Source organism: Labrus mixtus, chromosome 9, assembly GCF_963584025.1.
Source record: "Labrus mixtus chromosome 9, fLabMix1.1, whole genome shotgun sequence".
Taxonomy (NCBI): domain Eukaryota; kingdom Metazoa; phylum Chordata; class Actinopteri; order Labriformes; family Labridae; genus Labrus; species Labrus mixtus.
The window spans coordinates 4,577,774-4,699,669 of NC_083620.1; the positions used below are offsets into that span (position 1 = coordinate 4,577,774).

The 121,896-nt window shown below is 39.4% G+C and overlaps 7 protein-coding genes across 8 annotated transcripts; 3 read left to right on the forward strand and 4 right to left on the reverse strand.

The window, feature by feature from the left end:
- Positions 1 to 16,914: 16,914 nt before the first annotated feature.
- On the reverse strand, positions 16,915 to 54,998 carry snx19b (sorting nexin 19b). Its single transcript, XM_061046038.1, has 14 exons — positions 54,918 to 54,998; positions 53,419 to 53,701; positions 52,612 to 52,806; positions 50,652 to 51,866; positions 49,552 to 49,747; positions 49,188 to 49,288; positions 48,972 to 49,091; positions 48,703 to 48,827; positions 47,657 to 47,750; positions 47,399 to 47,558; positions 44,396 to 44,525; positions 24,559 to 24,743; positions 24,149 to 24,236; positions 16,915 to 21,010 (listed from the first exon to the last, which is right to left on the reverse strand). The coding sequence occupies exons 2-14, from the start codon at positions 53,677 to 53,679 to the stop codon at positions 20,887 to 20,889; spliced, it is 2,994 nt and encodes a 997-aa protein (XP_060902021.1). The 5' UTR covers positions 53,680 to 53,701; positions 54,918 to 54,998; the 3' UTR covers positions 16,915 to 20,886.
- A 1,439-nt stretch (positions 54,999 to 56,437) lies between these two features.
- Positions 56,438 to 63,545, forward strand: il4i1 (interleukin 4 induced 1). The gene is made up of 9 exons (XM_061046030.1): positions 56,438 to 56,577; positions 56,830 to 56,888; positions 58,338 to 58,440; positions 58,838 to 59,052; positions 59,174 to 59,286; positions 60,383 to 60,584; positions 60,725 to 60,793; positions 60,881 to 61,017; positions 62,286 to 63,545. The coding sequence occupies exons 3-9, from the start codon at positions 58,410 to 58,412 to the stop codon at positions 63,052 to 63,054; spliced, it is 1,536 nt and encodes a 511-aa protein (XP_060902013.1). The 5' UTR covers positions 56,438 to 56,577; positions 56,830 to 56,888; positions 58,338 to 58,409; the 3' UTR covers positions 63,055 to 63,545.
- Positions 63,546 to 72,958: 9,413 nt separating this feature from the next.
- On the reverse strand, positions 72,959 to 74,690 carry timm8b (translocase of inner mitochondrial membrane 8 homolog B (yeast)). Its single transcript, XM_061046031.1, has 2 exons — positions 74,474 to 74,690; positions 72,959 to 73,381 (listed from the first exon to the last, which is right to left on the reverse strand). Exons 1-2 carry the CDS (start codon positions 74,573 to 74,575, stop codon positions 73,214 to 73,216), a joined length of 270 nt encoding a protein of 89 aa, XP_060902014.1. The 5' UTR covers positions 74,576 to 74,690; the 3' UTR covers positions 72,959 to 73,213.
- Positions 74,691 to 75,714: 1,024 nt separating this feature from the next.
- Positions 75,715 to 83,412, forward strand: LOC132980115 (succinate dehydrogenase [ubiquinone] cytochrome b small subunit B, mitochondrial-like). Its single transcript, XM_061046042.1, has 4 exons — positions 75,715 to 75,833; positions 77,069 to 77,179; positions 79,850 to 80,000; positions 82,749 to 83,412. The coding sequence occupies exons 1-4, from the start codon at positions 75,785 to 75,787 to the stop codon at positions 82,912 to 82,914; spliced, it is 477 nt and encodes a 158-aa protein (XP_060902025.1). The 5' UTR covers positions 75,715 to 75,784; the 3' UTR covers positions 82,915 to 83,412.
- Positions 83,413 to 84,744: 1,332 nt separating this feature from the next.
- Positions 84,745 to 96,428, reverse strand: LOC132980114 (interleukin-18-like). The gene is made up of 7 exons (XM_061046041.1): positions 96,312 to 96,428; positions 96,129 to 96,167; positions 93,119 to 93,194; positions 92,193 to 92,204; positions 91,858 to 92,007; positions 88,005 to 88,144; positions 84,745 to 86,911 (listed from the first exon to the last, which is right to left on the reverse strand). The coding sequence occupies exons 3-7, from the start codon at positions 93,183 to 93,185 to the stop codon at positions 86,684 to 86,686; spliced, it is 597 nt and encodes a 198-aa protein (XP_060902024.1). The 5' UTR covers positions 93,186 to 93,194; positions 96,129 to 96,167; positions 96,312 to 96,428; the 3' UTR covers positions 84,745 to 86,683.
- Positions 96,429 to 96,591: 163 nt separating this feature from the next.
- Positions 96,592 to 116,310, forward strand: LOC132980106 (carotenoid-cleaving dioxygenase, mitochondrial-like). Of its 2 annotated transcripts, XM_061046033.1 has the most exons (13): positions 96,592 to 96,596; positions 110,653 to 110,694; positions 110,823 to 111,021; positions 111,397 to 111,608; positions 111,875 to 111,990; positions 112,242 to 112,344; positions 112,449 to 112,577; positions 112,904 to 113,064; positions 113,526 to 113,693; positions 113,794 to 113,931; positions 114,193 to 114,375; positions 114,557 to 114,667; positions 115,702 to 116,310. In XM_061046033.1, the coding sequence occupies exons 2-13, from the start codon at positions 110,655 to 110,657 to the stop codon at positions 115,816 to 115,818; spliced, it is 1,677 nt and encodes a 558-aa protein (XP_060902016.1). In that variant the 5' UTR covers positions 96,592 to 96,596; positions 110,653 to 110,654; the 3' UTR covers positions 115,819 to 116,310. The 2 variants fall into 2 exon arrangements, with proteins under 2 accessions (XP_060902016.1, XP_060902015.1); XM_061046032.1 differs by lacking the exon at positions 96,592 to 96,596 and having other exon boundaries at positions 110,549 to 110,694.
- A 207-nt stretch (positions 116,311 to 116,517) lies between these two features.
- On the reverse strand, positions 116,518 to 119,205 carry LOC132979862 (testis-expressed protein 12-like). The gene is made up of 4 exons (XM_061045696.1): positions 119,099 to 119,205; positions 118,159 to 118,258; positions 117,390 to 117,441; positions 116,518 to 117,306 (listed from the first exon to the last, which is right to left on the reverse strand). Exons 1-4 carry the CDS (start codon positions 119,198 to 119,200, stop codon positions 117,162 to 117,164), a joined length of 399 nt encoding a protein of 132 aa, XP_060901679.1. The 5' UTR covers positions 119,201 to 119,205; the 3' UTR covers positions 116,518 to 117,161.
- Positions 119,206 to 121,896: the final 2,691 nt, after the last annotated feature.

Consider the following 121,896-nt stretch of genomic DNA (forward strand, 5'->3'; position numbering starts at 1 on the left):
TTAAGAAACACAAACAGGAGATTAGAATATGCGGTATGCACTCCAGCTATGTTACGCATGTGTTGAAACGGGGCTGAAGCAGGATTGAAGCACTAACGTCTTCCAAATGTGCTGTCACACACTGTAAGATGACATCATGAATGTATAAACCATTTTGTGTTGGAGACCTCAGCAGTGGAAAGTCCCTCTGTTTCTGGTGAGATGTGAAAGAAGCGATCACAACACTGGTTACACTTGCCTCTGACCTCAGCCACCTCCAGAGAGGCTGACCAATCACACAGGCATGTTCCCACCGACCTGTGCAGCTATGTGTGTGTGTGCGTGTGTGTGTGTGTGTGTGTGTGCATGTGTTCCCACCAAGCGGTCCCAAAGTCTGCAACAGGTGCTGCTGATTAACTAATCCCCCTCTCTCTAAGAGGAATTTTGCAAGAGGAAAAACTGTGCTCCGCTCCTCTCCCAGTGGGAACATTTGCTTCTTGTCCATTTGGCTCCACTCCAGATAGAAAGAGAGATCTCAGCTGCTCCGTGGATAGACGCTTCTCGTCCATCAGCCTCAGAATGTCAGGCTGAATAGAGAAAAAGGAGTCCACAAGTTGGTTTAAATGTAGCTGCCAATATGAGTAAATCAACGCATTTTAAAATTAACCTTAGCATTACAACATATTTAAGAAGTCAGATTTTATGATGCTTTATTAGCAAAAAAAACTTTGTATTTGCCAAAGAATGAAATATAAACCAGATGTAGATATTGAATCCTTGGCTCTTACAAGCTGACATGGATTGAAAAGCTGGAAAGTCATCCTTGATTTATTTGTTTGGGTCAAACAAGATTTATGCTGTGAGCAAGTTGACACAAATATTCACCATTAGGTTCTTAAGTGGCTTCAGCATCATCCCTTAATTCATTTGATTATCTCTGCCATTTGTCCAACAGAAAGTGAATGTGTTTGTATGCATGACATCAGTCAATAACTTGACATTTTGGAGATGCAAGATTTATTTTTGGTTTGGCTCAATGGTTTGTAACCCTCATTAGTGAGAGAAGAAGCTGTAGAGCAAATCCTAAAATACGGTGTTCCAAACTAAATCTGCAATCTCTAGAGTTTAGAAATCAAGCCAACGTAAAAGTGTTGGAAACTACAGTTCCTCAAGTGGCCACTTGAGGCTGGCTCCAAAAGTGAGTCCATCCCCATAAGCCCGTATTTTGAAGCCCAACTGTCCAACCAACTTCTCAAGCCCCTCTAATCATTGTAGCCTTCGTTGGTTGTTTGGTTTTATTGGTTGTTTGGTTAAGAATAATTCGATCAGTTGAAACTTCATATTTTGAGTGAAAAATTATTTATTTAAAAAAATGGTAAAGATTAGAAATGTGCTTTGTCTTAGGCAGTAAGACTCCATCATAACGTCTTCATGTATTCAAAGGGATCGAGACACTTGCCTTCTGTTCAGGTGAAGTCTACTTTGGAGGCTGTGGTTCCCATTCCCAAAGTTGGACAAAGTATTTCCTCTTGCCTTTAGCAATGTAAGTTAGTCTCTCCAAACCAACACAATCAGAAACTTTCATTATCAACAGTCTCAGTGTTGGAGTAGACCATGGATTTTAATTCAAATCATCCATTTTGTTTTTTATTAAAGCTTCCAGCTATACAAAAGTATGGGTGTTCAGTCACTGAATTTAACCTCTTGGCTGTGTTTGTGTTGTTGGCGCCTTCAGTGGATTTTTTAAGAAAATATTGGTCTAACAATAAAGCTTGCATTGTGTTTTTTCTCCAACGTCACTCTCGTTCAAACATAATCACTTTTAGCTCTAAAGAAACCAAAATCGCGATGCAAAGCTCTAGGCTTCAAAGAAGGCTTTCCACAAACATCACCCCTCCAAGATGGCAACATCCAAATTTATATGCTCAACATACATCCTCAGAGTTAAAAGTCAGTCCTACTTATGATACATTGTTACAAAGCCTGCATATGATCTGAAAGACAGCCACATTTTCTTCCTCATCACACTAATCTCTGGAGTTTAGGTTTGTTAGTTTTTATTACCAAAACTAAACTCAGGTTCATTAACTAAAGTCAGCTCATATGATAGAACCCAGAAGACACTGTTGTAGATACAGTGGCAAGTAACATTCATCCTATTGTATTTGACAAAGCTCATAAATCAGAGCGCACAGCAGAGCCTCAGCCAACAATGCAGTCATAAATGTGAAAGTTCCTGGAAGTTATTTCACTCTAAGAGATTACCCAAAGAATAACAAAAGGTAAGATGATATATTGGAAAATTAATGACTTTGCTGATAATCCTGGGCCTGGGAATAGCCAGATGAGTGGGGTGATTAAACATACAAATAGCTGTTAAATTAACCCTAAGCCCTGTCATTCATCAAGAGAACGTGAGGAGGAGTGTTTCAGCGGATAGTTTTTCCTCCTTCAGCTCAGCTTCTCTTCCCCTCTTCTTCTCTTGCCAAAATAAGGCCTCTTTTTGTTCCCTCTTCCCACTGCTTCCTCCTCCTACGTCTTCCTCGCTTGTTATAGTACAACTGGTGGAGAAAGTATTACCTGAAACCAGCTGTGGCTCAACAACACTCCCTCTATGAGTGGTAAAAACATGCTTTGTGATTGAGACAATGGCCACGGACAGAGAAAATTATGAAGTCTCCAGGGTATTCAAGGACAGGATGAAGTGGTCCGGTTGGCAAGATATGCAGTGTTGATATGTGTAATAACACTGAAAACTGATGAGAAACTCGTACTTTCTCACATGAAACCATCCAATCAGATTTCAGTGGCTCATTTACAAAAAGTGACATTTAATCTGCATCTGTTCGGCCCAATCAGCAGTACTTGAAGTTGTCACAGAAAGAACAGCGTATCATCAGCATATAATCGCACAACCTTGATATGTCATCATGATCGCAGAGATTAAAGTAAATGACAGGCACTGTGGGTTTCTAACATCCAGTCTGCAGACTGGTTGTTGTCTTAAGAACAAAACTTTTCTTCTATTGTTAAAACAGTGATTAAGCAAATAATTCCTTTTAAAAACGTACACTCAAACTTTCCATAGTGACGTTTCACTTGAAATCCTCTTCCTCCACAGACTAATGTGAAGTCTTAACTAAATCCTATTGCACCATAAATAAGCTGTTCTGCTTAAAAGCCCCTGCTATTGACAGTAATTTTCTCTGTGATGGTATGGTTTGTTTAACGGCATGACAGAAACGTTTGAGAGTCACTTTGGCAGTGATCTATCAGTAAAGGTCATAAATGTTGTTCCTGTCTTCACGACCTCTGTGTGTGTCGCTGCATATATGCCCTCAGGTCCTCCATCTGATTTTATCTCTACGAGCAAAAGAATGTGAAGTAGCTAAACAATGGCCTTTTTCTGAAAAAGCAAGACCCCCCAAGTTATGCTATAGTTGTCAGGAGAAAAGAAACAAAAAAAGGAACAAGAGAAGAAACAGAAATTTAGAGGGGAGAGTAGATGATATTAGTTCATGTTATAGTTAAAAACTACATTTTTTAATTATGATTCATGCAGTTCTGTCAAGTGATATGTCCACATGGCATTTTATTTTTTGCCAACCTGGGGCCCGTTTCTGAAAGAAGGTTCAACAAACTCTCAGTCTAACCCTGAGATCTGAGTTGATTTACCCTCAGGTGGGAAACTCTGAGTTTTGGGTTCCAGATCAGCAGATTTGAATTTGTTAAATCAACTATGAGTAGGTTGACTCGGTGTTCAGCGCGACTATAAAAAGCCACCACGATTTGAACTGCGATACAGTAATTCACCATGGCAACATCTGAGAAAAAAAGGTCCTCCTACTTCGTCTTCCCTTGAACTCGAAATTCTTATGCAGTCTTACCGTGATCATGAGGTGTTTTTTGGAGAAAGAGCAACACAGTGGCAGCAGCTAAGGACAGAGAAGTTGCGTGGGATAAAATTACTGACCGCGTCAATGTGTGAGTTTTGTTTTATTTTTATTTAATATTTAACCACGCTTATAATATTATATCAGATGGAACTGGTGGAATAATGGTGTTGAACAAGGGCTGGGAAATATAACGACTTTTTAAGATATAGTGATATATTTTCAAACAAGATATAGGGTAAGACAATATCGTTAATATGGATATAGTTTATGTTGCATTAAAATAACGTTACAGAGGTGCCAGGTCACCTTTTTCTCATCTCACTGATGACGACTGACTGTCTGTCCCTCTTAACCCTGCTCCTCCTCTCTCTCTCTCTCTTTTATTGTATTTAAGGAACATTTTTATTTTATAATATTACTTAGTTTACAGGTAGTTTATTTTCCATGTGTTTTCACTGTTAATAAAATACATAATGATATATATCGAGTATCGCCATTCAGCTAAACGATATCAAGATATGAGTTTTGATCCATATCGCCAAGCCCTATGTGGAACCTAAAATGTGTTGCATTTAGGTGCAATCAGAGCAGGGAAAAACGCAACTGGAAGCAGCTAAAAATAAAATACAAGAACATCGTTCAAACAGATAAGGCTACTTAGAAGGCTTATGGTGGTACCTTACCCTGCTTTCAACATATAATGCCATTCAGTAGGTATTTTAATGTAGGCCTACTTTATCCTTTATCCTAATGCTTTCACACACATACATGTCTGTATATTGTTTAGTTTATTTATTAGGCCTAAAAATCTAAAATTTGAGTTCTACTCAGCTAGCAGAAAGAAGGCAGAGGCCAGTAAGACGGGGGGAGGACCAGCACCTCTTCCTCTGACAGAGGCAGAGGAGCTGGCCCTGAGCCTAAATGCTGGAAGGTCAGTGGCGGCGGGACTATCTGGAGGGACCACATCTGAGCCAGCTAAACCACAGGACACAAGTGGATTCATAAGTTGTAAGAAATGTAGAAAACAGTAGAAACATCTTAATATTATGTTACTAATAATTATCTCCCCATTCCATTACTTACATGTTTTTGTATAATATAATGTGACATGAAACCTACATTGAAGTATGAACAGACATTCTTAACCTTTTTAACAGAGCATGGCGGGGCAGCATGATGAGGGTCCATCAAATTCCACAGCAGAGATGAACTCAGTAAGATGTTCAGTAAAGGCTAAAGGTTAATTCTGCAGTTTATACAGACTGAACATTATAAAAAATAAATAAAAAAAGCAGACAATAAAATGTTGTACTTGGACCGCCAGTCACTAAAGACAGATCTGGAAATTGAAATACTACAACACAAGCTAGAGGTGAATACATGAAATGCAGTCATTGGTAAGAGAGCCATGAATAACACAAAGGTACAGACAAACAGGACATTGTACAGAACAATTCAAATGATTTATATTGGGGGTATACATTAAAAGATTCAAACAACACACTTTTGAATGGCACACCTGATCCAATACAAACTTTTGTGATGTGAAGCTGATGGTAGTTTGAATCGTGATCGCCGGATGTTACTAGTCTTGGCTTCAGTTCCTGTAAGGGTTTGGGAAAGTCTACCGATCCGACCCTAAAAGGTGGAGCTAAACACTGCAACACTGTCCGTTGATTGGTCGAAATGATCGTCACTTCCTGTGTGACAGCGGTAATAAAGGAAACCGTAAGTAAACACACAGAGGAAAGTCAAGTAGTGCTTATGCAAAATCACACACTTCTAGAGGACACAAGAAACACAGAGAGACCCTCTCACTATCTCTGATGGTGAGACAATGAACCACCACAGAGTGCTTCAACTCAAGGGAATATATAACCTTTACACACCTGGACCAATTCAGGACCAATCAGTCACACACACACACCTGACACTGCACCGAGATGATGACCTCCCCACACTCACAGAGTGACCAGTGTGATCTCCTTTACAGTTCCTGTACGATAAGTCAGTATATAATCATTTCCCCTTTGGCTTTACCTTTTTCCTCTGATTGTTGTTCCTTTAATGTGCCACATTTTAACAATGAAAAAAATATCTTTGTCTAAACGTCAAGATTTTTTTGTGCCCAAGTATCACCAAACTAACATCATTTGTAATAATGCATCGACTTTTACTTTTGGTTTCTAAGCCCTACGCTGACACTCATCTGGTTTTCTGTGATTACATGCTGGTCACTGTAGGTCAGACAATGACCATGCTGAGATCGCTCACACCAATGAAGAAGGTAAGGCTAGATATGTTTGTTTTGTGCTTTTCCATATTGGGTGGCGTACGAGGTGAATAAGTGGAGCTCTCAAAAATGCAACTGGAAATGACTCAGTAAAACTAAATTAATCAAACAAATGGACACATGTCAACTTAGGGCCTCAATGGGTTGCAAACCAAACAAAAACAAATGGGGAGAGAAAGAGTTCCCCATCAGAGAGCCCTGAAAGCTCCCTGCTGGGATATCATTTGTGCCACCACCACTGAGTGTGTTCAAAAGAATGTCTGTGAACACATCCTCCACAGTACACCTCTACATTGACACCAGATAAAACATGTGCTGTGAAGAGAAAATCAGTGTGTCATTTGCAGGATACAATAAGAAGTACTGCAGACGGACATCAACCCACGACACTGCTAGGTGTGCCAATGAGAATGAGAGAACACTGATGCTTTAAACATCTGATGGGACTCCTATGATCACCCATACAGGCTGTGAACATCTGTAATGCTGCAACATAGGAAAAATATGCTCATCATTGATTGACAGGTTTGAAGCAGACAAGAGTTTATCACTGTGCTCTGCATATTGAATCACTGCTCATGATCTAAACTGGACTCATCCTCATTTTCCACAACATTCATAAATCAGTTCATGTGAACTCTCCTGATTATTATGACCTGCCTGACAAACAAAAAAAAGAATCCAAGTGTTAAAGCAGAAGACTGTCTCAAAATGAAAAAATATTTAATGAAAAGTCATATTCAAAGATGAATGGCGCTGTATCACATTAAGTTGTCGACCTGTTTTTCCTGTTAAGTCGGACCTGGAACATCATCGGTTCAACAGATGAACTTTTAAGGCCAGTTTCAAACAAAGTGCTTATTGGATCGAATGACTTCCTCTCCAAAGGTAAAACTGAGGGAGGCTGCACCTGGCAAGATTTTGTATCTTCAACCTTGGGCCAAGATACAGTATTTCACTTTAAGAACACTTTTTTTTCTCTCTTCACAGAACTGCTACCATCGTTTTCAGAAATACAACTGAACGCAACATACCTCTACTTTGCTGCCTTTAACGACATATTTTACAAAATCAATACATCTCACCTTCTCCCAGAGTCCAATCCCTCGTCATTGCTGTGGAAGATGGAAACAACTAAAGTAAAGAGGCATAATGGGGGGGATGAGTTGATCCCCCCCACCCCACCCCCATGTGCCGGCTAGTAGCTCATAGCCGGAGTTAGTAACAGGATTGGTGAAGAACAGCGCTGTGTGCATGTCTGACTGTGTGTGTATGTCAAGCTCATGCTGTGCCATGCTCGTTTGTACTTCCACAACGGCGTATCAAAATGTGAATTCACAGACTGATAGGCCAATATCTTGCTGTTGCTCAATCAATATGAATGTCTAACAGCAGAGCTACATTACAGCGCTGTTGCAGATTGCACTCTGAAAAGGGCTTAACTTATTTGGAGTCTACCCGCACCATAAAATTACACAGAAAAAAGTTTGCAGGGAAAGTTGAAGCATACACTTTAAAGGTCACGTTGTTTGATTTCTTCAGCAGCATCTTCACAGCAGCAGCTGCCACTTAGAGCACCACAGGACGAGATGAGATTTCACTCCACCTCCTCTTGTTTGGAAAAAAAAAAAAAGCAGATGGGCCTCTTTTCTGGGAGGACAAAACCCCTCTCGTGTTTTGCATAAATCACCTCCACAGAGATTATACAGATGATTGGATAGACGTCTCACAATCTCTCGTTTCTATTCACAAGCCATTACAATAGTTAGAGAGATGAGAAACAAACTGCTTCCTTTCACTTTGTGGGTCCCCGCTGTGGGTTGATGGATAAAGACATGGATGGATAGATGGTTAAAAGAGTTTGTGTTCTGGTCTTTCTCTAAAGGCTGTCTCTCACTAATCTAATCTGCACTTTTCAAATGAGGTCTTCAGCATGTTCCCTCCATTCCTCCTTGAATGATTAGATCTCAGAGACCAGCTGAGACCTGAAGGATGGTTTCAGTACTTTAGGCTGAAGTGAGAGAGCTTCTAGTGATGTGAGAGAGAAAAAGAAAGACATTGGGGACGCAGAAAGAGATAATCCATTATTTACAAAAAAAAAAAACAGAAAACAGGGAGATTTACAAATTGTTAACCATACTCAAATTCACATTAAGGTTCACTGCAACATATATGTTCTATTTCTGCTAGCTCTCTCCACTATCTAAACTACTCTGCATTTAAGATGATTATATCTGTAATGAGGGTTGTAACAAATAAGCTTGTAATAGGCTTTACAGTAATATTTACAACAAAAAGAAAGCATATAGAAGGCATGCTGAAGGATTATATGTGCAGCCTTGTTAGTCCATGTCAGTGAGAGGATTACTGTTGGACAGCTAGGTAAACTTCATGCCTTTTGTTCTGGATACAGAAGCTCACACGGACTAACACCATCGAGGGATTGAATACTTTGAATCTACTTTTACAGAAAAATCATTTACACTTGTCTTTGTGTCATTAGCTTATAACAAAGTCCTTGTGTGATCTGCAGTACGATACCCCGATTTCAAACTTTGATATGATACGAGCAAAAATTAAACAACATGGATACTTGTTTTGCTACCAACAGAAACAGAAGTCATACACACCCAATATTGTGTAATTTAATTTGTTTGTCAGTGTCACCATACCTCATGTTCACCATACCTAGCTTGTTTTTTTTGTGGTAGTCCATGATTGCGACTGGAGATGTTAGTATTTCCGGGACTAAGATGGCGGACTGTAGTGACAAGACGGGCAGGTATTGTAGTTTCCACAGTGTTCCTGCTGCTTACTCTTCAACCAAAGCTGAGTGAAAACACATTTTGTACTGTAGTCCACAAAGGCAGCTTACCTGCAGCAAAACAATTTATCCGAGTAAAGACAAGCAGCATATTCAAAAACCCATTCAACAGTCCAAAACAAACACAGTGATGGGTGCATGCTGCAAATGAAAAGCTTGACAGCTATTCTACATTTGCTTTGTTGAAAATGCTCTCTCAGCTTTTGTAGTTTGATAAATGAACAACTATAGTTAGCTGCTAACAGAAACAGAATCTCATTCTGTGACAAACAATGTTGTTAAGAAGTTAATGAGCCAGCTAATGAGTCAGTATAACAACCTCTCTTTTTTCCAACTCCTGTTTTCCTCTCATCCCAATGTTTTCTCTTCTGGAAACAAATTACAAGATGGAGTTGCCATATTGCTGAACTCCAGGCTTCAATCAGAGCCCATGTTATCACCTCTTTTTGTTTACAGTGAATGGTAATGAGCCTCACAATGACATCCACAACCAAAGTAAACATGTAGAAAGCATGCATCTGAGGGATAATAGTTTATATCATTAGCAGCTTTGTAAGTCCTAATAAGCTTACTTTACATCAGTCACAGTATTACTTCTGCAAAGCCAGATCAACCCAATCCCTCTCTGGATACTGACACAGACCAACACCACCGAGTGTTCAAAGACTTCTAATCTCATGTTAAAGACTCAAATCTGGTGTGATTTGTTTTATGAACCATAACTGAATATGTATCTCTCTTCAAATGAATCGTCCTATTTTAAAAATCAAAGTGAGAGTGTTGAGATTAAAACTTGCACCAATGAATTGACAGTTTGGGACAGCAGCAACAAGCTGTAACACATTTTAACAGCTGTTTGGGCGACTTAAAGAGGACGTGTAGGAGTTTGGAGGTGTGATTCTGATAACCAGTTTAATGTTCAATATGCACTCTACATTTTAATTTTTTTTATATTTGTATTTTTACAGGTCAGAGACCTGAGAACAATATCTGACTTGAGCTGCAACATGCTCACGAGCTTGTTCTTAATTGTGTCTGTTTGTAGTTTGTTGTGAAGAAGGTCCAGAAAGTTTTATTTTTTCTTAGGCTCCAAACAATGAGCTAAACTTAAAAATAACAGGGGCAAATTCATATGGATAAATAACTACTTATCACTATACAGATATCAGCATAAGGGGGAAGAATTTGTAGACTAGGAACAGGATTTTGGAGTCAGAAGTGTTTTCTTAATGTTAATGGAAGTGATGCAATAAATATCATGTACTACAAATGTTTGAAACAGCCTTTTCTGAAAAGTCAAGACAAAAGATTTAGAGCTCTCCCTACTGACTGGCTGCAGTTCAGGTCCTTAACCCCGCCCTCTCCATGTGAACAGATAGCAATGAAGCAGTTTCTGAAAAATTTGTGTTTGTGTTTTAATAGCTGGGTCTTATCACTCTTATTTATGTCTCATGAAAGTTGGTTTAGATTACGTTTCTAATGATAAAAAGAGTGGATGTTAATGTTATGATTGACAGCTCGGTTGATGAATACGCCGCCTGCAGCGCTGTGTGCACCAGATTATCAGTGTAGAGGAGGAAGGCCGAGAAGAAATGCAAGAAACACTAAAACAAGTGTCATTGAACTTTCCATTACAGCTTCAAACCAACACAAGAATCTGTTTTGTTATATCCACCTGAGGGATCTTTGACATGTTGTCAGTACGTTTAATGTGTGATTTGATTAGTAGAAGGGTTACACCGCTCCACCAGCCAGCTTCCTTCTGCGCATGTCTTGGTTCTAAATTACGTCACCAGTGCAATATGTCAGCGTGAGATGCAGAGGTGTTTTGGCTTCATTTTTGTACAACAGAAGGAGTTTGAGACGCGTTGCAATCTTTAGTCAATGGCTGCAAATAAAAGTCATTTAAACCTCCAAACTGATTATATTTAGGCTAGAAAAACACCACTGTAGTTACCCTAAGAACTGTTTTTTGTCAAGCTGCAAAAATATTTATTTCTGCTGTAAACAAAAATATCAACAGTTTAATACGGGACCCTAATTGTGATTCCTTGGTATTTGGAATCAGCCTCATGTGGGCACTTGAGGACCTGCAGTTTTTTTGCACATCTGCGTTGGCTTCATTCTTCATCACCAAAGCTTGCAGCTCAGTTTTGGCTTCTCTTTTGAGGGACTTACATGTCATCCATCTCTTTATACTGTCTATGGTGAGGACCAGTACAATGCTTCTAACACTAAAGCTTCACAGTACAGTGTAGGCCTTAAGACTACATCTTTATATCAAAATCAATGCATTAACATCTTTGGCTCCCTGTGTCTGTCATCCCTTCTGCCGTTTGAATGAACATGAAAGTGTCTCAGATTCATTGCTGTTGAACCGTCTGCCACTCTGAGTGAGTAAGCGTGAGTGTCACTCACACTGTCTGAGTTTTCGAGGCATCAGGTCAGACCGCGGAACGGCCTGAAGGTGGACTTACTGTCAGTTTACCTCCTGTTCACCTCCTTTCTGAACCCTGTACAGCAATTAAGTGGGGGGTGTTTTGGAATTGATTGTAACAGCCCCTGGAGGTGTTTGTGTGTGTGTGTGTGTGTGTGTGTGTGTGTGTGTGTGTGTGTGTGTGTGTGTGTGTGTGTATGTTTTTGTGACAGAGAACAAGGGAAATGAAGTGTGTGTTCCCCTGTTTCTGCAGTTATTCCCTGTTATGTGTTCATTTAGAGTTCACACAGCGTGCACGGAGCCACAGTGCAAGCTAACTGTTGCAGTTTGGGATGCATGTTGATTATGTGTGTGTGCTTGTGTTTTGTGCACTGTGAGTGTGAAGGGTGTGTTAATTCAGTCCCGTGTGTGTGAGATCTCATAGTCTGCATTGTTTAGAGGTCTGTGAAACGGCAGATAAATGTCACATTCAGGCTGCTTCTGGCAGCAACAATGTTATATTTCCCTCTTCTATTCAGGAAGTCAGCAGCTCTGGTAACAAAGAGGACTCTGTTGATGTGATGGAGGCAAACATGGAGTCATGCTGCTGAGGACAGCTGCACATTGAGCGGTTAAATCTGATACAGGCACATTCAGAAGAAGATGAGCAGGAGAAAGGCTAAATATCAAGGGTTAACAGCTGACCTGGTTGTGTCTGAACTGGGAGACGGCATGACAGAAGAAGTTTGAGAATACTGCTCCAGAGAATGGGATGGGGGGAACAGGTTGCCAGGCCCCATGACTCCATCTTATTATTTATTCTGTGCAAACTTTGGATGGAAACTGTTTGGGAGCCCTGCAAGGAAAAAAATAGATTTGGAAAATTGAATGAAAAAAACTGCCAAAAGCACGCACATATGTACAGAGCATTGTTGACGTCATTTCATTTTCAAACGACATTTCTCTGCCACTCCTGTGACACTAGCTCGTTAGCTTTCATTCAGCATGAACTTGATCTGCAGAGTCTACACTCGCCCTTTTTTTTAATCACTTTTTGGAGTTTAAAACAATTACTACAAATTAACCAATAAAAGGCTTCCAAAAAATTGCACGTGTTAACAAATAAGAACTCTAAATATATGAGATAGGGTTGCTTTCTGTGCTAAGCTAGGCTATTAGCTTACTGCCTCCCAGTTCTTGATAAGTCCTTGTACTGCATGCGACTTTCTGTTTGGAAAAGCTGCTCATGTTTTTTCAATGAATTCAAACTTTACTTAAGAGAAAGGTCATACTGATTTAAAGTTAAAATAATACATTTTCAAAAGAACAACTCTCATGCTGATGTAGCAAAAGTTTTGTAACACGATTACTCGGCCTAATGAGGGAAAAAGCACTCCTGTTTATTTTTTTTCCTTGAATATAAAGAAATATGTATTCATTCATTTTGTCAGATTTAACTTATAGTGCATGCAGCCAGGATGTCATTGTTTCTCCATCTTTTTTTTTGTTTCACCCCCAAGCTGCAGGGTCTGTACAAAGTCTCAGTGACAGGAGCCAGTCCTGACGGCTCTGTTAAACTCTCCGTTTAAACAAGTTTGGTCAGTGTGGTTTGACAAACGCAGGCTGATTTCTCCACTCTCTCTGAAACAATAACAAATAAAGCCAATTACTCAGGCGGGGAAATTAATTAGGCGGAGTAGGGTTCTGGTTACAAATACAGCTGTGGGAGATGTTTTGACGGCTCAGCGGTTTAGCTGCATTGCGACATTGAGGCGGGGCGGAGCTGGTTACCAGCAAACAACTCCAGCTGCTGGTGCTCATCTCTTCCTCTCCTGTTTCCTGTCTTCTTTTTTTCTGATTACCATCCCTACTACACCCCTCTTTTAGTATTTAACTCATCACATTCACGTCAACACATTTCATGAGGAAACTTTCAAATATGTTGATACTGTCAGAAAACTTCCGCAACATATTTTGCACCCATTGTTCCCAGTTAGAGTGCTTTAACAGATTGTTTCTGTAGTGGTTGAATGAAGAAGAATCTAAGCCTGAGCAGACACCCCTATCTTCCTCCTTGCTCCATCCCTTCTCTCTTCTTCACTCTGGTAACAGGTGGACCTCTGTTAGTCTAGCATCCGGCGCCTCCCTGTGGTCTCTCTGATTTAAATCCTAATTTATCACTTTGGTTATGTTGCCATCTACAGGTGAAGGAATACAAATGTTGCAGGTTCACATAAATGCTCTGAAAGAAACTGATGATAAAGTGGTGATACATGTCAAAATCTTCTGTGTAAGAGAAGCCAGGTTGGAGATTCAGATGAAGCACTTCAGCACAAAATGAATGCAGCATTGCAAAGCAGTATGGGTCTTGTATTCTTTATGGATGTTTTTTTTTTTCTTAGCTTCTTTTGTTTATTAGAATCAGGAATACTTTTATTATCCTGGAAGAGGGAAATTGGTGGGTACAGTTGATCTTATACACGATATGGCAGTAAGAAATATAGAAACATAAAGAGAAATAGGAATAATAAACAAGATATATTAAGTACAAAAAGGGCCCAGTATTTGAAGAAATAATATGTACAAAGTTTGCAGGGAATTCAATTAGAGCAATATGTCAAACTGTGATTTTAATACAAGTAAGAATTAACTCCTGGTTAAGTTATGGTTTAATAGAAACAAATGTTTATTTAATTTGAATATTAATGAAGATTTAGGCTTTTTTTGTGTTTGTAAGATTATGTAAAGCAACTTAAATTGCATCTCTTTTTTTAAAGCTTGTATTTAGGTACACTTACTTTGTCTACGAGCCACTAGAGGGCACTGTAGTTCAGCACAGAGTCACTGATGTGGTCGTTTAGACACTTGAATCCTACATTTACAGTTTTGCATAAACACAGGTCCTGAAACTAGGGCCCTGTTTGTCTAAACTGCACACACAAAAACAAAAAACATGAACACAATTAAGAAATGTATTACATCGCTTGCAAAAGCAAACACTACATTTAAAACTATATGATACTTCTGCTCCAAAACGTTCCACATCTTTCCACTGCCAGCTGCCCACATCTGTGCTAAATATAAAATAATTCTACCATTTCTACTTTTCTAAGGATATATTCCAAGTAGATACACACTTTCAATGTATGTCTTTGGTCTTTTCATTTGTTGCATGCTGTAAATATGAACATAAACACTATGGGGAATCAAATCTCTGAATTCTCAACACTCAACTGAAGAGGAAATCTCTGTGTTCTCTTGCTGCTTTGCCATTTTCTCCAAAAGTGTCCTCCATTGTTGTACACAGTAATGAGCAAACCTGTGCTGTGTTCAAGCGCTGACGTCGGTGTGATCTGATTGGTTACAGGTGTCTTCACATATGCATTCTGAGTTCAGGTGATTGCTAATTCAGTGCACCATTTCAGTGGCAGTGTTTAACACATACAGGCTGTCAGGTTTGAATGATGTGACTTTATGGAGAGAAGAGTTTGGTATTTTGAAAAAAGTCTGAGTGTGCATATAGTTGTGCAAATCTTTGCTGATATTTTGCTCTTGTGTGTCAGGACAATAACAGTTTATCCTTTTTAATTTGAGTGCGTAAGCAATCGTTTAATAAACCTGTAACTGTAACCTAATTATCTTTAAAAGACAAAATATCTGCATTTTAACAGAGCAGGAGGAATGAGTGCTTAATCATCTGCATTTAGATACTAAATCAGGTTCAGAGCAAGAGTAATGTCAAGACTAAACATGCATGCATTAAGTCTTACAAATGTACCCTTTATTGCAGTCTTTTGCTAAATTCCAGTGTCTTATTGATAAAAGTAAAGATTTTGTCTGTTCTCATTTTGGTATTACCAGTGATCTCAGCACAGCAAATTGTACATGTATGAACTGTTGTTACTATCTTGGTCTGATTGGGTTCAAAAGGTCACGGCACTGCTGAGCTGTGTGGTCTTTCTGGCCCCAATGTCCCAGGATGTTTTTTGTTTTTTTTTATATTTATTTTAAGCAGCTCCAACTGTCTCCTACTGGAATTAAGAAGAGCTTTAGTCTGAATATCAGACCCAAAAATAGTTGGAACTATTTGGCAGAAAAAAAAAAGTACAGTTGTGTGCCAGGTTTTATCCTTTAAAGGGCAGTCGGCTCGAACATGTATGTCCTCAGAGCTGCAGGCCTGTGAGTGTGTGTCTGCATTTTATTATGTAAGCCAGAAAAGAAAACAAGAGTTAGACAGGGAATGGTGCCTCGAGTGAACGCCCAGAGGCCAAAACGTGTCAACAGTGATGTGTGTGTGTGTGTGTCAGGATTGCATAACTTGTCGAGGACAAAGAACATGTGCTTTCTATGTACATCAGCTGCAGACTGATGCTAATGTCAAACTAAACTTTAAATTCACTGGCAGCCAAAAGTATCCATGCTGCTCATCAGGAGGGCTTACTGGAGCTGCAGGAACCCCCCAACCTCATGACAGGCTAATGATTCACTCATTTACACTTCTAGGGGCGTACAGCAAATACAGATGTTAAAATTGCCATAAGTGCATATAGGTAAATGTGTGACATCACAATAAGATGAGAGGAAAAACTGCAGTTCCTCTAGTGTCCACTAGAGGCTGGCTCCAAAAAACAGAGGAATCTCCATCAGGTCAAATATCAAAATACACATTTTTACAACATAAATAAACATATTTACAGCCTGTTCAAAAGTAGAAAAATGTCATAAATCTGCATGTAAAAAATGTGCATGAAACTGTTTTCTTCTTCCTTGTTCTCCATTGTTCTGCAGGAACACACGCACACAAACACACAGACCCCTGATGGGTGACAGCTCTCTGAATAGACTTCCAGTAATAAAGCCCCCCACCCTGACACACACACACACACACAAACACAGCAGCTGTTCCTGACACTGTCGCTCTTTTTGGCACTTTGTTCTCCAACCTACAAAGAGTCGATCCTAAATGATAACAAGAGACAAAAATGTTCTGCAAGATTATTTCAGGATCTCTCAATCAATCCATGGCGCTCAAATATTTTATTACAAGAGAAAACATTTAAATGGTAGAGACTAGATTATCTAAAATGAACTTAATCTTAAAGAATATCCCTTCAGAAAATCTTATTTTATTGATCTATTGTGAACAATCAGCCCCCTGACTTTCTGTGTTGTTGGAGAAGTGAAGCGTATCAGAACCAGTTCCAAAAAAAATAGGTTGGATTTTTATTATGGGGTATTAAACGTTTTTCATCCACAGTTTTTGTTGCCGTTGGACCAGAACGACGACTCTGCGGGCTACAGCAGATTATTTGGGAGCCGATGGAGCGCTGAGCCGTTGTTACACTTCTACACGAAGGGTGAATTTCTGGTGAAGCTCTCTTCAATCAAGCATGGAACACATTTAAAGTAAAACCTCATAAAAGATCAGCGGTCGGCTCACCAGCCTCTTGTAAAACACATCACCCGCCTCGTGCAAAGAAAATAATGAGAGTGGATTTAATAACTCGTGTTTGCAATTTTTATTTTTCTGTCGTAAATATGCACATACTGTAGGAACAACCAGCAAAATGTTTTAAAACACACATTTACAGGTTCACGTGCACAACACATTTTCACAGGTTCACCAGAGGCAATGTAGAGAAACAGCAGAAAAAAAAAGAAAAAGGTGAAAAAGAGTGTAAAGGCGACACAGAACATGACTGGATTACAGAATTACACCTGTACAGTATCATATACGTCTCTACAACACATGAAGCTTCAGTGTCCGGCCCCTTTAATAAACATTTGGCATAAGTACAAGAAACTCAAACGACAAAAAGCACAGTGCAAATACTAAAGAAATGATCGAACATACATCAATTAAAGCCGATAAGTACACTGCATATTAATGCCACCATTACAAGAAACATTTTAATCCGTTTGTTGTTACAAATAGAAATACGATTGTCATTATTAGAAGGTATTTTAATTGAAAAATTGGTTATTGCTGCATAAATGTTTGTTTACTAGAAACCTCAGCTGAAACATCATGTGCTCGTCTTGTTTTGGTGGAAAGCTAAGCAAAATCCTTAACGCCTCATTAAAGGCAGGAATGTTTCTCATATAACATTTCTGGTTGATTAGTTGTTATAATGAGGTAAAAGTCAAGTCAACTTCTAAAGACGTTGTTTTATGTTAATTAAACACACGATGTTACTGATGCAGAATGTGGTCTTGTATGTACTGGGACAGATCCTGTCCTGATCCCTGCTCGTTGCTCTCCAAACACTTTGATCATAGATCTGTTACATCTATGATTCTGTGTGGGGTGTCTCTCATTTCAAACATCTGCTGAGATTGTAAAATTATTTCAGTGTTGACCAGACCTCAGTCGACTACTATGACACCCAGAGCAAATATTTATTGTTATGGTGGCACCAAGAAGCAGCAGTAGATTATTTATATATATCACAATTTCTTTACATAAAAAAAAATCTGTAACTGCTCAACACTGAGCATGTTCTTCTGATACAGGGGGCTGAAATGTGAGCTTATGTTTCACTAACTAAGGCATGATCAGGTTCTGTTTCATTGCTGCACAGTCGGACCAAAACTTCATCAGGTCACTTAGGAAGTCACAAGCACTTCTTCAGAGAGAGGACGCTTCTCTCTCGTTCTTCAATGGACGGAATGCAGAACAAGTCATCACTAAGTGAAATAAATAGGTTAATAAATAAATAGAATTCATGATGAAAATAAAGGATGATTTAAGATAAGGATTAGAGCACTCGACCAGGATATGAGTGCAAACACTGGAATGATAGTAACAGAAGATTTGACTGAACTTCTCAGCTGGAATGTAACATTTCTAAGACTATTTCAAAAACGCTCGTAACAGAATATGCAGAAGTTGAACTATTTTAAATTAGAGGGAAAACTGCATTTTTTTGTCTCAATATAATCAATTAAGAGAGATGACTTCATAGGCTTTTCAAAATAAACTTCAAAACTGTGCACTTTCACAATAAGACTAAACTAACTGTGTTTATAACATATATTTAATATTTACTGTTCATTGTCTTAATTCAGCCAAGTAAGAAGCGCTGATTTGTGTTACCCTTTCAAGGCAATAAGGCTGATTTCAAGGTGCAAAGAAAAATGATTCAATACGGCTCAAAACAATGTCGTAGTCAGGATTATATGTTGATGGAGAGTTTGACTACACCTGATCAGATGTGTGACGACACCTTCAAACCCGTGTTAATCCCTCGTCCTCTGACTGAATTCATAAACAGCTAAATGCATCACAATCTGTCTGGACTCAGCAGGTTGATGTGCTGATCATATTTTATGTTCCCTTTGGGGAGATTAAATGAAATGAGATAGCCGAATACGTATACTCTCATGCAATCCTGACTTTTTCCTGGAATGGACAAAAAGAAGAAAGAGAAAGAAGAAGAAAAAACAAGAACTCCACATTTTAAGGTTCCTTGGTGGATCTAATTTTGAATAAAAAGTGAAGTGCTTTTGGTCCTACAAACTTTCTAAAATTAATCTGAATAAAATCTGCATATGCAAAAAAATGATTGTGTTTTAACAAAAGCCTGGAAAACGGCTAGCAGATTTGTTTTTTCTCCACAAAAGAAGGAGTAGGGAACTGTCCACATTAAGGTTGTCAACAATCCAGAATCTCATAGTTAGATATGATCGTAGAAAAAGATCAAACAATATCCATACCGGTTTCAAAACCAAGGCAACAAAAAAAGAAGTCCTAGATACCAAATATTGCACAATTTCTTGTTTTTAATTACCTAAACTGAAAGAAATCTCCTGCACCTTGTCTAAACTGCACAAATATGTTGCCACTGTTTCAGCCATTTAGACAGTGCTATCTCTCTCTCTTTCTCTTGCAGCAAACTTTGGTGAAAATCTGAGTATCTCACTGTGACAACCTTATACACATCAAGGTCTGTCGTTTTTATTTTGGGAATAACTGAGAAATACCAGAGACTGATAACCCAGGGACATGGAACCAAAGCTTTCAGCACTGATTGATACATGTCAGAAAGAACTGATCTCAAGGATGCAGACTCCAGAAAATGACTGTTTTACAGATACCGAATAAAACTCTCCTTAACCCGACTTAAGCCAAAATCTTCCCCTATCCTTCATATAGCTCTTGTTTCAGAGCCAACTTCTTGTAAAATATAGACATTCACTGCACAGATAAACTCTCTGAGGGACCTGTTAAAGAAGCTGTGACGTATCCGTGAAGCCAGTAAAACATCTCATGGACAACTCTTCACCACACTACACTACAGTATGTACTTTTACTACACCTGGATCTGTAGGTTAAAATCACTTCCAGAGACCTGTGATCCCTCAGGACGGCTCAGGTTGAGGAAGTATAGCTCACATAGTGTCAGATTCACATGTGTGGATCTATACTAAGCCAGTGGGATGTTAAAGAAAAGCTCGAAAGAGAGCAGACGCAGTGATGCTAAATCCCATGAGAATATTTTGAGATTGAAGTTTAGGGGGGGGGGAAGCCAATCCTGCTTCTCCAGAGTAGAACAACAGGTGTGGGTTTTTTTCTGTACAGGGGAAGAGGACAGAGTGTGAGGACCATCTGAAGTGAGTTTAGTGGAAGCCGGGGAGTTAAGGAGGCAGGAAGAGTGCTGGATGTGGAGATCAGGCGGCTCTTTGCCACATGTTTAGACGTGAGCGGCACGTGAACGGGCGAGATCAAACACAAACCAGGTGTTCTCATGTAATCAAAGCTGCTTCACATTGTGGTAGAGTGTTTGTGTTTACAGGACACAGTGTTCAAGAGCCTCTTTCCTTTCAATACATCAACAAAAAGGAGGAGCCCGAGGGAGCTCAGGAGTTAAAGTGGCCACAGAGATCAAATCCAGACTCGATAAACATTCACGCTGCAAAAACTCAAATCAGAGCGAATTAAATTGTTAAATTTGAAGTGACAAATATCTGATAGCACTTAACAGAATCCACATTCACAACAACAAGTCCAGATAAATATCTTATTTGAAGACGTAAAAAGCAAAATAGAAAGGCTGAGTTGATTGTAATACATAGATGTCAAAGCAGCGAGCTAATTTCACTTGAGCCATTTAAATTGAGATGCTTCTATCTAAACTGTTCAGTACATCTCATTTGAATACACTTAACAGTAATATTTTCCTGCATTGCAATGCATGCAATTCAGGCCTAAATCTTGAAATAAGATGTTGATCTGGACTTGTCAGCTGAGTGTTGCTTATCATAAGAGTAATAAGAATTTTTTGACTATAAATTAGACAAATACACTTGATCAAGATTTGAGTTTTTGCAGTGAACTTGCACTTTCCTGGCAGAACATCAGAAGAACAGGAGCATCCTTGATGTAAAAAAAGATGTATCAGTAGGAATAATAGGTTAGGATGACGGAGCATTAATGCTGGGTTTGCAGGTGTTACTCTTTGGAGGGGGGGGGGTCTCCTCATGCCAGCAACTTCTCAGGGTTCTTCGAGAGGGTCTGCAGCAAGCTCGTCTGGAAGTCCTCTTCAGGTATTTCAGGAACCAGGAACTCCAGCAGAAGATCAAATATGCAGTAGACGAGGTGTCTGTTGGAAAACGGGAACAGCAGTCAGCGGCTTTTCTTTAGTGGTGAATGCAAATGAGACTGAGTGAGGAGATGATACATGGCAGAACTGCTTTGGCTGACTTCAGTCAGGTGTGTCTGTCAAGAGCATAGTCTGTATGTTAAGATGGATGGAGCAAATATGTAGAGCTCCCCCTGCTGACTGGCTGCAGTATAGGTCATAAAGCCTCCTCCATGTTTACAGATGGGCGATGCATCAAACTATAAAATTATAATTCACATCAAATACATTTTTGTCAAGCCAGAATTTTGTCATGATGATTCTCTTCATGCTGATTTATGGCCATCTGTGTTTTTATTTGTTATTTGATGCAAAAAGGTTTAAACGAGATTGTTCATCTCAAGGGGCTATCCATCAATAAACAGAATTTATTTGAGATTTAACATCCTGATTGACAGCTCTGTTGACAATGTGGCTCCTTGTAGCGTTCTCTACCAGATTATCAGAGTAAAGGGAGAGAAAATTAACAATAAAGTTGCTGAACTTTCCATAACCGTAAGTGTCTGCTTCAAACTGACACAAGAATCTGTTCTGCTTTGGACTGAAACCACTGGAAGGATCTAAATGAATGAAGTTTAAGAAGTTAAATATTTGCTTCAATTAGTGAAAGAGGAGTGGCGTCAAGTCAGTGTTTGAAGCAGCCAGCTTCCTTCTGCGCATGTCTTGGTGCCAAATTATGTCACCAGTGCATCAAAGCCTATTGGGGGATATTTTGGCTTCATTTTTGCAAAATGGAAGGAGACAGAGATGTGTTGTTCATTTTGATATATGTCAATGGTCATAAGTATGAACTCTCACCATCGGGAGGATATTACAGGCTCCAAAAGCAAACTGAGCCATTTAAAAAACTCATTTCTGCCCACCTTGATCAAAGTTTTAAACAATGTTTCTTGATGCTACATCGGTTTTGCAATAGTGAGTTCATATCTTTTTATAATCCTTTTCTCCTAAATGATGTTGTGTTTTTATGCTGAACTAGAATCGACGGCATTGAGCCAGCTGCAACAAATCTATGTAAGTTCAAACTTCTTTGTTGTTTTGCATCCCTAAATTTAAATTTGTTGCACTAAACGATCTAGTTCTTAAGAATATGGGAGGGCGATTTCAGCATATGAAAAGTGTTCTATATTTTTTTCTATGTACAGTTCATGGTGATGTCTGTCTTGAGCTCTGTTTGTCAAAACTAAACACAGCATTATAAGGAGCTGAGTGTGTGTCTACATCTGTAAACCTTTATGGACTTGTCCAGCGGGTTTTTTACTCTGACCTTGTTTGGTGAAGAAATTAGACCACACTGAATGAATCCAGGTGAGCTTCTATTCGTGTCTGAGCGTAATCAAGAAAGAACAACCCCTGACCATTTGATTAGACACACCTGATGGTTAACAGAAATACAGCACATCATGTGAATCTGAGGATATGAAGCATGCAGGCGGATTTATCAGGATCATCAGGTAATGTTTTAATGTTAGAGTCGACATGACCGGTGAGCTTTGCATGACCGGGGCGGTGACATCATGGCTCCTCGAGCTGCCTTCTCCAACAGAAACACATTTGTTCAGATCTTTGACTTATATCGTGCAGCTTATGCTGAGAATAAGGTGATGACCAAAAACACATGCAGTCATTTGAGAGGAGAATAAAGGCCAGAGGAGACTGTTGTAAAAGTGTTTACAGGCAGAATAAAAGATCAATCTCTGAATGACTTTAAGAGAAGCATAACAATTTTCATTTCTGTCGACTAAAATGTAACATATAAGACTTCAAAAGTCGCCAAACTTGAAAGGCAGGAGATGGAGGTTGTCGCATAGTGCGAGCAAAATGAAGTACTGATTGAATTTGTCTGTTGTTAGAAGACAATGACCTGGTTGTCATGTATTCTAAAAATCTCATTAATTCAGTATTTATCAACATTTCATAGGACTGCATTTCTAAAGAAAAAATCTGGGGGGAGAATTCTGATATGTTAAAAAAAAAAATCAGTATGTGTCCCAAATCACCTACTACTCACTATATAGTAAACTAAAGGGAATTCCCCATTTTCTGGTGCTGTCCCAATTACTGTATGAGTGAGCACTGGTTTACCCTATCTAGTGGACTCATGGTGTCCCACACTGCATTGTAAAAAGGAGAGAACAAATGATGGTCCCTAACCAATGATATACCATCATGCATTGCAAGGGAAACTGCAGACGGACATCTGCATGCATGAGACTAACAAACGAGTAGTGGCACGGAAATATGATTTAATTATATAACTCACTTATATAATATATGCATTTAATTAGTTTTAACAGAATTTTGCAGGCCAGCATTGAGCTGCATGTTTTTATTGCATGACAGTAATGACGTCATTATCAGCATCCTGGGATACGGCGAGTATTATCCAGCAGTGATTTTTAAATGTACCAGTGAGCTCACTATATAGACCTCTACAGAGAACTCCCTAAGGTGGCAGCACATGTACAACACGAGGCTCAGCACCTCCGTCTACTATCCACTGTACATACTGTAATACCCTCCACTGATCTATTTTCATATCTATGATATACATACACATTCAACCCAAAGATTTACTCTATATATAAGGATACACATTCATATCTGCTAATGTTACTCTACATAGTGTATTTATATGCCTATGCATATTTATTCGTATTTCTCTGTGATTTCTGTCTAAACATATACTATATATTCTCATGTGTATGTATCTATACATCTACGTATAGCTATACATACATAATATCAACTGTTCATCCTGTTTATTAAATTAATGTTTTTGTGTTTCATTAAATAATTTGCATTCATTGAAATGTTTTACAGTTGACCTTTGGGGCCACCGTAGTTATTCGTTTTATACTTAAAAATTGTCACTGGTTCACATTAGATGGGCCAGAAAAAGCTGATATAACGGACATCCCTCTCTGTGATTTCTAAACACATTAAGGGCTGTTTATTATTGGTGCATATTTACGTCTGTGAGAAAAGTTTTGATGTTGTTATAAATATATGACAAAGTGCTTTCTTATGTCGCCTTAACTATGAAGAAATGCAACTTAAAGTAGCACAGTTGCTATTGAGTGTATGGAGTATATTCACCTGTTAATGTAGGGATCCTGAAGAGAGTCGAGTGCAGTCTGCCAGCTGAGTTTGTACTTGTCAGAGCCCAACATGTCTGAGAGCAGATCTGGAGACACAAAGAGAAGTTACATAACTACGTGTAACCAGCTGTTTGCTGTTTGTCCACCTCTCTCATTATGGTAAGATGAGGCATTCATTTAACCTTGACTAATCAATGAAGTTAAAGCCTTATTTAAAACAAATTAATAGTGTAGTTTGGAGATACTGATAGGATATAGAGATACTGCAGATATTCATTTTTATACTAATACATTACATAAACAACAAAGCTCCATATGTCCCATAATACTGGCCATGTGGTGTACTGGTCAGGCTCTTATTCAATGATTTTGTGTTGAACTTTGTTTCCTTTTGGTATCAACATGTACCTGGTATGAGTCTCATCAGGCAGTGTAAAGCTTGTTGCCTGGTGTCGTCCTTCTCCTGCTGGCTGCGTTCAAGTACAGGCTCTGTAGGCAGAGCTCCTCCAGGCCACACGGCCTCCTGGATCACCTGCAGGTACGCAACCCAGTAACTGGTGCAGGTCAGGTTGGCTACGCTCACATCCAACCATCTGAAATGCAAAACAGAGAACAGAAGTTTCAAGTTAATAATGAATGTCAATGTAATGTTTGGTTCATCCAGAACATTTTCAGACTTTGCTGTCAGCAAGTCACTTAGTTTTAGCACAAATTGCCGGACGCAACACATATGCGTTCCTCTGCCAGCAGCGCCCTACATCAGCAATTGTCCTGCTCCATTTTTTCCCAAATCAAAGAGCAAAGAACTCTGCAATAGCTGGTTCAACTCCTTATTTTCAGTCAGTGGGTTCAATGTGTTGTGATCTTGTCATCATGCCAAACCTGATCAGAACTCAACAACTTTGGTCTCACACGAGCAAATCATTTTAAATGTATTCATACCTCATTGCATTCCTACACAGATCTGAAACTTAAAATGCAGAAGGCAGTTCCTGCAGGCGAGTCCTGCCCGGTACAGTCTCACCCTGAAACTGATTTCAACCTGAGCCTATTTCCCTCCAGTCTTTCACGTTCCTGCTAGATTTGAGGTCTTGTGATGAGTAAATTCAAGGTGTTGTGTTGCTGGGAGATGTTGACCCTTTCTGTACCGACCTGACCTTTTCCACACCAAGATTTACTATCTGAGGGATGGAAACACAGCCAGTCGCCAAACAGACTGGGTGAGTGGGGGCTAGTTATTTAAAGCACAAAGCTAAAGCTAAAAACAACATCTCAATGTAGCTCGAGTATTCGAGCACTGTACGGGGTCAGGCCCATAAAGCTGTGGGAGACGCTCGCAAGCCGACAGCAGTGCAGATAAAACCAGTCCTGACAATTACTATATGCATTATAATATGCTTTGAGATCATTCAAGGCCTTGAATTGGATAATTTCAGATTCTGTAAGAGTTTTCAAAGAATTGCAGACACCCTTAAAATGTTTAACGCCATGCAGATGCTGTTATGCAACATTGTTTAAAACCTCAAAGCTCTGTTAAAGAGAAGCCAGGACCTCCCTCTGGGCCTAATGTTCTGCTTCTTTTGCTCACTTCATGTGGCCCCTAATGAAGTTATTTCATTACCTTGTTCTGGCCTGTTACCACATTGCAGAGCGGCAGGCACATAAGCTATGGATAGACTCAGTGTGCCAGCCACAATGTTACATACCTCTGTCCTGTAGGATTTCATAACAGTGCAAGAGTTGCCAAATCCTTCCTAACGATGGTATTTTAGATCCCTCAAGTTGTACAACTGCAGAGAAAACACAGACGTGGTAACGCGCCAGACCGCTGGTTTAGGGGGTAACATCTTGAACTTTTAAGGATAGCACATGATCAGGCTGATTTTAAGGAGATGCTAAGAAAATGATGTGCATCCAATTCTAAGCATTTCTGAAATTATGGGTGGAATATAACACAACATGGAAATAATCAGAAAAAGAATCACAAAGTCTTTACGAACACAAGAAGGTGTTTAAAATGATAAAGAAATACTAAAGATTCTTCTCTGTTTTAGGTTAGCAAACACATTTAAAGCAACTGTGAGATACGTTATTTTGTTTTGATCTTTGCGACAAAAACGTACGACTTCTCTCTCTTGGCTGATCTTGTCCTGGAGTTACAATAGTAGTGCCTAAATATTCTCTATGGCAACATCCAGTCAGCAGTACACAACAAGTTTCTGCCACTTGTCATCAGCCTTAGTTAAAAAATGTTTTCTTTATGCTATTGCTTTTGATGCAATGGACTTTACTTAGGTGTGCATCAAGGCAACATCTCTTAATCTGTTCCCCTTCTTACAAAAAAATTCAATTTCAATTTCAATTTCAATGGAGAGGTCACTCAATATAAGCCCCTTTTCACAGATGCACTGCACCCCTGAAATTGTCAGAACATGGTGCGGTTGAGTTGCATGTGTGAACAAAAAGACCAAATTATTTCATCCCGACTGCAGGTGGACTTTTCCTGCCAGTACCGAACTCAGTTGTTTCAGTGAAGTCAGGGGGAGTCAAAGTTTCAATGCAGCACACTCAAGAACATCTTACTTTGTCTTAATTAAATAACTTAAGGAGTGTTGTTGTTCCCAGTAATGATACAAAAACGACTTGTAGTTAGTTAGGATGATGATTAATGAGCTGCAGCTGTGCACACGGCGAGTAAACACACTTAAATTTCAGTTAGGGTAAGTGTGAGTGCACAAATAAAACCTAACAGACTAAAAGAAAAGATAAGAAATTGTAATACATCGTGTAACTCCCTCCAGCTGGAGAGAATGGCGTTTCCATAATACAGTTTACACTGTGATTTCTACTGACACAGCGAAAATATAAACAAAATCACTTACACCAAAGCCCGGCTGGAAAATGACTCAGCCTAATGAGCAGAGTCAGAGGAGCCCGGTTGGGGGGCTCTTTAAAAAAGGAGGAGGAGCGCTAACGTTCATAATGAAGTGTCTGTAAGTTGGCACAATAATCCAAACGATGATGAGCGGCTGCAGCCTCGATGCAGATCTTTTCAGATAAATAACGCCATTTATTAAATGTGTGCCAGTTCAGGTTATGTTAGTGTGTCTCATTTGAATAAAAGATAGATCTAATATGGAGCTAAACACACTCCCAACCCTGAGAGCCAGAGGGAACAGTGTCATAGATTGAGATTTCTGCACTTTATGACAGTGAGCTACTGTTTCACTCAAACAAAGAGACTGGATTTGGGGTATTTTATTACTCCATTCTATTGTGACGATGTGAAGCAGCCTTGCCTATTACTAAATGTTGGATAGTTTCTTTTAGTATTGTTTTATTTTTTACAATGATTTCATTATATTTAATAAGCAAAAGAGTACAATCTATGATGCTTTGTTCAGTTTCAAATTAAATTTAAAAAAAAAGAAAATTGAAAAATAAATGGTTCATTTTCAGAATAAGAATGTGAGTTGCAAAATATGGACTGAGTTAAAGGTTAGAAATTGGAAAAAGATTGCAGGTCCCTGAAAAACTCAAAATTAGAAACATCTTAAAACCTTGAAATTAACTTCATTATTTCAAAAACTTAATAAGCAAGGCACGTTTATTTATCATGACACAGAGTGTGTGTGTGTGTGTGTGTGTGTGTGTGTGTGTGTGTGTGTGTGGGGGGGGGGGGGGGGGGGGGGGGGGCTTAAAAGAGACATTAAAATTGCATGTAAAAAGGCGTGGAGCAGAACAGAAAATACAACAGTTAAATGTATATTGATGCTACATCTGCCTTAAAGGAACATGCACAAAACTGGTTACATTTTACACCAATGCATTTCTAAAATTATGTAATACAGCCCACCAGTCATTGTGGCCCTTACAAAACCAAGAAGCCCCTCATGTTGCTTATACCAACCAAGTGGACTCTTTAAAACGTGCTCTTTTTTTTGTGACTTTTCCAATTTTTCCAGTACAGCATATAGGATGCATATTTTGTAGTTGACCATATAACTGAAATGGCCGGCCCAGTTCATCTCAAAAAGTCTAAAAATAAAACTGAACACAGTCATGAAGAGGAGTAATCATAAGAATAAAAATAACAGCAGGACTGTCCTTTCCAGCACATTTTGCTTAATGAGGTTATTTTTGGAGACCATGAAATTCCTCCCCAAGACCTTCATCATATGTGGACCAATAAAAATACTTTAGTGGTATTTTCCCATAATGTATGTCGCTATTTATGGCAGACATCATGTACCATTGTCCAAAATAAAAAAGCTAAGTGTCTAAAAGTAGCTTCACACTTCAGTTAAATGGACTTGCTGACCCAGTCTGGTCTGGGAACACGTTTGATTGGAGGCACGCAGCAGACCGGCTGTCCTAAATATTCCAGACTTTTCTTTCTATTCTTCTGACGCCCATCACAACATGATTAGGAAATGAAACAATACCATACTAAATGCTAGGCATGAATAGATGGATGGATTACTTTCTTAATCCCCGGGGGGAAAACGTGTAAAGACCGAGCAGGAATACTTTTTGTAATCATGCCGTCAGTTAAAAATGAACTGACGGCATGATTACAAAAATTACAAAAGATGCAGAACGTGTTGGTCCAAGGCTCAACTACAGCTTAAATCAAATCATCAGGTTTGTATCCATTAATCTGTCAAATGATCCGCACAATATCAAGTAATCAATTTCATATCACCAACAGTATCAGCAATGCAGACCAAATACGATAATACTTTAGGAAGACATGCTTCATATATCCACATTGTGTGGGGTATAACTGGTTGGTAGCGTGATTCTACTCCATTCAGAGTATTCTTATTTATATTGTTTTATAACTCAGTTATCATCACTAATGTGTAATATCATTTATATCAGCTGAATCAGAAGGGAAACATGATAAGAGGGTTTTAAGAAGCAGACCAAGTTCCTCTCATGTCATATATTGGGTTTTCTAAAATTAGGTTTTCCTCTTTGGTGATGGCAAATTGGGGAAAATAAATCATTATAAAACGTGGGAAGTTTTAAGACCAGCACTTTTAAAGGTCCAATATGTAAAGATATTTACTGAATTAACTTGTGAAAAGACCTTAATATATCATCATACATAAAGGAAACATGCTATGCTGAAGTGCTGACAACAACATAGCAGCCTGTGCTTGTATGTCCTCCTAAAGTTTAGATTTTCACCAGTGAAGTAGGTGGCATCCCCACACAGCCATTTTGCCCCTCGCTTTGCCTGGTAAATGGCAAACCAACAGGTGTTACAGCGATGAAAGCGAACAAATGAACTGGTTCAGATAGAAGTGATTCTACTTGACGTAAAAAGCCTCAACATTTTTCTTATTACTGTCGCTCCACGAGCAGAAACGTGGTCAAACTAGGATAAATATTGGAGATTCTTTCAAAAAATGGAGAGAGGTTAGAACGCAGAAAGGTTTCAGACTGATGCAGAGCTGGCTAAACACTGAAGCTTCAGTGTCCATGAAATGGCAACTTGTGTGCACATTGACTCTAGAGAGGAGAGGGAGACAGCTCTCTCCATTGATTTGAATTTCGACTGCAGTACCCATTTAAACACTAACTATAATTATTTTGCACAAAACTTGAACACCTGAGCCTGACTGACCGATGAAGGAAGACAGAAATATTACATATTACATATCTGAAGATGGGATTAAAACTGATTTGATTGGTGTTTTATGTATTAATTGGAAGCAGTTATTGAAAGTGTGAGTTGCTCCAGGTTGGTAGTGAATATTTAACAATCTCACTCTTAGGTGGTTGTTGAATTGTTACATTTGTAAAATAAATACTGAGAAATACAGAGTCATACTGAGGCTGTATAATAGACAGCAGGCTTTATATTGTCTCAGTATAATAAACTCCTTCACCTTGGAGTCACTGAAGGTCGAGAGAAAAGAAGGACAGACTCATGCACTTGGACCACAGTAATCCAGACAGGATGTGAAGTAAAACACGGCAGATAAACAACTCTTAAACTGCTGTGGTCTTAGTGAGTGCATGACACAGACAGGTCTGCCTGTTATCTGAAATTACCTCCACATGTTTAAGCTGTGGGCTGAGGCTCCGTCCCGCAAATCAAAAAACTCTGACTTCTTTTTAGAGTAAAACACGTGGTAACAAATAAAAAGAAACAGAACAAACACACTCCACACTTTAATGACTGCTGCTGCTTTTGATACCATTTGTGCTGATGCTGCACAACAAGGTCCACTCTAGATGTTGGTGGTCTGAAATGTGTTGTAACTAGATAACATATGTTGTGAAAATATAAAGTTCCCAGAAAGAGTTTATAAATCTGAGAACGACTTGATTTGATTTACACCATTTGATTTCCAGTTCTCAGAGTTACGTAACAGATCTTTGGGTTGAAAGCAGCATGTCTGTCAGGAATACAGCCGTGGGAGTTTCCCTGTATGAACATTTTGCCTCACTAAAGATAGTCACTCTACACATCAAGAAAATCAACCAATACAACTTGGTATTTATAGGTAATCACAAATATAGATTCTATAAAAATTAGGCAACTACAGATAAGCTGGACAATTCAATGTTGACGTTAAAAGCAAATCAAGAAATCTAAACTAAAGGTCTCCTCAAACCTTTAATTTAATTAAACAGAATTTGAAAATTTGACCAAAATTTGTTACAAAAAATCTGGTTACAAACGTTAAACTCACTTTCAAACATGCATTGCACTCCAAACATGTCAGGACATTACCCAGAGGAGCTGCACATGAGAAGGTAGATGTCCAAATCTGTTGATCCAGACATTCAACCTGCAAACCACTGAGTCTAGCATGATGTGTGAAGGAAGCAGGTTGTAGGAGAGGGCATTTCACTTACTATGATTCTACAATTTCATTTAGCAGACACGTTTGTCTTTTGTCCCCCTGAGAGTAATAAAGGAGAGCGGGAAATCTTGATTAATTATATGAATTATCCATTTTTAGAGCTGACAAAGCATGCAACAAACCAGTCTGTGCACATGCTTTATAAGAAACCTTAATAACCATGACCTTCATCTTAAGGTGAGCACTGTGTCAGCAGTTAATTAGGACTGTTTGTACTGGTTCCCATTAAGAGTTCCATTGTCCTTACATAGTCTTACATCAGAGAGAACAACAGCAGGAGAACATGGGCATCATAAAAACGGTTTACATCCCCACTGATGAGATCATTTATCTGCAGTCTGCAAGCAATAAGGAGGTATCACCATCATTACATGGACATGGCAGTGAGGGCAGACTGGAGTCATGTGGAGATGAGCTTTGTTCACTATGACCAAAGAATTCCTGAGTTAACAAACACCCTGCTGGGTTTCTTCAAACACAACAGGACATCTTCTCAGACAAGAAGCTACGACTGAATGAGAGCACTGCTGAAATGACAAGTGCCTGGGGCTAATGGAAGACGTGTTTTGTTTTTATTAGCTGATCCTTGTTTTTTTGAAAACCATGATCATGCCAAGCACACTGGTGATATAACACACTGTCTTTCCAATGTTTTTACACTAAAGCAGAATCAGTTTTTTACTTCTACCATCATCAAAGATAGAAGTCCTGGGCAGCCAATATTGGGTTAATTATTTGTTCTTTTTTAATTAACAAAAGTTGCAGGCAAATCCTCCACACTGTACGATTGTGAAAATCTCATGGTGAAAATGTCAATCATTTACAATGCACAACCAAAGCTCACAAATGATGCTCACACTGTACAGTCTGATTGTCAGGCATGACTTGACTGCTCACACTGTAACTGTTCAACCAGGAGCACTGACAACTGTCAATAAAGTTTTCTCCCAAAAATCCCAGATGGATGTTGCAGTCAGATCTATGTGTGCTGTCTCAGCTGGAGGTCTGCAGATACTTCCTGCCAAGCTTTCTCTCATTCATGTTTTTCATGACAGGAGTGATTTCAGTGACAGTATGTGCAGGTGCAATCAGGAGAAAAAGCGCTGAAGTTGGGTAATCAGATTGTGGCTCTGCTCTCCCTGTGCGAGCGTGTGCAGTCGTGCGACCAACATTTCAAACATGGCAAAAATTAATAATAATTGTCCCTCTGTGCACTACACAACAAACGACTGAAATCCAAATGTGTGTGCCCGGACTTTGTTGCACAAATATGTGACACAAATACATTGGCAAGTATTTGTACTAAAGTGCTCGCTCTCTTGCGCTCAAGGCAGCTTTGATTCAAAAGTATCAAAAATGTTGACAATGTTAGAGTAAAGATGATCGTTGATCTTTATGCTAAAAAAACAATATCACTTGATCATTTATTCCATAATATTGCGTGAAACCATTTTTCAGGTTACCACTTCTTAAGAAAGAAAGGGAAGGTCCCTTAAGAAAGGGAAGGCATACACATTGAATTAGTTTTTTAGAAGAAAACAACAACAAAAATCACACACTACAGGGAACCTTGATTAAAGAATTTGTGAGAGAAAGGTTGGACACATATGTACTCCAAACAAGAGTAATACTACTGAACAGATCCCACTTAATCAAACGATCTAATTTACCTTTTAGAGTCAAATCTTTTCTTAATAGGGTAATGGTAGAAGAGCATGGCTCCCATTCAAGAAAGAGAAAAATTCTGATTAATATTAACAACTTGAAGTAACTGAGCATTACAGTGAAGAAGCAGTGACTGATGTCATGCATTGCATCAGATTTCCCTTTGCTTGATGTATGTTTCTTTAATAAATAAACCAGCTGTGAAAATGATACAGCTCATTCCCTTTTTTCTTTAAGGAGACACGCTGCTGTGGTGGTAAAAAAAAATCATAAAGTCAGTGCCAGGTGCTTTCCAACACCAGCTCTGTTTGGTTTAAGGAGCAGGGATAAAATTAGAGGTCAGTCGATATTATGAAGTGTTAATTGCCCTGCATTAACAGCAGACACATACTAAGAACAGACATGGCTATATTAAGAAGAACAGACTATGATTAATATTAATACTGCATCCGTTTAGACACTTCACACTATTTGTGGCTGTATTACCATGAGTGTAAGAACAACATGTTTCCAGTGATGAAATGTGGCATCCAAAAGGCTGGAACACTCGGGAGGTATTTTACATGATTCTCTGAGCACAGGGCAAGCCTCACTTTAAAGAATCACTCACAATTCAGTAATATTTGTATCAAACTGTAATGACAGTAAAGAGGTCATTTTCAAATGTTGCCAGCACCCTCACAATCAAGTATTAAAACACCTGGAAAGACTTAAAGCTGTCGGGTGTACGGTTTGTATAGTAGTTTGAATTTAGGTTTTTTTAAACAAGCAGACTCATTCTGATGTAAGCTCCGTTTGCCATGCACATGCCCCCTTCAAAAGACTGAGTGACATCACGTTCAGTTGACTTGCAGAGAGAGAAAGCTGCACTAGGCCGGGAGCACATAGTGTTTCCATGTGACGATGTAATTTACAACTTTTTTTCAAACTGGATTACATCTCCTGTCAGTCACGTCAGACTTAAATTACTCTGCCTACAGCTCAGCAGTGGCAAATGTTCTGCTTTTGTGACAACCTCCTCAGTTAGAGGCAGAACATATTTTGCAAGTTGGCAGTCTGCTGTAGTCTTTGCAGTCTGTACAGTGAAAACTTCTTGGCCCCGACACAGGGGACACATGAGTTTTCTAGTTCTTTGAGGTTTGATTTGCAGTGCTCTGTTGGGGCTTAAAACCAGGAGCAAATAGACAATGATATAGCAGGAAGTTTGGTTTCATCATCATACAGCAATAACACAGAAAGATCAATTTCTGCAGACGCACAAAGAGACCATCCAGACTTCCAATCTGCATTTTTTAAGCACCATGTGCGTCAGTTTTCTCCAAACTGTGTGATGTGTCTGCCCTCAGTCAGGCGTACTCCCCAGTCCAAGCCTCAGACCCAAGACTCATCACATCAGCACCTCCAGTCAGGCCACGGTGCCGTCTTACAGACCATCTGCCCAGCTGTCTACTCTCAGTTCTGTTCCTTTCTGTATGTTTAAGTGTGAGCACATGGTCAGGTTTTATTGGGACGGTCGTGGCGCCTTGTTCCCCATGGCTGGTCAAAGCACAGACATGTGATGTTACAGCCATGAGCCAGGTTTTAATCACATATGGCCAACAGAGGTTTAACACCATTTTGGTTCTGCGCGGGTCACATCCATGCACAAACTGGTAAATGGAGCTCAGAGAAAAAAAACACCCAAACACCAAGAAACATACGCACACACACAAAATCAAAAAGGTCATGGTTCCTGCTTTTGCCTCAATAACATCCATTGAACTTAGTCTCTGCTGTCATCACTATCGCAGACGTATTGCAATCACCAAAGAGATTACTTTTCCCTTTCGATCATTCAACCACACACAAATTTAGACTGTACACACACACACACACACACACACACATAAAGAGCAGTGCTTTCAACCAATTAGAGCTGACAAATGCCAAGTAATTCTATATGAGAGATTGTGGTCTGGTAGAGTATTAAGACTGTGCATCATTATTGCTACCATGAAAACCACACGAGCTGTTTTCCAGGCCGACTCTGTCAGAAAGATATTTTTCAAGCAGGAGAAGGGCGCCAGACCAATGTTCTGCTTTTCTGCCTGCGGGCTAATTGTGGCTAAAAGTCAGCAAAACATGTAGTGTAACCTCATTAAAGGCACATTAAAACACAAGTGTGGGTCACCTCAGGAGAAGCTTGAGAAGAGTGTCACGAATATCTTCTATCAGCTTGCTAATTTTACAAACGTCTTGCAGATGTTTGTGCCTTCCTGACTGGTATATTAAAAATCTGTGAAAGACATGTGCAAAATGTACAAGAATATAAGCAGACCAGAAGCTGGGCTGGAGGAAAGCAGTAGACGTTTTTTTGCTGAACCAGGACCGCCTGGGTGAAAAACATGCTGCTCTCATGAGAGGGATTTGGCCAGCTTTTCTCTGCAGTTCTGATTGCTCAAACCCGACTCTGCCAGGAACGAGATGTTTACAGCGCAGGTGACATACTTTAATTCTACAAGGAAAAACGCCTTAGGTGACACCCTTGATTTTTCCAAAGATACACAAGAAGCAGGTGTAGACAATGTTAGAGACAGACCAAAGGAATGATGTTTATATCATAAGATCGGTGAGCAACCGCTGTAATCGTACGTGCACGTAATGAAGCAGCTTCGTCATCTTTTCTGCTCGCAAATATGTTCTTAACCATACTGGTAATATGTCAAACTGCAAATAGCAATGATATGACAGGCAAAAACTGTCATCATAGCGAGGGACTGTGTCGTTTCTTCCCCCCCATTTCCGTGTCATCTTTTTTTGTCTTGCCTCACACTGTGAGGTGCATGCATGAAAAGGCAGCTCAGGAAGGTTTTAGAGGGGCAGCCTGTCCTGAAATTGTCTGTAAATTATTGAGTTTGCATGTGCAAGGGCAATAGATTCAAGGAGACTGGGAGTAGATCAGACGGCCAGTGAGACAGTGACTGTAGCCTCTGAACAGGGGCGCCTGCTCTGAAACTGCGTTCCAGTTGCAAGTCGGAAAAAAGCAACATGGACACGTCCAGGGGTACCGTTGTTTTGTTAGCTAATACCAGACGATAAAAAACACACTACATGAGAGTTTCTGACTGAAAATAATATGAAACACCTCCACAGAGAGAACTTGCATGATACCATCGGTGTGATTGATTTAATTACACAAAAAGACTAAGCTGCTAATAAACTCAACAGTTGCATCTTAAACATCCCTTTCGATGCACGTAGCAGCCATATTGGATCTGAACTCGGGCTACTTTTTTTACTCCGAGTTTCCGAGTCGTAATTACGACTTCAGGGGGCGTTCCAGTTGACACTTCCGACTGGGAACTGGGAATTTCCCACTTCCGAGATCAACTGGAACGCAGCAATTAACAACACCTACCATGAACAGTTTCAACCAAACAGTGCACTTGTAAAAACAAACTCCAAGGATTTAAATATATTGTCTGTTTTTTTTCTTTCAAAGTTTCACAGTTTTACTTTATAGCTGTTGCCCCTTTAGCCCAAGCAGGACCTCATTGAGACGTAAGAGAAAGCTCAAGGGCAGAAAAAACTGATTAAATGAACAACAACTGGGCTCAACTCCAACAATCAAGCTTACATGACTGTCGAGATGAAGGGGGGACGCTTCACATACTTGGCAACAAATCAAATCAGTGTCATAAGAGAATCCAAAGACACGTAAAACATCAGCTGGATAAAGACTATGCATGCTAGGATTTATCAAAGTTTCCTTTTAAGGTAAACATGCACAAGTATAACTAGGTTGAACTAAAATAAGCCTTCAGCCAGTTTTCAGCAGACAAGATGTCATTGCTTAAGTATGTCTCTGGAGACAGAAGACGAACCATGACTTGGGAGACACATCTCAGGCCCCCGAGGCTCAGGTGAGCAGGGAAAATAGACACCAGAGATGTGAAGAGGCCAACGGGTCAATTCATCGAGGTCATTGTGCAGCACGCTGCAGTTGTCCTCCATCTAACTGTATCTAGAATGGGACAATAATGAGCCGTATTATCTTTCATGTCCTGCCAAGGAGGAATTCTGTGTCCCTACAACTCAGTAACGCTAAATAAGGATAACTGGACACAGAGGCTGGCAAGTTTAGGCTGATGGCACTCGGGGGGCTGGGGATGAGTGTGTTTCATAACCATCCCAAGAAGCGACCTCTGGTATTCGACCCAAAATGTCCCCATGAGACGATTACATAGGGCTGCAGGAATTGGAAGCAACTGCAGACTACTATTAGACTGTAATAGAAGACAATATTTATATTTTAGAAGCGTCTGTGGATGTAAAAAGGGAATAATGCCCCGGGCAAACGTGATGGTGACATGACGCGGGGCAATCTTCCAACCGAAACACAGAGGGTGAGATATAAACCACTCAGACAGCCTGATCCAACCACGAGGAGTGCGGCCGAATTCGTCTCTTCTGGGGAACAGGCTGTCCATAGATGTCACACCTCCTCCACTCTGCACAGGCTGATAGATAGCCGGCACGGTTACGTAACAAGCATCTTTTCCATCCAACACTCCCCTCCACTTCTTCCCACTAATACCAGATTTGTCATCTACGGCCCACCCGTCTGAACACCAGCACACTCGCAGCCTCACACAGAGTAAAATTCCTGCTGACAGAAGAAGCCCGGGGGCTTCCAAAGCTTGGTCTTCTGTTTATAAACCTCACGCCTGGCCGCTGGGATCCATATGTCAAGGAACCGCACCAGTGCAGAAAAACAACCAGCGTTGTCAAAAATTCCTCTGAGTTAAAGAAGTCGGGGCTCTGTTTTTTGGGCCTAACCATTTAAAGGAGAAAAACTTTAGTCCCTGGATTCCCCACATTGGTGTCACTGACAATCATTTAGACAGTTACGCAGCATGAGGTCTTCTGTTATTTTAAAACATGATAACAAATGAACTCTGACACTGAGCGCTGGCAAAGTCGGGAAAGTGGAGCCAAAAGAAACACCATGTCCAAAAGAATAAATTTTAGTAGTAACAGCTACTCAAGTCACCACTAAATGATTAAAAATAGCCTTTACCCCAGAGCCAGACACATACGACTATTCTCTTAAAATATCACAACTTTAATATCTGCTGATACATATTCTTACGCGTGGTAATTTTAGTCCATACTGCCTGAATCAATTAAGTTGAATGTATTTTTTCTCGGTGGAGATGGCGGTCGGCCTGCAGCAGCAGACTACAGGGCAAATGAGCCATTTGACATGAGTAAACACACCACTACATATGGATCTGCTCAACACATGACAGCAGCATGGAGCTCACTGGAGTCCTAACCTCAACTGTACTGCTAGAGCTGGGGTCTGCATGAGTAGGGATGACAGGTTAGGAGAAGGGCTGTTTCTAGCTGACTGTTTTCCTTGATATTTAAATTCAGTTTAACCTACTAATCTGAAGGTTAGGTTAAGGGAGAGCAGGCTCACTAGCCAGAGCTACAGCCAGTCTGGATACAGCCCAGCTGCGTTGCAGTATGAGCTTAACATTTGGACCAGCATTTAAAAATGGTATTAAGGAAGCAACAAAGTACGGAGAACTCACACTAGTCAAACCAACTGGACTTTGGGGGTCAAACGTCCTTGGGCATGGTATCGATTGCCTAGAATGAGTGCGCCCATACTGTAAGAGGAGCAAAAGTCAAATGATATTATTTTAGAAAATATTTACACAATTTTCCCATGTCTTCTAAACCTAAAATGCATTGGTGCAAAAGGCCTTCTGCATCTAAAATGTTGTACATTAGAGGTATTTGACATTTTAGATGTTAAACCTGCATTTACTAATTATTTTTACCATAGGAGGGCAGCACAGCAAGTTGTTCAAACAAACAACAAGAATCTTTGTAGTTCTACCTTTATCCCTTAATTTGACTTTTTCTTCCTGCTTAAGAAACTTCAAACTTAAGGGTATCTGTGGTGTCAATTTCTGTACTTGAAATCACAGGGTTCTTGGTTACCTCCCCTCCTGTATGCTAATACAGCTGGTATAATCTCGTCAAACAACAAGAAAATGGTTATGAAACTTGAAACTATGGAGACCCATAGATACCCGTTTTGGTAGTAGGGCCTGGGTTAGACAGATTCAGCTTTGGGCATAGGAGACATGCTATACCAGTTGAACTACTGGGGCACCCCTCTAAACATTTTCCAGGACATATAATGCAAAGTCATCATCATGTTGTTTTTTTCCAGCACAGTCCTCTCTGACTCCATAGTTTACAATACTCTCAGCACTGTCTGCAGGACATGTTGCAGAGCATCACATCACAGCGTACGAGGATCTGCACTAGCATTTGTTGACAATGTAGATTAATGTTGGATACAATTATCTGTGTGTTACTTCTGAATAACTGTGCAAAGACATATCTGTACAAAGTCAATGAAGGTAAAAGCCACCTATCTTCATTCCAGGTCTTGTTAATGTCCATCATTAACAGAACTCAGTGTATTTTCAAACTCTTAAAAAGGATCGGTCTTCATTTCAAGTCCAGCTTTACAAAAACATCATATCAGGAATGCTTTCAATAACCGTAATAACCTTCAAAACTGTTGGACACAGCTTGTTCCAGTGTTCTGATTCAAGTCACCTGCCTGTACTGTGAGTAAACTTCATGCATTCAAAGGCAAACTTCCAACTCATGAAGTAAAAAAATACAGTTTGCAAGTGGATTCATGCTGAGTAAAATATACTACTTAGAAAAGCTAGTGCTATATATTTTGTGAAAGTTGGGAGTTCTGACCACATCTTCAGAGTTCTCTCCAAATCCCACAATGTGGTCACGAGCTAAATAGCACAGCAGTGAGACAGAAACCACTTTCCCTGAAGCCAAACAACTTGTTGCTCACCACGGATGAAACCCAAGCAGCCCACTGTGTGTCAGATGAGAGATCCCTGGGTGTTAATTAACAGTGTAGCAGGAGACGGCACGGACGGAGAGGGAGAGAAAGAGTGAAAGAAAAAAGACTGAGAGAGTGAGAGCGTTCCCTGTGACAACTGTTGACAAGCTCTAAATCCTCCGTGCTGCCCTTCATCCTCACCTCCATCATCAAGCTGTCAGCAAGGGCTTGTGGCATCATATGAACTGTTTATGAAAGTATTAATATGTCGTTTTAGGTAGTAAAAATAAAAGAATCATGTCATTGTTGGACAGGTGCAGGAAAGGACTGGCAGAGCAGAGGTGCCACATGAAGTTTGGTGTTATGAGATGTGTTGTAAACCAATAAGGAAGCCCTTGAAACCAACAAGCAATCCTTTTTTTAAAAACCAGACAAGGACTGTAGACTTTGTGCATGGCAGTACAGGTGCACCAGCAAAACACACCTGTACTTTCTCATAGTAGGTAGAGTGGCAAAAATGTCACTATCAGCAGGTATGATGTGTCCTTTTGGACTTTTAGTGGGAATGTTCCAAATTTGATATTGTATTACTGACCACAGGCAAAAGACAAAAGAAAACAGACAATCTGAACCACTTGTTGCAATTTGATGAATCACAATCATCGACACCACTGACCTAGTTTCTCAGCCACTCAATTTCAGCCAATGCTGTCCAGTGCATTATTTCAGTCTCAAAGGCTTTATTTTATTCTGTTTCAGGGCCAAACTACAACACTCTCATTCACGCATTAATATAGTTGATTTCAAACATTGGAAAATCTGATGAAGACCTAAGCATGCCCTCTGTAAGTCTAATCATTATTTGTATCAACAAAAAAAAAAGTTTGCATCGAGAAAATCAACTAGTAAGAGGCTGCATGAGTAATGCACATAGCCTCTTGGGGTGGGGAATGACATCGGAAATCGGATTCCAACCCGGGCTGCTGGCTTTGGTGACTGCTGCCTCTGTACAGTGCATGGGGTGCATGAACTAACCACCTGAACCGGCGCCCCTGCCGCTACCCCTACCTGTTTTGTGGCTCAACCCTCCTGTACAAGTATGGTCACTTTTGCAAAATAACAAAATGCCAAACGCAAGGCTTCAAAATGGTAGCTCACAAACCAATAGGTTTTATCTTTGCAGCCACAACAACTTCTTATATAAAGTCTAAGAGTTTATTCAGCTTTTCATTTGGTAAATACTGGAATCAGTATGTTTACAGACACATTCAACCAATCAGAACATGGAAAATCACAAGTGCTTGGGATGTGTGGCATAAATCTGCTACAGCTTCACTACATCTAGACACTGACAACAGTTTGGCTCCAGGTGGATTTTTCATCTAGGCTGCTGTCTAAGAGAAAGAGACTGTATTCATTTTAAACTGTCCCACTTTCCAGTCCATAAAAATCAGACATCTCCCAAACCAGACCCTCGCCTTGGACCCCATTTATAGGAACAGAGGGCCGGCTTTTCCAGCCAGACCTGTCACACAAACACACACTCACACATACACCCATACACAGACCCAGATTTGGCCAGTTGGTTCCTGGTTTCCTCTCCCACACACAAACACACACTTTTTCTCACAACTTGCAATTCCAAGTTCAATTCAGACAGACAAGCATCCACTACAGCTGAAGACTGGCACTGCCTTCTGCTTCTCATGCCTAATAGTAAATAGGTGTCAGTTTAAAGTATATGTGCCTGGTTCTTTTAAAAATAAAGGCCTTGATTGGATTTTTAAATTACTTTGTGAATCAATTCATCAATACGAAAATATTCCACCTTCAAATGGAAGTCTTTAAGCACCAGTTGACTGAAGCTGCTCGGTATTGAGTTAGCCTCGAGTTAACAAAGTATTTCAATGCTCTTCAAATGATATGTTGACACCATTTTGCTGGCTTGATATGTCAAGATATATACCCTCTGTAGTGAACTAGATGGAAGATAGACATTAGTAGAAAAGCAACCTTGTGGTGGCAGTGGATAAAGGATAAGGGAATCAATAGAGTCATCAGGAATTACCCTCTGGTAGTCTGTCTGTTGAAAATGACATGACAATGCATCGATATTTCAGTCTGGACCAAAGTGGTCTGCCCTATTATGACTACACATATTGTTTAGAGGAGCTTTCAGGCTTGGCTGGGAATGCAAACTAAAATTGGTACATCTTTATCCTTTGTATCTCTTAATCAGATGAAGCACATCCCGAAATACTCAAGCATACTTCTGGTAACCATCAGTAAATCCTGGCTGAAGCCCAAAGGTTGTCGCCCAGACGCTTTAAAACACACTGACACAAACAATTTGAACTCATCATGAACATCCTTCAGTTACTTTTTCCTTTCAGTAAAGGGCCTACTAAATGAAGTTATATAAATAATGCAAATTGTATGTTACCTTTTGCTGCTTTGTTTTCACATTTTCCATTTATGCAACAATTTGATTGATATTTCATTGCCTTTAAAGAACTGTGTATTTCTTTTACCTCTGTAGCATCTTGTCTGCTGTGAAGAGAGAAACAAGCCGACGAGAAGAGATACCTGCCGCTCTTAAAGCCGTCACTGCCATGTTGACAGACTGATGCCTAATATAGACAAGGCCAAACAAAAGCGCAAGACCTTTCAAGCGTGGGCTAGTGGAACTTCTTAATATAGACAGCCCCAGTTTAAATATGAAGAAACGATATTCTGGTACTGACACCCTGGGGAACGTGAGGTCACAGCACAGACAGTACAAACACCAGAACCTGAGAACATTGTCTGCATGTTGAGTTTACTGGCAGCCGGAGCTATACCTATCTGCGACAAATGTTTGGGGAGTTGATGTCAGCCGAGCATTCGCTTTTGGGCCAAATACTGCAGGCATGCATGTATGCACGTATTCTTTTTACAACAAGTGCAATAGTGTAAAGACTTGATGCCATTCCTTAAGAAGAGAATATGTGTTTGCTGTTTGGACTTGAGGAGAAAGTGACAGAAAAGTTAGGAGCTGTAAAATGTCATATGCAGGCTTGATCATGATTTGTATTTAAGTAATCATCCAATATATTAAATAACTTTATTGTAAAGTGGTGTATTGCACAGCACAGGATGCTCCTGACTTTGTAAAACACGGACCACTGCAAAGGCACACGGTCAACCCGTGTCTAAAATATCAACTGTCTTGATAAACGACTACATGACTCCTCTGCAGCTCATAAACTGCTCCCTCCATGGAATCTCCACAAGGAACCATGTGTCTTCATGAGTCCACGCGCACACACACACACACGCGCGTACGCACGCACGCACCCACACACACACACACACACACACACACACACACACACACACACACACACACACACACACACACACACACACACACACACACACACACACACACACACACACACACACACACACACACACACACACACACACACACACACACACACACACACACACACACACAAAGTTTCCACCTCCTCTCGGCTGCAGAGAACCTCATAAAAGCACTTTGAGAAGTCATCCAGAGGCAACAGTTGTTAAAGGGAGACAAAGTGTATCTGCATTGTTGTGGCAGCATCAGCAGTACATCCTGTTCAGATTCTTTTAAAATATCCATGATGCACAAAGGATGGGGGGGCTGAATGACAAGGAACACATGTCTCTATTCACTCTGTCAACAACTCCTAAATACAACTGACCAAGTCATTAAGCTCACTGCTGATTGAGCATAGATGATCTGAAGCCTATTAATTAAACTTTAGAAGCTGCACTAAGAAACAGTGTGTTAATATGTCTACAGTGTTAATGTAGAGTAAAGCATTAACACTTCTCAATACCAAAAACACTATTGCTGTGGATAAATCAAATTCATACAACATGTTAAGTCATACAAAGTTAAGTTTTCTCTTTGAATACACGTCACTGTTAATAAGAACAACAATTCAACTTGAAAAATATCATACAAACAGTTTCTGTCCCTCACTCTACAAATCAGACAATTCCACAAATGTGCCTACCTTGCAGCAATTGACCATTTTCCCAGGGCGGCCATAATGTCCTGATGTCATACTCATGGTGGGGGGCCAAATGTTGTCATTGTGTCTTACTGTTGTGTTCTAGGTTAAGTCATGTGAACGTTGCAAATCTGAGTAACTTGTTTTCATTTAAATGTGCCAGATTGATAAGAAACTACAAGGAAAATTAACCCTGAAAATCTGGAGAAACATCCGGCAATATTAAATACAAAGCAAATGTTATACCATCGGGATACAGCTATAAATAGCATTCAAGACATTTGAGAATCATGGATACGATATAGAAGGCATATATATACATATATATATATATGTATATATTGTAGATATTTAAATATACTTCTAGAGATCTAGATTTGGATATATTATAGAAGCCTTAGTAAGCAATGTATGAATGTATACGAATGTGTATGAATGTGTATGAATGTGTATGAATGTGTATGAAGGGGAGTAGTTACTTCTGATGGTCACTTTACATAGCAGCGTCTGGATCAGTGTGTGAATGGGTAGGTGTGACCTGCGGTGGAAAGTGCTTGGAGTAGTCTCAAGTCTATTTACCATTTAGTCCATTTAATAATACATAAACACAAATGTGCATGTTCTGAAGTTAAGACAACATACATGTGTGAGAAAGAAAAATACACCATGAAGTTATTGCACAACCCCTACAGAATCAGGAAAATTCAAATTTTGAATTATTCAGGCACAAATGAGTTGATATCCTATTTCTGTTAGTCTAGTGTAATAGTCACCTGTTGATAAAGGTCCCAAACAGCAGCCTGATGGTCCTTTGAATGTTCTCACTGCACAGCCAGCTCCACTGCTCCCTCATCAGCAGACACAGGATGTTCAGAGCCACCTCAGCCAGCGCCGTCTCTGATGCTGTGCACAAAACATGCAAGAAACACATTTAAAAACAACGCAAAGTATATGTAATGACTAAGTAATGACAAAATACAGGATACTAATTACTCTGTAATAGGCATGGATTAGATACCACATTCAAACTATACCCTATTATGAGTTAGCTTTGCATGCTAAAGCAGATTTTGTTATACACAGGTTTCCGGTGGTTTTGTAGATGCATATGTATTTGTAACCTCACATTTTAGTCTGTCACAGTAGAACCCTGCAGTCCTCACATCAGTTCACCACTTCATATACATATTATCACTGCCCTCATGTGGTCAAACTTTGATAATGCTTGTGTGTTTTGTTTTTAGTTCAGGCCCTTTAAAATAGACTATTTTCTACAACATCGTCATGTTGTATTTGTTAGCTTAAGCAGTCTTTCATAAGTTAAATATTTGGAATGCTTTCTGCAGGATATTTAAAACTTGTTGTGGGTTTGCAGAGAGATTCTGTTTTAGCATATTTAATAGTATTCAGTGTTTATTTAAAGTTAAATAATCCTCCTTAAATCTGAGTGTCCACTGGCTTTTTCTTCTAATGACAATAAACAGAATTAAATAAAAAGATTAATCACTTAGTGTGACTACAAAGACACCCAAAAGACAGACAACTCTTAGAGATAGTCGAGGCTTCTTTTTGTTTTGCCTTTAGGTGGGGTCGGAAAACACGTCCTGTCTCCTGGTTCCTTCAAACACAATGAGCATTACTGAGGAATTCCCCCTGTTCAAATATTAACGGGAATTTGTGCTGAATATGAAAAAAGTCCTGAAGAGTCTATCGTGGCTCCAGGGGAATCCCTCAAATGAGTCAGCAAACACATGAGATTCTGTTTATACACGTATTATGGTAGTTAAGTTTCACTTACGATTCTGGCTCTGCTCCCTCTCACTAGCATCACTCTCTTATTGTTTCTTCTCTCTCTTTCAACTCTATGACAGATGACCAATAGTAGCATTAAATTAAAAGGTCATTCTGCTTGATCCTGGGCCATATGCTTTGCTGTGTAAGTCATCTTTTACAGTTCTGCATAAAATTGCAGGGCTGAAATTTAATACTGAAGGTGTCAGTATAGTACCATCCACTTGTATTTCAGTCTGCAATAGAAAAAGGAGAGGAATGCAATCCCAGAACCCATCAGCGGTCATCTAACGGAGACTGAGCCTAAATTCATGTCACTAAACAGACATCTGTATGATGTAGATGTCGTTCCCCAAATCCAACTCCAGTCTTGCCTTTCAAGTTGCAGGTAGAACTTTAAACAGAAGCTACAGTGGGGTTTTTTTATGATAGCTGATGGGGCTCAGAGATTACTGTTTAAATGACTCATTGGTTCCATTCCTTTTTGTATGAATGTAAGACTTTCACTTTAAGTTTCCATCAGAGTTGCCTATTTATCAAAGCTTTTTTGTACAGCATAAAGGCTTACTTTGACTTTTAAATAAATAGAATGGTTTACTTTGACCCAAAAAGTATAAGCCCTTGCAGTGAACAGCCACTGATGAAAGCTTTTGGATCCTTGACGGAAAAAAAAAAACAGGTCATGTTTGTGTGTTTTGGTCCCTTCAGCTGCAACTTCATAACAAAATATGAATGTGTTCTGATGAATCTGATGAAAGACTGGAATATGGAACAAGATGGTTTCCATCAGATTGTCCTTTTGTAATCAGTGAGAGATACTGAGTGGAAAGTGGAAGTGTTAAGCAGAAAGGAAAAAAGGAAGACAAAACAACCAGTGAGTCAGTGAGCTGTTCAGAAACAAAGGAAAACGAAAGCAGACATGCAGGAGTGAGTCAGACACGCAGACATGATAGACAAGATGAGAGGCAGGGAGGCTCGAAGGAGGAAGAGTCGACCTCAAGAAGGAAGTGGCTGAATTTAAATATTTGATGACATTTTATAAATCTTTTTAATTTTTTTAAGGCAACATGTTTGGTTAAATTAATCACGTTTACAGCCAGGTGCAAAACAAAAAATTCATCTCCGCAGTTCACTTCACTATCCTTAAAAAAAAATGTACGGAGGTTTTTTATTGTACATCTGAAAATTTCAAGAAAGTTTCAATGCAGTCGGCTCCTGACATCTTCCTGAGATGCCATTTCACATCTCCCTCACAGCCAGTTATTTACCCTGTCTGCAAGACATGGTGAAGAAGTACACCCTGGAAGTCACAGCGTAATGTTTATAACAGATCCACGACTGTGGACAAATATGGCTGAAGGATAAATCCTTTTATGTGAAATAATCACATTGCAGGATGTGTGATGTCAATCAGGTGACCTATTTCTTTTTTGTCTGCAATTCCTTCTTCTCTCTGTTTCTTATCATTGGTTGTTTCCTTTACAATGACAGATGGTTGGCCCAATCAAGCCGCCTACAGGACGGTCTCTACTGCTCCCCTCCCCCACCCCCCACTGTTTTCTCTTGCTAAGAAAGTGAAAGTGTCTGAAGGACGTCAAACATGAGTGTATTCATTATCCCTTGGATATACAATGAAGCGTTTAAAAGATGTTTAATCATAATGCCCTGGCTTTCCTACACAGGAGGACAACTGTACTCTAAAACTAAATCTACTTCTTCTCCTTCATACTGTTTTAGGCTCTAGCAGACCACAAACAGTAACACTTGATGTTACAGTTTGGTATCACTGTCTGCGATTAGGGGTGTACCTTTTTATTTGACTTAAAATCTTAATCTTAAACTAATCTTCAAAGCTTTTCCATTCGTCCTCTGTCGTAAACTTAACTTCAGCAGCTTTAGGACATGCAGCATTGAGATAACCTGTCTGAACCTCAGGTAAAGAAGAGAAAGAGAAACAAACTGTGTCTCCATCTTTCTGTACTTACCAGACTCCCGACTGCTTTTTCCTCTAAAGCAAACGTCCAAGCGGCCCCCAAATTCATCTATCCCTGGACTTTCCTCCCTCTCTAGAAGGTCTCTGGTGTCTAATTTTTCTTGTTCTGAGATGAAGGCTTGCAAATCTCCTAAAGACATTCCACTGAACACCTAAAGGAGAAGAGAGGAGAAGGTGGTAAGATCGAGAAAAACTCATTGGATCACTGGAGCAGAAAATATCAATGTTCGCAGTAATGTAAGATATTTACTTTGCTTGTTTTCTCCCAACTGAACAAAACCGATGGTCTGATGTCTGAGCCGTTCATAAAGGGGATGTTTTTACTGGAGAACTTCATACGAGATCTGCAATCAAACAAGCAAGTCAATAAACACAAGGACTACAGTTAAACAAAATCACTTTATTAGACCTTTCAAACATGCACAAGACTCCTGAAACCTTCCTGAAATGTTTTCAGGGTGAGCTGCATGTGTGAACGCAAACAGCCAAGTTCTCTACTCCATCTTTACCTGGTATTTTTCCTGCCAGTCCTCCTACTAAGTTTTCACTTGAAGTGAGGCTGTGCTGATTAAAATAACCCAACGCGAGTCAAGGAGAATGTGCACAATGCTTTGTGTAACGCAGGATGTGAGGCTAACCCTCTAACCGCATGAAAACAGTATTTTTCTGCTCCTCAGAAACACAACCTGCTCCACTACAAAGACAGTGCTGCCTTTTTGTTCTAAAACTACACTGCTACACCAACATTGAGAGGAAGTCTTTCAATTGTTCATTAAAAATGGAAACTTGGAACATCTATGTTTCCAAGACAACAGGGCAAACTCTGCCAAGGAAGTTTGTGGGATATTATCCAAAAAGTCTTGAACAGCAACTAAGTGTTCCTTGAGGTTTGTTTGAATGCCAATATTGTTTTTAAAAGCACATAACCAGACTGGCAAACGGCTCCTGAGGATTAACTCTAGCTCACTTAGCTGAACTGGGTCTTGAGGTGAAGCAAGGACAACCCTGATTTTATGGAAGTCTGCCCCGGGAATGTCTGTTGATTCTCTGTACGGGATTCAGATTCAGATTGTTTATTTTCCCAGAAGGGGAAATGTGTTTCGCAGCAGGGAGCACACGGAAGACAAGAAACACAAGGACAACAACATCATCGCAAAATCTAAATCAAAACAAATGAAAAAACAAAAAATTCAGACAAAACAATAAACATATAAAAGAGTATAAAACATCGCAATAATGGTGATGTGCTTCCGTCATATAAGCAGGTAAAAGTAGCCTGGATCTCTGAACTCTTACTTGCTCTTCTTGTCACCACCGATTTTCAATCCATCCACCTCTCCCTCGTTGTCCTCTGTGGGGCTCTGAGGCTCTGAGCGAGGGAATGCTGTCTTCAAGGTATCCACGATGGCGTTCACCACAATCTAAACACATAAACACACACGTGTATTGCATCACACAAGAGATGTAGGTAAGAGTATCTCACAAAATGTAATGTACAACCATAAACATGTTGTTGTATGTAAAGTCTAGACTAAAATGGTTCTAGTAGGTAATCAGTTTCAAACCTTGTCTATGCGAGACACAATAAATGGTTTCTTGACAAAGGCGATCCTGGCGTCTGTGTTGAGAGCCAGAAACTCCTGCATCTCCTCACTGTTGGCGATTTCAGAGATGGTACATAGTTGCTGAAAAACAAGGCAGAATGAGTGTTTACAACTTCAGCGATTCAGAAAAAGGACAAAAAAGACTGAATAAAAGTGATAAAATACTGTTCCCTTTACCTTAATAAAGGTCTCTAGAAGTCCTTTCCGGGCCTCTATCCTGTCGCTGTCCATGTTACCAAACGGCATGTCTGGAAATATTTTCTTTGGACCTTTTACACCTGAAGCACAGAGTAAATCAGATTACAATAAATCCTGTGTGTTGGCTCGAGTACCCAACAACAATCAAACTGGATCTTTTAATCAACGGCCAAGAACTCAACTGCAATTCCAGGTCTGATTGAAGACCATGCATGGACATTTTCCATGCCAGACTTAAGCACACTATGCCACTGGGCACATCAGTGCATCCGTCTTGCCTCTTTAAATTTCAAATGTCGACGTAAATACATAAATAATAAGTCAACTGATCGATTCTTCAAACCTTTGATGAGTTTACGCAGGTCATTTTTTTCTTCCAGTCGTGTTTGCAGGTTTAGGAACTCGCTGTATCGTCTGTTCACCATGTGATAGGCAACCGGCTGAATGGATGCAGAGTTTTCGCATGCTGGTTCAACTTCAGCGTCCTCAGAGCCGGGCTGGATGCCTCCTGGCTGCTCATAGCCCATGGATGTCTCATACTGAAACAACACAACAAAGCATAAGGCCTCTACACATTTGCAGATTTCTGCAATAAGTTCTATTGTATGTAACAAATCACCATGTGAAATTGTATTTGGGGTCTGATTCTAACATTTGTGTTTTTATAAGGTTTTGAAAATGTTCCGTATTTTGAAACTTTTCAATACCACTTGTTAGAATTTAAAATATCCATAATTTCAAGACTTTTGAAACTAAAGTTTGAACTACAGTTTTTAGTTAGCTACAGGTCTATTGTCTATTGTCTATTGTATGTAACAAATCACCATGTGAAATTGTATTTGGGGTCTGATTCTAACATTTGTGTTTTTATAAGGTTTTGAAAATGTTCCGTATTTTGAAACTTTTCAATACCACTTGTTAGAATTTAAAATATCCATAATTTCAAGACTTTTGAAACTAAAGTTTGAACTACAGTTTTTAGTTAGCTACAGGTCTTTGAAAGTGGTTTCAGCTCTTGGCTGCATATAGTGCTGATGTTGTTTTGCCTCCGACATGCATGGTTATCAGGGTGTGACACATTGCGCTGTTTCTTAGTCATCCTTTGCCACTTTAAGAGATGCTACACTATAACAATTCAAATTTAAGCAGGTGAATTTGTCTGATTTCTAGTCAAAAATATCTCATAAAAAAAATTTGAAGCCACATTTACTGACACCTCCAGATTCAAATTCTTATTTCAAGATAGAATAAGCACTAATACATTTGTTGAATGTCTTGAAATGAGATGTAAAAACTAATTTAGATGGACAGAGAAATGACCACTATAAACCAAGTGGCTTACGAAGGTAATAATTCTGATGTGTGGCACCTTAGGCGCTAACTGTATCAGGTGAAGAAACAAATACAAAGAAGGAACAGACACAGGTTATAAGGCTTCCTTACTTTGATTGTGTAAAGGGTGTAGGGATGTGAGCCAGTGCCGCGGTGTTCCTTAGCTGTGATGGTGCCAGTGATCCGGAGGTTCTGGATGATGACCGGACCATCGGGGCTGCTGAGGGGCTCGAAACTAAACGCCGGCATTGGGGACGAGGCCTGCAGGGGACTCGCGTCTGTCAGCTCAGTGGAGCTCCCAGGTCCGCTCTGCTCTACACCCAGGAGGAGATCTCTGGCTGGGCTGACTGAAGGAGCCTCCCTCTCCAGATCTTGGATGCTGCTGATAGTCCCATCTCTTGTTCTAACTGGTGAGGGGCTACAGCTGTTTGGATGTTCCACTGGCTGTGAATTCACCAGGACTTTAGGGCAGGGGAGATCCACAGGACTAGGGCAGACATCCTCCTGATCCACACTGTTCTCAGCAGAAGAAACTGAATCTTTCAGCCTGTGATACAGACCCTCCTCTGGGCCGATCATAACCAGGGAGTCAATGGAGCTTTGTTTAAAGTCGGCCAAAGGAGAATCCAGATCAGAGTCATTTTCCTGGTAGAATGGGTTGGATTTGCTTCCTCTTATGTAATGCTTAAAAAAGGGTTGAGAAGGTTCTTCTTCTTCTGCAATACTCTGCGTGCACTCCGCCTCCTCGAAGTCGATCACATCGTAAGCGGCGAGGTCAGTCGAGGACGTCTCAGTGTGATTAAACGTTTCAGTTAAGGCTCTGATTGGAGTTAGTTCATTATTCTTTGGAGGCATTTCTTGCAGTGGAGCGAGCTCTGATTCGGCAGAGGGAGACGGTAGTTTCGGTGGCGAAGGCGTCACAGGCTCTGTTTTTATCGGCTCTTGTGGTTTGCTGGACCAGCTGAATATCTCAATAATCAGACTGTTTAACCAGTCAGGGTCGGACAGTTTGGCGATAAGAGGCAGCACAACGTTGCAAGTGATGAGCTCTGCGACGACAAAGCGCCCAGTGCGGGTCTCCAAATGAGGTGGGGGCACCAAAACATGCAGCAACAAATCTACGACCGCTCGGGCATAGTTTACTTCCACTGTGTCGCTGGTCATGGCCAGGTGAGGCGTGGTTATCCTAGAATAAGCTTTCCACAACTCGGTCTCATTGCTCCACTTTGAGGTGAGGGGCTTTTGCTGCTCTGTCACCAGCTCCTTGGCTCGGATGTAGTCCTGCAGGTGACAGCCGAACAGATCCAGGATCCTCTGGGTCAGCTCCTGCAGAGAGTAAAAACAAATATCCTTCAAAAGAATGTTTTGTTTAGCTGCTTAGTTTTTATTTTTTAACGTCATGTCTTTCCACAGGAGACCCACCGCCCCCAGTCCGGTCCAGCAGTGATAATCTCCTGCTGTGAGGTGCATATGTGAACAACCAGATCAGGAGGATTTCAAATCTTGGACCTCTTAGTATTGTATGCAGGAGAAAATAATTGGGCAGAGATAATTGGTCGGTTCAAGATGCCAGGCTGAAAACTAAAGGAAACCAAACTGGCTGAGTCTTGTCGTCTTTAAAATGCCTTCTTAAAACATATTTTTTCAAGATTTGATTTCAAGATTTGATTTGCTTTGAACTGTCTTCTATTTCTTTTTTTCTTGGTATTTGTTGGTAATGTCAGTGTCTGATTTCGGCAAACCTGATAATAGGATCATATTTTTTTATCTTTGCGAAGTGTATTTTGAAAAATGCTAAAAATAAAAAATAAAAAAAATACAAGTTTTTATGCCGTTATTCAACTACGTGACACTTCCTTTTGATATCACCATTAATGTAATGCAATAGACTGTATATCAGGTATGTACTGATGATAATTCTTCCCTGGCATTATCTATTACAAACGACAATATTAGCTTATAGCTTGATTTGACTGCTTCAACATTTTTTCCTTTTCAAAGTACAGGCATGCAACAAGCACTATTACAGCAACAAACCCTGCAAACACTCAAGTCTTTCATGTTTACCTACCTTCCTGTCCACCTGTCTTGCACGTACTTTCAGCTCCATGGCCATAGAGATCATGGCGTCATGAACTTCTGTTTCAAACCTGCTCTCGGAGGACACTGTGGAGTACCAGGAGCTGACAAAGTCCCTGATGATTTTCCTCACTGTGTTGTGGATCTCCTGGTCCAAGTGATCCTCATCTTCCACAGAGGGTGCAATCTGAAAATCAGCAACGACAAGAGAAGTGTAAAATATAATGATAATGGAGAAGCACGGCAAATATAAGGTGGAAACTGAAACTTAAGGCCTATTTATATTGTACATCAGAGATACACATATGGAGCCTTAAGTCTGTACTCTGCATTCATTTTCGTCTGTATTTCTGCACGTTTTCTGGAAGCTTACAGATACGGACCAATCATTGCAATACCACCGGAAATCAGCCTTGTCGAGCAGTGTAGTCAACAATTGAATCCAGACCAGCAAAACACAACGAAGAACACAGAACTTTTTGAGGAGAAATTGTGCCAGTTGGTTAGGAAACATAATCATATATATGTCGCCCGGGCACAGGGACAGACAACTACAACATAAACTTAGGTGGAAATTCAGACCAGAGCTGGATGTCTTTTGGATGGCAGCAAAGGAGAAGTGATCCATGCAAGGCTGTGCCCTCTAGTGTATACATTTCTAACGTTTATCCCAATTTAAAGGATGTGTGGGAGTATACAGGTAGTGACGGTTATATCGTGTAAAACTTAATTATCTATTTACATACGTAAAGGAAGCATAAATTAGCCTTTGTGCTGAAACAGTTAACTGTAAATTTACCTCCTCCAGAGAGATGAACCTCTCCAGGTGAACCACACTGTCAGACTCCAGGACCGCCTGTGAGCCGAGCCAGCCACCGAGCACCACCAGCAGGCTGGTGAATACACACAGCAGCCAAATGTTGACCAGCAGGTGGAACAGCACCAACCATGCCAACATCACACCGAGACCCAACATGCTCCTCTGTCCCAACACCTCGGCCATGGCAGCAGGGAGGTTACTCTGTGGCCGGACGCCCTCAGGGGGAGATGTAGAAATCATGTGTGCAGGGGAAGCATCACATCTATATAAAAACAAAAACAGGGGAGATAAAGGTTTACTGTCAATCTTACAATTAATCTTGTTTTATACACTGGAACATTACAATAAACATAGTATGAAGAGATTTGAAAAACTATGCAAGACAGTGCTTTGAAACAATAACCATGAATAGAACATTTTAGATGACACAATATGAAAAATTACAGAAAAATAATCTGAACAATGTAACTGTTTTGAATAAAGGAGCAGTGAAGACAAAAAGTGCAAAAGTTCACAGTGATATTAAAATCAACATTAAACGAATGCCTGAGAAGCTCAATTGTATGTGATCAACATCAATTAAGAGAGTATTATTTATCAGTAGCAGAAGTAGAAGTAGTAGTAGTGGTAGAGACTCACTATGTATGCATCCTGTTGCTACAATTATCCACAGAAAAAAAGATTTGGAGTTTATTTTTTATTCTATTTTTAAAGGCTGTTTTATTTTACCGTCACTGACCTCATTCATCATTTATTTGACTTTAAGTCAAAGCTAAACCATATTGATTCTAGCAGCTGACTTTTGATTGCACAATACGTCGGCAGTAAACACATGTTTACAAGCTATTTATCAAAATGATGTACAATCAAAATATAATGATTTAATGTGCATTTTACTATACTTGCATTGCATGTATACGAACATTAATATGGTTCAGTGAATTATTGAAAGACATTCGGCATATAAATAGTTACCTTTTCAGGTTATAAATTAGACTATTGACATGTCTACGAGCATTTGGCTTCATGAAATTATTGAAAGCAATGCATGTAATAACAGTAAATTCGGCTTACCTTGAATAATATATTTAAACATAGTTTGTATTAAAGTATGAATAGTCTCTACTCCACCCTCCGAGGTTAATCAGTAACGTTAAAGTCTCAATATTTACTACATAATGGGTTTTCTAAGTACAACAGTAGAGCCGAACTGAGGATAAGATTACAGTTATTTGTTTGAGGTGTTTAGTAAGGCCACATTATGTGTCACTTTCCGTCAATAAGCATGTAAAGTTTAAATTGCATGAATCTAACATTAGCATCAGGCTAGGTTTAAAAGGCTGATGTAGCATTAGCCAGCTAGCTGTTTGAAACAATGACGGAACACTTAGCGCAAAAACACAGTTTGTATTGTGGCGTATCATTGAAGATTAATTTCCCGAGCTATTTAATGAAATAAAGAAGAATAAATAATCAACCTGCACGACCGGTCATGTGAGCGTCTGTTTGGTACGGTTTGTTTACTTCCGGTATGATGACGTCAGTTCAAATGAAGGTTTTAGGACCACTTGAAAAGGCAAAAATAAAACCAATAATTACATCAATATGTCAATTTTAAAGGAAAATAACAGTAAACACATTGGTTTGTTGAGTGAAACAGCTGCAGCTTCCGTGAGGCTTTTTCTGCAGCTAAGACTTATGGGATATGTTGTTTTATCGACCTGAAATAGTGACGTTTATCAGCTTCTTGATGTCTTTTGTATTTCGGAGTCCGCTTCTGTCTTTATTCTTCAGTTTGTTAGATGTATAAAATAAAAATGTCGAACATAGTGTGTGTATTTTACCCTGTGAGATGTTTTTCTTATCATAGAAAGATGTAGGCCTACTACCTTATAACATATGAGACATATTAAAGTCTATTTATGGCATTTAGGCCTTAAGATGTCTCAATGTCATATAGTTTAGTATGGATCTTAATTGGTATATAGTTTACTTTATACAGAGAGCATTTCAAGCATGGCGGCCTCCATCGATGGGACTCCAAAGCCCCCTTCAGTAACAGATAGGTGATGTCACTTAGGCTACATCCATTAATATGTATAGTCTATGGGTGATATGGGTGATGAAAAAAACATGTTTTATTTAGCTTTTTTTTTTTGTCAATCTTAGCGCCACCTGTGGACAAATTGGGTCCATTCATCTCTTTGCTGATTTTGTTCTGTACATGTGTAAGTGCTTGTGTATGAAAAAAAGTCTAATCTGTCTTCATCTTAAATGTAAAAATGGACAAGGAAATTTAAAATGAAATTTAAAATGAATTTTGGCGTGTAAAAACTATAAAAAGGCTGTTTCTGCAGCATCTCATCTGAAACCTACCCCACGGCTGCATGGCAGGCATATAAAATTACTATTAAGAAATATTCAATCTATCTGATGGTCATAAAGTCCTTACCAGCTAAAAAAAACTCCACAAGAGAGCTTGAACAACTCTGGTAGAACCAGCACCTTCAGCGTTTATACGTATAAATGTGGGTTGCTTTCCCTCAGATGAACAAGAATCAAATCATTCACCTCATTCTATGTCAGGTTTGCTGCAGAAACTCCAGAGAAAAATGTCTGTCTCTTTAACGTTGGCTTCTTAAACACGTGCCATCTGTTTCCTTTCTGTTTCCTTTCTTTTTTTCTTTTTCTTTTCTTTTTATTTCTCTCCGATCATTCCTACCCTGATCAGACCTACAGCTAAACGACTTCATAGCCAAGACCCCTGCCAGCTTTCTCAGGGTGTTATGAGAGCTTTACCTTTCACATTATGCATTAACACACGGCTGACTTCACTTCTAAAGCCTCATTAGTTCACTGACCTCAGTGTTTTCACACATAATGTGAAATAAAACCTGCCCCTTGACCTTTAACAATGCCTATTCAGCTATGAATCATACACACACACACACACACACACGTATATGTATTGCTAAGTACTTTTGTAACCTGTGATGTAAAAACTCACCTGAGCTGTAACAAGACAGTCAGGTGAGCTTCTGCTTTGAGCTCAGTCAGGCTTTTTACACGAGACAGAAATCAACGAGAAAACTTGGAAGAAAGACATCATCTACTGTGTGTTTGTCCTGAGAAAAATTAGTAAGTTACACCTTGTTCCTTATTCCTCAGTGTAATTAAAATATTTAACTTATCCTATTTTTTTCCATGGGTTACTTTGGTAACTTCCAGTTTCCAAAAACTGTTGATCAGCATTTAAGTTTGAAAACAAAAACTACAAATCTGCCATTGATGTTACAGGAAAATGAAACTTTATTTGTCTTCTTGCTTTTGGTTTCACTTATTGCAGCGTATAAAAAGCAGTGCCTTTGTCATCCTGTCTGTTGTGCACAGGAAGGCTATGTGAGTTGGGGAAGCTTTTTTGGCTCTAAAGAAAAAAACTATATGTAAAGGTAAGTAAATTATTTTATAAATAAATATATAATGAAAGATAATTGTAACAGAAGGAATGAGCTCTTTAATGCACTGTTTTACATGTTTTATGAACAATAATGACACTTCAGATCTGACATTTTTGGATAGCAGTAAATGAGCACTTTCAGGTCAGATATTGAAATGAGTGAAGATGGAGGAAATGAGCTATGCTGATGACTAGTATAACCTCACTAATCTGATTTGTTCAGTCTGGTTGACTCTCGAGCCGGTGTGGGAAAATATTTCTGGAAGACCTGAGGAGCCACACAGTCCCCCTCATTAAAATAACGTTGTGTGCAATTTCACACATCCCACGCTTCCAGGTTTTCCAGACTGCCCTCGTATATGTGGAGGGACAGAAATTAAAGTTTAGCTCTATGTGGGGCTCGCTCATTTCCTCTCAGTCATGCATAGGCACACAACGAGCGACGAGACATTACCTTTGTTAAAGGTGAGTGGAGTGCAGGGAGAGTGTCATTTGAGCTTTAGTTCATTTTTTTCAGCACATGTACCAAATCTGAGGTATTTCTTTTCTGCAATTTCAGGAAACCAGCTCAGTTTTGATCTGAAATAATGTAATGGAGCATAGTTCTAATATAAAGTACAAGTTTATAACAACAGGTGTATATTTATTTTAAAGGGGATACTATCACCAAGGCTAATGTCTTTTTTCTGAGATTTAAGGAAAAACTATTTTATATTTATTTGATTTATTGCTTTTAATGAATGGAACATAATTCATTTTTAAAAATACAAACTTTTAAAAAATGCTTTATACTGTATCTCATTTTAAAGACCATACGTCTGCATCTACAAAAAACAACAGATCTGATGTCTTTTTTATGAGATTTAATGAAAAATGTCTATATTTTGATCTCATTCAATGTATTACAATGGAACATATTTCATATATAAATACAAGTTTAAAAACAACAGTTTTTTTCCATTATTTAAAAGTTTTATAGAAACAGGGATAAATGATTTTTTAAACCTGTTGTAGACTGAAAAGGTTTAAAAATTAATTTTTCCTTTGCATGTTTGCACTGAATGTTAAGAACCTGATGTTATATACTTAATTTTTACTAAACAATGTTTTTCGTCCTGTGTTTGATACAAATTATGTCAATTGTTGTCTTTTGTTTGGCTGCAGCACGGGTGAAGAGCCCAAGACAAATTTCTCACTTTGTGAGACATTAAAGTTCATCTTAATCTTGAATCTTATATCACATTTGAAAAAAATCCCTTTCTGCACGTTCAAAAGAAAAAATTCTCAGTCGTACCAAATCTTTTTTTTCTCTATTTACGGGAAATTTGTTGATTTTGATCTGATTTAATGTATTTTAATGGAAAATAATTCTTAGTTTAAAACAACAGGGCTTGTCCATGTTCATGCTGTCTCTCACTCTTAACTTTCTTGTGTTTGGTAGGTTTCTTTTGCCTCTCAGAGTGACTCTAACAGCAGAAGGAAGACGTCCAAACTGTGGAGCTCCATCCTTAAGATGATCCCTCACATGGCTCTGTGCAAGTTCTGTAAGGATCAGATTCACTTCTAACAAGAAACAAATGAATGTAGTGGTTACAAGACTATTACTTTTGCTGTAAATATATTCATTTTTAACTGAATAATCCTCGTACTACTCACTGATGGACACTTGTATACAAACATGAAATGCTGGCTTTCTTTGCACTTTACCATGAATAGTTTTATTTGCTAATTTCAATGGTGAAGATGTGGGTTCCTTTTTGCTGACATGACACTTCTCTGTATAATGTGTTTTTAATGGATTTGTTGCTTTGACGAAATAAAAAAGTGGGGAAATTTTCATTTCTAACTGGTAAACTTTGAGAATATCCCCCCACTTCTGCATTTCATCATGATGCAATAATTCATTTATTAACTAATACTGATATTTTCGTCCTCTGTCAGTTCCTCTAGTTGTAGTCGGGGTCGTGATTTTTGCTGTGAGTGGGATCTTTGGAGACCCCCTGTACGATTGTCTACAAGACACCGACTACAGTGAGCTGCTCAACATCGTGGAAAAAGGTCTTCCTGTCTCCAAGAGCCCTCGTCATATAGCAATCATTGGAGGGGGCATGGCTGGACTGACCGCTGCAAAGTTTTTAGAAGATGCAGGACATACGGTAGACTCCAACAATACTTGAAATGTTAATGTTTACACAAGTTTTTTTTTCCTCAGTGGATAATGAAAAAACTTGGTGGTGTGGATATTAAATGATGATTATGTTTCCCCCCGTGGAAAAGGTGACAATAATAGAAGCCAGTGACCGTATTGGAGGACGTGTGGAGACCTTCAGGAACAGAAGAGAAGGCTGGTACGCAGAAGTGGGCGCCATGAGGATCCCCAGCTTTCATAAGTGAGTACGATAATGACCTGCTGGTCTCTTTTATCCGTCTTCTTTTCAATAATAAAGCACGGACAACATAAGAAAATATTTTAAAGAGGACATATTATCCCTCTTCTCCACCTTTTCAAACAGTCCCCTGTGGTCTAAATGAAACATCTGCTTGCTTTGCTTTGGTAAAAATATAACATGAATCAAGCACCAGAGGAGGTTTGTGACCCTGTATAAACCAGCTCTCTCAGAACGCTCCGTTTTGGTGTGTGTGTCTCTTTAAATGTAATGAAGTTTTCCCCGTACACATCACTCCTCTGTAGAGAGAATAAAAATGTCAGACCTGCGCAAAAGTTTTGCTCTTGTCTGGGGGTGGAGTCCATGGGTGGAGATACCAGGGAAGGGGAGGGGATTTTCTTTTACCAGAATCCCACTGTGACATCACAAGGGGAGCAAATTTGAAACAGAGCATTTTTCTCTGTGTTGTAAGACTTATGCAGACCACAAACAAAGGACTGGATGGGTTTATTTCACATTTTGTGGGTTACCCAAATATATGTTTAAAAACACTGTAGAAGTGGATTTTTCATAATATGTCCCCTTTAAACTCTTTTTCTGATGTTTAGTTCTGCTCATATCTTGACATTACTCACTTTAAGGAAAACCCCACAGAAAAAGTGTCATATAACGCTGCTTTCCCAGTTCTTTTATCTCCACCTAAAGTTCAAACATCTTGTAAAGTATTGATATGGTTTCACTTTGCTGTATTGGTTCAGTCTTCCGGCTGTGCCATACTCCGCAGTTAGAAACAAACACACAACACATAAAGTTAGTACCTGACAGGAGGACAAAGTGGAGAGTGAACGCTGTCATATTTGTCAAAAAAAAAACAACAACACTATGATGATGTTTGCTGGGAAATGTTTCTGTCCAGATTTGATAGAAATTATGATTATTGATGTAAAGTCAAGTTTGTTGTGTTGCACCAAAGTGGTGATGATAACTGAAGCAGCTTATACAAAGTGGTCTTAATACGTCAATCTCTAATTGTCTCGTCTTGAAGATTTTTAAATCTCTCCAGGAAACTTCAGTCAGTGTCATTTTTTTTCCCTCACAGGATTTTGCTGTCCTTTGCCTCCAAATTACAAATTTCCTTGAACCACTTTATCGAAGATGACATCAACACCTACTATTTTGTAAACGGGGTGCTGCAGAAAACCTATGCAGTGGAAAACAACCCTGATATTCTCAACTACAGCCTGAATGAAGGAGAGAGAGGGAAGTCAGCCGCTCAACTCTTCAGTGAGACGCTCTGGAAGGTTTGTGTATAGTTATGTAGACAAGGTTTGTGTATATGTATACATCGATAGTGTTATTCTAACTTTTAAACTCGTCAGTATTTCTAATGCATAAGGATAGACATGTGAACGTTTTCTGATATATCATAATCTTTGCACAGGTGAGGGAGGACCTGAAGTCAATGGGCTGCAGTGCCATGTTGAATAAATATGATTCCTACACAGTGAAGGTGACGATTTATTTATTTTAAACATTGCTTAAGTGTTACATGAATATGAAAAAAATAACCATAAAGTTAACGATCACCTGATTACAGGAGTACCTGGTGAAGGAGGGGAACCTGAGCCGTGGTGCACTGAGGATGGTCGGGGACCTCCTGAATGAAAACAGCCTCTTCTACACGTCGCTGATAGAGATGCTGTACATTCAGTCAGACATCAATGACAACACTGAGTAAGAAATGTTCATTTCATCTCCTTGTTATGTGTAATGCTAAACCAAGTGAGAATGAGAATCAGCTTTATTGGCCAGGTATTCTCACACATTTAAGGAATTCGACTTCAGACTGTGCTCTCTAAGTAAAGAAGTACAACATCAAATACTAACCAATAAACAAACAGTAATATGTTCAAGACTCAATAAGACTATAGTGCAGTGGTGAGTTGTGCAAAAGATGCTGAAACAAACATGATAATAAATGATGTAATTAGGAAACATATGGGTTCAGAAGAAGAAGAAGATGCACTTTATTCATCCCACAAGGGGAAATTAATTTTACACTCTGTTGCTGAGACAGGCTTCACCCACATAGTCTGAAATATACATACATGCACAAACAGAATCCTATAGAAATACACCAAAGGAGAGATGTCAGAGTGAGGGGCTGCACATGAAAGAGCGCCCGAGCTGTTGGGGGTACGGTGCCTTGCTCAAGGGCACATCGGGCAGTGCTCAGGAGACCTGGCAACTCTCCAGCTACCAGACCAATTCCAGACTTGGTCCTCACTGGGATTGAAGCCCTGACACTAATGCAAAAGTTATCTCGTAGTACTTCCACTTCCTTATTAGATTACTTTATAAAGGATTCTTTAAAATAATGGAAAGGAATTCTGTCCTGGTAGTAACAGCAGCTCTTGGACTGGAACTTGTACTGTAGAAGAAGAAAAAAAGTCTGGGTGCAAAACAGGCCTTTTTGTTTCTCCTCCGCCATTGTTGCTGACAAATTTGATATCAAAAGCCCTCTTGATTTGTCGGCGAGGGTGAAGTGACATTAATGGGTGCAGCAGTGTTCTAAAAGTTGAACTATTTTCATCTAAGAGTGCTGTGAGCGCAGGGACAAAAAAACATTTGTCACGAGGGTTTTCTAGTGCATAAGGGGTATGAGTGCAGAAAACGCTGAACTGTACTTTGGAAAATGGGCACTGCTAGGGCAAATAAATTCCATTAACACAGGCCCCTTAATGTGCGTTTCTCAAACCACATGTTTTTTCAGTGACGCATATGGTGATTGGTTGTAATTGTAGGAGTGGTTATGAAACAATTTAAACAAACAACAAACCAGTACACTAGAAAATACAACAGATGCATGGGCGTTAGGCTCCATCGATCCCATTTGGCAAACACTTTTTTTTATATAAGACATTTATTCAGCTCTAAGTCTTTGATATTGTAAAATGACTGATGTATTTTGGTTGAAAGGTTTCTATTGGGTTTTTTTCCAGGTATTTTGAGGTGACAGATGGATTCGACCACCTCCCGAGGGCTTTCTACCAGTGGTTGAATGCTACAATTCTTCTCAACTCCAAAGTCAAACAGGTAGACCAAACAGGAGGCAGGTATGTCACCGTAACCTTCCAGGACTGGCGTAATCCAAACTCCCTGGTCAACCTGACGGTGGACTATGCTCTGGTTACATCTTCAGCCAAAGCCAGTGTCTTCATAGACTTCCTGCCTCCTCTGTCTGGAGACAAGATGGAGGCCCTGCGCTCGGTTCATTACGCCAGCTCCACCAAGGTGATCCTCAGCTTCAGTCAGAGGTTCTGGGAGAAAGAAGGCATCAGAGGAGGGAAGAGCGTCACAGACCGGCCCTCCCGCTTCATCTACTACCCCAGCCACAGCTTCCCCGGCACAGACGCGGGGGCCCTCCTCGCGTCCTACACCTGCTCTGACGACTCCACCCTCTTCCAAGGCTTGAGCAAGGACGAGCTGATGGCGGTGGTGCTGGAGGATTTGGTGAAGATCCACGGAGAGGATATCCGGCCTATATGGACAGGGGGGCTGGTGAAGAAGTGGGGCTTGGATCCTTACAGTCTGGGAGCTTTCGCCTTGTTCACGCCCTACCAGCAGGGACACTACGCCCGAGAACTGTTCCAGAGTGAGGGGCGGGTGCATTTTGCAGGAGAACATACAGCTACGCCTCACGGGTGGATAGAAACCGCCATTAAGTCTGCACTCAGGGCAGCAAAAAATATAAACAGCCTCACACTTTAGTTTTTTGAAGCAAAAATGTGTTTTATATCTGTTCAATCTACATACTGGTCAATCAATTTCAACCATAGACTGTTCAAAGAAGTGGACGAAGCCAGACTTACATAAGCCATTGGTTTGTGAACCTCACTTTTGAAGCATGAAATTCAGCAGTATTGTCCAATGCATCTTCTTCTTTTTCTCAAACCAGCTAAAAAGGCAAGTTTAAAAAAAAAAAAGTATCTTAAGACAGAATTAAGAGAAAGGCCTGCACACGGTTCAGCTCCAAATGGCAGTTTCATTTAGGCAGGGCAACAACTTATTAATAAAAATGTCAAAATAAAATCACCATTGGGAGCTGAACAATATGCAGACCTCCTTTTTTTCTGCAGTTAATACACTCCTTGTTGTGCACTTGTATACATTCTCCCTGGATGTGCGCTTACTAGTTTTCTCTTAAGTGCGCTGCAATAAATGAGTTTGTGTATTGATTGAAAACAAAATGTGTCATTTTTGTCTCCATTAATGAGAACTTGTGTCGTACCTGCTCATCAACAGAGATTTCTGCACTGCAGGTCTGATGGTTGTCAGCTTCAATGTAAAGCTCCTGTGATCAGCTGCTGACTAGTCATGAAACAGACTGAATTATTGCTGATGCCTATTATTAACAGGAATAATAATAGTAGAATAATCACATTACCTTTTAGTATGTTGAATTTTTTTTTAAACATATTGTGGAAAAAAAAAGTTAATTATGTGAAACAAATTGGCATGTAAAGGGTTACTTTTTAGATTTCATAATGACCCCCAATTAAAACATTTAATATATATATATATATTTTTTTTTTTAAAACAACCCCTGGAGGAATAGATCAAAAATGGAAATTGTGGTCCCTCAATCAATGAAGGAGTATTGAAGAAGTTCTCTCTTAAGAGGCCACATTATCGTCTCTTTCTGACTCGTGCTGTTGTCCGCACCGCACCGGTTTACACGCACGCACTCACGCACGCGCGTCATCAATCACCATGGTTACAACCAACCGAGGCTATATAAGGGCCGCAGACCGTTCTACGTTCCCCTTTTGCAATTGAACTTTGACGAGAGTTGACCTTTTTGCAAGACCTTGCTGGAAAGCTTACTATTTAAAAGCGCTGCATCAATATCTTCTACAAGAACACATATTCTAAAACAACAGGAAAGAAAATAACTTCTTGGACTCAGTGGGACACCTATCGGGGACACCGAAGAGCTCGGAGATCGCCTTCAGCGGACCGGTGATGGACGAGGAGCACCTGTCCGCCCAAGTCTTGTCTGACAGCGGTGGAGGTATGTCAAATGTGACCTTTTTTTTTTTACAATTGACATTTCACTGATTAATTTATTAATCTCCATAAACACTCTAACGTTTTATCAGTCAAACCTTTTTTTAAATGTGAGATTTAAAGTCGAGAGCTCTCATGATGTTATTAGGCCTCAATGAAAAAACAAATGTTTGGTGAACTTTGATTTTCTCACTGTTTTTCCTGTGTAAAAAAACCTTTTGATTGCTGTAATGTCTGAATACTTAGCGCGCCAATTGTGGAATTAATTAGGAAGTGTCGGGGTGATTTGAAATACTGTTATTTTTGTTTAAGAGCAACAATTTTGTTAAGAAATTAAATATAAATTATCTGAAAAAGATGGCGACCAGGCCAAATTTCGTAAAATGCTAAATATGTTATTTTGTTTTGCATCATGGAGACCATCGTTAGCGAGATCCATGACGTCAGAACGTCAGTGTCAGTAACTAGGCACGTTCTTATCTCAGTACGTTTGTTTTGATGCGGAGATAATATTGAATTATCTTTTATTTACAAGCTGTTCTCATTACATCAAATTACGATCATGGGTTTTATATTCATTTAGGCCTACTATATTTGAGTTCAATGTCATAATTCATGCTTTCAATTGCGTTTTTTTATTAAATCAAATTGAATCAAATTTGATACAGTGGCCTATCATCATCATACGCAATTTTGATACAAAAATATTTGCTAACTCAGGCAAACCAGCTACCCTTAAAATAGTCCCTTAAAGCTCTGAGCTGGTTGGAGATTCTTCTAAGTAGACTTTATTTTGCCTATTTTTAGAAAATCCTAGAATTGTAACATTTGGCAGTGTTATGTTTGTTTATCCATCATGTATGTAAATACACCAGTAAAACAGGACTAATCTATAAAAGGCTTTAAAAAATGACCAAATTGTAGATTTCTAGTTTATAACCTGGGTCTTCTGATGTATATATATGAGCATCCTTGTATGTATGTTTTTCCCAGCAGAAAAAAGTATGACTTTCATCAAGTGTTGCATGAACGCAGCTTAAAAAAATCATCAAAGTAGAGCATCACAATATTTTGTATCACTGTTAAAGGGCCTACGGTTTGTGGCTGGTTTGGGATTGTTTAGGCTGCAATCTTAGTCAGTATACAGACAAATGAAGTGTTGACTTTACACAGATGTTGTTATTTAATCAGAGGTTGTTACATTTTGAAATCAGGTATACTGATGCTTTATTTTTGTCTCCCTCAGTGGTACGTCCTGCACCAGACAGCCTTCTCGAGATGATCAGCATCAGGATCGTGGACGACGATGACTCTGAGGTAGAGGTAGGTACACCAGAGGACACTCCCCCAGTGTCCTCTGGTGATGGAGAGGAAGTCATCTGGGTCTTGGATGATGAGGAGGAGGAGGAGGACCAGGTAGAGGTAGGTATACCAGTGGGCATTTGTTCAGTGTCCTCTGGTGATGAGGAGGAAGTAATCTGGATTTCGGATGACATGGAAGCAGAGGAAGAGGTAGGTAGACCAGGGGACATTCCTCCAGTGTCCTCTGAAGATGAAGATGAGGATGAGGTGAGCGAAGAGGAGCAGGAAGAGGAGTGTGAAGAGGAGAACGAAGAGGAGAGGGGAGAGGAGCACAAAGAAGAGAGGGGAGAGGAGCATGAAGAGGAGAACGAAGAGGAGAGGGGAGAGGAGAACGAAGAGGAGAGGGGAGAGGAGAGTGAAGAGGAGAGTGAAGAGGAGAGTGAAGAGGAGACTGAGGACGAGGAGGACTTTTCAGACTCGTTCAGTGAGGATTCTGGGTATGAATCCATGTATGACTCTGAAGAGGACCTCGAGGATGAAGATGAAGAGGAGAACAACAGATCTCTCTCGCCTATGGACCAGCAGTTCCCAGAGGATTTCTACCGGAGATGGCAGCAGGTGTCTCCTCCTGTTCCTGATGCTCCTCCTCAGCTGCTGACTGTCCGACATCCACAGGAAGAAGATCCTACCTCACCTTCAAGATCAGAAGATAGTGCTCCCTCAACCTCAGGCCTCAGCTCCTCCACCAAGAGGAGCAGGGAGGAGATCCTGACAGAGCAGGTAAGTGGTAAGAGGCCCAGGTGTGACTGTGAGGAACGCTACGAGGAGAGTGCTCCCTCAACCTCAGGCCTCAGCTCCTCCACCAAGAGGAGCAGGGAGGAGATCCTCACAGAGCAGGTAAGTGGTAAGAGGCCCAGGTGTGACTGTGAGGAATGCTACGAGGAGAGTGCTCCCTCAACCTCAGGCCTCAGCTCCTCCACCAAGAGGAGCAGGGAGGAGAGCTACATGGACTCCACTCCATCCATCTCATGCTCCTACAGAAGAAGAGGATTCTGGGAGTATCCCCCTGTGGTTGATGACAGCGATTCTGATTTGGATGACAACCCTGATTCCTCCTCTGCAGTAGAAGAGGAAGCCAGACCAGGGGACATTCCTCCAGTGTCCTCTGAGGATGAAGATGAGGATGAGGTGATCGAAGAGGAGAGCGAAGAGGAGTATGAAGAGGAGTATGAAGAGGAGTATGAAGAGGAGTATGAAGAGGAGTATAGAGAGGGGTATGAAGAGGAGAGTGAAGAGGAGAGTGAGCATGAGAGGGAACAGGCGACCGAGGACGAGGGCGAGGAGGACTTCTCAGGCTGGTTCAGGGAGGATTCAGGGTATGAGTATGACCCTGAAGAGGACCTCCAGGATGAAGATGAAGAGGAGGACAACAGATCTCTCTCCCCTATGGACCGGCAGTTCCCAGAGGATTTCTACCGGAGATGGCAGCAGGTGTCTCCTCCTGTTCCTGATGCTCCTCCTCAGCTGCTGACTGTCCGACATCCACAGGAAGAAGATCCTACCACACCTTCAAGATCAGAAGATAGTGCTCCCTCAACCTCAGGCCTCAGCTCCTCCACCAAGAGGAGCAGGGAGGAGATCCTCACAGAGCAGGTAAGTGGTAAGAGGCCCAGGTGTGACTGTGAGGAACGCTACGAGGAGAGTGCTCCCTCAACCTCAGGCCTCAGCTCCTCCACCAAGAGGAGCAGGGAGGAGATCCTCACAGAGCAGGTAAGTGGTAAGAGGCCCAGGTGTGACTGTGAGGAATGCTACGAGGAGAGTGCTCCCTCAACCTCAGGCCTCAGCTCCTCCACCAAGAGGAGCAGGGAGGAGATCCTCACAGAGCAGGTAAGTGGTAAGAGGCCCAGGTGTGACTGTGAGGAACGCTACGAGGAGAGTGCTCCCTCAACCTCAGGCCTCAGCTCCTCCACCAAGAGGAGCAGGGAGGAGAGCTACATGGACTCCACTCCATCCACCTCAGGCTCCTACAGAAGAAGAGGATTCTGGGAGTATCCCCCTGTGGTTGATGAGGAGACCACAGGAGTATGAAGAGGAGTATGGAGAGGAGTATGGAGAGGAGAACGAAGAGGAGAGGGGAGAGGAGAATGAAGAGAAGAGGGGAGAGGAGAGTGAAGAGGAGAGTGAAGAGGAGACTAGGGACGAGGAGGACTTTTCAGACTCGTTCAGTGAGGATTCTGGGTATGAATCCATGTATGACTCTGAAGAGGACCTCGAGGATGAAGATGAAGAGGAGGACAACAGATCTCTCTCCCCTATGGACCGGCAGTTCCCGGAGGATTTCTACCGGAGATGGCAGCAGGTGTCTCCTCCTGTTCCTGATGCTCCTCCTCAGCTGCTGACTGTCCGACATCCACAGGAAGAAGATCCTACCTCACCTTCAAGATCAGAAGATAGTGCTCCCTCAACCTCAGGCCTCAGCTCCTCCACCAAGAGGAGCAGGGAGGAGATCCTCACAGAGCAGGTAAGTGGTAAGAGGCCCAGGTGTGACTGTGAGGAACGCTACGAGGAGAGTGCTCCCTCAACCTCAGGCCTCAGCTCCTCCACCAAGAGGAGCAGGGAGGAGAGCTACATGGACTCCACTCCATCCACCTATGGAGGGTATGGAGAGGAGTATGGAGAGGAGTATGGAGAGGAGAGGGGAGAGGAGAGTGAAGAGGAGCGCGACCAGGAGTTTGAAGCGGAGAGTGAAGAAAAGAGCGAGGACGAGAGGGAACAGGCGAGCGAGGACGAGGGCGAGGAGGACTTCTCAGGTCCTCAGGATTCTGGGTGATTCAGGTCCTCAGACTGGGTGTGCTACTTCCACTTCAGGCCTCAGCTCCTCCACCAAGAGGAGCAGGGAGGAGATCTACATGGACTCCACTCCATCCACCTCAGGCTCCTAGAGAAGAAGAGGATTCTGGGAGTATCCCCCTGTGGTTGATGGCAGCGATTCTGATTTGGATGACAACCCTGATTACTCCAGGAAGTGAAAAGTGGAATCTTTGTGTCTGGCAGGACTTTTCAAAGCCCCAGAAACCTTTCCACATGTCTGGCAGACAATGCTGTTAGGCAACCTTAACAGCTGCAAGTACTGTACAAGCATTAGGCACGTTTTTTGATAGTTTAAATCAACTTCTGGAATAGTGCAGACTCAGAGATAGTTACTCTTTCTTACTTTGTTATGTTGTTGTGTATTTGTCTATGTACGGTCCAGGTGGCTATACCAGACAAAGGTAAGGTAATATTTAATAGCAATAGTTTCTAAAGACGGCTGATAATTCCATGCACAGGTAATTAAACATTGTTTATTGTCATCACTGTGTTGCACGTAACCATGTTTTATAAATTAGGTGTAGGTGACTAGCAGACAGAGGTAAGTTTATACTGTCTAACATTAGGAATCTAATGTTCATATCCACTTTTTTTTAATAAAAAGCAAATGTTGTCTTTAGCACACTTAGTTATACTGTTGTTTGTTTGCTTCTCAGATGTACCAACCCCCCCCCCCACCACAAGACGAGACGATGGAGAAGGCCAAGACTCGACACCCAAGATTCCCATGGCAACAGAAGACGTGTTTACTCCAGAGCAGATGTGAAGGATGGATGACTACAGGACCAGCTGGAGAGCGATGGGCACCTTGCTGTCACACAGCAAAGTAAGTGCTGATAAACTTAAGATGACTTCACATATGTGTATTCTTTTTATTATAGGAAAAGATATCATGCAAAGGTTGTAATACTATGTCTATACTAACACATGTCTTATGAATCTTTTTCACAGGGCAGGACTCCTCTGTGTTTCCAGTGTTCCTGCATGGGGCATCTATGAATGGACAACTAATCATTCCTCCAGAAGCCTCAGAGACCCACACCCCCCTCCTACGTCTGCCCCACCAACCCAAACCCCTCAACACCACCCTCTTCACTCTTTCCATTTTTAAAATCTTACATAAAAAATATTTGTGTGCCATAAATGATCTTGTTTGTTTTAAGTTCATAGTTGACAGTTTAATTATAAACTAAGTGAATGTACAGTAAATATTACAAGTATAACTTACTTATCTTATATCTAACTGTACATGTTTTAAACCAGGGTTCATTAAGCAAATTTCAGACTCTGAAAATACTAAACAAGTTAAATCATTTTCACATAAACAGTTCTATATCACAGAGTCAAAAGGTGACTATAAAATTGCTATAGGGCATTCTCTGGCCTTAAAATAATTTTTAGATTATACTTCATTGAAAAAGGAAAACTAATAAATGCATTTGTGAGGAAGCATGGAGGAATTCTGTGGATGTCCACGAGAGATAAGCTCAACTCAAGGAGTCCCATTACATATGTTCAGAAGTTACAGTTCAGCACTGAGTTTCATGAGGAATAAAGTGTCAAGCTGCATGCACTAATAAAACAAAACATTGGCAAATGCACAGATAGAGACAGTATAGTAAATGAGCCCCTACCCTCTTTTCAGGAGGAAAGACTGTTTTCCATTTACATGTTTTTAACACGCTTCAGGGTGTTTAATCTGAATTTAGGATTTTTTTTAACTGAACTTGTCAGTATTTGGGTGGTTTAAATCAGTTTGGTGTGGTTTCATGCATGTCAATAGCTCTTGGCAATCTGGTGTCATATGTCATATTGGTGCACATAGAGACTGTTTCCTAGGACTGTGGAAATTACAAAAATATCCAACCGAAAATATTGAAATATTATTTGTGCATAATGATATCTGTTTGGATGCCGTAAGTGTAATTTGAATTTTGAAATCTTATTTTATGGAAGTAATTATTGACGTGATGTCAAGGAGTTTGTCTTTGTTTAAATAGCCTACATGAAAAATATGGATCTTGAATGAAGAAATCATTTTAACATGGTACATTTTGAATGGTTTAAATTTCCATGTACAGAAACATTAATATTGTGAAATAATGAATTTGCACTGCATAGTTTAAAACCTGACCTGAACCCAGGATGAGAATAAATTGAGACCTTTACGAAATATTAACAACACAGTTGTTTTTTGCGGGAAAAAAATTGAAACGCTCAATTATTTATTTTTGTATTATTGACATTCAGATTGCAGACAGTGTAGTCCCTTAGTATTTTATCTCCCTTTGCCCTTTAATCGTTCCCACCCTGTACTGACTTTGTAAATGTTGCCTCTTTATGACAGATGATGTAGAGAAGAGATTGTTCTTTAACAATAGATTAAGTGATCTCTTACCGTCCTGAGGAAAGGAACTGAATGTCTTAGCACTTCGTTTTTTTGCAATTAGTAGAGTCGCCCCCTGCTGGTCGTTAGAGAGATTACAGGTCCAAAGCCATTTTGCATTAGTTCCACTTCTAAAATCAGAAGCTACTGTCTGTCATCTTTATATGTTCTGTTGTTTTTTTGTATTAACCCCTTTCAATATGACATATTTGTGTGTGTTATGTACATATTTACTGATTTAGATTGACATCATCAGAAGTTCAACTCCTGAATTTCTGGACAGATTCCCCCGTAATTAGAACTCGGATATAGATGCTCAGGATGGGAAGCTCAAATACTGTTAAATGGACGTACTCCTGTGTTCCAGGTTTCCATATTGTATAAACAATAATAACCAGTAGCATTTCACCTCTTCGTTTTAGTACTCATTAAGTACTTTTTAAATTTAATTTTAAGTCTTTATGGGCTTCAAACAGCTATTCAAAATGGAACCATGTGTGATCTCAAGTCAGGGTATTATATACTTTATTAATCCTGCGAGGGGAAATCCAATTATACCCTCTGTTATTGAACATGCTGAAATATACACACACATGCACAAGCAGGATCCTATGCATGCACTGATGGAGAGATGTCTGAGCGAGCCCACAGTGAGCATTCCTGAGCTGGTGGGAGTTCAGTGTCTTGCAAAGGAGGCACCTCAGCAGGGCTCAGGAAGTGTACTGGCACCTCTTCAGCTCCAGACCAATTGCCAGACTTAGTACGCATCGGGACTTGAGCTGGCGACCCTCCGGTTCCCAACCCAAATCCCTGCAGACTGAGCTACTGCCATATGTGTCCTTAGTGGAACAGCTATTCACTGATTTGACATTTGAAGCATGTGAAAGGGTCAAAACTAGAAATAATAACTTTTTATAAGAGGTGACAGAAAGTACCAGTTTGATCATTAACAGTACACTGAGTCAGAGTTTAAATACATGTAGGGACACATAAAAACATCATATAACCACAAAACCTCTGCTCTCCCTGATTAAGAAACACTGATGAAGGGAAATTTTGAGAAGGGACAATAACACTAACATGAGAGTTTTATAACTGTAACGACAAATATCCACACTTATATTGTGTCTTTAACTGATCATTTTGATCTCATTAAAAGCAAGTTGATTGTGATGAGGAGCATAGAGCCTGCAAACGTCACCTCTGACTAAAAACTACAAATCCCACTGTTGCATCCACCAAAGTGCTCTGTGGATGGAAAGTAAAGCAGCAACTTGAGTTACACGATGTGTATGAGTCTGAATAGCAGTCTGAGTTTCCGCTGGTCCTGGATCAGAAAACAGTCCTAAAGCAACATTTTTTTTTAAGTGCTATGTAAGTCTAATTTATTATTGTTATTATCTGCCAGCCCAATCTTTCACAGAGCAGTGAGCCCCTCTCTGTCTGTACTTCAGAAACACTCTGGATTGCTCTTTTAATACCCAGTCATGTTACTAACCTAAACCTTTCATAGTTAACTTGATTAACTGAGATGTTCCATCAGGTGTTTTTTTTTAAGCATTTCACAACTTTTCAGTCTTTTTCTGCCACTTTTACAACTGACATCAAATCAAAAAAGGGCTCAGTGTTCCATAAACGACATTTCTCCTCGTGAACATTTTATGATGTTGCCTTTGTGAAATTTTCAATCGAATATATAGAGCTTAAATGCTTTGCAAATCATCACATTTACATTTCACAGTGTCCCTACAGAGGCAGTGTCTCAGAAAGAGTCAGTAATGTCTTTATTTATCCTTTAATAAATATGAATGAGAACTATATAGATTATGTTATTATACATCATTGTCATTATTACTGTTTTGATTGTTTTCTGGTTAATTTGAATAAGAATAGATCCACTCACCCTCATCAACCTGTGATGTTTTCTGTGGGTTTGACACATATTCAAGTTTCCAGATGTTCCTGGATTGGAGGGATTGTTTTCCCAATTGTTGTCTTATTTTAGGTTTTGAACATGCATGAAGGAAACAGACAAGACAGTGAACATGAGTACAATATTTCACTTTACTCATGCCAGGTTACATCACTTCTTAGAGTCAAAGAGGTACTTCTGGCTGTTATGTGCAGCTGTATCCATGTACAGTTTTCCATTTGATCACATTACAGACCCCTGAAGCATACACAGTGATTTATATTAAAAAAAACATCCTCTTCATCTAATCTTCTACCAACATCATAAGAATACAAAATATCTGATGAATGTCACAACACAGTCCGGTTGGCATCGACGGTGTATTATCATTACTGAGCTCCTTTCTGCACCATCTGTGTGAAGCGGTTGGTGATGGCCAGGGTGGTGTCGATGAAGCGCTCCACGCAGCTCTGCAGGCACGTCTCCGTCCTGTAGTCCAGCTTGGAGCCCGGGCTGTCCACACACTTGTCCCAGCAAACGTCAGTGAAAGTGTGCACCTGGAATAAATACATACAAGGCTGATTAACAAACGACTGTGGGGTTAATACATCATGGTGTTTGACCTCTGAACCGGTAAACCTCTCTGAGAGAATCAGAGCCCCTTCAACATTGTTAATAAAGGATTCTGAAATGTTTTCAACAGCGTGCTATGCTAAGTCGTAGGATCTACAGCACTTATACATTTATCTAATTTCACTGGCAGATTGCTTCAGCCACTGGCAAGAAACATGGTTGTTTCCCTGCGACTGTAACTCAGATTGTTATTCTGTGTGTCTCATATATTAGATAGGATACTACAGAGAATTTTTTTTTAATACAGTTACATATTTTTGAACCAGAAATTGCTACTACACCTCTCTAATCAAAGCCGCCAGACGAGACTGACAAAAACAGTAATTCAACCAAAACACCAGAGATGCTGATAAACCTCTACATGTTCATTTGTTTGTGTCATTGTGCAACTTTAGTGTTTACAATGTGAATCCAACAAAAGTATGTATTAAAATAAAACAAAGAGAACCAGGCAGCAGTCACCCAGTGTTCAACAAAGTACAATTATTATGCCAAAACAAGCATTTTTATAGGACAATTCCAATAACTGTCATGCTAATTACTCTTCTAATCCATATCCTTACATGTGTGATCAAAGCTGTTGATGTGATTGTAGTAGACAACTATAGAAACAAACCAACTAAAAGGCAACACAATGTTTGTTTTGTTGTTTTTTTTCATGAATGCAGACTAACCTAAACTAACCTTCAGGTGTGAATGCATCTTTAATCTTTATTCACACAAGACATTCTTCTGATGTCTTGTGCGAAGCACTTTGAATTGCCCTGTTTTTTAAATTTGCTATAAAAATTGATTTACCTTCCACAAGTCATGTTTACTTTGCAATGTATTTTTCAATGATATCTGATCTCTGCAACACGCTGTTATATGTTGATAGTACTGCACTGATGGATCAGTCTGTTTTTACTGTAGATGTAGTATCATCTCCCTGTTGATCAGGTCTTATAAGTCTCTCATATAATACATGTGCATGTCCGCTAAAGGGAGATACAGGTTAGCATAGTTAGCATACACACCTGGGCCTGGAACTGCGCTTTCTGCTGCTCTATGGCGATCATACGCTGAAGCTCCGAAGCCTCTGCTTTATCCGACGCGTTGTAATTATCAAAATTGTCCATTTTTTAACGGAATAATTACAGAGAAAAGTCTCTATTCACGCCGACAAGCTGCTGCAGTGAGTCGAGGTAAGGGGAGGTGACCTTCGCTTCCTCTGGACTGAGCGCTGCTGTGTCTGAGTCACCGCTGATCTACAAATCGAGGGATGGGTTACGCGTGTAGGTGGTTCCTGTCCAGATCGTTTGTAAATCAACGAGTGGAAGCTAACGCAAACACTGACGCGTACAAAGATATTTTGTGTTTGACAGGAGTTTACTCGTTAAAATCAAAGTATTTGGAAAAATCTAGGCTATCAAAACATCACTTTGCGTAAAGTCAAAATCTTTGGTATCACGTTTATCTGAGCCGTTTAAAAAGAAATCTATTTAACCCATAGACTACTTCTACATGAAAACACTATGCACACTTTTAATATAAATACTGTAAAACTCTACCTCATGTAAATGAACCCAGCTGTCACATATTTACTGTACATTTTTTTTATTATCATGTTACTTCAGCATCTTTTGCACTACTCACCACTGAATTATTATCTTATGGCTTGTACATATTGGTGTGTTTACTTTGTGTTTATTGTCGATATTTAATGTTGTACTTTTAGACATAGAGAGCACCGTTCACCGAAGTTAAATACCTTGTGTGTGTGTAAGCATACCTGGCCGATAAAGTTTATTCTGATTCTGATTCTGCTTCAGAAGATTTAATGTTATAATTATAGTTTTCTTCTCCTTTCTTTATTAAGTTTTTCCGCAGTGTCAAAGAAGCACACATTTTATAAAAAGCAGTTATAGAAGAAAAGCTTGTTTCTTATTTTTCTCGTGTTATATCCTACCTGTTTTTTTTGGCTGAACCATATTTATACTAATACCATGTCAGAGAAGACTATTCATACATTATAATGAATCGTCAAGGTTTTCTGGATGTAATTAAAAATAATCACTAATAAAAATCTAAAATTAATTATTCCAGTTAATGATATAATGATATAATAACACGACCTCATATGGCAGAGTATATTGATTAGAAATATTTTTAAAAACATTAAATAACATCAATGTCTCGGTAACGCGTGAGTGGAACAATATCTTTGCGTTTAGAAAAAATAATCTGAAACAGTTTACTGATCTTCTCAAACATTTAACATCTTTGTGCTTCCGAAGATTCAACAAGTACATCCGGGTAACCGTGGTGACCTTGGTGAGTTGATCATCATGGCGGCTATCGTCAGGTTGAGTTCTGTGTGTCGTAGAGGAGTCAAACGTGAGTATTTCTATCTTTTATTTGTCTTCTGATAAATGTGGTCACTGTTGTGTAGTAAGTTGATGTTAATACGACGGAGAGTGGGTCATTTTAACTGTGTATGAACAAATCAGGACAGGGGGAAGACTTCTCCCTTCAAGTTCACGACTCATTAGATAAACATGTTGTCAGTGTTTTTATTTATCTTTATCATCACTGGTTAGTGTTAAAGTTAAAGTTTAATTCACACTGATGTCAGATGGTTACTTAGTGATGTCACTGAGGTTTGGTTGAATTTCGCTGCCATTATGACATCACTCTGTCCGACCACGGCGTTATTGCTCTCACGACAGGCGCAGAACCCCATTCAGAAATATGCTAATTATAACTTTAAATACATTTTTTAAACCTTACGTATCATGCAGAAGTTAACTGAGGACATTTCCGAAGATGACAAGTCTCACTTTTTAATTCGGCATGCATAAACCTCACGGAGGAGCATAGATACTCCTTTAATTAAAGTTCATGTTAGGTGAAGACTGCTCGCCACCGCCCTCATTTGACTGAATGGGTGGAGAGTTTCCAAAACCATAAAGTGTCTATGTGGAAACCACAAGCTGCTTTTCTTTGGCTCTTTGTGTTTACATGATTCAGATGTAATACTAAACATCTGCTTTACTGCTCATTTCCAGTAAACACAGGTTTTCAAGACAGAGAAAAATGTTTTTAAAATCAACTCGTGGGGAAACAGAAATATATTTGATAGTTTGAATATTTTATTCGTTATTATATTAGTGAGAGCAACAGTGTAATTGTTCATATTAAAGGCAAAATATAGAAATATATATATACAATTCATTTTTTTAAGGCGGCATCTTAAAATAAACAGTTTATCAGCAAAATAATTTTATATTTTTTTAATTGATAAACATTGAAGTATATAAAATGAAGAAAAGATAAGAATTTTTTTTAAACTTTTTTTAAAATGAAAATTTCCAAACAAAGAATTCTTGTTTCCATAATGAAAAAAAAAAAGCAGCAAATCCACACACTGACGGAGCTGGAACCATTCAAAGTTTGAGATTTTTGCTTCAAAGATCACCAAACTGATTTCTAAATAATCTAAATATTTGATTGATTTTCTTCATATGGATTTCATGCCGAGGCTCTTTGTTTACAACTCTTTCAGTGTAAGCTGTGGTTAAGTTTTATACTGTGTGCCACCATTGGAAACCATTTTTTGTCTTTTCTTTCAGCTCTGTTTTACCAAAGCACTTTTCTGGCCAGGCCGCTGGTCGTACCGTACAAATACCAGGAGCAGCCGTACCAGCTGACGGCGAGGATCCATTCGTCACAGGCTCTGCACGGTCAGTGTTTACAATTTAAAATAATCTCTTTTACATACGTAAGTTACAGGGAGTATGCAGATACAGAACAACAGAAAACAAACTCTTAATACATTCAAAACTGGAGTAGACATTACCACAGGGAGGGTTGAATCAACATTACAAGCTGCACTTTTCTCACCTTTTCTGATCTTAACCCAGTTATAAATACAGCTTTTTGAACCCAGTATTACTCACACCCAGTATCATAGCACATTGCATTGTGTATGCATGTGATAATGATCTGCTTCAATGGTCAAAGTCCAGAATACTTTACTCTGGATGGTGAGAACATGCACATATTAGCACCAATAAACAGGACAGCATGTTTGATTCTTAATGTTAGTTTTGGCTTTGATGATGACAGATATAGCTTTTATTCTGCAGATTGTTGTGTTTACACACCTCTAGTTTTTCCTGTTTGACATAATAGCAGCTAGCTTACTGCCTTGATGATTTATGACTGCTGGTTTGCGGTCCAGATTTAGCACCTTGGATGCTCAGAGTGGTTTTTGTATTTTGACACCGGTTCACTCAAGGCCTGTTTAAAGCTGTTTCCCCCCACTGTGACCCACAATGTTCAGGTTACTGGGTCATCTACACATCAAGTAAGGGTGGATGCTTTTTTCCCCCTTGGGAGCAAAATGAATCTGTTAATACAGATGTGTAATTTCTACTTTTCTAAACCACATTTTTGTTAATAATATACTAATCTGACTTGTAATGTAAAATAAAAAAACATATTTTTTCTTCTTACAAAATCTTTTTATACTTCACAACAACAAATAACGGATGTCTGGAAAAGGAAAATTCATAACATTCTAATTGGCACTAGGAAAAATAAATGTAGTGACTTAAGAATGAATGGGGGCTTTATATTTGATTGGAAAATATCACAAAGACAACATAAATGTTCACACTGAAAAATCTCATTGTTTTTGGAAAACTGTATGTACAGTCCGGGGCAGTGGCTCAGTGGGTTGTCTCTCAACTGGAAGGTCAGGGCTTACCCAGCTCCTGCAGCCTTATGTTGAAGTGTCCTTGTGCAGGGTACAGAACCCTAAATTGCTCCTTCTGCTGCATCAGTGGCGTGTGAATGTTTTATGAATGAGATTAGGTAATACATTAGATAGCAACCTCTGCCATCAGTGTGTGAATATGTAGGTGTGACCTGTGGTGTAAAAGGGCTTTGAGTAGTCAATAGACTAGAAAAGCTAGACAAGCTCAAGTCTATTTACCACTGATCTCTAGAGTATTAGTATGGAGTGTCTAAACCACTAATAGTTTTTATAAATTGTTTAAACATTGCATAATAACAGTGATCTGCGATTACTCTGACATATTTTGATGAATGAGAAAAAGGTTCAAACATGTTTATAATTCACAGTCGAATGTGGAGCCACATTGTGTTCTCTTTTCACTTCTACTTGTGTTTTGTCTTAAACAAGTAAAAACGCTGCTGCAGCGATAAGTCCTAAAGCCTGGAAATGAGTTGACAGTTTTTCACTTTTGGTTCCTTCGTCTCAAAGCCGATTCTTTTTATAGATCCCTGAAATTAAACCAAGGGTTAACATAACTGTTTTATCCGTCAGCATATTAATACAACCGTAAATGGTTTTTTTTCCAACATGCGGATAAATGAGTCTACAGAGGTTATCAGGGACGTCATCCTCATCACGTTGAACAGGGAGAAGACGAAAGCTGATTTACAATGATGATGGTTAACTTGTTTATAGCTTAACATTAGCATTTGCTTCTAAAAAGCTTCAAAATTCATCAAAGTGGTGATCATTTGTGGAGATTATCTAGCTTTACAGAATGTGTATCTTAAAGGTCACATATAATGCAAAATACACTTCACAGTGGTTTCTCTAACACTGATGTGTCCCTAGTTTGCCTACAAACCCCCCAAATTTGTCTTTTGCCTGCTCCACTTTTCGGAAAAAATGTGTGCTCAAACAGGCCGTTTAGAGATGTTCCCTTCATGACATCACAAAGGGCAGTAACCCCTCCCCCAGGTGGGTGACACTCCCACAGCTAGGTGTTTGTTCTGCCCTCTGAGTCTCAACATAAACAAATAAAGTGAGAAAGCCCTAGACACCCAAGCCCTTCCAGAGAGGGGGTGTGGTCAGACACAGCTCATTTACATATTTAAAGGTACAGACACAGAAACAGCCTGTTCTGAGCAGGGCTGAAATAGAGGAGTTTATAGACATGATCAAATACAGGATCAGAGTGGATTTAGAACAAGAAACTTCACAGACATGTTTTGAGGAGCTCTGAGACTTATTTAAACTGATTGAAGAGGAGGAATATGAGTGATCTTTAAACCTTTCCTTGCGACAGAGCTTTAGTTTCCATTTGGCTGTTTGTAAATGTACCCTTAACTCTGGGTTTGCTTGTGAAAACATGTGGTCCCTTTGACAGTTGTGTTTGATAGGTATGAGATCCTCTGTTTGATGTTAGATACTTTTGTGTTGGACGTGACAAATGAAGGTCTAACTCAGTAAGAAAGAAGATCTCAAAATCTCAACCTATTCCTGTATACTACAACATTATTTACTATTTCTCTTTGTGTTTTAAGATACATTTGTTTTATCTTCTGTTAGCATGCAGATCATTAACTTTGCTTTCGTCTCTCTAACTCCTCAGCGGGTTCTGGCTCTAAAGCCGCCTCTCTGCACTGGACAGGAGAGCGAGTAGTGAGCATCCTGCTGCTGGCCTTGGGACCTGCAGCATATTTTAGTCCCTCTCCGTTCGTCGACTACTCTCTGGCTGCTGCCCTGACCCTGCACGGGCACTGGTAAGACCGTCAAACATTTACCCAAACCCTGATAGCATTAGTCCTGAAGATGTTAGTCATAAAAATGTACAAATCAAGGTTACTCATTCAAACCCATAGTCGAGTTTGGAACTAATTATTTCTATTTAATAATGAATCCTTGCACTCTTTTAATACCTTCTCTTCGGTCACATCTCTACAGCGGATATAATACTTTGGCACTGTCCTTGACATTCTTTGAAAAGCAGAATCCCCCAAACACTAAAAAGAAAAACCTTCAAATTTGGCAAAAACACCAGCTTGTATTCGAGGATGAACTGATTAGATTTCGACTGATCCAAAATCACTGTGGCTTCTTTTTTTTTTTTTTGGAAGAATTTGTTTTTTTTGGCTTTTTGTGTCTTTAATGGAGAGATAGGAAACCAGGGAAAGAGAGAGTGGGAAAGGAGCCACAGGTCGGATTCGAACCTGGGCCACCCACTTGGAGGACCACAGCCTCCATACGTGGCTTCTTAAAAATGTTATTCACCAGAGTTCAAAGGTCATGCATCGAATTCACAACATTTGCTATTATGACAAATTGATTGTTTATTTTCTGAGCAATAAAAAAATAGATAAACGAGTTCTGTCCAAAACAAACAGTCATCTCCCCAACAAGTAATGGGAAAGTGTCCGTAGTGGCATCGACAAAGACTTAGATTGTTAAGGAGTATCAATAAGTGAATCAATAAAAAATGAAAGATCTTCATCACTACTTGTAGGTACCCTGAGTAGTCTCACATTTTGTGGAGCTGTCGAATGTCTGGACTTTTTTTTAAGCTTGTTTTTGAGCTGTATCAGGAGCCAAATTATCCTTAGAGGTCCCCTCCATGAATGAAAACAACTTAATAAAGAAGTGTTGTGTTAGAAACACGGGTTCTCCAATCGTCTTTGGTGGAGCTTTTAGACTTCTCTTAGGTAAAGCTTAACGTGTGTCACTAATGATTTGGTTGGAGATATCTGAAGATTGGAATCTGTCATACGAGTTTATAATAAAATTAAAAGGAGGTTTAAGGACTTGAAACACAAAGAAAGTAGTTTGCTGGAATTTAGCCGAATCAAATTTATTATAGTGATGAGTATTGGGGTAGCTGGTTGTCATGGTTTCAAGCTTCATTCTCTTGAGATAAGGATTTATTGAAATGTCAATGGAGGATTTGAATAGGGAAATTTTCTTGCAGAACCAGAGCTGCAGTAAAAGTGGCCGTTCATTGTTGAGCTCTGTATCTCTTGTCAAATGGTCAGCAGGGAGTTGTAGTTTAGATTCTTCAGCTTTCAGGGCCATTACAGTTTTCCTGACTTGTGTGGTCAGACACCAGCAGATTGTGATTAATGAGGGAGCATGAATGAAAGTGGAGCTTATTTCCCAAACGTCTCTCCAAAGTACAAAGATTTAGTTTGTTCACTGACCCCGATGAGACAAAGGGAAACTTTACGACACGGCGGTTTGGTGTAAGTCATCTCGCCGTCGCTGTCAGCCAATACTCAATCAGCCCCGGTTAGCTCTGGCTCTGTTTGCGGACTTCAGAGGGCGGCTTTAGCTTAGCGTCACAGCGGCGTGTTCGTCCATCAGTCATAGCGCAGACTGAACCGCGTGGCAGGTGTAGGCCACAAATCCCAGTCATGAGAAGTGATAAGTCCGGTTAAGCAACAGCCTTCAGGGCAGGTCTGTATCACAAAGGGTCAAGACCTGTCCTCTCTGGCCAAAACCACTTAGATGAAGTCTCCAGTGTGATTTGGGGTCGGTACAGCCAATGGTTAAAGCATGAGTAGGCTGGAAAGCTTCCTCCTTTCAGCTGGTACTCAGGATAATGCCTAATAGGATTTTATTCTCTTAGGAATGTTCGGCTGACCACAGCGCCAATTAAACCAGAGGAAACCCGACTCTACGTTAACCCTCCAACAAAGCAATACATGTGGAAATGTTTTGCCATGTTTTGCCATAGTTCACCATTAAAGTTTCTGTAAATGTTTCTGATGTTTTGTTTAAATTGAGCGTGGGTGAATGAATATTTGTTTGGGGATCAATCAAATCACAGGAAATGTCACCGAGCAGCTTCCCAGACTTCATATTGTTTAAAGTATTGAAAGTTGAGCATGTTGACCTCAACAGAGTTGTCTCTCCGGGGCTGCAGGAGTTGTGGGCCAACCGTCTGGGTTGTTTCTTAGCAGCCATGAGAGATGTGAGGGCGAGTTTTGTTCTTTGATAGTAAAGGACTAGCTGGTGCAGATAGCCTAGTGGTTATGTTGTACTGAGGCTGTAGTCCTCATTGCAGCAGCCCATGGGTTCCAATCCAACCTCGGCCCTTTACTGCATGTCATCCCCCACTCTCTCCTCCCAACATTTCCTTTCTCTCTTCATCTGTCCTATCCAATAAAAGCAAAAGTGGCCCAATAAAAGACATCTTTAAAAAGAGTACACTACAGAGCAGTCATTTTATAAGCATTGCTTTCATAGTTTTGGGGGGAAGGTGTACCTAATATTTAGCTGCCTTCTTTTAAGTTAATGGGGAGGCAAAATATCATGAACGCCTTTCATTATAATGCACTCCAGCACACCACTTCTACCCACCTTTAATAACAAATATAAAGTAGATGTATCATGTCCATGTCATTAAAAACTGAAAACATAGACGCTTTGTAGAATTAGAACTCTTGCATTGGACATCCTTAGATTGGACAGGTTGTCATAATGTTTTGGCTAATTGGGCTAATTTGTTTGTCTTGCAGGGGTATCGGGCAGGTGTTAACAGACTACGTCCATGGCGACGCAAAGATCAAGATGGCAAACGCGGGTCTCTTCCTCCTGTCGACGGTCACCTTCGCCGGCCTGTGCTACTTCAACTACAACGACGTGGGCATCTGCAAAGCCATCGCCCTGCTGTGGAGCAAATGAACATGACTGTGGACTGGGGAAGTTGGGAGGACCGAGACACTGGGGACGGGAACTGTCTGGTCCTGGCTGATTGTAAAAAATCAAGGTGTTCCATGTAAATTCTTATAAATATATATCATTTTGACGATACGACAGCGATTCACACGTGTGTAGTTGTCATCAATGCCCATCACTTCAGGCTTGTCCATGTGGTAAGTTCTTGCTCAGTTTAGTTAAACAGGTGTCCGTTTTTTCTACAACAACGAGGGAGTTGAGCCTCCGTTTGGACTCGGATGTTTCCCTCTAGTTTTTGACCCTTAGCTCGTCCAAATGTCACGCCCATTTTCTACATCACAATTATTTACAGGAGACATGTATGATTACAACAAAACAACTTCATCTTCTTTGGAAGAAGTCCTTTGACAGCTAATTTATTGTTTTCATGTGGCGGATTTGTTAAATGGTTTGTTTGGAACACATTTTGTACATAATCTTTTCTTTAAGACCCATCAGGAAGAACAGAGCAGCACAGTTCACCCTCCATACTAACCCCTAACTCACACATCCACTTTGTGTTTCCTGTTGTCACCCACAGCTTAAGAATACTTTCTGTACATGACTGACGGTCATGTGTGCAGCTTTGTGGTTTCTGCAGAGAGCAGCAGGTGTTGACATGAGAGCAGAATGCCATCTGTTAGTATTTACCTTTTTCATCAACGGAAGCTACAAGGGAAGAGGGGTTATTGCATCATGAGATTTTCACAGATTCTTTAAGTTTCTGCAGCATACTAACTTGGCGAGTCCGACTATGACCCATCGCACCATTGTTGTCATGTTTGAAAAATGCTTCTGCAAATAATTAAAAAAACAACCGCGATGTTAACTGATTTTTTTTTTTTTTTTTTTTTTTCTCCGTCTCTGAATATATTAAGGCTCCACTCAGCAGCTGTGTTAAAGCTGAAGCGAGACGTGTCAATAAACCGATTCTATACCAGTAGCCCCCCCGCAGTAATCGACTCGTTTCTTGTTCTCCAAAACAGCAGCACACACAGTCAATATGAACCACTACTGCCTCTCGAAGCTGCTGTTTGAAAGCTTGAAAGAAGAACTGATTTCAGGTAAATGATCACATTAAGACGGCAAACAAGGGGCTAGCAGAAAGTGTTACATCAATCAAAGCTAGCAAGGTTATGTTGTTTTCTTAAGGTGAAGCATTGAGGCTACTTTTGCATAATTTAAAACCAATAAATCTCAAAATAAAGACTGATTCAGTAATGTGGTGATGAGTATTTTTCAAACATGGAACAGCACAGATATGACGTGTTGTAGCGAGACTTGCAGCGATGCTTTCTTCATACTTAGAGTTCCTCTGGTTTAATCCAGGTGGATGTCTGCCTGCTGCTCTACTGAAGGTTAATTAAAAGGCGTAGGGAGGAGATCTGAGGTGTATCATACATTCAAGCCATCCAGCAAACACACCAGCTAATGAAGTCAAGCGTGTACTCGTAAGGAGACGGTGTGTAATCCACAGCAGGGTCTGCTGCCGTCCTCTGCCGGAGACAGTCAGATAAAGAGCTTTGTAACAGACTGGCTCATGCTGTGCATCATGTTTAAAATACAGACGGCTTCATTTGTTTAAAATTTGCATTCACTTCCATTTATTCAAGAACATGCAAACTTTAATATCAAGTGCAGTCTGTTCACTGAGAAGAAAACAACATGGCTTCCAGTGTTGATGTCAACGTGGAACATTTTACTCTGCGTTTATTAGCTACACACACATCGCCTTGCATGCAGCTTATAATGACAGCAAGAATCGATGTTACAGGTCGAGCAGATCACTTTAAAATCTGCATTCAGTCTGTTGTCACTTTGTTTGTCGAATGCTCCTTTTGAATCAATCATCAATATGTGATATCTGTTCAATTCATGTCGTGTCACATTAAACGCACAAAATGAGATGTGGAAAGAAAAGTGTTGTGTTTCCTGCCTCAGCAGAATAAAGTTGGCTTTAAGGACTTTATTTTGAATTTTTTTTATTTTACCAAACATGATCACAGAGTCGACAACATCAGGAGAGTACAAACGATAATGTTATATGAAAGGTTACAAAAAGTAAAAAAAATATAATTTACTGCACTTTTTCACATTCAAATGAACATCAAAACATCGAAATGAAAAATGTTTTTAGAAGTAAAAATGAAAGCCTAATGAAATAACATTATATCCTTCACAGTTCTAAACTGAGTGGATGAACTGGGATTGATTCATTCACACCTTTATACATATCTGATGTCTTATTGAACACTTTCGAGATCCAAATGTAAAAATAAATATTAGGGCCAAGCAAAAACCAAACACAGGGTTTGTTAAATGTTGCTTTTTTGGTAACAACATGGAGGAAAATAGTAAAAAAAAAAAAACAATGTGCTCCTCTACTTTAAAAATGTAAAGAAACGTTTTTTATTTATTTATAAACAATTGTTCATACAGAAAAAACTTCAATGAAAATAATTCTTCCTTATGCCTCAACCTGAAACTCTACATGACAGAGTATTAGGGCCACTGTGGAAAAAGACTTCATAATAATAATAATAATAATAATAATAATAGACTGAAGTAGTAAAATTACAAGATTAAAATTTTATTTTTTGAAGCGCTGATCCACCATGTTGAATCTGACTTTTCACATCGCCACCTTCTCCCCTGTTAGCTCTCTGTTACTACTTCTTGATTTGATTTTTTTTATTTGATTTGTTTATTCCGAACATGTAAGATAAGACAAGGGTGAACATAAAAAAACAGACAGAAAACAAATTATAATTACAAACATTGGAAAGTATAATTCAGAAAAAAAAAAAAATGTGGACGCTATGCTATTTTTAAGTAAAAACTCTCCATCTATTCAACTAGCTTGTATTATATTTGTAAATTACTATGACTATGATATAATATATTTAATTCATTTCTATAGTTTTTTATAGTTTATTTTTATAGTTTATAAACTATATAGTTTAGTTTATAGTTTATAGTTTATTTATGTATCTTTTCAATGTCAAGTTATGAGAAAAACATATACATAAATGACCTACAGATTCTAAATAATACAATAACAAAAACAACAGCAACAAAAAGGAAAAAAGAAAAAGTCTCCTCGTTGCGAACGAGAAGTGACAGGTCCCGCCTTGAAGTGGCTGTGTGTAGTCACTAGTTTCCTCCTTTCAAAATTTAGACCAGAGTGGTTCTCAACTGGTGGGTCGGGACCCAAAAGTGGGTCGCGGAACCGTTTTCAGTGGATCGTTAACGTGCGCCTGGACAGAACATTTTGTCAAAAAGTCCGTGAAGCGCTTTAAAAATGTGTTTTTTGTTTCCTTTCCCTTTGTTCTGTCATGTTTTGTACCATCTGAGGTCCAAACTGCCCCATTTTTGTGAGATTTAGATTTTTTTTGATTTAGACGTCCCTCTCCTTTATATTTCTTCCCTCATAGCATTACTACTCTATTGTCAGTCCTCTTTTTAATGTGGCCATAATACTGTTAAACTTTGTCCAAGACACAACATAAAGTTGCCAAAGTTTTCTGACTGACATTAATGCTCATTTCATGTTGGCTTCTGTCTTAAACCAAATGTGTGTTTTTTGCGATTAAAAGGTACAAAAATGATGTTTTAACCAGATTGTTTAGTGTGAAACTGCACTTTTTCCCCCAGTTCATCTATTCTACAAAAACTCTGGTTTTCTTGAATCAGCATTTTAAAAACACTGTATTGAAAATAACACTGCAGAATTCATCTAAATTTTTAAAGTCAGAAACTGGGTCGACTCATCCACTTCATCGCTACTTTTATGACGCAGGACCAGTTTCTCCAGAGAGCGGTTGCTCTCATCGGGCTCTAACCCCAGGTAGTGATCTCGGTACATAGACGACTCAAACAGGTACCTGCAAGACGTTGATGTGACATTCACCCGGTAGAATATGACCTTGTTTTTGTTATCCTCAATGTGACCTGGAAGATCCTGCTGAAACACAAACCATTTTCTATTTACTGCATGTCACTGCCTCCTAGTAGACATGTAAACATCAGACAAATGTAAAGTCTAGGCTCATTATTCCTCGTGTGGTACCTGCTTGGTTAAAAAGCATTAAGAAACTGTTGCCAAAATGCAAAGTTAGTAACAAATAACCTTGTCACAATTAAAGATCACATACTATCGTCCTTTTCGACCAGTTTAAATAAGTCTCAGAGCTCCCTAAAACATGTCTGTGAAGTTTCTTGTTCTAAATCCACTCTGATCCTGTATTTGATCATGTCTATAAACCCCTCTATTTCAGCTCTGCTCAGAACAGGCTGTTTCTGTGTCTGTAGCTTTAAATGCAAATGAGCTGTGTCTGACCACGCCCTCTCTCTGGAAGGACTTGGGTGGCTCAGGATTTCTTGCTCCATGCCCAACTGTTTATGGTTTCTCACCATAAAGAAATGGTGAGAAACCACCATCTGCAGACTCAGAGGGCAGAACAAACACCTAGCTGTGGGAGTGTCACCACTTGGGGGAGGGGTTACTGCCCTTTGTGATGTCATGAAGGGAAAATCTCCAAAATACCTGTTTGAGCACACATTTTTCTGAAAAGTGGAGCAGGCAAAAGACAGAGAGGATGGACTTTTGAATAGGGGGTCTGTAGACAGACTACGAACACATATTAAACACACTATAAAACATGGTGTATTTTGCATAATATGTGACTTGAGCTTTTTTGGCGCTTTTTACACCCCAGGTCACACACACCACATTGACGCTAGGGCTGGGAAATCAATCGCAATGGTATATGAGCATATTCTATATGAGCATATTCTGTATGAGCATTTGCAAGAAACACAGGATGAAGGTAAAGCTCACTATCAGCTTCTCTCTGATTAATTAGCACCAAATTAATGGAGAAAAAAACATTTGTAAGTGTTCATTTTAGAAGGGATATGCTGCAAGCACATCTGTCTGTTTCTTCTAGCATGTGTACAGATGGAATGAAGATGTCTCTGCTCAGGGAAAACAGATCCACTCGAGGTGGAACGTCACACATTTTTAGTGATTAGTGAAAGTAGTTGTTTTTACTCACCATTTCCTCCGGACACACTTGATGCTTATTACTGCAGGACACCACCATATTTTTGCCGTCTTTGTTGGAGTATAGAATGACGGCCTTCCCTGGCCTCTCGCTCTGGTTTTCGTTGTAAAACTGGAAGTGAAATTTGCAGCCTAAAAGAAACACTTGGTAAGGAAGAGGGGACAAAGCAGCTTGTCGCATCAAATCCACTTGATTTATATCTATTTCATTTTAGTCTGTCCTCTAATGTTCTTGCTAACCCCTCATCCTATTGACTTCACACCTTGCAGGTTTATTTCTGAGGACCGAAGACAGACCACTGTCTGAATTGGGTGCAATTTAATAGGACAATGTAATAAATGTTATGTTTTATATCGCACTCAGGCTCTATTTCCCTGCAATATAAATCCTGATATAATTTTTTCCCATTCTGTAAATGTATTTTTATCAAATGTAATTTTGAGGGTTTGGTAAAAATATCTGTAGGGAGTGAGGTGTTCAGACATTTCAAATAATGGTGTGTTCAATTTGATCTTGGAAGTCAGAAAAAAAGAGTTGCTGATATGTCATCAGGAACGCCCCCCTGAGGTCGGAATTCCGACTCGGAAACTCAGAGCAACTTCAGTAGTCCAAGTTCAAATCCAACATGGCTGCTACGTGCATCAACAGTAACATGTAAGCTGTAACTTTTGTGTTTATTAGCAGCTTAGTCCTCTTTTTGTGTAATTATAAATCAATCACACTGAAAGTATTGTGCAGTTTTTATCTGTAGACATGTCGTCAAGTTATTTTTGTGCCCAAACTATCAAGTAGTATTTAGTTATCAACAGGTATAAGCTGTCAAAACAAAGGTACTCCTGGAGTCGACCCTGTTGCTTGTCCGACTTGCAAACAGAACGCGTTTAATTCAGGTGTGACGTCATTCCCAGCTCTAAGATCCAGAGGTGGGACAAAGTCATTGCTTTGCAAGTCACAAGTAAGTCTCAAGTCTTTGGTCTCAAGTCCCGAGTCAAGTCCCAAGTAAAGACAGGCAAGTCTCAAGTCGAGTCAAAAGTAAAGACAGGCAAGTCTCAAGTCGAGTCACAAGTAAAGACAGGCAAGTCTCAAGTCGAGTCACAAGTAAAGACAGGCAAGTCTCAAGTCGAGTCACAAGTAAAGACTGGCAAGTCTCAAGTCGAGTCACAAGTCCTAACCTTTGAATTTCAAGTCCTAAACAAGTCATTAGCTCTCTTCACCAAATGAAATGCCATTTTCACAGAGTAATCATTTGTTAGTTACACAAATCATGATTGCTTACTTGATTTTATTTAGCCTACTTATAACAGTACCAGTGTGACTGACTCTGTTTTGTTTATCTTTCCTAAATTCATTTTTTTCCATTTTTATTTGACTGAATTCTGTGTTTAACGGTGTGTTCCATTAGATCAGATCACTGATTTGGCTCATTTTATTAGATCATGTCAGGAAATTGAGACATTTTAAAATATAAATTAGCTCACCTTGTTTTATTTTTTTAAAAGTAGTATGCCTAGTGCCCAGGCCATCCATGCGCGTGATGGCTGGCATTCCGGTGTGTGCATGCATGCATGTGTGTGTGTGTGTGTGAGTGTTTGTGTTTGTGTGTGTCAGCTCCCTCCTGCAACATGCAAACAGAAGAGGAGCAGCAGCGAGAAGCTGCAGGTACACCAAATGCGCGTAAAACTCCTCATATATTTTATAAAAACACGTAGGGTTTTTTAATAAATCACACCCACATTGAGGCAAATCCCACGATATTCTGTTCACAGTTGATTATATTTTCATTGTAAAACTCTGTGATTCCGTCCGTGTTTTGTTTTTGAAATTATATATGGGACCTAAAATAACATTAAAACCTCAAGTATTTTCGAGTCATTAGGCTCAAGTCCAAGTGAAGTCACGAGTCATTGGTGTTGAAGTGCAAGTCGAGTTGCAAGTCTTTCATGATTTTGTCAAGTTGAGTCCAAAGTCATCAAATCTGTGACTCAAGTCCGACTCAAGTCCAAGTCATGTGACTCGAGTCCACACCTCTGCTAAGATCCAAGGTAAATGGAATGCACCCTAACTCTCTGAGCCTGTTTGTGGTGAAAACAAGAACATATGTAGGACATACTCTGCTCCAGCTCATTTTCCCAATCTCAGCCTGTCCTGCAGCACTCTAATCAAGTTAATACACAACGTTTTCATCTTCATTATTGGCAAACCCCAATTCCAGTGATGTTGGGACGTTGTGTAAAACGTAAATAAAAACAAAATACAATGATTTGCAAATCCTTTTCAACCTATCTTCTATTGAATACACTACAAAGACAAGATATTTAATGATCAAACTGATAAACTCATTTTGAATTTGATGCCTGCAACACATTCCAAAAAAGCTGGGAGAGGGGCAACAAAAGACTGGGAAAGTTGAGGAATGCTCAAAAAACATCCCACAGGGGAACAGGTTAATTGGAAACAGGTAAGTGTCATGATTGGGTGTAAAAGGAACATCCCCAAAAGGCTCAGTCGTTCACAAGCAAGGATGGGGCGAGGTTCACCACTTTGTGAACAACTGCGTGAGCAAATAGTCCAACAGTTTAAGAACAATGGTTCTCAACGTACAATTGCAAGGAATGTAGGGATTTCATCATCTACAGTCCATGATTTCATCAAAAGATTCAGAGAATCTGGAGAAATCTCTGCATGTAAACAGCAAGGCCGAAAACCAACATTTAATGCCCGTGACCTTCGATCCCTCAGGCGGCACTGCATTAAAAACCGACATCATTCTGTAAAGGATATCACCACGTGGGCTCAGGAACACTACGGGAAACCATTGTCAGTTAACACAGTTGGTAGCTGCATCTACACGTGCAAGTTAAAACTCTACCATGCAAATCGAAAGCCATATATCATCAACACCCTGAAACGCACCTGGCTTCTCTGGACCCGAGCTCATCTGAGATGGACTGATGCAAAGTGGAAAAGTGTGCTGTGGTCTGATGAGTCCACTTTTCAAATTGTTTTTGGAAATCATGGACGTCGTGTCCTCCGGGTCAAAGAGGAAGATGAACATCCAGATTGTAATCAGGGCAAAGTTCAAAAGCCAGCATCTGTGATGGTATGGGGGTGTGTTAGTGCCCGTGGCATGGGTACATTGCACATCTGTGAAGGCACCATTAATGCTGAAAGGTACATATAGGTTTTAGAGCAACATATGCTGCCATCTAAGCAACATGTTTTTCAGGGACAGCCCTGCTTATTTCAGCAAGACAATGCCAAGCCACGTTCTGCATGTGTTACAACAGCGTGGCTTTGCAGTGAAAGAGTGCGGGTACTAGACCGGCCTGCCTGCAGTCCAGACCTGTCTCCCATTCAAAATGTGTGGCGCATTATGAAGCGCAAAATACAACAACGGAGACCCCGGACTGTTGAGCAACTGAAGTCGTACATCAAGCAAGAATGGGAAAAAATTCCACCTACAACTACAGAGCTTCTCCTCAGTCCCCAAACGCCTCATAAGTGTTGTTAAAAGGAAAGGTGATGTAACAGTGGTAAACATGCCCCTATCCCAGCTTTTTTGGAACATGTTGCAGGCATCAAATTCAAAATGAGTGAATATATGTGAAAAAACAATAAAGTTTATCAGTTTGAACATTAAATATATTGCCGTTGTAGTGTATTCAATTGAAGATAGGTGGAAAAGGATTTGCAAATCATTGTATTCTGTTTTTCTATTTACGTTTTACACAATGTCCCAACTTCACTGAAATTGGGGTTTGTAGACCCAACACAAGTAATCTAACTGGAATTCCCCTTTTATAACAGAACACTGTTTCACTGGATCTGGCTGGATTTGTCTCACCAGACTTGCTCTGCTGCTGCTGTATATTCAAGTTTTGTGCTTGAAATTGCCCGTCATCACTCAACATCAGGAATTTGTTGTTGTTGCTTTGGATCCAACATTGACAGCAATTATTAGTTTTTCCAAAGGCGTCCGAATCCATACATTTATCTGAGAGGTGGGGAAAAACATAATATAGAACTGACACCATGACCCACATGAAACACCTCATTTATACCATGCTAAAGATAAGGATATAGAGGAAGAGGTGAAACTTAAGCCAAACATATTCAACAATTTGAATGCCTTGGGCTGTATATTTCTATTCTTCAAAACAATATCAAGTATTGTCTTACCTGTTTCTCCCACTTTGAAAGACAGCATTGGAGAATAAGAGACAAGATTTCAGTATTAGTATACAAACATGTAAAAAACAGTGGTGAGTATTTGATACATTTAGGAATCAATTCATGAATCAATCTTTATTTCTATAGCGCCAGATCATAACAAAAGTTATCTCAAGATAAACTGCAAAAGAGCAAACAAAAGACCTTACTCATCGTCATGTAACAAAAGAGCGGGTAAAAGACCTTACTCATCGTCATGTAACAAAAGAGCAGGTAAAAGACCTTACTTATTGTTATGTAACAAAAGAGCAGGTAAAAGACCTTACTTATTGTTATGTAACAAAAAAGCAGGTAAAAGACCTTACTTATTGTTATGTTACAAAAAAGCAGGTAAAAGACCTTACTTATTGTTATGTTACAAAAGAGCAGGTAAAAGACCTTACTCATCGTCATGTTACAAAAGAGCAGGTAAAAGACCTTACTCACCGTCATGTTACAAAAGAGCAGGTAAAAGACCTTACTCATCGTCATGTTACAAAAGAGCAGGTAAAAGACCTTATTCATCGTCATGTTACAAAAGAGCAGGTAAAAGACCTTACTCATTGTCATGTTACAAAAGAGCGGGTAAAAGACCTTATTCATCGTCATGTTACAAAAGAGCAGGTAAAAGACCTTACTCGTTATATTAACTACAAAGACCCAACATTAATCCATCATGAGCACTAAGCAACATGGATGCAGATGCAGAGAGGTTTATTGTCATTCTAGAGCATGTAGGTACTTGAAAAGGACCAAATAAGCTACAAGGGTTTCAGTTTAGAAGAAAGCAATAATGTAAAATACATCAATAACAAAAGAAACCATGGACTATAATATAGTCTCTCAAAACGGAATGTGAGACAGATTGCTAAAAAAAAGTATGCAATAACATTTACCTTCAAAGTAGAAGGCATCCTCAAATGTATCCACAAATGTGGCAGTGGTGAAGCCATTGGTAGCCATAATGTAGTCCTGGTGAAAAAGCAATAAATGAAAACAGTTGTGTGCGTCATTACAGGGCATGTCTGTGTCTTTTTGAGTGTCACCAATTTGTGGATCTGGATTTACAACATTTTGTTTGACTGAAGTTTGATTAAGGTGTAGAGGCATGCGGTCTTACCACATTGCTCTAGATTTCATGTGGGCCAGTGTAATATGTAAATAGGACTTTTATGTACACCTGTATGGTAGAAATGCCACCCACCATACCGGTTTTCCCTCTAATTTTCAATTTATCGCTCCACTGTCTCATTTGTTTCACACACCCACTTGGCTGACTTGTGATCCAAGCTAGTTCAATAAAGAAGGATAACAACTTCCACAATATAAACAATGAAGGAAATGGCAAACATCATGAGTGAGGCAATTCACCGAGGGACTTTCCCTTTGTGTTTGTCTGAGGTTAGAAACACAAACTTGAATAACTCTTGGCAAAAACTGTAAAACAGTAAAGATACTGTGTTTTTGTGGTTGACAATCAAACACACTTATGTCTAAATTAGACACATCTAACCTGTGCTGTCATAAGAAACCAGAGATTACACTCTATGAAACCTCAATCATTCCATATTTACACACTTTTGTACTTAATTGCACTGTAATTAGAAAACAGCTACACCTTTTTAAAAGATTGTATACTTAGTAATCAAAGACCAGAACCGCAAGTTCAGCATTTTTGGCTTCCTGATGGTTCATGTTGGTTTTCTGTAAGTGATTATATTTAGACACGGGGTGGAGCTGGAGAGGAGCTGGGTCGGCAAAGATCCAGTCTGTGGCCTAGGCTATTCTTTGTTAGCCAACGCGTAAATCACAGTGTCTTCCACAGAATGAGGTAAGGTTGTCAATCATAGATTCTCACTCATATTAATGTTCATGTTGAAAAGTACCAAAGCTAAAGATCTTCGATCATAATTTTTATGCAAAAAGCTCCAACAGAGAGAGCACTGTCTATAAATACGTTAGTCACATTTCTGTCATGAAATGTTGCGAACATATTTGGGCAATTTAGACAGTGTGGAGGAGTTTGCCTAAAACCTTTGGTTATTTAAAACAAACGTTGTTTATTAATAAAAACTAACCTGGTAAATCAAATTAACCGGACTTCTCATTATTATGTTTTCGGTCCTCTTGCCTTTTTTGTAGTGAAAAGACAACAATAAACCTGTCATGAAGGCGTCACAAATAAATGAATGTTTAAGGAATTCAAGATCCTCCAGCTCCCTGATAATGTCTCCCTGTTCTTGGATATCAACCAGGACTCTATTCACAGCTTACAACTAGAGGAGAAAGGTGCAGCCACACTACTCTGCAGATAGAAAAAACAGGGTTGAGTGTCTTCTTGTCAAAGGACACATCAGACATGTGGCTGCAGAGCTGGGGATTGAACCCCCAACCTTCTGATTGAGACTCGACCAACTGAGCCACAGCCGCCCACAGTTTTGGATTCTGGGTGTGTCCCGAACAGTGGAAGGAATCCACCATAATCCAAATCCCCCAGAAGACACACGCTAGGGACCCTAAGGACTAGAGAGACCAGTGACCCCGACCCATGTGATGTCTAAATGTATGGAGAGAGCAGTGTGTGACCACCTGTCTAAAAAACTTGATACCATACAATTTGCCTTAAGGCAAAACGTGGAGTAGTGGATGCACTAGTATAACTGACCCACAACCAGCAGGCAGTCAACAACCTGGTCCAGACATTTGGTGAAGACTCACTTGATCTTAACATCACATCCAAAGGCTAAAGAGTTGTGCTGTGGAGGCAGGGGAAAATCACTGCTCACAACCCAGGCCCAGCTCGTAGAGCAGGTTCAGTCTAAATGGATCACTTTAGCTTTAAGCAATGTCTTAACAATGACTCACATTTGCGTCACTGTTTTCAATGTTGACATGATTTTGCATTTCCTGATGCATGAACCTAATCATGCCTGTGTTTGTGTGTTTAAGTTTATGTACTTTTTTTTCTTCTCTTTAATTTATTTCAAATCACTTTGGCACACACTTTGTTTATTTTTAGAAGCACTCTTAAAATGTCCTGACCCCGATCTTTTGTTTTTGCAATAGGACATTTATTATATAACATATTTTGAGAACAAATAAGTTACATTTTGCTATAATGGATGTGTCAGGGTTGTTTATTCTTGTTGTCCTCAGGGCTCCAGTCATTAGTTCCTTGTATGTTACATTTGTTTGCAACGTGTCAGCAGTTTTCAAAATTTAGACTCATTTATAGACATATCTTTGATACAAAATAACTGTTGAAAGGAAATATATAACCGTCTGAAAATGCATTTGCTTTGGTTTTAATTATCTTTAAGCACGACCTCCATCTACAGTGCATTTTACTGGGGCATATGAGTCAGTACTAAATAGTCTCAAACACTAAAATGGAGCTTGGGCCCCTAGGGAAATGAAACAGTTTCCATTATTCTCCCCTGGATTACATGTGAAGATATTACATGCGTCCAGTATGCCCATTTTACAGAAATAAAAATGGTTACAGCCTGGTTAAAACAAATTGGTCTGAATAGCTTATTGCCAGTTGATGATGCAATAACATGTAAATATTGCATAAAGGGCTTCTAAGCCAGCATTAAATTCACAGCCTTTAAAACACATGAATGGCAGAAGTGAGGTCATTTGTCGAGGGAAGAATTCAATCGTGGATAATGCAAAAATGCTCACTGAAGACAAGGAAGAATTGAAGACAAGGAAGAATTGATGACAAGGAAGAATTGATGACAAGGAAGAATTGAATTATAGGTTAATACTGTATGTAGCCTACTGACTTATATATCCAGTCTAGCTGTTAAAAGTTAAAACCGCTCGTAATGAAGCCAAATGTAAACTCCAACTCGATGTAAAAACAAAAAGAGCCGTCATGTCATAAAACGTTCAGCATACCTTTTGGTGAAAGGGCGAGTTCCTCCTTCTTACTGTCACCTGTAACAGACAGGACACATACGATCTCATACGGTCTAATAACAACTTAACTAAAGTGTTTATCGTCCGGTTTCAAGTTAAGAGACTGAGAATAAGTCCTGCTTACTAGAGGTTTAGTTTTAGGTTTATGTTAAATAATGTTACCTTGTTTCCTGATAAGCCTCTCTCCCTCTCTCTCTCTCTCTCTCTCTCTCTCTCCCTCTTTCTCTCTCTCTGATCCAGCGGAGGAGGGAAAGCTTCAGACTGGAGGTGGAAGACGAGTCTCGCAATTTCCAGATTTCGCTTTAAAAGGAGCATGGCGGAAGTGAAAACTAAAGAAAGTGTTATTCCTGTTTCTCTTTTTCTAAATTGTAAGTGTCCTGTTTTTTTTTTTTTGCTTAAGGTTGATAAACCTCTTCCCTCTAACACCCCAGACCATAAAAACCACATGTTTGATCTCTTTGAGTAATATTAGTAGCCCTAGTTAAAATATGTTTATGATAATTGTTTCTTGTGTTGCATCCACTAAAACCAATCACGATCATTTATGGAGTGAAAAATAGCTTTTAAAAATAGCTTTCCCCCCTGTTAAATAGTTATTCACATTATTTTAGATTTTATTTTACGTTTGTATGTTGGTCATTTGTAGGTTTGTAATAGCAGCTTTCTACCACCAGAGGGCCCAATTGAGCTGAAGAATAATGCCAAAATGCTCCAGAAGTATCAATAGTCTTTCTTTATTCTGAAAGCTTGTGTCATATACCAAATTCAAAATATTTGTCAACATGTTGGTTGGTAGCTACTGATCATATGTTTTCATAAAGTCTCCCACCATTCACCTTCTCACTTGTACGCAATGATTTAGGTTATTGATAAACAGTTTTGGATGTCCAAAAATCTCCTTAAAGTCATTTTTGTGCAGTATTAAGTAGGCAATATTGTTGGTGATTAGAAAAACAAGGGGTTGAGAGAGATGTACGAGTATATGTTCACATTCTTTAGAAATAACTATGGACTGTAAAAACGGAGAAAGTCTTTGATGATCTTTCCTCAACAGGCTATCAACAGTGAGAATGGAAAATCATTCATAAATGTACTTTAATGTGTGCCTGACTAAGTTAAAAATGCACTCCCAACAATGGTAGATTTCTAAAAATAAAAGTTATGGAATCAGATAAATCTTGAAAACATGTTTTTGAAATAGAAAAGGGTTACATAATCGGATTAGGTAATCCCTCTTCTATCTGGATAAAACTCCAGTTTGTGTTGTTTAAACTTTTGAGTAGGATCAGGAAAACTTTGATCCAAGCAGACGGCTGGATTCTGACTGAAATATAGGAGGAAATGCAAGAAAATGATTAAATTGGTCAAACAACACAACATTTTTACGAGGTAGTTGTTATGTTAAAGACATTTTTCTGAATATATTTTGCTCTGAATGCTGTTAAATGCTGTTTTGCTCCACTGACAAAGTGGCAGATAGGGTTGGAGAATTGAATTGAACTGAAAGCCTTTATTGTCATTGCATAACAGGATATAACAAGATTAAGAGCCACGGCTGGTGCAGAGAAGTTAAAAGGACACACAGGCACACAGTATTTATAACATTTGTACAGACAAGCACATTTAAAACAAAGAAACAGTCATGTAAAAAAAAAAAAATACAGAAATAAACCAAATAATGAAGGGTTTTATTTCCAAAACACAAAAGGCATCCTTATTAAACATTAACATTCAATTTCAAGTAACAGAGGATCCTTTCATTTGGATTTCAGCACCCCTGTAGACAAATCCCCTGTAGGAATTTAAAGGGATGCTGAAAGAGCACAAACTTAAATCAATTTGGAGTTTTCTATGTTAATAGTCCTGCATTGGACATCTGACTTGACATGTGTTTGTATGATGTTTTTGTGTGTATTGGCCATGCATCTACTTTGTGTTTTTGATGTCTGTTATTTCGATGTTTTTATTATTTTATTTTCCACTGATGTACCCAGGTCTCTCTTGAAAAAGAGATTCCAAAATCTGAATGAGACTACCTGGTAAAATAAAATGAAATAATTTATTGGGAAGTCAGATTTGACAATCCTTTGACAAAGTCTTAATCAGGTTGATTCAATACAGTGTTTCTTTGAAGAACCAGGATAAACGTGAGCTGGATTATTTGATCCATATAGTAAAAGTTTACAATCTCTTTTATTTTTATGATCAACACTTTCAAAAAGTACTTTTTTTTGTTTTTTTAACTTCTGTGTACCAACCATCTTTCTGATTAAAATGACTTTGAAGTGACACTCTGTGTTTGGAGTTGTGCATTTTGGGTTCTCTGTTTTATCGTTCAGCCTGACAGAAGTAGGCTACTAAAGGTTGTTTTTTTTTTTTTTTTTTAAACTACTTCTATTTCTTAAGTCAATGCAAATGAGAAGAATGAGCCCATCAATAATTGCATCAACTCCTGTACATTATCTAAATTGCACAAATACATTGGCAATGTTTTGCGGAGGTAGAAAAAAAGTGGGGTATCAAATCCAGATCATTTTTCTTCTGATCAAGCCTTTTCAACAACAGGGCCCATGGTACCCTGGATTTCCTGCAGGTCTTAATGGTTGGCAGTCCTGCTGCTGCAGTCATCGTCCAAATATAAGGGAGTCTATGCATCCTGTCAGGGAATTCCTCTTGTATGTCTGTCTGTCAGTAGCCCCGAAAAATCAGCCATACTTTCTAAATCCTTTCTTCCAGTTGTAGGTCGTCACTTGTTCAGGTCAAGGGCCATTTGATTTAAAGCTCAACCCCCCTCCCCAGATTGACAAAGAAGAGGAGTGTCCTGTGCATGTGCAAAGGGCTATCTTTAAATGTACAAATCTGCTCCGGCCTGCTTTCCAGATTTGTGATGCACTATGCAGAATCATTTGGCTGCAATCCTCCGAGGGGGCTTTTCACTTTGAGCCTTGGTGGTACTGTATGTTTCAGGGCTAGGGGCACAACAACTGTCTGTCTAATTCTTACTCTCCAATGTCTGATATGCAGTCATAACTTCAGGATACGCCTGCATATAGAACTCGTTCTGTCTCACTTGGTGCCGTCTTGTGGTATATAATGTAGAGCAGACTGACAACTGTTGTGTTAACATCCAGCTTTATGACTGAAGTCCAGACTTTATTTTCTCAATTCTTTCCTCTACTTTTACGCTTAAGGATCTGTTGCTTATAAATACCTCAACGGCATCATTTCATCTCCATAAAGATTTTGAGTATGGTGATGAAGTTGGTTTATTTTTGACACTAGAATTCAGAAAATATGAAAACTTTGGACTTGTGTTGTTACACAGAATATACCAAATTATTCATTTCCTAACATAACGTTAGTTTGTGGGAATCATCCTGCAACTAAAGGATTTTTTTAAAGGAAGGAAACAAATCTCTAAATCACACTTGGAGATATGGCATCAAATCTGAAATGTAAACCTGTATCCTGTTATTCATTTGGGGTCATTGTCGTATGATATGAGAGTGCCAGCAGCTATGAGTCGACCTATATTTGTTGAAACAGGTCTCATATTCATTAACACTAGAGTCTCAACCCAGTACTGCATGACGACATTTATGAAAAATGGAACTAAATATATCACAAAAGATGATGACCTCGCACCAGTGTGAAAAGTTGCTTTATCTGCTATGTTTAGAGTCACAACTACCCTATCATGAATATGATCATGAATAAGATCAATTTTATCGTAGCGTATCATTTAGGTCAGTCTTTTGCAAAACATCCTAAACTGGCAACACAGCAACTAGTTAACTTTTAAAGTTCTGAAATTCAATTATCCATCCTTTATGCTACAACTTGAAATTTGTTCCCTCCTTGATTTGCCGCTCGAGCGTATTTATTTGCATGCTTGGAGCGGATTGAGATTACAAAGTCTATCATGAGCTTGTCACGTTCAGGGGAAAAACAAGGAACTGGACCCACGTGCAGACTTAACTAAATATATTTAATAAACAAAAAGGCGAAAGGCAAAACAAAAACTTACTTCAACAGCCAAAAAATAGAAGTCAAAAAACACAGGGAAAAATACTTGAAACACAGGTAAGTAGGGGTCTGGCATAGGACATGGGAAACAACCTACAACACTGACAAACGAAAATGAACTGACACAGAGGGGAAGAAACACAGAGACTAAATAGACATAGGGTAATCAGACACAGGTGAGACTAACAAGACACAGGTGAAGACAATCAGGGCAATCACACTAGGAAACACACAGAGGCAGGAATAAAATACAAGAAACACTGAGGACAACTACAAAACTAAAAACACTAAAGACACACAGAACTCAAGAATGAACAAAACACACTAGAAAATAAAGAAACACCAGGGTACGAAGTTACAAAATAATACACGAAAAACTAAAGACTAAACTATGAAACATTAGGACAAAAACACACAAGGGAAACAAGCAACACTAGGATAAACAGGAGAAATTAAAACATGGAAACCTAAACTCTGAAATACAAAACTAAATAAGACCAAATCATGACAGATCTGATTTTTGAAAGTGTAAGCCTTTTTCCTCCCACATGTTTGGCCATTTGACACACTAACTCTCTAAAACATGGATGTAGTCTCTGTGAGGTCTCCCATAGGTTTCTGAAGGGACGTTATAAATGAATGCAGGCCTTGAGCTTTCATCTGGTCAACACGTACAATGCACCTATACAGTAAGTATCATTCAGATCAGCTGTGCCCCTAATTATGCATAACTCTCATAATACAATCCAAAAACAGAACAATAAAAGTGTACTCTGTACAGTGTGTGCCAGTAAAGAAATGTTTATTGGACAGTTGACAACATGTAGACTTTGCTGTGGATATAAAATTGTAAGTTTCAGAATTTAATTAAAATAAAAGAATGCTTTTCTGTATTTGAATTTATAAATTGTCAATGAGTTATGAAGCCTCCAATCTAATCTTTTTGTTTTTATGGTTTGTGAACCACCAGTAAATCTGTGACACACAGAGACGGTGTAAAAGTGCTTTGAGGAGTCAGAAGACTAGAAAAGCGCCATACAAGCTCAAGTCCATTTACCATTTGCAAATGCTGAAAATGCCCACTCAGAACTGGCTTAAAGCAGCAAGAAAATAAGGATTTAAAACGTTTGTGTTAACCAGGAGAAAGCCAAGGACCTTGCACCAATGTAAAATATTGCTCTATCTGCTGAGTACAGAGTGATGACTTCCTTATCATGAAATACTATTATCTCTGAAGGGCTGTCAAACAGTGGTTAAACTCTGTCTGACTTCGGTCATAACAGAGATATACTGTACAACTCATAAGGACAGTCAAAGTCAGGAGGTCATTTTAAGTGTGGTTCCAATATTTTTTTATTCTTTCTATCCATCATTGGTGCCTGATAAGATTATATGTTATCAGTGAAAAAAGGGGTGTGTGGAGAATAGTGTATGATGTCTGAGCTGGATTTGTAAAGGATAGTGCTGAATGTGTTGCTGTACAACGATGTGGACAATATAATCATAGTAGGGATTCTCGGTGGTGGGATAACAATCCATAAAAATATAGAAAAGTGTTTTACTTGATATTGTGTTTTGATGTTAATTTTATCATTCAAAAACAGATGAAACCCCTACATTTAGGATTAGGGTTAGAGTGGGCCTATACACCAAACTGTATGAAAACAGGGACAAAAAAAAAAATCCAAACATGGTTTCTGTTAGTTCTTCTCATGCTGGTTTATGTCTTGAAGTGCTGCATTTGCATGCAATTTAGCAGTGGTGTTTAACTATGATTGGTTATTTCCTTGTCAGACGCAGGACTTTGTTGGACAACTATTTGGGCTGTGTTGGAGGCTGCCTCAGAGTGAAGCCTAAGTATGACTAACTATTCCAGTAAATCTGAGACACACCAGAAATACAGGACAGAGAATGTAAAGATATGATGGTGTTTATTTTGCATAAATATCTGGAGGGGTACATTTTTTCTTTGCATCTGAACATAAGGTTGCGTCTTAGGTTGCTGATTAGACCGTCAACAATGCAACTCATCTAAATGGATGTCTTGGTTGGGAGTTGTTTAACAAATTAAAAAGAAGTTGGCTGTCTTTCCCAGAGACATATACAGTATGTCATCATCAGACAATAGCTGATGCAAAAGGGCGTCTTGGAAGTAGTTTCTATCTCCCAGCTTGCTGCACTGGAATGCCCTAGAGGTTGGCCACTGTTCCCAGGTAACACCATAAGTATCTAAGTAAAGCTAGTGTGTAAGTCAAGTCAAGTCACATTTATTTATAAAGCACATTGAAGATCAACAGCAGCTGACCAAAGTGCTGTACAATTAATTAAGAATCTATATACAGGAGTTCACTAATCCACAAGAACAAATAAAACAACAATAAAGAAAGCAACAAAGAAAACCTGAGAGAAACGGCCCATTCAGGACCAGAGGACTCAAACGGGTCAGTCAGGGCCCAAAAGAGTCAACAGAGGAGCTGATGGAATGGGGGGAGGCTGTTCCACAGTTTAGGGCAGGCATGGGCAAACTACGGCCCGCGGGCCATATACGGCCCGTTGGGCTTTTTAATCCGGCCCGCCGAACTTGTCCAAATTATATCATTATTAAATTAAATTTTATTATAATTAAACCTTGTTCGTTGTCCCCTGTAATGCCCGCGTTTCCCCAATAGATGGCGCACTTCAGAGTGTGGTGTATTACTCCCTTCTTCACTTTGCCCTATGAACCCGTATGAGCCCTTCTGTAAAAATGAGCGGATCAAAGAAAAGAAAAGTGGACAGTGAATGCCGAGTGTTTAATACGGAGTGGACAACTAAATATTTTTTCACTGAAGTCCGATCAAAGGCTGTATGCCTGATATGCCAAGAAACTGTCGCAGTTTTCAAAGAGTACAGTATCAGCCGTCACTTTGCAACGAAGCATGCTAACTACGCTAGCAAGCAGTCCCTGCAAGAACGGGCGGCTTTTTTTCACCAACAAACTGCGATTCAAGAGTCAACTACCAAGGCAAGTTTTTTGCTGGCATTCAAATTAGCAAAGGCTAGCAAGCCTTTCTCCGAAGGCGAGTTTTTAAAAGACTGCATGGTAGAGACAGCAGGTCTCTTGTGTCCGGAGAGCCAAGGCCAGTTTGAAAAAATCAGTTTATCACACAGGACTGTGACTCGCCGTGTGGAACTGATTGACGAAGATATAGCCAGTGAATTAAACAAAAAGGCTGAGTCCTTTAAGTTATATTCACTAGCGCTGGATGAAAGTAATGACGTAAAAGACACTGCTCAGCTCCTCATTTTTATCCGAGGGATTAATGACAGTTTTGAGATAACGGAGGAGTTTTTGACCATGGAGTCCCTGAAAGGAAAAACGCGAGGAGAGGACTTGTATAACCAGGTGTCTGCTGTCATCGAGAGAATGAAGCTACCTTGGAGTAAACTTGCCAATGTCACAACGGATGGATCGCCAAATTTAACTGGAAAACATGTTGGTCTGCTGAAAAGAATCCAGGATAAAGTGAAAGAGAAAAACCCTGACCAGGATGTTATTTTCCTTCACTGCATCATCCATCAGGAATCTCTGTGTAAGTCTGTATTGCAGCTTAATCATGTCGTGAATCCAGTTGTAGAACTTGTTAACTTTATACGAGCAAGTGGACTTCAGCATCGTCAGTTTATTATGTTCCTGGAGGAAACTGATGTGGATCATCAGGACTTACTGTACCACTCTCGTGTCCGCTGGTTAAGTTTGGGCAAAGTGTTTCAACGAGTGTGGGAGCTGAAAGAGGAGATCAGCGCATTTTTGGAGTTAATGGGGAAATCTGACAAATTTCCTGAGCTAAGCGATATACCTACGTATGTGAGCAGACATTCAGCGTCATGAACATCAACAAAGCCCCTCACAGATCCTAGTTAACTGACCAACACCTCGGATCTATCCTGAGAATTACCACTACTAAACTAACTCCAGACTTTAATGCACTGGCAAAAAAGGGAGATCAACAACACTGTTCCCACTGAAACTGAACGTGAGTTTCTCTACTGTGTTTATTAAAATTTAAATTAATTAAATGAATGCATTTGGAAATCAATTTGTACAATGAGCCTTGCATATTCATGCTTTGCTACCTGTTAAAGGCCAAATCCTTTCATGTAATGGCTTTTACATGTCATTTATATTAGTTCACACAAACACTCCATCCATCTGTTCCTGGCCCGGCCCCTCTGGCAAATTTTAGAACCCATTGTGGCCCGCGAGTCAAAAAGTTTGCCCACCCCTGGTTTAGGGGCTTTGACTGCAAAAGCACGATCACCTTTGAGCTTGAGCCGTGAGCGGGGGACAGCCAGGAGGCCCGTATTGGACGATCTAAGGGGCCTAGATAAAGTGTACAGGCTAAGGAGGTTGGTAATGTACAGGGGTGGGGCAACCCATTCAGGGCTTTAAAAACAAATAGCACAACCCAAAAATGCAATGGATCCAATGAAGGGATGCTAGGACCGGACTGATATACTCCCTCTTCCTGGACCCAGTCAAAAAAAGACTTAACTACTTAGCAATATCTACTGATATACAATTTGTTAAAACTTAAAACCAATTCTTATTAATCACTTTCTCCACCATCTGGGGAAGTTTATACATATAGGGCAGTAATGGAAACGCCATTTTGGCAGAGGTCTTTAGCAAGCACTGTTACCTAAAGATAATGTCAGTCTAATCAGTTACACCCTATATGGACTAGAACTATAAATATATGTTTACTTTGTAGTCTGATCAATTGAATTTTCCGTTGATTTCAGTGTCTGTGGGTTAAAAAAAACCAAGTCAAATCAAGAATGAAAAGTCCCCTAAAACTCATTAAAGTTTTGTTTTTAGCGATGAGAAAATATCATGTTGTGCTACATGGGTGACATGGAAGCAAGCCCATTGCTGTTTTGATTTCAGCTTTTTACAGAGTTATTTATCAGGGTCCATTCTGCTACACTGATCAGCAGATACAAGCTGCGCTTTGTTCCTCGTCCATCCCAAAGTTGAAATATTTGGGTCATGATGTCCTAAATGAATCAAATAAAAAACAGCAAACTACGCAGCATTTGTAAACAGATTTTATTGTAATTGTAAGCTCGCTGCAATGCAGTGGACAACTTGTAAACAAAAGTTCCATCATCCTTCCTGAATAGACCAAAATCAACAATTGAGCTCTTTTTTACATAAATCGATTTGTAACGACACAGTAGTTCTTTCTCTGAAGGTGATTCCTATTTTTAACATTTATAATTCTTTATTCTCAAGCCAGTAGAAACAAATCAGTCAATCACAAAAAGATTAGATTTTTAGCATAAACACCACACTGTTCACCCATGAAGCTATGTAAATGGTTTGGTTCTGCCTTTGTTTTTGTGATCAATGTATCATCAGTGTTGACATTGCTGCAGGGCAAGAGTTGTTTTTCTGGGAACTTCCAAGTTGAGTTATGCTGACTCATGTATCAAAAGGGTAAAACGACTAACCTCATTTTATCAGAGCTTCTAAACCAGGGGTGGGCAAACTTTTTGACTCGCGGGCCACAATGGGTTCTAAAATTTGACAGAGGGGCCGGGCCAGGAACAGATGGATGGAGTGTTTGTGTGAACTAATATAAATGACATGTAAAAGCCATTACATGAAAGGATTTGGCCTTTAACAGGTAGCAAAGCATGAATATGCAAGGCTCATTGTACAAATTGATTTCCAAATGCATTCATTTAATTAAATTTAAATTTAATTTTAAAAAACACAGTAGAGAAACTCACGTTCAGTTTCAGTGGGAACAGTGTTGGTGATCTCCCTTTTTTGCCAGTGCATTAAAGTCTGGAGTTAGTTTTGTAGTGGTAATTCTCAGGATAGATCCGAGGTGTTGGTCAGTTAACTAGGATCTGTGAGGGGCTTTGTTGATGTTCATGACGCTGAATGTCTGCTCACATACGTAGGTCGAGCCAAACAAAGTCAGCATCTTCTGTGCCGTCCTCCGGAGGTTTGGAAACGTGGCTTCGTTAAGTGAAGCATAAAAGTCATTCAGTTTAAGAGAGTTGAACTTCTCCTTTAAGACGGAGTCAGACTGAAGATCGATCAGTTCCAATTGAAGTTCCAATTGCAGCTCCTGTGGTGCTGTCCTGTCCCCTGTCAGAAGACCCTGACAGGGGACAGGACACCAGCTGAAGTGACTTTTCAATGTTTTCAAAATCAGAAAACCGACGGCAGAATTCTCCGTGCAGGTCGTCAAGGGATTTGCTGTATTTCTTTGCATTTCGCGTCGCCTCTTTCTGCATGGCAAGTGTGGGGAAATGAGCGAAAGATTTGTTTGCAATTTGTCTGGAGAATAAAGTTAGCTTGGATTTGAAGGCTCTAACATTTTTGTACATGTTGTGCACAAACTGATCTTTCCCCTGTAGTTTCACATTCAGCTCATTCATGTGTGAAAATATGTCCACAGCAAATGCAAAGTCACAAAGCCAGTTCTTGTCGCTTAGCTCAGGAAATTTGTCGGATTTCCCCATTAACTCCAAAAATGCGCTGATCTCCTCTTTCAGCTCCCACACTCGTTGAAACACTTTGCCCAAACTTAACCAGCGGACACGAGAGTGGTACAGTAAGTCCTGATGATCCACATCAGTTTCCTCCAGGAACATAATAAACTGACGATGCTAAAGTCCCCTTGCTCGTATAAAGTTAACAAGTTCTACAACTGGATTCACGACATGATTAAGCTGCAATACAGACTTACACAGAGATTCCTGATGGATGATGCAGTGAAGGAAAATAACATCCTGGTCAGGGTTTTCCTCTTTCACTTTATCCTAGATTCTTTTCAGCAGACCAACATGTTTTCCAGTTAAATTTGGCGATCCATCCGTTGTGACATTGGCAAGTTTACTCCAAGGTAGCTTCATTCTCTCGATGACAGCAGACACCTGGTTATACAAGTCCTCTCCTCGCGTTTTTCCTTTCAGGGACTCCATGGTCAAAAACTCCTCCGTTATCTCAAAACTGTCATTAATCCCTCGGATAAAAATGAGGAGCTGAGCAGTGTCTTTTACGTCATTACTTTCATCCAGCGCTAGTGAATATAACTTAAAGGACTCAGCCTTTTTGTTTAATTCACTGGCTATATCTTCGTCAATCAGTTCCACACAGCGAGTCACAGTCCTGTGTGATAAACTGATTTTTTCAAACTGGCCTTGGCTCTCCGGACACAAGAGACCTGCTGTCTCTACCATGCATTCTTTTAAAAACTCGCCTTCGGAGAAAGGCTTGCTAGCCTTTGCTAATTTGAATGCCAGCAAAAAACTTGCCTTGGTAGTTGACTCTTGAATCGCAGTTTGTTGGTGAAAAGAATGTTGCTGAGTCTGTAAATTATCCTTCAACCTCTGAGCCGCAGCCGCCCGTTCTTGCAGGGACTGCTTGCTAGCGTAGTTAGCATGCTTCGTAGCAAAGTGACGGCTGATACTGTACTCTTCGAAAACTGCGACAGTTTCTTGGCATATCAGGCATACAGCCTTTGATCGGACTTCAGTGAAAAAATATTTAGTTGTCCACTCCGTATTAAACACTCGGCATTCACTGTCCACTTTTCTTTTCTTTGATCCGCTCATTTTTACAGAAGGGCTCATACGGGTTCATAGGGCAAAGCGAAAAAGTGAAGAAGGGCGTAATACACCACACTCTGAAGTGCGCCATCTATTGGGGAAACGCGGGCATTACAGGGGAAAACGAACGAGGTTTAATTATAATAAAATTTAATTTAATAATAATATAATTTGGACAAGTTCGGCGGGCCGGATTAAAAAGCCCAACGGGCCGTATATGGCCCGCGGGCCGTAGTTTGCCCATGCCTGCTCTAGAACCAAAATCTCAATTTGAGCGACCAATCAGTTTGAGATCTCTGATCTGAATGGGACTAACCTGCCTAAATAAATGGTTAACAAAACTAACAATCAAAGTACCTTCTTGTTAGTGTTAGATGGCCTTTTTATGTGAAAAGTTGCCTCTACTCGGTGGTGGCTGATGCAATTTTTCACTTATGGACCAGGATGTACATTTTGGTTTGTTAGCTGGATGCTAAATTAAATTATAGAACATAACATAAAAGAAACTGCTATTAACAGGCTATCAAAGTTAGCATTGCAAACGCAGCTTTTGTAACTGAAGAAACAATCTATTTAAATTCACAATGTTCAGTAAAATAGATTCTTTATTAACTTAAGTGATTAGTTAAGTTAGTTTCTTATCCTCTCTACAGTCTCCAACGCTACAGTTGTATCATTGGTCAAAAAATCAGCGACCTGTGGGCTGATTGAATTTAGCCTAAATGGTCAGCAAATCAAAGGGGCGTGTCATGACACCTGTCAATCATTTACACTTCGAGAGTGATAGGATGAGGATGCCACAGTGCTTGGGCTGTAGACTGTTTGAAGACATTGCGTGTTTTTCTTGTAACAATTAGGTTTGGTTGCTACTCTAGGTTCCACCCAATTTGGAAACAATCTGCTGTAAGTTATTTGAAGAATCAAAGGCCTTTACTGGATAGGACAGCTGAAGAGAGACAGGAAATGTTGGGAGGAGAGAGCGGGGGATGACATGCAGCAAAGGGACGATGCAGGAATCGAACCCACGGCCACTGCATGAAGACTATGGCTTCTGTACATGGGTTGTGTGACATAACTGCCAGGATATCCAGCGCCCCTAATCTGTCTATATCGATATTATTACCATTACCTCAATGCTAAGAAATAAAAGAACTCCCTCTAACGTAGACTGAAAGTACTTTAAGTGAAATATGAGATGAACGAATAACTATCATTTCAATATACACATATCATTTATATAACTGTTAGATTAGATAGTTCATGTATAAAAGATAAACAGGTTGAATGAGGGAGCGTGCAGTTCAACTGCATCATCTCCTTTGGGTGGAGAAGAGGCCACCCTGTTAACGCATGCCCGCTGTTTCACCCCATACATCCATAATGTTGATCAATGTTCAATGTGTCAATATAGATAAGACAAAGTGAGAGCAGATAAATACTATTTAGATAAGAGCATGTAAAGATCATGCAAATCCCTCCACCATTAAAGCTGATCCGTTTAATACATGCAAAGAAACATCAAGAGATCTTGTTGAACTTCAACTTGTCAAACAGACAAACATCATTAAAATAAATATAACAATAACATAACAAGAGGCTACCCCATTATGCCCCGACTTCATCGTAACCAGTTACAGCCTACAAAACAAAACACATCTACATTTTATAAAACACATTTACAAGACGTGAAACACTTTTACCAGTCCCCAAACAAATTTACAAACGACAGAGTCTTGACGGAAAGGGAATGTAACAAATTTTGGAATTGATTGAGGGGTCATTTTGTTTGTTTTGGAGGAAAGACTTGGCGGACAGTGATATGGAGTTTGTGCTGACAGAAAGATGTTTTGCCCGTTTTGTGGAACTCATTTGAGCCAGATTAGTCAGTTTTGCTTTTCATGTGGACGGTCTCTCAAACTTTTGAAGTATCCAGCATCTCAGAGGTCTGCAAATAACAGAGACATATAGAAACCAATATAATCTTATGTTTATACATATATGATTAACATAAAAATGTATTAAAATTAAATTATCCGCCAAACAAAACACTCAATCACTTCGGAGTCACTTCCGACATTTGGTACATTCCCTTTCCGTCAAGATTCTGTCGTTTGTAAATTTGTTTGGAGACTGGTAAAAGTGTTTCACAAAATGTAAATGTGTTTTGTCCTTTAAAAATGTTTTTCAAAATGTAAATTGGTCTCAAATGTTGTAAAAGTGTTTCACACTTTGTCATTTTGCTTTTGCACTTCCCAGCCACCGTAAAGTCTGTGACCTTTGTGAAGAATGAAGAAACAAAGATTCACTATTCCTCACAGTCTGATAACTGATTCACCTTTCAGTGCCCCGACGGGGACCATAAAATGTGCTTGTTATCCTCTTTATTGGTGATATACATTAAGGAGATATCAGACACTCATGTGGAGGACAATTTAAATAAATATCTGATGGAGAAAATTGCAAACGCAATACAAATGACAGAAATTGGACTTTTCAGTCAAAAGGCTGATTCAATATAAACATGCATATTAAACATTCAGAATAAAGTCAGATGTATGAAGAATGATGATCTCACAGTAAAAATTTCCATCACTTGTTAGTAAGATCAAGTGATTATCTCTGTGAATAAGTTACCACTTGTATTATCTTATGATTATGGAAAACTTAAATTTTGCAGAGGATTACACAAGCATGAAATCACTGTCTGCATGCCAACTTATCTTACTGGGGGGCAAATCAAGGGGAGGGCGTCACTGTCAGGAGGACAGTATAAAGCTTAGTGCCAAACCAAGAGAAAGCACACGACTGCAGGAGGAGTGTACAAGACCTTTCAACACTGTAACATACTCAAGGAAGAAAACCACAGCCATGGCAAGCATCGAAATCCAGCAGCAGGACAATGCTTCAGGTAAATATTTGATTCTACAAACTTTTCAAAACAAAGGTACCTAACCAGCTGTTTTCATAAATCACAATGATGTATCTAGATGTATATGTAAAACATTGTGACTTCATGTTTTTTCTTTTTTCCCACAGCACTCAAAAAATCAAAGTCTAAGAAGAACATCAACCACTTCACAGATGTGCACGGTCTGCCCTGCATTGAGAAGATTGTGAGCTCAGTGGAGGAAACACCTGAGCCAATCGTCACCAAAATCACTGGCAAAATCCCAGAATGGATCAACGGGAACTTGCTGAGAAACGGACCTGGGAAGTTTGAGATTGGAAACCAGAAGTGAGTATTCAAAGTGTTGATACGTATCCTGCAGCCACTACATAACAAAGCTGACTGCATGTATAGTAATCCAGTTGGATAAGGAAGATTTGTATTTCAGCAGATCAGGTCCTACAATTTCTTTGCATCATTTAATATTTTGTGTCCATAATTAACGAATCAACTAAATACAGTTGCAGTGAGCCTATCAGATCTGCTTACCATTTTAATAAACATAGTGAACCAAATGTTATCATCAAAATCTTGTATTTTAGTGTGTGTTGGTATGTTAGATAAAGTTAGATATTGCCTTTTTGACAATGTATGTAGATATTATAACACATCACTCCTACTGTATATTTCTAACTTCTCTTTTTGACTTCCCTTTCTCACCAGGTTCAATCACTGGTTTGATGGTATGGCTCTCCTGCACCAGTTCAAAATATGTAATGGTGAAGTGACTTACAAAAGTCGCTTCCTGTCCAGTGATAGTTACCAAGCCAACAAGGAGCACAACCGCATCGCCGTGTCGGAGTTTGGCACTGTCAATGTGCCAGACCCCTGCAAAAACTTCTTCCAGCGCTTCCTGTCAAGATTTGAGTTACCAAGTGAGTATTTTATTGAGTAATCTTGAAAGGAACAATATCACATGATGCAACAGGATATGATACAATACAATATGTTGATACGATATGATACCATAGGAAACACTTAATTTGTCTTGGACTCGAGGGCTGCAAACATTTACTTTCCTCTACAAGTGTCAATCATCACTTTTCATTGAGTTATCTCTATAAAATGATGAACACAGTCCCATGTTCTGGACTGTTGTTGTAGTTGCTGTTAACTTTCACATGTTGTTTCTCCCCTCTAGAACCCACAGATAATGCAAATGTGAGCTTTGTGACCTACAAGGGTGATTATTATGTCAGTACGGAAACCAACGCCATGCACAAGGTGGACCCTGAGACACTTGAGAGGACTAAAAAGGTAACACAATGATTATGTTTTTAGTGTTAAGATAAGTGGCGACATATCGTCTTTATTGGTGCTTTACACGTGATTGCAAAAGTCAAACTGGCCTGGTGCTTCACACAAAGCAAAAGTCATAAAAGAGTGCAGTATCCAGCTTATTTATAGCAGGCCTTCAGGCTACTGTCACAGCTTATTGGCACTAAGCAGTAGTATAAAATCAAAAAATAGAACAAAAGCGTTTACAAGCCTTTCTGCTCGCTAATCAGGTGGACTGGAGCAAATTTATTGCTGTGAATGGAGCGACAGCACACCCTCACACCGAGCCTGATGGAACAACCTACAACATGGGGAACTCCTACAACCCTAAAGGTATTTTAGAAACACCAAATCACTTTTTTTTAAGGAACCATCATAGAAGCACAGAACAACATTTCTGCTGACCTTTAGCCGTTAACGGTTGTCTGTGCTTGTAGGAGCATCCTACAACATCATCCGTGTGCCACCAACCAAGGACACAGATGACGAGACCCTGGAGGGAGCCACTGTGTTGTGCTCTATTCCCTCACTGGAAAAGACTAAACCGTCCTACTACCACAGCTTTGGTGAGCAAAAGTTTCACCCAGGTCAGCCGAAGCTATAAATCAAATGGAAGGAGTTGAACTTTACTATGTAAATGCATATTACAGCAATATCTATGAAGATTACATCTTTACAAACACTGTTACATAATTTGGTCACAGCAATCCATCTTCATTTAAATTTATGCCATATGAGATAAGAAGCCTGACAACAGACAATAAAACTCCGATCCCATTTGGAATTGAGATGGAGACCAACAGTCTAAGCAGTCAGTATCAGAAATGGTATCTGGATTGGAAAACCACTCTTTTTCTCAATGAATTTTGATATGTAACCCTGTCAATTACAGCAATGTCTGAGAACTACGTGGTGTTCATTGAGCAGCCAATCAAGATGGATCTGTTGAAGATTGTGACAGGCAAGCTGAGAACGAAAAGCATCAGCGACGGTTTTTACTGGGACCCGAAACTCAACACCATCTTCCACCTGATTGACAAGAAGACAGGAAAGGTAAGGCTTGGAAACTGACTTTCATCTCACTATGTAGCCTCTATAGAGGCCAGGTCAGTGTCCTTACTGGTGGAAAACCAAAAGACCTTTCATTTGGAAAAAAAATTGGACTATAGTGAGTGGCGTGACATTAATAATTCTTGTATCATGTTTTAAGTTTAGTCATATATGAATGTGATGTCCCCAAACAAAGATTTCATTTTGTTAAAATACGTTTTAAGACTTGAAAAATACATCACAAGAATGACTACACACTCAAAGGTCTGCAGGTGACGCATCTCAACCTTGTAGAGACAGTCCATTTAATTCATGATATCATTACAGTTCTCTCTGCAAGTGACTTAAATGTACATATATTTAGATTAAGGGTCTTACTGGGTCTAACAGAAGTAAAACAACCTTGACCCTCTTCTTACTATTTCTGTACTGTATAACTTCTTCTGTCCCATCATGCTTTCCAGGTAAGATCAATCAAGTACCTAGCCAAGGCACTGTCAACCTTCCATCAGATCAACGCGTACGAAGAGGGCGGCTTCTTGATCATAGATATGTGTGCTTCAGATGACGGCCAGGCAATCTCCAACTACAACGTTCAGAACCTGAGGCAGTCCGGAGAAGCTCTTGATGAGGTAAGGGGACTAAGTAAACCCTTTATCTTGTTTTTGTTAAGTTGAAAAGTATTGTGTTTTTCCTGATCCTGTTAAAGTCATGTTTATATTGTCCCATCAGGTGTATAACACCCTGTGCCGAGTCTTTCCACGGCGCTTTGTTCTTCCTCTCAATGTGGGCAATGATACCCCCTTCAACCAGAACTTGAACAACCAGTTCAACACCACAGCCACTGCTATAAGAACGGCCAAAAGCAAGGTGAGCGGCCAACGCTGTCTACACATATCAACAACTTAGGTCTATTCCAAAAATGAAAAGATAACTCTTTATGTTAGCACAAAGTAAATGGACCATGGGCCAAGCGTTGTCAGTTAGAGACACTTCCCTTAAAAAGTCTTATGATAACTTGGTCTGGATAATTCTGTTAAAAAAAGGCATTTTTTAACTTAAAACAGTAGTTCTGTTTGCCAGTGTTCCTTGAGCCCCATTGCCTTACGCAGATGTTTTGTCACTGTTCAGGTCTTCTGTACCCATGAAGACCTCCACGGAGAAGATATTCATCAGTATGGAGGTCTGGAGTTCCCTCAGATAAACTATAGCAAGTACAACACCAAGCCCTACCGCTACTTCTATGGCTGCGGCTTCAGACATCTTGTGGGAGACACACTGCTCAAGATGGACCTCAACGGGAAACAAATGAAGGTGAGTTTCAGTCTCTGATCATCACAGTCAAACAATCAGTACAATAAAAGTCAATGATCCTCAGAGGTGAGTAATCAGAGCTGGTATCTTATCTCACGGTGCTTTTAATAGTCAATAACATACCGTAACATTTTCAAACTGCAACAAACTTAATCTCTAAGACTACTGTATTTACTCACAGGTGTGGGAACGAACTGGTCTTTATCCATCTGAACCAATCTTCGTACCCTCCCCCAATGCAACTGAAGAGGACGACGGTGTTGTCTTGTCTGTGGTCATCACTCCTAATAAGGTAAATCTGGTTCAGTGAAGTCATTTTGACCACGGAAAAGTTGGGACATTTGCACTTATGGTCATATACCTTTTATTTCTGGATTAAAGTTACGTCTGATGATTTTGCCAGCAGCTCTATATCCCCATTTTTCTTCACAGCTCACTGTTGATTTAATAAAATCAGACAATGAAAATGTTTCTCAAACAATCAACACATCTGAGGAAATTGCAGGAGGCAATGTACTAAAACAGAGACTGTACATGTTAGGGATCTTCATAGGCGACTCATTTTCTAGTCTGTTAAATGGAAATTAAAATTCCAACTACTCTAAATAAAAGAAAATCACATTTCCTGTGCTGAATGTGGTTACGCATTGCACTGGTCGATATTCCACTTTAAACCTGACACAGCCTTTTCGTACATTTTATCTCAATTTTCTAGATCAAAATAATTTCAAACTGGGGCGCTGGTGGCGCAGTGGTTAGTGCGCGAGCCCCATGTATGGAGGCTATAGTCCTCAAAGCGGGCGGTTCCAATCCCACTTGTGGCTCCTTTGTCATTCCCCACTCTCTCTCTCCCTGATTTCCGACTCTATCCACGGTCCTCTCTACATTAAAGGCAGAAAAAGCCCAAAATAAAAAAATAATAAAATAAAGTCAAACTACACTGCTACTAAAGGATGCTTTCGATTTACTGTGCTTGTTTACATCCGGGTAGTAGAGCGGTTTAGTCGACTAATTGCGCACATCCCTAGTATGTATCCATCTGGTTAGTGGTGTATCGTTTTGAAGTCTTACAATTTAGGGTTTTACCAAGCTGTTTGTTTTGGCGACCTTGTTTAACTTTCTTTGCTGACTCCAAACGGGTCCATAATTTACAAAACTTCATGCCATATAGAGCCTAAAGGTGATGTTTATTAAGTCATGAGGAAAAGTTTCCCAAAGTGCATGTCAGAGCTTCAAATGTCAGTATGTTGGATAAACTTCTGATTTCTTAAACTGTTGAGTACTTACATTCTTTTTTTTCCCCTCCTTCATCTTGATTACTTACAGGACAAGAGCACGTTCCTCCTGGTTTTAGATGCTCAAACGTTCGAGGAGCTGGGCAGGGCTGCGGTGCCTGTGAACATCCCCTACGGTTTCCACGGGACATTCAATAACAAGGCTTAGACATGTGAGGAAGACACAAAAACTCACTGTACCTCCGGACTCACTGAAAATTAAACCCTATATGTAAATATTAACTGTGCTGTTTTGTTTGTCTAAAGTGGAAACAAAGAGGTCACTCCATATGTGAATGTATTGTAAATATGTTTTTTCCACTTTACTTTTTACCATTTCCATTTTCATAAAGTGTTTGAAATAGTGGTCATTTAGGGCAAAGTAAGGTCATCTTCAATGTCGGCTGTTTAGTTATGTACATACTGGTAATGTGATAAAACAAGTTCACAGCCAAACATGTCAGATTCATTACAAATTAAGAGAACTCCAACTCCAATTCTCTCAGCACCTGTTGTGTCAGATAGAGTGATAAGTAAATGCATTGTGGCTGTAGAGAAAACGTCATCGATTTCATGAATGATTTATAAAACAGCTTGTGAATCTCTGTACCAAAACTGTGGGTCGATACTCTGTAAATAAATAAAGTGTTCTTAAATAATTGATTGTGTCCTCCATGTAATAATAGTCATACACAATAATTGCTTGAGATTGTAATGCTGGAACAGAAAGACTTTGCATAGAAGTTAGATAGAGGAGTCTTCTTTCATTCCCTGCTATAGTAGGACATTAACAAAATTTAAAGTTGATCAATGCAAAATGCAGAAATATTCTGTAAATATAGGAAGCTGTGGTAACTGAGAGTGGCCCACCAGCACCCTCTGCTGACCAAACACAATTTAAACAACATTTTTAAAACAGATCTGAAATCATAGCAGAGAAGTAAAGGCAAGTGGACATACATATGAAAATTAACATAGAAAAGCAAGACAGTCCAAATGCATTTTTTAATCTCAGTCAAGTCCTTTAAAATGAATTATTAGTTAATTATTTATTATTATTAGAATTATTAGTTATTTCATCCAAGTTCCTTTTTGTGTTTGTGTTGAAGTGGATAATAAACCAAATCCCTCTTTTATAACTTTACAATAATGAAAGAGTATAAAAGTATTTTGTAATTAACACACTTTAATGTTCTTATTAACAGTTATAAATACATTTGTGAACACATAACTTTCTCTTTATATGTTTTATTATATACATAAACTATATTAAATGTATATATATAAATGTAAGCCCTGTATGAAGAATGAAAAGTGAGATTATGTATTTAAAACTATGAAAGCATGAATATTGGCTTCATCAAATAATTGAGTAAACTTAAAACAAACATTAGGTATTTATATATCATTTCAAAGCTACATAAAAAGCAATACCAAAATGAACTAGAGAGGCACAACATGTAAACAAAAAGAGTAGAATGACCAGAACTGATTCATCCCAACAAAGCACACCTAGCCCTGCAGTTTATCAGAGATGGAGGCCAGTGTTTGCTTCAGAAGGTTTTTCTTCCCTATAAGGTAAGCTTGAAAGTTTTGAGCCTCTCTCAAAAGTCCATCCAGCTCTTCCATCTGGGCGGAGTCCGCTGCAGCTCTCTCACTGCAACAAACCGTTGATAATGACATTAGATCAATCGGTGACAGATCAAAGCTCTGAAATGTAGTTGCACAAATACAACTTACCGTAACACTTCGGCAAATTTTGAGGACAGCATCCTGAACTCTCTGCTAGCACCTGTTTCAGGGAGCAAAACAAACAAAAGATGCTGTAAATTTATCTCAAAGGCAAAAAAAATGTATATTATATACCTACGGAAATAAGTCAAGAGACTGACACTGAAAAGAAAGGACTGGTTCTCATGACTGGAAACACCTGCACGCCAGTGTGCCAGGCCGCTGGCTTTGTTCGACGTGGACAGTGTTGCAGGGGAGCGACAAGCCCAGGCTTAGTCTATGAGTTCAGTTTTTGTCTGGTTGGATATTGAAAAGAAGATGATTGCTAGTTTCGTTCCAATTTATTGGTGTGGGTCAGCTGTCGATTCTACTAGCTTCTGAAAGTCGGCGTCCATACGGGTTCCCTCTCAGCTGCAGCCATTCACCTGAGTCTTGTTACATCATTTAAAGGAGACACAGCACCCGCTCTGTGCGCACCTCAGGAATGGTGCGTTTAGGGCTATTGGACAAACCAGTGACTTACAACACAGCTCAAACCCTAGCAACTAGCAATCATCTTACTTACTTACCGTACTCAAACGCATTCTTTATTTGCTCCATGAAAACCAGTCCAAAGTAATTTCCAAAATAGAAAAGAAGAAGAGGAACATGAAAGTTACCTATTTTTCTTTGTGAAAAATACTTCAGTATCTAAGTGTAGGCTGAATTTAATTTTGTTAATCCAACTTTGAGAATACTAAAGAATGTTTTTTAACTGATAGTGTGACCATGTACATACCTGCAGCTGTACCCTCAAATATATCAGCTGATTCTGATGTTGATGGTTTGGATGGAGCTTTTCTCTTCATCGGTGGAGATGTGTCTTGATTTGCAGCGGTCTAAAGCGATGGGCAAAGTTTTAGTTTAGTAGTTTTGGACGTTCAAAATAAATAAATAAAAACACCTGAACCCCTTCCAGGACAAAGGCTACTTTAATCATGTCTAAACTTTTATTTTTATTTTTACTTACCATAAACTCCTGAATATAAGTGCAACGGTATACAAGACGGAGACCGTTTTTTTGGGGTCTTCCAGAGGGAAAACTGCTTTAAACTGTCTTTCTGTGTGAGAGTTTCCACTGCATTCATCACATTTCACAACATGCAGTTTCTGTGCAGCTCTTTCTACTACTCTCTGTTTTCCCCATGTAGAGTAGCAGTCCTGTTACCTACTGGTACGGTACAGTAGGTAAGCTCTCAGCCTACAGTTAGCTGATAGTTGTGAAGTACAGACCCAAGAAAAAGTGGTGCTGCTAGTCTGGTCTGCATATATATATATATAAATAATATATATAAAAATCATTTGTCGCAGGCTGTGGGTCTGTACTTCACAACTATCAACTAACTGTAAGCTGAGAGCTCAACTACCTTACTGTACCAGGAGCTAGCATGTCTGCTACTATACATGGTCAGGTCAGGTGAAGTGCAGTGGGTGATGGCTGTCCTGAGGGCATGTCTCAGCATTTAATACAAGTACATTGGTCACACGGTATACAAGGGCCCGTTATCATTCGATCTTAGATCCAATTTACTTTTCAGTTTCAGTTATAAGTGTCTTTTCTTTGCGGTCGTTGAATCAAGAGGACAATATTTACTACTTCATGGAAAAGCATAATTTTCTCATAAGGATTACATAGCCTTTTTATTAAGCAATGAGTGGCTACCGGCTGCTTCTCTTACCTCATGTGGTGTTGGCTGTTTAGGGCCTTTGCTGTTTTTCATGGCCCTCTTGGGAAGTACTGGTGGAAGCATCTTTCCTGCCATTGGTGTTGATTCTTCCATTATCAGGTTCACTGGAAACGATAAATGTTATTGTCCAGCTTTGTAACCTTAAAGGCCTGTTTGTATCTCATTACTGTCAGTCAGTGACAGTAAAGTGTATGTCAAGGTCTAAATAGCTGATTGTATTCACATATTTTAGCCATAGTTACTATATGAGGGCAAAAGCCTCTTGTTAGCTGAAATAACAACTCACAAAAAGTTAAAATTTGCACAATAATTTATCCAAAGGTGTTCAAGTTGGATGATAATTCATGTTAGTGCTGCAATAACTAATCTCCACAACAATGAATTGCTTGATGACAATTGCCTAGGAAGAATTTCTGCAGTATTTTTTCAGTCTAAATTTCAAACATTTGCTAGTTTCAATGTTTTAAATGCAGGACTGGCGGCTTATTTTCATCATTTATGGCAGCAATCTGAGTCATTGATATCTGGACTATAAAAACACATTATAACCATCTTTACAGTTAGGTTAAAGAGGAAAACCATCTTGAATTATATAACTTAGATGACTCTTTCAATTGTTGCTCCTTGGTGTTTAATATGAGGGACAAAAAATGACTAAAATATAAATAAATAAATGTTGGGAGAAATGCATATAATAATGTATAAATAAATAAATAATTAAATAAATGCATCGATAAATATATAAATGCTGAAAACAATACATCAATGAATAAATAATAAATACACTTTGTTAATGAAAAAGGCTATTTATATATTTTTACATGTATTTATTCATTTATTAGCGTATTTCTAAAGTTATATATGTATCAATGCATACATTTCCACATTAATTGAGGTATTCATTCATTTCTGTATTTTACATTTACACATCTATTTATTTCTGTGTCCAGGTCGTAAGAGGAAAAGTATATATGTAAATTTGCTTCTGTCTGTTTTTCAAAATTGACCAATCCTACTTCAGTAATGTTAGGACGGCCCACTTAATTTACATATTTACTTTTCCTTGTACAACATGGACACAGAAATACATAAATAAATATATGAATATATTTATTGTATGCATTTCTCCCAACATTTATTTATTTATTCATTTATTTATACTTCAGTTTGTCCCTCATAGTTAAAAGCCTCATGTAAAGAAACTGAAAGAAATGTTATCAAACCATACTTACTAAATTCATTAAGTGAATTCAGAGCGAATAGTTATGTTGTAGTAATTATTTTGATAACTAGCTTACAAACAGCTAAAACATTAATGTAAAGTTAGCAGGGAGTTAGCCACCAACCTGTAGCCTACATTAACAAAAGGTACTTAGCTAGGATTGTTAAAGTAAGGGAAGCTAATATCTATTTTAAAGACAACGGTGTGAGTGAAATATTCACTGAATAAATGAAAACGTTACGGGTTATTGGTGGTTGTTTAAGGACATTACCTTTAATTTGATCTCTGATGATTTCAGGCAGAAAACAAAGATTTACGCGCCGTGCACATGCTGCATTCAAGGGTACTCGTAAATTACATGCGGTAACATTCGTTGTTAAAAAAAGGAAGACAATGCGGAAGTGCAAAATCCTGCAGTTCGTCGAGTGTCCGCATGAGGTTGGCCTCAGAAGAACCGGAAGCCACATACACACCCCATTTAAAAAAGCCAGAAATTAACATCTGGGTTCAACAGCTGGGTTCAAAAAACGATGTTGGTCTGATTAGTTATTGTTCTCATGGGCACACACTGAATGGGGGTGATGTTTTTTTTTTTTTTTTTTTTTGACAATAGACCTACATCAGTTCTTTTTTTAAATTTTATTAACGATAAGCGTTATTGACAATAAGACGCATAGCTGACTGATTGACGGGCAGGGGCAGTGTAGCAGTTTGTCAATAGGCTTAAAACCCCCTGATTATGACCTGATCAAATGCTCCTGACCGGTTGAATTCATTTCTGTCTTGTCAGAAATTTTGGTTGACCAACAGCATAATCTGAAAGCATAACCATGAGCTGCTTCTCCAATTTAGGCTTTTTTTCCCCCTGATTGTGCACAAAATTGCAGACAGCATCTTACACCATGGCATGATGGCTCCTCTTTTTTGGGGAGGTTTCAGCTCACATGGAACAGATCACTATGGTGACACGTTTCTGCTTTGTTAGCATCGCATCAACCATCTTACCACTCGTAAGCAAACCACCTAAACCTCCTTCTTCTCTGACTTTAACTTCCATCTGTCTGAGTTTTCAAGGAAGTTTTATTGAAGATTGTCAATGCTCTATGCAGCTCATAGGGCATATTACCCCTCGAGAACATTAGAATACAGCTGCCTGCTGGGTGTCTTCTAAAATATTATGGGACGCAGAGCCTTCATTTATCAGGCTTCCCTCCTATTCTTGACAGGGTCAGACACTCTCTTTTTAGAGTATAGACAAAAATCTTGGATGAAGTTAAGGCTGGCTCGAGCTTGGAAAAGTCTCTAGATGTGCTGCTTTAGGCTTCGACTGTCAAAGGACTTGACACACAGAGCTCCAGACTCCTCGTCTATATCTCAATCTTCCATCAATGTATGTTTCTCACTTTGTATCGAAATGCAATGTGTCAAAGGGTCAAAAGTATCTTGACATAAAAAGTGTTGGCTTGATGAAATACATAACAAATATAGCCTTGCCTTGAGTCTAACAAGCTCACCTCTGTTTCTAAACTGCATTATTTAGGAGCAATCCTTTTAATAAATGACTTTA

What these genes read in the sequence shown, in the direction of transcription:
- LOC132980114 (XM_061046041.1), bottom strand. Translation starts at nt 93,185, where the DNA reads ATGGCTACCAATGGCTTCACCACTGCCACATTTGTGGATACATTTGAG. An exon ending in GCAGCAGCAGAGCAAGTCTG is followed by an intron (nt 88,145 to 91,857) that starts GTGAGACAAATC and finishes TGTTTCTTTTAG; the next exon opens with GCTGCAAATTTCACTTCCAG. An exon ending in AAGTGTGTCCGGAGGAAATG is followed by an intron (nt 86,912 to 88,004) that starts GTGAGTAAAAAC and finishes TTTGTGTTTCAG; the next exon opens with CAGGATCTTCCAGGTCACAT.
- timm8b (XM_061046031.1), bottom strand. Translation starts at nt 74,575, where the DNA reads ATGGACAATTTTGATAATTACAACGCGTCGGATAAAGCAGAGGCTTCG. An exon ending in AAGCGCAGTTCCAGGCCCAG is followed by an intron (nt 73,382 to 74,473) that starts GTGTGTATGCTA and finishes TATTTATTCCAG; the next exon opens with GTGCACACTTTCACTGACGT.
- LOC132979862 (XM_061045696.1), bottom strand. Translation starts at nt 119,200, where the DNA reads ATGGAAGAATCAACACCAATGGCAGGAAAGATGCTTCCACCAGTACTT. An exon ending in AACAGCCAACACCACATGAG is followed by an intron (nt 118,259 to 119,098) that starts GTAAGAGAAGCA and finishes CCATCGCTTTAG; the next exon opens with ACCGCTGCAAATCAAGACAC. An exon ending in ATTTGAGGGTACAGCTGCAG is followed by an intron (nt 117,442 to 118,158) that starts GTATGTACATGG and finishes TCCCTGAAACAG; the next exon opens with GTGCTAGCAGAGAGTTCAGG.
- il4i1 (XM_061046030.1), top strand. Translation starts at nt 58,410, where the DNA reads ATGATCCCTCACATGGCTCTGTGCAAGTTCT. An exon ending in CATGGCTCTGTGCAAGTTCT is followed by an intron (nt 58,441 to 58,837) that starts GTAAGGATCAGA and finishes GTCCTCTGTCAG; the next exon opens with TTCCTCTAGTTGTAGTCGGG. An exon ending in ATGATTCCTACACAGTGAAG is followed by an intron (nt 60,794 to 60,880) that starts GTGACGATTTAT and finishes ACCTGATTACAG; the next exon opens with GAGTACCTGGTGAAGGAGGG.
- LOC132980115 (XM_061046042.1), top strand. Translation starts at nt 75,785, where the DNA reads ATGGCGGCTATCGTCAGGTTGAGTTCTGTGTGTCGTAGAGGAGTCAAA. An exon ending in TTCGTCACAGGCTCTGCACG is followed by an intron (nt 77,180 to 79,849) that starts GTCAGTGTTTAC and finishes CTAACTCCTCAG; the next exon opens with CGGGTTCTGGCTCTAAAGCC. An exon ending in CTGACCCTGCACGGGCACTG is followed by an intron (nt 80,001 to 82,748) that starts GTAAGACCGTCA and finishes TTTGTCTTGCAG; the next exon opens with GGGTATCGGGCAGGTGTTAA.
- snx19b (XM_061046038.1), bottom strand. Translation starts at nt 53,679, where the DNA reads ATGATTTCTACATCTCCCCCTGAGGGCGTCCGGCCACAGAGTAACCTC. An exon ending in GGTGGTGACAAGAAGAGCAA is followed by an intron (nt 47,751 to 48,702) that starts GTAAGAGTTCAG and finishes GTTTGATTGCAG; the next exon opens with ATCTCGTATGAAGTTCTCCA. An exon ending in TTTGGGACCTTTATCAACAG is followed by an intron (nt 24,744 to 44,395) that starts GTGACTATTACA and finishes TTTGCATTTCAG; the next exon opens with ATGGTTGGATGTGAGCGTAG.
- LOC132980106 (XM_061046033.1), top strand. Translation starts at nt 110,655, where the DNA reads ATGGCAAGCATCGAAATCCAGCAGCAGGACAATGCTTCAG. An exon ending in GTCCTACTACCACAGCTTTG is followed by an intron (nt 112,578 to 112,903) that starts GTGAGCAAAAGT and finishes TGTCAATTACAG; the next exon opens with CAATGTCTGAGAACTACGTG. An exon ending in TTGACAAGAAGACAGGAAAG is followed by an intron (nt 113,065 to 113,525) that starts GTAAGGCTTGGA and finishes CATGCTTTCCAG; the next exon opens with GTAAGATCAATCAAGTACCT.